At 41.3% G+C, this 129026-nt stretch overlaps 4 protein-coding genes, 20 non-coding genes and 1 pseudogene across 25 annotated transcripts; 10 read left to right on the forward strand and 15 right to left on the reverse strand.

The window, feature by feature from the left end:
* Positions 1-3084: 3084 nt before the first annotated feature.
* Positions 3085-20111, forward strand: LOC140680125 (uncharacterized). Its single transcript, XM_072916488.1, has 3 exons — positions 3085-3589; positions 10522-10746; positions 18867-20111. Exons 1-3 carry the CDS (start codon positions 3403-3405, stop codon positions 20000-20002), a joined length of 1548 nt encoding a protein of 515 aa, XP_072772589.1. The 5' UTR covers positions 3085-3402; the 3' UTR covers positions 20003-20111.
* A 7901-nt stretch (positions 20112-28012) lies between these two features.
* On the reverse strand, positions 28013-28121 carry LOC133571215 (5S ribosomal RNA; annotated as a pseudogene).
* Positions 28122-29482: 1361 nt separating this feature from the next.
* Positions 29483-29601, forward strand: LOC133571155 (5S ribosomal RNA). The gene has a single exon (XR_009810312.1). It is a non-coding gene; the product is annotated as a 5S ribosomal RNA (ribosomal RNA).
* Positions 29602-36240: 6639 nt separating this feature from the next.
* LOC133570492 (uncharacterized) lies at positions 36241-82561 on the forward strand. The gene is made up of 4 exons (XM_061923166.2): positions 36241-36259; positions 39541-39801; positions 47970-48661; positions 82493-82561. The coding sequence occupies exons 1-4, from the start codon at positions 36241-36243 to the stop codon at positions 82559-82561; spliced, it is 1041 nt and encodes a 346-aa protein (XP_061779150.2).
* trnap-ugg (transfer RNA proline (anticodon UGG)) lies at positions 53557-53628 on the forward strand. Its single transcript has one exon. It is a non-coding gene; the product is annotated as a tRNA-Pro (tRNA).
* trnap-ugg (transfer RNA proline (anticodon UGG)) lies at positions 53902-53973 on the forward strand. The gene has a single exon. It is a non-coding gene; the product is annotated as a tRNA-Pro (tRNA).
* trnav-cac (transfer RNA valine (anticodon CAC)) lies at positions 59495-59567 on the forward strand. The gene has a single exon. It is a non-coding gene; the product is annotated as a tRNA-Val (tRNA).
* Positions 60852-60922, reverse strand: trnag-gcc (transfer RNA glycine (anticodon GCC)). The gene has a single exon. It is a non-coding gene; the product is annotated as a tRNA-Gly (tRNA).
* trnan-guu (transfer RNA asparagine (anticodon GUU)) lies at positions 61749-61822 on the reverse strand. The gene has a single exon. It is a non-coding gene; the product is annotated as a tRNA-Asn (tRNA).
* On the reverse strand, positions 64717-64787 carry trnag-gcc (transfer RNA glycine (anticodon GCC)). Its single transcript has one exon. It is a non-coding gene; the product is annotated as a tRNA-Gly (tRNA).
* Positions 65614-65687, reverse strand: trnan-guu (transfer RNA asparagine (anticodon GUU)). The gene has a single exon. It is a non-coding gene; the product is annotated as a tRNA-Asn (tRNA).
* On the reverse strand, positions 65910-65980 carry trnag-gcc (transfer RNA glycine (anticodon GCC)). Its single transcript has one exon. It is a non-coding gene; the product is annotated as a tRNA-Gly (tRNA).
* On the reverse strand, positions 66254-66327 carry trnan-guu (transfer RNA asparagine (anticodon GUU)). Its single transcript has one exon. It is a non-coding gene; the product is annotated as a tRNA-Asn (tRNA).
* trnag-gcc (transfer RNA glycine (anticodon GCC)) lies at positions 66550-66620 on the reverse strand. The gene has a single exon. It is a non-coding gene; the product is annotated as a tRNA-Gly (tRNA).
* trnag-gcc (transfer RNA glycine (anticodon GCC)) lies at positions 68590-68660 on the reverse strand. The gene has a single exon. It is a non-coding gene; the product is annotated as a tRNA-Gly (tRNA).
* On the reverse strand, positions 69487-69560 carry trnan-guu (transfer RNA asparagine (anticodon GUU)). Its single transcript has one exon. It is a non-coding gene; the product is annotated as a tRNA-Asn (tRNA).
* On the reverse strand, positions 69783-69853 carry trnag-gcc (transfer RNA glycine (anticodon GCC)). Its single transcript has one exon. It is a non-coding gene; the product is annotated as a tRNA-Gly (tRNA).
* trnag-gcc (transfer RNA glycine (anticodon GCC)) lies at positions 71823-71893 on the reverse strand. The gene has a single exon. It is a non-coding gene; the product is annotated as a tRNA-Gly (tRNA).
* On the forward strand, positions 72135-72207 carry trnav-cac (transfer RNA valine (anticodon CAC)). Its single transcript has one exon. It is a non-coding gene; the product is annotated as a tRNA-Val (tRNA).
* Positions 72641-72712, reverse strand: trnal-caa (transfer RNA leucine (anticodon CAA)). Its single transcript has one exon. It is a non-coding gene; the product is annotated as a tRNA-Leu (tRNA).
* On the forward strand, positions 73799-73871 carry trnav-cac (transfer RNA valine (anticodon CAC)). Its single transcript has one exon. It is a non-coding gene; the product is annotated as a tRNA-Val (tRNA).
* trnav-cac (transfer RNA valine (anticodon CAC)) lies at positions 75462-75534 on the forward strand. The gene has a single exon. It is a non-coding gene; the product is annotated as a tRNA-Val (tRNA).
* trnav-cac (transfer RNA valine (anticodon CAC)) lies at positions 79415-79487 on the forward strand. Its single transcript has one exon. It is a non-coding gene; the product is annotated as a tRNA-Val (tRNA).
* Positions 82562-88926: 6365 nt separating the features above from the next.
* LOC133570546 (uncharacterized) lies at positions 88927-105201 on the reverse strand. Its single transcript, XM_061923230.2, has 3 exons — positions 104855-105201; positions 98223-98441; positions 88927-90004 (listed from the first exon to the last, which is right to left on the reverse strand). The coding sequence occupies exons 1-3, from the start codon at positions 105039-105041 to the stop codon at positions 89121-89123; spliced, it is 1290 nt and encodes a 429-aa protein (XP_061779214.1). The 5' UTR covers positions 105042-105201; the 3' UTR covers positions 88927-89120.
* A 3710-nt stretch (positions 105202-108911) lies between these two features.
* Positions 108912-121630, reverse strand: LOC133570820 (uncharacterized). 2 transcript variants are annotated; one of them, XM_061923539.2, is made up of 4 exons: positions 121240-121630; positions 120339-120569; positions 110543-110616; positions 108912-110482 (listed from the first exon to the last, which is right to left on the reverse strand). In XM_061923539.2, exons 1-4 carry the CDS (start codon positions 121340-121342, stop codon positions 109406-109408), a joined length of 1485 nt encoding a protein of 494 aa, XP_061779523.1. In that variant the 5' UTR covers positions 121343-121630; the 3' UTR covers positions 108912-109405. The 2 variants fall into 2 exon arrangements, with proteins under 2 accessions (XP_061779523.1, XP_061779521.1); XM_061923537.2 differs by having other exon boundaries at positions 108914-110616.
* Positions 121631-129026: the final 7396 nt, after the last annotated feature.

Below are 129026 nucleotides of genomic sequence, written 5' to 3' on the forward strand. Positions count from 1 at the left end.
GGGAGGTGAGGGGAGCAGTGAGCAGCAGCGGTGCCGCACCCGGGAATCATTTTTGGTGATCTAACCCCCAATTCCAACCCTTGATGCTGAGTGCCAAGCAGGGAGGAAATGGCTCCCATTTTTAGAGTTTTTGGTATAACTCGGCCGGGGTTTGAACTCACAACCTTCCAGCCTCAGGGCGGACACTCTAACCACTAGACCACATGACTTCTGTCACATTTCTGCTGTGTAAGAGTTATTAACTGGACTTAAATATGCTATATATGCTATATATTGTGTGTATATGTATATATATATATATATATATATATATATATATATATATATATATATATATATATATATATATATATATATATATACAAAAGCCAAAAGCAGGGAAGTTGTCACGTTGTGTAAATGGTAAATAAAAAGAGAATACAACAAATCTTTTTCAACTTATATTCAATTGAATAGACTGCAAAGACAAGATATTTAACGTTCAAACTGGAAAACATTATTTTTTGCAAATATTAGCTCATTTGGAATTTGATGCCTGCAACATGTTTCAAAAAAGCTGGCACAAGTGGCAAAAAAGAGTGATAATGTTGTGGAATGCTCATCAAACACTTATTTGGAACATCCCACAGGTGAACAGGCTAATTGGGAACAGGTGGGTGCCATGATTGGGTATAAAAGCAGCTTCCATGAAATGCTCAGTCATTCACAAACAAGGACGGGGCGAGGGTCACCACTTTGTCAACAAATCAATCAATCAATCAATCAATCTTTATTTATATAGCCCTAAATCACAAGTGTCTCAAAGGGCTGCACAAGCCACAACGACATCCTCGGTACAAAGCCCACATACGGGCAAGGAAAAACTCACCCCAGTGGGACGTCGATGTGAATGACTATGAGAAACCTTGGAGAGGACCGCATATGTGGGTAACCCCCCCCCCTCTAGGGGAGACCGAAAGCAATGGATGTCGAGTGGGTCTGACATAATATTGTGAGAGTCCAGTCCATAGTGGATCCAACATAATAGTAAGAGTCCAGTCCATAGTGGGGCCAGCAGGACACCATCCCGAGCGGAGACGGGTCAGCAGCGCAGAGATGTTCCCTGCCGATGCACAGGCGAGCGGTCCACCCCGGGTCCCGACTCTGGACAGCCAGCACTTCATCCATGGCCACCGGACCTGTGCAAATTGTTTAAGAACAACATTTCTCAAGCGGCTATTGCAAGGAATTTAGGGATTTCACCATCTACGCTCCGTAATATGGTAAATAGTAAATGGGTTGTACTTGTATAGCGCTTTTCTACCTTTTTTTAAGGAACTCAAAGCGCTTTGACAATATTTCCACATTCACCCATTCACACACACAAACACACACTGATGGCGGGAGCTGCCATGCACGGCGCTAACCAGGCCCATTAGGAGCAAGGGTGAAGTGTCTTGCTCAAGGACACAACGGACGTGACGAGGATGGTAGAAGGTGGGGATTGAACCAGTAACCCTCAGATTGCTGGCACGGCCACTCTCCCAACTTCGCCACGCCGTCCCCATATCATCAAAAGGTTCAGAGAATCTGGAGAAATCACTGCACGTAAGCCATGATATTACGCACCTTGGATCCCTCAGGCGGTACTGCATCAAAAAGCCACATCAGTGTGTAATGGATATCACCACATGGGCTCAGGAACACTTCAGAAACCCACTGTCAGTAACTACAGTTGGTTGCTACATCTGTAAGTGCAAGTTAAAACTCTACTATGCAAAGCGAAAGCCATTTATCAACAACACCCAGAAACGCCACCGGCTTCGCTGGGCCTGAGCTCATCTAAGATGGACTGATGCAAAGTGGAAAAGTGTTCTGTGGTCTGACGAGTCCACATTTCAAATTATTTTTGGAAACTGTGGACGTCGTGTCCTCCGGACCAAAGAGGAAAAGAACCATCCGGATTGTTCTAGGGTGAAAGTGTAAAAGGCAGCATGTGTGATGGTATGGGGGTGTATTAGGGCCCAAGACATAGGTAACTTAAACATCTGTGAAGGCGTCATTAATGCTGTAAGGTACATACAGGTTTTGAAGCAACACATGTTGCCACCCAAGCAACTTTATCATGAACGCCCCTGCTTATTTCAGCAAGACAATGCCAAGCCACGTTTTACAACAGCGTGGTTTCATAGTAAAAGAGTGTGGGTACTAGACTGGCCTGCCTGTAGTCCAGACATTGAAAATGTGTGAAGGCTAAAATATGAGAAGGGAGACTGTTGAACAAGGGGTTATTATTATTATTATTAATTAATTAATTTATTTTTTGTCATAAAAAAATACAATCATGTGTGCTTACGGACTGTATCCCTGCAGACTGTATTGATATATATTGATATATAATGTAGGAACCAGAATATTAATAACAGAAAGAAACAACCCTTTTACTCAGTGGCCAAGTGGTTAGAGTGTCCGCCCTGAGATGGGTAGGTTGCGAGTTCAAACCCTGGCCGAGTCATAACAAAGACTATAAAAATGGGAGCCATTACCTCCCTGCTTGGCACTCAGCATCAAGGGATGGAATTGGGGGGTAAATCACCGCTGCCCACTGCTCCCCTCACCTCCCAGGTGGTGAACAAAAGGATGGGTCAAATGCAGAGGACACATTTCACCACACCTAGTGTGTGTGTGACGATCATTGCTACTTTAAATTAACTTGTGTGAATGAGTGTGAATGAGTGTGAATGGGGGAGGGAGGTTTTTTGGGTAAGTGTACTAATTGTAAGTGTTTTTTATGTTGATTTAATTAACAATATATATATATATATATATATATATATATATATATATATATATATATATATATATATTGGTACCGGTACCGGGCCGCACAAGAATTAAAAAAAAAAAAAATATATATATATATATATATATATATATATATATATATATATATATATATATATATATATATATATATATATATTTTTTTTATTATTATTTTTATTTTTTTTTTTTTTAAGTGGCCTTGATGACGCATCGTTTCTTTGGCTCTCCTGCGCATGACACATCTCGCGAGAGCAGAGTGGTCCGTCTTGTAACGTCAAGTGTGCGAACTGTCGTGAAAGCACATCGACGGAGAAAGACGTGAGAAGGACGCTAATAAGTCAGTCTTATTATTTGTTCTCCAGTTTGAAATATTTACGTCCTATAAAATACATCTTTGATTCTTTATTCAAGGATAAAATGGTCTCGATGTGCTAGAAGCACTGTGCCGCTTCTCGTGCTCGTTTATTGTTAGTTAGCTTAGCTCGCTAGTTAGCTTAGCTCGCTAGTTAGCTTAGCTTGTTAGCTGCTAACAGAAGTTATCAACACATCGCTAAGTAGAGATCAAGTGTGAGAGTAAAGTGTTGTGATTGTGTGAAAATGTCTACATTACACATGTTGAGAGCGTTGGTGGATCAGCGACTAACTTCTGCCGTTGAAGAAATATTTGTAGTGTTAGAAAGAACGATAGCAGAATACGAGGCGGAACTTTCTAGAACAAAGGAGCAGAACAATCTACTATTGGACGCTGTTTTCAAGAAACATCAAGTTGTGTTACACAGAACAGGTTTGTTGACTTCTTACTCTCACATCTTTACTAACTTTATATTGACTAATAACAAGAAAATGACATTTTAATGTATAATATAATCACAATGACCGCAAACATTTAAGTGTCTTGTTTGCAACTTGCTTAAAGTAAAACTAAAAATCAATAACTAGCTTGTTACTATTGGTATACACACATATACAGGCCTCCAATTGTAACTTTTTAAGGTTAAGAAAAGTGTTACCTTAAAGGAGGCTAGCCAGCTTCAGGTTCAAAATGAAAGTGCATGAAGTCACCGCCATGTCTCCCGAGCCGTACGACTCTAGTGAGCATGAGCAGACGCTGCGGCGCTTCAGTATTCAGGAAGTAAGCAGTTGCGTAAAATGCATTGATAAATGACGGTTATTCGGTCATTAAAAATGTAAACGTGTTACTAAACATCTGGAATTTCACCGCTGTGTATCATTTTAGCCCTGCGATGAGGTGGCGACTTGTCCAGGGTGTACCCCGCCTTCCGCCCGATTGTAGCTGAGATAGGCTCCAGCGCCCCCCGCGACCCCGAAGGGAATAAGCGGTAGAAAATGGATGGATGGATGGATGTATCATTATACCGTTTATTGTTACATCCATAGTCCATTAACAAGTAAAAAGTCAAGGGCGGTCACGGCATGTTCTTGCCTTAAATGCCGGTCAATTTTTTCGGGCATTACGGCAAGTCACAAGGGTGGTCACGGAAAATGCCGCGGTTGCCGTGGTTAAATTTGAGCCCTGCATATATATATATATATATATATATATATATATATATATACACACATATATAAAGGGACAAGCGGTAGAAAATGGATGTATTTATATATATATATATACATATATATATATATGTATATATTTGTATATATATATACATATGATGTATAGAGACCAGGACTTCCTTAAAAGATTTGACAAAATTAATTCAGCAAAGGTCACAGGCAAAGTCAGGCCCTGTCTACATTAAGCCAGATAACTCCTTAAACAAACAATTATTCAGCTTAAGCCCAGTGTCAGCCACACTAACCCATCGTTTAAGGTTCCCCTCCTTGGATCATTTGTTACACGGGTAAGTGCGTCGTGTATTTCTTGAATATCCACAACCTCACCCCGTCATATCTTCATATCTTTGGAACTTTAAAAGTATTTGAAAACATGACGTCTTAGAAGGACATACTTTTTAATACTTTTTGGGGAGTTGCTGGTAGATGTGGAACATGTGCAAGTAAGACCTATGCTGACCCACAGCATGTAGCAAATAAAGTAGAGGAATTTAATACAGTTATTTCTGTCAGGAGCTGGAATGCAGCTTAGTGACGAGACCCCAAGGATGCAGAGACGGGAGGCAGACGCTGAGTAAAATAATATTATTTAATACAAACAAAAGGTGCACTCACATGAAGGGAAGAAAAGAACAGAAAACTCAACCACAAAAGGAGTGGGGGAAAACAAAAGAAGGCGAGTGCAGAAGTAAATGCGCAAGAGACGGAACTCATTTTGTACCGGAAACATCACACGTACGCGAAGCAATGATCCGAAGCTGTCTGGTTAAATCTGGACTGAAATAAGAGACTGATTGGCAACATGGTACAGGTGTGTCCCGGTTGCATATCAGGCAGCTGGTGTGGAAGCCTGTGAACAGCACAAGGAAGTGAAAAATACCAAATATGGGCACAGGACAGGAACTTATATACCACATACAGATAACAAGCAAACTTAAGTCCAAAACAGTTACAAAGATGTAACAATTTCCTCACTTTCGGACAAAGATATCAACCGCTATTCTCTCTGGTCATTGGAACCAATCAGATGTTAGGACCCGCCCACTGACTTTGATGGCTGAGTTTGAAAGATAAAATACATTTATGTATTTAATTCCATTTGTAATGAATTATCACATTTTTAAGTAATTATTTAAAGATGTATTTATTTCAATCAATCAATTGTTTAATTTTGTCCAATTTGACCCTCCATATTTTAGGAACAGCAAGACTTCCACAATATGGACTCATTTAGCCTTTTCAAATAAAGAACACACTTATTCCAGAATGCTTATTCACTTTCATTTCAGCTATTTCTAGTTTCTTGTCTAAACTGACATTTTCTGTTTTATATTGTTCAATGTTGTAATGTTTGTATCGTCTCTAGAAAGGCACCTTATAAATAACATTGATTATTATTATTCGTATTATTCCTAAACAGAGGATTTGGGCCTTTCACATCATCTACATCCTCTTTTTCTTCTTGAGAACTACTCATTTTTTGTCATGTTTATTTTCATAGCTTCTTTCAAGCCAAACAAAGGAAATAAGATTATTTTGCCAGAGCACATTTGTATCACTACTAGAGGTATTTCGTCAAAAATAAATGATTTTGCATTTTATTAATATGACCAGCAACATTTAAATGGTACTATATGTAGGACTTTACAATACTGCACTGCCATCTACTGGTGACTTTTGGCTACCGCACAATAAATTGACGTGTAGGCGAGAAGTAGTAGCTTAGTTTCACTTTCACTTTGCCTTTTACCTCATTTTTCATTATCATCAGAATAAAACACAGGACCAAAATGTATTGACTTATTGGTGAATAATACAACAATACATCATTTTAGTTCTTGAAACAATTACAACAAAATAATACAATTAATCATTTTATTACAAACAACAGTTTTAACAAAGTCAATAATGCAAAATAAATGTAGAAAATCAAAAAGTGATCACGCTCCTAATTTACTACAAAGCTTTGAGTCTTCTGCGCATGACACATCTCGCGAGAGCAGAGCAGTCATAGACGAGAGCAGAACCGTCTTGTAACGTCAAGCGTGCCAACTGTTGTGAAAGCACATTGACGCAGAAAGAAGCCAGAAGGACGCTAATAAGTCAGTCCTATTATTTGTTCTTCAGTTTGTAAAAATGTATGTCGTATAAAGTACATCTTTGAGTCTGTAATTCAGGAAAAAACCCGTCTCGGTGAGCGAGAACCTTATCGCGCTAGCAAGTTTAGCTAGCTTAGCTTGCTAGCTGCTAACAAAGAGACGCGGTTGTTATCAACACATCGCTAAGTAGAGATCAAATGTGAGTGTAAAGTGTTGTGATTGTGTGAAAATGTGAGTGTAAAGTGTTGTGATTGTGTGAACATGTGAGTGTAAAGTGTTGTGATTGTGTGAACATGTGAGTGTAAAGTGTTGTGATTGTGTGAACATGTGAGTGTAAAGTGTTGTGTTTGTGTGAAAATGTGCGAAAGAACGATAGCAGATTACCAGGCGGAACTTTCTAGAACGAAAGAGAACAGTCAACTACTGGACGCTGTTTTCAAGAAACATCAAGTTGTGTTACACACAACAGCTTTGTTTACTTCTTACTCTCACATCTTTACTAACTTTATATTTCATTATTAACACTTTTCTTCAATAGATGATATGTCTTGTGGGGATGATGCAATGCTTTCATTTAGATTCTTCATGAAAACGAGACAGTTTGAGGTTGATGTTCCTCTCAGTTTGTAACAATGTGTGATTGATTGATTGAAGGAGTTATGAGAAGTTTGCATAGGAAAGGCTACACTTTCATCACGGTACACATTCACTGCTACAAGAAAGCCTGAGATGGTTTCAGTTGAAATATTTGTTCACTCACACAGATAGAACACAAAGTATGTAGAAAGTAGCAAAAAGAAAACAATACTGCAAGAAAATTGCAGCAAAAGGCTTTGTATATTCCCAGTTACGAGTAACAACAACCTGTAATGTCTTGTCAAAGCTGCTTTGAAGGAAGTAAGGGATTTACACTCCTTTATGGCTATTGATAGGGACTTCCACATGTTGGTGGTATAGCAGGCAAACTAATTAGAACCTTTTTTGGAGTGAGATCTGGGTTGAATGTGACTTGTACAACTACCTCTGGTGTTATAATGGTCAATATATTTTGAAGTATCTAGACAGGTACATGGGTATTTTAGTGCTGTGGTGTATCTTGTACACCAGACCAACTGCAAGAAGATGTACTCTGTCACCTACCAAGAGCCTCCCCACTTTAAGGAAATGGTTGGCGAAAAGGTGAGCCCGAGATGGACGGTTGAGTAGAAGCCCAATCATTTTGTTTTGGGCTGTCTGGAGTTTGTTTTTCAGGGCTTTTAAGGCGTCACGGTACCAAACATGAACTCTGTAGTCAAAGTGGGGTTAAATGAGTGCTTGTGTTAGAGTCTTAAGTGTATTTCTACCCACCAGCGGGGTGATCCTACTATGTAAGAACTAGGGTTGTACGGTATACCAGCATTCGTATAGTATCACAATACTAATTAATCATATTCGGTACTATACCGCCTCTAAAAAGTACTACTTCTATGATTACATCTATATTTTTTGGCATTACACCATCTTCTTTCGTTTAAAAAAAAAATATTATGTTTATAAAGTCAGTAAATATGTTCCTGGACACATGAGGACTTTGAATATGACCAATGTATGATCCTGTAACTACTTGGTATCAGATTGATACCCAAATTTGTGGTATCATCCAAAACTAATGTTAAGTATCAAACAACAGAAGAATAAGTGATTATTACATTTTAACAGAAGTGTAGATAGAACATGTTGAAACAGAAAATAAGCAGATATTAACAGTAAATGAACAAGTAGATTAATAATCAATTTTCGACCACTTGTCCTTAATAACAGGGGACGGCGTGGCGAAGTTGTGAGAGTGGCCGTGCCAGCATTCTGAGGTTTACTGGTTCAATCCCCACCTTCTACCATTCTAGTCACGTCCATTGTGTCCTTGAGCAAGACACTTCACCCTTGCTCCTGATGGGTCCTGGTTAGCACCGTGCATGAGAGCTCCCGCCATCAGTGTGTGAATGTGTGTGTGAATGGGTGAATGTGGAAATAGTGTCAAAGCGCTTTGAGTTCCTTAAAAAGGTAGAACAGCGCTATAAAAGTACAATCAATCAATCAATCAATCAATGTTTATTTATATAGCCCTAAATCACAAGTGTCTCAAAGGGCTGCACAAGCCACAACGACATCCTCGGTACAAAGCCCACATAAGGGCAAGGAAAAACTCACCCCAGTGGGGGTTTAAGTACAACCCATTTACCATTTACCATTTAATAATATTGACAAAATAATATAATATAAATGACACAATATGTTACTGCATATGTCAGCAGACTAAACTGGGAGCTTTTGTTTGTTAACTTCCTAATAAAAGACAAGTTGTCTAGTCCGTTCACTATTTTATTTAAGGACTAAATTGCAATAATAAACATATGTTTAATGTACCCTAAGATTTTTTGTTAAAATAAAGCCAATAAGGCACTTTTTTGTGGTCCTTTCTATTTAGAAAAGTATCAAAAAGTTCGGAAAAGTATTGAAATACATTTTGGTACAGGTCCCGGTACCAAAATATTGGTATTGGGACAACACTAGTAAGAACATAATTTGTCGGTTGATTCTTTGACTACCTTGGTAGTCATTTTTTCACTGGAGAGATTAGTCTCTACGATGCAGCCAAGATAGGTAATCTCATTGTTGTTTGTTATAATATTGTCACCCACTTTGACTGTGAAGTTATCTACTTTTCTGAGGTTAGGAATTGACCCAAAAACCTGTGTACTTGCAAGTACCAGGTGAGTCTTAATTTGCCAGTTTGTCATTGAAAGCCCTGCTAGTCTAGGTCTTGAGGATTGTTGCTTCGCTTGTTTTGTGGTCGTCAGCCTCAGTTCTATGTTCTATATGGGTACAGAAAATCATTGAATGATCACTTAAGCTGCATACAGTAGTTCCACTTGTGCTGATCTTAGACTGGTCAGAAGTAACAACGAGGACTATGAAGGTTTAAAAGGACTCACTCACCCTGGTAGTTTGCTTAATGAGCTAAGTGAGACAATGTTGGTGGCACAGCTTAGTGAAGGTTTTAAAAATGGGTGCATTCTTTCAGGACATATCTGTGTTCCAGTCCCCAAGAAGATGTAAACCTGTATCAACATGTTTACACAAAACTCACACACTCACCAAATACATTTTACACTGTAATCGCATCTAATTAGTTATCATTTCACTTCCTGATTCTGATTTACATGTAACAATAAGTGAAAGTAAACATTTATTTTCAATATCCAAAGTAGTCAACACTTGATTTATTAAAAGAACATAAAGGTGACTGACTTTCCTTCAGCGTGTTGTAGATAGTCTCCAATTCCTAAAGAGGAATTTTTGATGGAGATACTCCATAAAACACCACATACTACCATGAATTGATTTAAGTGGACCCCGACTTAAACAAGTTGAAAAACTTATACGGGTGTTACCATTTAGTGGTCAATTGTACGGAATATGTACTGTACTGTGCAATCTACTAATACAAGTCTCAATCAATCTCTCAAAAGTAAAACATGTTTTTGGTAAAAGTTTCTTTTGGTCCAGCCAACAAAATGACCACAAAAAAGTATTCTGCATGATGACAAAATACTTACCATGAATGTTTTTTTTAAGTGATTTTGGAATTATTATTTTTTTATTTCCATGATATTGAAGTTATGGTAATGACTTTGTCATTAAAAGATTATGGTTAAGTTTAGAGATAAAGAGTAGGTGTAATGGACCGTATACAGAATAAAATATTTACACTATTTACACCAGTGAAGTTCAAAATGCCTCAATCAGTGCTGCCTCGTAGTTATAAAAACTTTTCAAATTGCCCCTTATCCTATTTCCAAGTCTGTTTTGGTACTCACTGTGCCACTTTTGAATTGATTTTAGGAAAAAAGGAGGTATTTCCCGTGTTTTTATTAGTTATTTTGCTACACACTTTTAACCCAACACACGGAAGAACACAAATAATGTCATTGTGTTAACAGTGTCAGTCCTAAACTATTTCTCTTCTCTCTTTATCTTATTTACATTTACCCAACAGACATCCAGCAGCCCCCTCACATGAAAGAGGAAGAGGAGGATCCACAGCCCACCCACATGAAAGAGGAAGAGGAGGATCCACTCATGAAAGAGGAAGAGGAGGGAGAGTGTGTTGTAGGGCAGGAGGAGGATGATGTCAGCAAGTTTCCACTGACTGTTGTCTCTGTGAAGACTGAAGAGCATGAAGACAAAGCACCTGAGTCCTCACAGCTTCATCACAGTCCAAGTAAGCACATATCATTTTATTCTCAGGGCATTCAATCCATCACAACTGGACTGTTCACTTTGTCTTAGAAGATTCATCCAAGAAGGCTTCATCACTTCATGCTCATACACTTCAAGTCTTAAATCTAATCCTTGGAATTTAGAGGGGAAGTGCACTTTTTTGGGGAATTTTTTCTATCGTTCACAATCATTATAAAAGACACAACGGTGGATATATTTAAAAAAAAAAAAAAAATCACATTCTAACTAGGGCTGGGCGATATGGCTTTTTATTAATATGTGGATATGTTTAGGCCATGTCACGATACACCATATATATGTGGATATGTTTAGGCCATGTCACGATACACCATATATATGTGGATATGTTTAGGCTATGTCACGATACACCATATATATGTGGATATGTTTAGGCCATGTCAGGATACACCATATATATGTGGATATGTTTAGTCCATGTCACAATACACCTTTATATGTGGATATGTTTAGGCCATGTCACGATACACCATATATATGTGGATATGTTTAGGCCATGTCACGATACACCATATATATGTGGATATGTTTAGGCCATGTCACGATATACAAACCCTGTTTCCATATGAGTTGGGAAATTTTGTTAGATGTAAATATAAACGGAATACAATGATTTGCAAATGATTTTCAACCCATATTCAGTTGAATATGCTACAAAGACAACATATTTGATGTTCAAACTGATAAACCTTTTCTTTTTTTTTTGCAAATAATCATTAACTTTAGAATTTGATGCCAGCAACACGTGACAAAGAAGTTGGGAAAGGTGGCAATAAATACTGATAAAGTTGAGGAATGCTCATCAAACACTTATTTGGAATATCCCACAGGTTTGCAGGCTAATTGGGAACAGGTGGGTGCCATGATTGGGTATAAAAACAGCTTCCCAAAAAATGCTCAGTCTTTCACAAGAAAGGATGGGGCGAGGTACACCCTTTTGTCCACAACTGCGTGAGCAAATAGTCAAACAGTTTAATAACAACGTTTCTCAAAGTGCAATTGCAAGAAATTTAGGGATTTCAACATCTACGGTCCATAATATCATCAAAAGGTTCAGAGAATCTGGAGAAATCACTCCACGTAAGCGACATGGCCGGAAACCAACATTGAATGACCGTGACCTTCGATCCCTCAGACGGCACTGGATCAACAAGCGACATCAATCTCTAAAGGATATCACCACATAGGCTCAGGAACACTTCAGAAAACCACTGTCACTAAATACAGTTGGTCGCTACATCTGTAAGTGCAAGTTAAAGCTCTTGTCATGATCCGTGGTCCGGATCATGTTTTGTTTGGTTATGTTTGGTTAGTTTAGGACTCCTTTTGCTGTTACTCGTGCACCTGTGAGTTTGTTTCGTCACCATGGTTACTTGATTTTCACCTGCCTTGCACGTGCACCTGTGGCTCATCAGAGACTCTATTTAAGCCTACCTTTGTTTGTCACTCATTCTGCCTTCGTTGTGTTTGCTCCATGCAAATTGTCACGTAAATTTTTGAGTTCCCTGTCTTTTGCCTGTGCTAAGTTTAGCCTTAGCTTCCCGTGCGTTCGGCACACTTTTCTTTTGCTTGTTTTCTGTTTTTTGTTGAGAAATAAATCACTTCCTACCTTTACGCTGTCGCCCGGAGCCGTTCTTGCGTTGGAAGAACAACCCCGCAGCAAGCTGCGACCCCCATGTGACAGAACGAAGGCAGCTTACGTTCTTTCGCAGACCAGCCACGACGAGGAGATGGAGACGCGCCGGCGAGGACGGAAGCCAGCCAAAAAGACTTCGTTCCGCCGCCAAAATGCGTCGCTCCCCCAAACTCCTCCTCCGGACAGCAACATTCCTCAATCAAACCAGTATTCCTCGCCGCCGAACTTTGGTAATCCAATTCATCACTTTGCCAAACAGTTCACTACATGGGCGGTCGAAAGAATGCACTCTTACTCTGATGACGTCATTGAACCGGCGCTTGGCGATGACATCATTCCGCCGGCGTCTTCAGAGGAAGTCACTGATCAGGAATTTTTTTTTTGCCTTCTGTCAGCCGTTGTCAGCCACCTCCTACAGACTTTATTTCAAAAATAAAGTATTATCAGGACATTTTGTTGAAAGCTAGAGTTAGTCAACCTCAGTCACCTCCGTCCCCAGTGACTCTGACTCCGCCCCTATGGACCATAGCCCCGCCCACGTCACAGACTTTGTCTTCCCTGTCTCCTCGTCACTCTCCTGTTGGAAGGAGAGATGAACATTTTGGACTATTTAAAGGGGAGAATTCTGCCCCCCTCCTAACCTCCCGCCACTCCCCTTTAAAGACTGTTCCAGACCGCAAGGAGCGCGTCTGGTATCCGCCCCTTGAGGGGGGGGTGCTGGGGCCGGGAGCTGTGCTGGTGGGGCTGCTCAGCTGCGCCCAGCCAGGCAGCAACCTCCATCCCGGCCGCCACCACCAGTTTTTCGACCTGCCAAGCCGCAACCTCCAGTTCGTCCTCCACCACCAATCCGTCGGCATGTCAAGCCGCAACCCCCAGCTAGACCGCCTCCGCCATGCTCATGGCTAACTTCATCCCCGGTGGGCTTGCAGACGCCACCATCATCTCCGGTGGGCTTGCAGACGCAACCATCATCTCCAGTGGGCTTGCAGACGCCACTATCATCTCTGGTGGGCTTGCAGACGCCACCATCATCTCCGGTGGGCCTGCAAACGCCACCAGCTCCAGTTCCTGTTCCTCGGCTAGCACCTGCTCCAGTTCCTGTTCCTCGGCTAGCACCTGCTCCAGTTCCTGTTCCTCGGCTAGCACCTGCTCCAGTTCCTGTTCCTCGGCTAGCACCTGCTCCAGTTCCTGCTCCTCGGCTAGCACCTGCTCCAGTTCCTGCTCCTCGGCTAGCACCTGCTCCGATTCCTGCTCCTCGGCTAGCACCTGCTCCAGTTCCTGCTCCTCGGCTAGCACCTCCTCCAGTTCCTGCTCCTCGGCTAGCACCTGCTCCAGTTCCTGCACCTCGGCTGACACCTGTTCCTGCACCTCGGCTGACACCTGTTCCTGCTCCTCGGCTAGCACCTGTTCCTGCTCCTCGGCTAGCACCTGCTCCAGTTCCTGCACCCCGGCTAGCACCTGCTCCAGTTCCTGCACCCCGGCTAGCACCTGCTCCAGTTCCTGCACCCCGGCTAGCACCTGCTCCAGTTCCTGCACTCCGGCTAGCTTCGCCGCCCGTGCCCGCACCACGCCAAGCTTCGCCGCCCGTGCCCGCACCACGCCAAGCTTCGCCGCACCACGCCAAGCTTCGCCGCCTGTGCCCGCACCACGCCAAGCTTCGCCGCCTGCACCTGCGTCCACACCTGACTCGTCTGCTGCTGCGTCCACGCCTAACTCGTCTGCTGCTGCGTCCACGCCTGACTCGTCTGCTGCTGCGTCCAAGCCTGCCATGAAGGCGCCAACGCGCCCACCTCCCTGTCGACCACGGATGTGGCCGCTCCCTGGTCGTCCGCATCGCCAAGTGCGCCCACCTCCCAGTCGACCACGGATGTGGCCATTCCCTGGGCGCCCGCCTCGCCTGCTGCAGCGGCGTTCCACTCGCCGCCGCCACTTGACTTTGCCTCGATGGATTCGGGGACACTTGGCCTGGCGACCCACCACCAAGTCCTCCCTCCGCCCTCCCGTGACTTTTGACCCTGCTTGGTTTTTTTTGTGTGTTTTCTATATGGACATCTAGGATCTGTCCTTGAGGAAGGGGTTCTGTCATGATCCGTGGTCCGGATCATGTTTTGTTTGGTTATGTTTGGTTAGTTTTGGACTCCTTTTGTTGTTACTCGTGCACCTGTGAGTTTGTTTCGTCACCATGGTTACTTGATTTTCACCTGCCTTGCACGCGCAACTGTTGCTCATCAGAGACTCTATTTAAGCCTACCTTTGTTTGTCACTCATTCTGCCTTCGTTGTGTTTGCTCCATGCAAATTGTCACGTAAGTTTTTGAGTTCCCTGTCTTTTGCCTGTGCTAAGTTTAGCCTTAGCTTCCCGTGCGTTCGGCACGCTTTTCTTTTGCTTGTTTTCTGTTTTTTGTTGAGAAATAAATCACTTACTACCTTTACGCTGTCGTCCGGAGCCGTTCTTGCGTTGGAAGAACAACCCCGCAGCAAGCTGCGACCCCCATGTGACAGCTCTACTCTGCAAAGCGAAAGCCATTTATCAACAACATCCAGAAACGCCGCCGACTTCTCTGGGCCCGAGATCATCTAAGATGGATTGATGCAAAGTGGAAAAGTGTTCTGTGGTCTGACGAGTCCACATTTCAAATTGTTTTCTGAAATATTCGACATCGTGTCATCCGGACCAAAGGGGAAGCGAACCATTCAGACTGTTATCGACGCAAAGTTCAAAAGCCAGCATCTGTGATGGTATGGGGGTGTATTAGTGCCCAAGACATGGGTAACTTACACATATGTGAAGGCACCATTAATGCTGAAAGGTACATACAGGTTTTGGAACAACATATGCTGCCATTTAAGCGCCGTCTTTTTCATGGACGCCCCTGCTTATTTCAGCAAGACAATGCCAAGCCACATTCAGCACGTGTTACAACAGCGTGGCTTCGTTAAAAAAAAAGAGTGCGGGTAATTTCCTGGCCCGCCTGCAGTCCAGACCTGTCTCCCAAAATGTGTGGCGCATTATGAAGCGTAAAATACGACAGCGGAGACCCCGGACTGTTGAACGACTGAAGCTCTACATAAAACAAGAATGGGAAATAATTCCACTTTCAAAGCTTCAGAAATTAGTTTCCTCAGTTCCCAATCGTTTGAGTGTTGTTAAAAGAAAAGGTGATGTAACACAGTGGTGAACATGCCCTTTCCCAACTAATTTGGTACGTGTTGCAGCCATGAAATTCGAAGTTAATTATTGTTTGCAAAAAAAAAATAAAGTTTATTAGTTTGAACATCAAATATGTTGTCTTTGTAGTGCATTCGATTGAATATGGGTTGAAAAGGATTTGCAAATCATTGTATTCCGTTTATATTTACATCTAACACAATTTCCCAACTCATATGGAAACGGGGTTTCTATATGTGGATTTGTTTAGTCCATGTCACGATACACCATATATATGTGGATATGTTTAGTCCATGTCACGATACACCATATATATGTGGATATGTTTAGTCCATGTCACGATACACCATATATATGTGGATATGTTTAGTCCATGTCACGATACACCATATATATGTGGATATGTTTAGTCCATGTCACCATACACCATATATATGTGGATATGTTTAGTCCATGTCACGATACACCATATATATGTGGATATGTTTAGTCCATGTCACCATACACCATATATATGTGGATATGTTTAGGCCATGTCACGATACACCATATATATGTGGATATGTTTAGTCCATGTCACCATACACCATATATATGTGGATATGTTTAGTCCATGTCACCATACACCATATATATGTGGATATGTTTAGTCCATGTCACCATACACCATATATATGTGGATATGTTTAGTCCATGTCACCATACACCATATATATGTGGATATTTTGCCTTAGCCTTGAATGAACACTTGATGCATATAATGACAGCAGTATGATGATTCTATGTGTCTACATTAAAACATTATTCTTCATACTGCATTAATATATGCTACTTTTAAACTTTCATGCAGAGAGGGAAATCACAACTAAGTCAATTTAGCAAAAGTGTATTTATTAAAGAGTTATTAAGCAGTGGCACAAACATTCATGTCATTTCAAAACAGAAAATGCAGGATTGTCAGAGACATTTTAAAACAAGCTATTAGTGCACTTTTGTGCATGGTGACACTAAGATGACATATTTAGACGTAGACTTAGACTTCCTTTTTATTGTCATTCAAATGTGAACTTTACAGCACAGATAAGAACGAAATTTCGTTACATAAGCTCATGGTAGTGCAGGATAAAAAAGCAATACGGTGCATATATAAATAAATAAATAGATTACTGTACAGATAAACATATTGCACTTTTTCACATCCGTCCACGGGGAGTGGACTTATGTTAAGGGGATAATTTAATTACGATGCGTTCAAGAGTCTTACGGCCTGATGGAAGAAGCTGTTACAGAACCAGGTTCTGCTTCGGAGGCTGCGGAACCTCTTTCTAGAGTCCAGCAGTGAAAACAGTCCTTGGTGGGGGTGGGAGGAGTCTTTGCAGATTTTCTGAGCCCTGGTCAGGCAGCGGATTTTTGCGATCTCCTGGGTAGGGTCCTCACCACTCTCTGGAGAGACTTCAAGTCTGTGGCATTGCAGGCTCCAGTCCAGACAGAGATGCTGTTGGTCAGCAGGCTCTCTATAGTGCCTCTGTAGAATGTGCTGAGAATGGGGGGGGGGGGGGTGCTCTTTTCGTCCGACGCAAAAAGTGCATGCGCTGCTGAGCTCTTTTTACAAGTCACATAGTCACATATCACATATTAAAACAACACTAAATTAAAGTGCACTTTTTGTACCGAATGCCACTACAGTAGTTTAAAACAAATAAAGTGCACGTTGGTGCATGATGTCACACAAGATATTTCAATAAGTGTCAAATAAAAATGAGCTGCATAATAGGAAATCAAATAGTGTATGTCCTTCACTATGTGGTAGGTTCCTGCGGACGTTATCTCCTTCTGTTGTTGACTATTTGTTTCATACGGTGTTGATGTGGAAATGGTTGCTTGGGCATTTTGTGGGTGTGGCACCAACTTCCTTGACGTCACTTTCAACCTGAGAAATAACAGCTACCAACCATTCACGAAACCCAACACAACACTCCAATACGTGCACCATGACAGCAACCACCCGCCCACCACCACGAAAAGAATGCCTACCGGAATCAATAAAAGGCTATCGATGCTGTCATCTAGCAAAGCTGAATTTGACCAAGCAACCCCCCCGTACAAAAAAGCCCTTGATGAAAGCGGATACAACTTCACCCTCACCTATGAACCCACGCCAGGAAACCAGCCAAAAAAGAACAGAAAACGAAACGACATCATCTGGTACAACCCCCCATACAGCAAAAACGTCTCAACGAACATTGGACACAAATTCCTCAATCTGATTGACAAACACTTTCCCAAAGACAACAACCTAAGAAAAGTATTCAACAAGAACAACATTAAATTGAGCTACAGCTGCATGAACAATATACGACAAATCATCTCAAACCACAACAAAACAATTGCAAATGAGCCGTCGACCCCCAGTCAGAGCGACTCCAAAACCAACAAAGCATGTAACTGTCGAAAGAAACCTGATTGCTACCTCAACGGGGGGTGCTTACAAACATCAGTTGTCTACCAATCTAAGGTAATACGCAAGGACATTAACACATCCGACACATATGTAGGATTAACCGAGGGTGAATTCAAAACCAGATGGAACAATCACAAGGCTTCTTTCAGGAACAAAAACTTGCGAAATACCACAGAACTCAGCAAACACATTTGGGACCTCAAAGACAATAATGTTGAATATTCAATAACATGGCAAATTCTTGCATCCAGCACACCTTACAATAGTGGTAATAAAAGATGCAACCTATGCTTGAAAGAGAAGCTGTTTATTATTTACCGTCCAGACCTGTCATCCCTCAACAAGCGCAGCGTAATTGTAACAACATGCCGCCATAGACGGAAACACCTCCTAGGTAACACATGAGCCAATCACCACGCCCCTAGGCCAGCCTGTACCCACCCACTCTGTGCCCTATATAAACCATGGTATGCGAATGCTCCCATTAAAATCTCCTGACGATTGAGGGTACCCCCCCTCATGAAACAGGCCTGTAGAGATGAAATAGTCTTGTGATTTTTTTTCCCACACATACATATATATATATATATATATATATATATTTGATGTGGCAAGCTACTTTTGCAGTGTAGCTTGTAGTGTAGCGTGCTACAATTCTCTGAGGATAGCTTAGCTACATTTAATTGAGAGTAACTTGTAGCTTAGCTTACTACATTGTCCAGGTAGTTTGCCCATCACTGTCTATTTGGCCTAGCTCACATGTCAATAGTTTGAATACTGCAAACTTCAATACAGTAACACCTCATTTGTTCTGCAGACGTCCAGCGGGTGTCAGCGGGGAGTCATGAAGAGGAGTGGCACACCAGTGTGGGACAGAAGGAGCTACAGGCCCCCTCCCACATTAAAGAGGAGCAGCTTCATGATGAAGATGAAGCTCAGTCCTTACAGCTTCATCACAGTCAAAGTGAGGAGAACAGAGGGGCGGAGCTTGTAAGTCAACACATCACAGAAGCTGATGGAGAGCATTGTGAAGATATCAAGTCAGAACCAGACAGCATCTTTGCTCCACTGTCAGACATGGACCACATGATGTCACACTCTTCTGATCACAGTGACCACATCCAAAAACCTTTGGAGAGTAAAAATGACTCTAAAGGTGATACGAGACATCACACTAACAACAAACACTTTGACTGCTCTGAATGTGGGAAATCATTTAGACAGAAGAGTCATTTTACAGTACACATGAGAACACATACTGGAGAGAAACCTTTTGCTTGCTCAGCTTGTGCTAAAAGATTCAACACTAATAAGGAACTTATATTACACGTGAGAACACACACAGGTGAGAAACCTTTTACGTGCTCCGTTTGTAAGAAGAGTTTCTCCACAAAACAGTACATGACCACACACATGAGAATACATACTGGAGAGAAACCTTTTGCTTGCTCAGCTTGTGCTAAAAGATTCAACACTAAGAAGGAACTTATATTACATGTGAGAACACACACAGGTGAGAAACCTTTTACTTGCTCCGTTTGTAAGAAGAGTTTCTCCAAAAAGGAACACATGACCAGACACATGAGAACACACACAGGTGAGAAACCTTTTGCTTGCTCTGTTTGTAAGAAGAGTTTCTCCAGAAAGGCACACATGACCACACACATGAGAACACACACTGGAGAGAAACCTTTTGTTTGCTCAACTTGTGCTAAAAGATTCAAATCTAAGAGGGAAATGATATTACACATGAGAACACACACAGGTGAGAAACCTTTTACTTGCTCTGTTTGTAAGACGAGTTTCTCCAGAAAGGAACAAATGACCACACACATGAGAACACACACTGGAGAGAAACCGTATAGTTGCACTGTGTGTGATAAGATGTTCAGGTTTAAGAATCAGGACAGTAAACACAAGTGTGTAACAGTCATGGAAGCTGCAGGGATTTAAAAACACTTAAACAGTGATTGTGCTAAATGTAGTTTAAAAACACAGCATGTATAATATGAATGTATATTTGATGTTGTATGTAGTGCTGCTCAGTCCGAATGAGACTAACCCTAACCCTAATAATATCAAATAAATAAATAAAAAACAATAATGATAATAATAAAACATGTGATTACTCGAAGGCTTCGATGGACATGCAAGTACCGAGACTACGATTTCCCTCGCCCGGACGCGGGTCACTGGGGCTCCCCTCTAAAGCCAGGCCCGCAGTTAGGGCACAATGGCGAGCGCCTGGTGGCCGGGCCTGTCCCCATGGGGCCCGGGAGGGCACAGCCCGAAGAGGCGATGTGGGTCCCCCCCTCCAATGGGCTCACCACACATAGCAGGGCCCATAGAGGTCGGGTGCGCTGTGAGCTGGGCGGCAGCCGAAGGCAGGGCACTTGGCGGTCCGATCCTCGGCTCTTGGGACGTAAAATGTCACCTCGCTGGGGGAAAAGGAGCCTCAGCTAGTGCGCGAGGTGGAGAAGTTCCGGCTGGATATAGTCAGACTCACTTCGACGCACAGCAAGGGCTCTGGAACCAGTTCTCTCGAGAGGGGTTGGACTCTCTTCCACACTGGCGTTGCACGCAGTGAGAGGCGATGAGCTGGGGTAGCAATTCTTGTTGCCCCCCGGCTCAAAGCCTGCACGTTGGAGTTCAACCCAGTGGACGAAAGGGCAGCTTTCCTCCGCCTTCGGGTGGGGGGACGGGTCCTGACTGTTGTTTGTGCTTAAGCACCAAACGTTAGTTCAGAGTACCCACCCTTTTTGGATACACTCGAGGGAGTACTGGAAAGTGCTCCCCCGGGTGATTCCCTTGTCCTACTGGGGGACTTCAACGCTCATGTTGGCAACGACAGTGAAACCTGGAGAGGCGTGATTGGGAAGAATGGCCTCCCGGATCTGAACCCGAGTGGTGCTTTGTTATTGGACTTTTGTGCTCGTCACAGATTGTCCATAACGACCACCATGTTCAAACATAAGGGTGTCCATATGTGCACTTGGCACCAGGATACCCTAGGCCGCAGTTCCATGATCGACTTTGTCGTTGTGTCATCGTATTTGCTACCTTATGTTTTGGACACTCGGGTGAAGAGAGGGGCGGAGCTTTCTACCGATCACCACTTGGTGGTGAGCTGGCTGCGATGGTGGGGGAGGATGCTGTACAGACCTGGCAGGCCCAAACGCATTGTGAGGGTCTGCTGGGAACGTCTAGCAGAGTCTCCTGTCAGAGAGAGTTTCAATTCCAACCTCCAGAAGAACTTTGAACATGTCACGAGGGAGGTGCTGGACATTGAGTCCGAGTAGACGATGTTCCGTGCCTCTATTGTCGAGGCGGCTGATTGGAGCTGTGGCCGCAAAGTGGTTAGTGCCTGTCGTGGCAGTAATCCCAAAACCCGTTGGTGGACACCGGCGGTGAGGGATGCTGTCAAGCTGAAGAAGGAATCCTATCGGGTTCTTTTGGCTCAAAGGACTCCGGAGGCAGCGGAAAGGTACCGACAGGCCAAGCGGTGTGCGGCTTCAGCGGTCGCGGAAGCAAAAACTCGGACATGGGAGGAGTTTGGAGAAGCCATGGAAAACGACTTCCGGACAGCTTCAAAGCGATTCTGGACCATCATCTGCCGCCTCAGGAAGGTGAAGCAGTGCACTATCAATACTGTGTATGGTGAGGATGGTGTTCTGCTGACCTCAACTGCGGATGTTGTGGATGAGGATGCCACCCGAACGCCTCCCTATGGAGGTGTTTCGGGAACGTCCGACTGGTAGGACGCTGCGGGGAAGACCCAGGACACGTTGGGAAGACTATCTCTCCCGGCTGGCCTGGGAACGCCTCGGGATCCTCCGGAAGTAGCTGGACGAAGTTGCTGGGGAGAGGGAATTCTGGGCTTCCCTGCTTAGGCTGCTGCCCCCGCGTCCCAACCTCGGATAAGCGGAAGAAGATGGATGGATGGATGGAAGTTGAATATGATTTTAGATTCAACAGACCTTATACAAGCATGAAACAGTTCTTTCAATAGTTTCTGAATTATAGGCTTTTGTAAACATTTCAATTAAACATATGCTTGTCTTTGTTACATGTTTCACCTTCATATTAAAAAAATGCTACAACTGCAAATATTGCTATAAGTCTTGGTTTTCTAATAAATGTGTCCTTTTAATACTTACAAAACTGAGCATTTTTTTTTAATCTTTCATTACACTACATAAAGCTGTTATACTCTTAGATATACAGTCCTTGAATCTTGAGTCAATCAATCAATCAATCAATGTTTATTAATATAGCCCTAAATCACAAGTGTCTCAAAGGGCTGCACAAGCCACAACGACATCATCGGTTCAGATCCCACATCAGGGCAAGGAAAAACTCAACCCAGTGGGATGACAATGAGAAACCTAAGAGAGGACCGCAGATGTGGGTGACCCCCCACCCCCCACACCCCCTCTAGAGGAGACCGGTGCAATGGACGTTGAGTGGGTCTAGCATAATATTGTGAAAATCCAGTCCATAGTGGATCTAACATAATAGTGTGAGGGTCCAGTCCATAGTGGATCTAACATAATAGTAAGAGTCCAGTCCATAGTGGGTCTAACATAATAGTGTGAGGGTCCAGTCCATAGTGGATCTAACATAATAGTAAGAGTCCAGTCCATAGTGGGGTCAGTAGGCATCCCGAGCGGAGACGGGTCAGCAGCACAGAGATGTCCCCAACCGATGCACAGGCGAGCGGTCCACCCCGGGTCCCGACTCTGGACAGCCAGCACTTCATCCATGGCCACCGGACCTGTGCCCCACCTCCACAAAGGAGAGGGGGACAGAGCATAAAATAAAGTAAATGGCAGATTAACTGGTCTAAAAAGGGGGTTTAGTTAAAGGCTAGAGTATACAAATGAGTTTTAAGATGGGACTTAAATGCTTCTACTGAGGTAGCATCTCTAATTGTTACCGGGAGGGCATTCCATAGTACTGGAGCCCCAATAGAAAACGCTCTATAGCCCGCAGACTTTTTTTGGGCTCTGGGAATCACTAATAGGCCGGAGTTTTTTGAAGGCAGATTTCTTGCCGGGACATATGGTACAATACAATCGGCAAGATAGGCTGGAGCTAGACCGCGTAGTATTTTATACCTCAGTAGTAAAACCTTAAAGTCACATCTTAAGTGCACAGGAAATCAGTGCAGGTGAGCCAGTATAGGTATATATATACTGTATATATATATGTGTATATATGTATATAAAGGTGTATACATTATAGGCGTAATATGATCAAACTTTCTTGTTCTTGTCAAAAGTCTAGCAGCCGCATTTTGTACCAACTGTAATCTTTTAATGCTAGACATAGGGAGACCCCAAAATAATACGTAACAGTGTGGTGGAATTTCTGACCTATTGAACCATATTTTGTGTCTGTCACAGTCCAAAAAGAGAGCGAGGTCGAAAAGCATTAAGAATGTCTGCTCGTTTTTCTTTTTTCTATTCTGAACCATTGAAGGAGCATATGTAGGTTATAGTTGAACGAGTGGTCAGCCTGACCATTCTACAAAATGTTTTCATTGTTTATTATGGCCAAAGGATTCAAGGAGGTTGCAGAATAAACAGGTCCAAAACAACGGTACCTTGACACATGAGAGAAACACATAAATGGCCAAGTAGACCAAGTCTATGCATGATTCGCATGATTCTCCATTCATCCAACTTCTGCGGAGGACGTTGTCTGTTTGCATTGGCAATTCAATCCAACCTTGTACCAGTTGATTATGGATAAATAAAACTTTTGTACTAAATTCACTTTTGTTGCTGTTTAAGATTCGGACCTTCCACCACATAAAATTGGCGTCACGAACAGGATGGTCTAGAACGGTTGATATCAGGACTCCCGGTATCTCAAGGCAGACAGAGTTGCATGTGCGCATCTAAAGTTAAGCAATTTCCCTTAATGTGTAAACGCTGTCTGTCTGAGATGGTCGGGACTGGTAAGACTAAATGATGAACCTGTTTTTGATAACAGATAGGTCTAGCCAGGTTCTCCAAAAACAACCTGGAATGGGGTATGTTATGGTTGGATTGGGTTGTTATATATGTGATTATATTGTCTGTGTGTTTGTTTGAAAACTTGTGATTTCTTGTTGTAACAATTGTCAATACGTGGACTTTGGCGTGGTTTGTTTTCCCATGGTGCAAAGGATTTGGACCGGACACGGCGTGAAGGTGAATACATATTTTAATTATACTAATAAAGTGTAAACAAAAAGCGTGTTCAAGGCGGAGATAAACTTGGCTAAGAAAACAAAACTTGCACAAAGGCAGAAACTATGGACATAAAACAAATAAACACTTACTGTGATGTGAACAGGGCAGCGTGGACTATGAACATGAAACAGAGTGTCAGGAGTGTGTCAATAGTGTGATGTTTCCAGGCTGACAATGGGCTTAAATAATACAGACATGATTAGTGACAGGTGCGTGAGTGCAAAACGTGAGACAGGTGAAAACTAAAGGGTTGGCATGGAAACAAACACAATGGAGCGTAAACAGAAACTGAAGAGTCCAACAACCAAACAAAACAAAACATGACTAAAACAAAACATGATCACACAGACATGACAACAATAAGGGGAACTGTTAATAGAATTGTGGTGGTTCAGGAGTGTCAAGCACAAACGATTTGAGGCAAATACATTTTTTAACTTCTTCCCCCCTCTGGCGTTGTCGGCAGAGGGGGCCTTCTTCTGCAAGTACACCAGATTAGCACAGTTTGGATACAGCTAAAGTGAAGGCCTTTTTAACTAACCGGTGGTATATTTGACTATAAAAAATTGTTGAAAGTTTGTGAATGTGCGACGCATCTGTCTTTGTGGAACTGCAGGGGTGAAAAGGCCTCATTTTAAGTGACCTTTTCAGTGACTCCGGTAAAAGAGATCGACTGAGCTGATGTTTGTCACGACGTTCTGATTAGTGTGCTGCAGTTAGACCAGGGGTCGGCAACCTTTACCACTCAAAGAGCCATTTTGACCAGTTTCACAAATTAAAGAAAACAATGGGAGCCACAAAACTCTTTTGAAATTTAAAATGAAATAACACTGCGTACAAAGTTTTTTTTTGCTTTGTGCTATGTATAAACCAGGGGTCTCAGACAGGCGGTCTGCACCTTCATATGAAAATGTAATGTTAGTGCGGCCCGCAAGTTTTATATGGACGGCACTTGACAGCGTCATACTTGCCAACCCTCCCGATTTTTCCGGGAGACTCCCGAAATTCAGGGCTACTATTCTCTCCAACATCCGCTGATTTTCACCCAAGCAACAATAATAAGGGCTTGCCGTGATGGCACAGCATTTCACACTCTCTCCCACCTGTACAAACTGCGTGCTAGTTTATTCACATTTTGTATGCACGCCCTTATTTTTGTTGTTAGGGTGAAATTGTTAGGGTGAAAATAAATAATAAAAAAGATCGGAGAATATATACTCCAGGAGATTTCTGGGAGTGGCACTGAAATTCTGAAGTCTCCTGGGAAAATCGGGAGGGTCGGCAAGTACAAGTGATGGGATCGGCAGTTCTTTTGACTGTACTGAATCACTAGAATCAGTTCCTTTAATTGAGTCGTTCAAAAAATTTGTTCACCGAATCCCCCCCCCCAAAAAAATAAAAAATAAAAATAGGAGGGGCGGGGCGTGCGTAGTACAGTACAGTGCAGACATTCGCGGGAGAAGCAGCAAATAGGGTGAACGCGAGTCCCTACACAGCTCTGTGCATGCAGTACACCAGGCAGTGAGTGACACAGTCAGCACAGTTCAGTACGTGAACCTGAATCACTTCTGCAGCAGCAGTTCTGTGTGCAGGTCGGCGAATCATGAGTCAGTCAGTAACAGCTTCCCCAGCGGCAGATCTCGGTGTGTGTCAGTTCGCCAACGACACAAGCCCTCAGCACCCAATGAACGACGCGCACAGTGACTGAACGAGAGCCTCAATGTGACGTCCTCCTCCGCGACACAGTCAGTTCTCTGTGTCAGTAGGTTCGCCAGTCCTCATTCTGAATGAGTGACTGAGTGATTCATGTCGTTAATCCGCGGTGAACGAATCGTTTGCTCAGTCCCTCCCCCCGCCCCCATGATGAGTAGCTGGCTGCGTCGTTCGCCGTCGTCGAGGGTTCAGTGAGTCACAGAATGCGCCAGTTCCACTCATACCGGCATGGTCGCGGCGGAGCTCAATTGAACTGAGAAAGGAACGAATCAGTTCATGAAGTGATTCGGTACAGTACGTTCACTCAAAAGATTTGTTCGTTCCAACGAATCGTTCGCGAACGACACAACATTAGCAAGTAAGCCGCTGAGCCGCATCAGAATGGTCAAAGAGCCGCGGGTTGCCGACCACTGAGTTAGACAGATGGAGATCGGGCTCCATAGAGTTGAAGCGTTGGTGAAACTGTATGGAATTGACCAAACATGATGGCTGTAGAATTGTTGGCTGATTACCAGTGATTCTACGGCGTCTTTAGGCTGGTTTCCGTGTTGGTCAGGGTGGTAACGCAGGGTCTGCTCCGCTGGACGGGTTAATCGCCGTTTTATGAGTAAGAAGTGACCTGCGTTCGTGTTATGAGACGGCCGTTCCACAAAAAGCACGCGTGTATAATTGTTTATATTGTCCGGACATTGGGGTGGGTTGTATTTTGTTAATGTGTGTGTGTGTTGGTGAATGTTGAAAAGTGTGTTGGATGTGTAGTGATTCAGTTTTATTGTTGGTACATTTATATATGCGTAGCTTAAAAAGAATTGTGTATGCACCTGCGGGTCTGACTTTTTCATTTTCCCTGTCTTGAAAGAGTTAATCATTACTCCCACACACACCCGCATCCCCTCACATCCCTGCTAATCTGTAAAGGTCTGGAAATTGTCCAAAATGTGTGTGTGTATGAGAAGATAGACAAATTATGTTCGGAAATCATATGAGTGAATCCATCCATCCATGTATCTTCTTCCGCTTATCAGAGGTCGGGTCGCGGGGGCAGCAGCCCAGACTTCTCTCTCCCGAGCCATTTCGTCCAGCTCAGAGTGAATAATAAATGTTGTTTATTATTATTAGGTTCTGATATAATACAGCTGTGCTTCTGGGTGAGAAAAATAGTTGACTGTTGAGGTTGTTTTTGTCTGTGTGAGTCTGATTGTGACTGTGCGATATTATAGTTTTGTAAAAAAAAGTGTCTGAGATTTTGATTACACAAAAAAGGCTCGCTCGTTGTTGATTTTTTTGTGCACGTGTGACGCAGTAAGAAGAAGAGGCGGCTCTGTTAGGAGACATTTTGAGATAAGAGGTGTGTCGTTGTGACGAGGTTGTGTGACGTGCTGCACGTTAGACGTGGGCCGGAGAGGTGTGTCACTGTTAGCATAGCATAGGTTAACATAAATTAGATTAGCATAGGATTAGTTTAGCATTGAGCTAGGTTAGCAAAAATTAGCTTACTGAGGCCTAGTAAGGCTAGGTTAGCATTTAGCTTGGCATTACAAAATGTGAGTGGACAGCTTTCTCAGTCTGAAGAGAGTGCTGACAGGTTGTACTGTTATCAGTTATAGAGGTATTGGAAAAGAACATGATTTATTAACGCCTTTTGACATATCAGGGACATTTAATGATCACTTGACATGCAAATTCTACATATGACACCTTTAATATTGCTAAATTAACACAACACATCAGTTCAGGTAATCCCTGCATATTTACTGCTCCTGTTGTGTTCTAATTAAATTAAGTAATTCATTTATACAGCACACATTCTCATATTGTGTATTAATTATGATACATTGTTGTATTGTTATATTGCAGTAACAGTCAAACTGGTGTTGAACATATTGACGGACTATCCGTGACTGGTGAATTTATAAAATGACATGTGTTTTTGTAAAACTGAAAGTGAAATAAAAACGATAGGTTTTTTTTGCAAGAAGTGAGAAACAGCGCCCTCTGGCGTGAGTGTAAAAGCTTACAGCACCTGGTATTCCCAGGCGGTCTCCCATCCAAGTACTAACCAGGCCCGACCCTGCTTAGCTTCCGAGATCGGGCGTGTTCAGGGTAGTATGGCCGTAAGCCGAAAGACGAGGTAAAGCCAACCTTTTTAAATGGAACTCTTACAGACGGGGTGAGAGACAATTGTTATTTATCTAAGAGCCTGGCGCGCATGCGTACACTAATGTGCTTTTTCTGTCTGTGTGAGGTGCAGCTCTCCATCCATTGTCTACCGCTTGTCTCTTTTGGGGTGGCAGGGGGTGCTGGAGCCTATCCCAGCTGCATTCAGATGCCACCTCATCACAGCTCTCAACACTGCTTTATGCTTAGGGACCGTCAATAAATCACTATTGTCTTGAAAAATGTATATCTGCTACATCAAAACACTGATTCATCTAAAAGAAGGTAAATATATTACTCATACCTCCTTATTGTGCATGCCCATTATTTCATAATTCTAACATATATATCCATGTTTAATATAAAAAAATAAGGATAATTTCCCAATAGTCTCCATGTCATACAATTTAGTAACCTAATTCCACTTATTAGTCGTGCTAACCTTTTAGTGTAACGCACACCCTTTTATTTTAAAATAGGGTTTTATTAAAAAAAAGTTTTTTAATAAAGATCATGTGCATGATATGTCTTATACAGATAATTATCAACATTTTTATTAGCTCCAAATGAGAGTCAAGTTGGTTTTATGTTGGATAGTCGTAGTTGTTGCGGGAGCTACAAATGAAACCATGGTTTTCAGTATTACAAATTTATATAAAATCCAATTAAACTTACATTTTAAAACAAAAAGGTGTGAAACACATTAGAGAAAACACTTCAAATATCAAGTGAATTTGGGATTTTAGGTCATATGACCAGGAATCTATTGAAAATAAACATTTGTTTTTAATATCAAAATGTTTTTGATCCTATTTTAAAATAAAAGGACTAATATAAAGTGGAATTTGGTTACTAAGTTGCATGATAACATGGAGGCTTTTAAAACAAATAATTATTGTTTACATTAAAAAAAATATTTAAATTATAAAATCAGGAACGATATTAAAACTGTAGGACTATTTATTTGACCTCCTTTTAGATGAATCAGTGTTTTGATGTAGCAGATTTACATCTTCGAAGACAATAGTAATTTATTGACGGTCCCTAAGCATAAAGTAGTGTTGAGAGCGGCACCTCTCCTGCAATCTCCCCGCAGCATGAGAGAGCAGTGTGGGCACAGTGAGGGGGAGCTTCCGCTGGAGCTCCGGAGGCAAATATCCACCGTGAAAGCAACTTGACCGCCGTAGCAAAGGAAGACAATCACACAGCCAGAAAAAGCACATTAGTGTACGCATGCGCGCCAGGCTCTTAGATAAATAACAATTGTCTCCCATCCCGTCTGTAAGAGTTCCATTTAAAAAGGTTGGTTTTACCTCGTCTTTCGGCTTACGGCCATACTACCCTGAACACGCCCGATCTCGTCCGATCTCGGAAGCTAAGCAGGGTCGGGCCTGGTTAGTACTTGGATGGGAGACCGCCTGGGAATACCAGGTGCTGTAAGCTTTTACACTCACGCCAGAGGGCGCTACAAAGTGCTGAGACTACAGCTGTTGTGATTCATGTATTGCTTTAATTGCAACTATTCCAAAATAAGGGAACATATTCGGTTATTATAATACAATTCCACTTAATATTTACAACTACAGTTGAAAGTACAAACCTTTACAACCGGATTTAAAACATAAATACCAACTAGAGCAATATTTAGATTGATTTAAAAATAATGGTGTGGTCTTTTGCAGTCAGTCAACCTCGCCCACGCCTCCTACCACTCCGTCCTGCATGAAGCTGAGGAGCCACGACTCGTCTCGCTCTGATCAGGCAACTTATGATTTAAAGGGGTCATATAAGCTACTGTTTATTTACCAAAATAAGTTGTATGTCTTTGTTTTGAAAATGTAAAAGTTTATTTTTATTTTCAGAATGTGGAAATAGTTGTACCGGGGGTGGGGGCGAAAGAGCTGGTTACTTGTTTCTCTCGCGAGATCTGGAATAGAGCTGGTTAATTGTTTCTCTCGCGAGATCTGACAAGACTGCGCGCGAAGCAAACACGGCGAGGATAAAGCAAGATGGCGTCTGACGGTGAAGACGTTATTGCAGTCGTCACAGTTCAGTGTTCTTAATGTGTGCGTCCATGTACACATATATGTCCTTTATTACACTCTTCAATAGAGTTAACATCATTAATAACTGTTTGCATCCGGTTATATTAGTCTGAACGCACTTCTTAGAGCTAGCTTAGCTTGCTAGTTAGCTTAGCTTGTTAGCTGCTAACAAAGAGAGATGAAAACACATCGCTAAGCAGAGATCAAGTGTGAGTGTAAAGTGTTGTGATTGTGTGAAAATGTGCGAAAGAACCATAGCAGAGTACGAGGAGGAACTTTGTCCAACAAAAGAGGAGAAGGAGCGACAACATGAAAAACATCAAGTTGTGTTACACACAACAGGTTTGTTTACTTCTTACTCTCACATCTTTACTAACTTTATATTTATTATTAACACTTTTCTTCAATAGATTGTCTATAGGAAGATGAATTGTCATGTGAGGATGTTCAGACACACAATATTTATGAGAGGTTGATGTTCCTCTCAGTTTGTAACAAAGTGTATCAACATGTTTACACAAAACTCACACAGTCACCGGGGGAATATTCCAGAGAGCAGGTTAAGTGCAAACTCCTGAGTATGTAAAGCTCCAGAGTTTGACCTCCAAAAATAAGAGAGGTAAGACAAAGTCAGAGTCAGTTACCATGGTAACTGACGCTGTAAACCTAGCCTGCTAGCTGGCAGGTTTGACAAGTTATTTATGTGTGTAAAAGCTATACTGACCTGTTATTTCCTTCATATTGGTGCAGCCATTAACCTACTACAACACCTGCTACATCCACCTACTCAGTGGCCTAGTGGTTAGAGTGTCCGTCCTGAGATGGGTAGGTTGTGAGTTCAAACCCCGACTGAGTCATACCAAAGACTATAAAAATGGCACTCAGCATCAAGGGTTGGAATTGGGGGTTAAATCACCATAAAAATGATTCCCGGGCGCGGACACCGCTGCTGCTCACTGCTCCACTCACCTTCCAGGGGGTGATCAAGGGTGATGGGTCAAATGCAGAGAACAATCTGGCCACACCTAGTGTGTGTGTGACAATCATTGGTACTTTAACTTTTTAATGTGGCAGTGATTGTGGAAAAAACAAAGCCTGATCTAAAGATGACATCTTGATCTCATACCATCTCAAACCAATTGGCCGTTCATTATTAAGTGAAATGTCTTAAAGTCGCTTAAATTTGTCTTTAACCAAGCAACACTATTTTATCCAGTTACTCGATTAATCGAAAACATTTCCAGTAGAACACTTGATTAATAACATTTTCAATAGCCACAGCCCTATATTTCATGTACGATATAATATTTAGCATGTAGGAGTTAAAATGTGTTTTGTTTGTGTCCTGTAGACATCCATCAGCTGATTGGACACCAAGAAGAATGTCTCTCTCATCTGCAGGGGGACAGTTTCACTTCAGAGGATCCACAGCCCTCACACATGAAAGAGGAAGAGGAGGGAGAGTGTCCTGTAGGGCAGGAGGAGGATGATGTCAGCAAGTTTCCACTGACTGTTGTCTCTGTGAAGACTGAAGAGCATGAAGACAAAGCACCTGAGTCCTCACAGCTTCATCACAGTCCAAGTAAGCACAACATCCACATATCATCTAATACAATGTTTGTGACACATGTTCATCCGGGGGCCACATTTAAAGTTAAAGTACCAATGATTGTCACACACACACACTAGGTGTGGCGAAATTATTCTCTGCATTTGACCCATCACCCTTGATCACCCCCTGGGAGGTGAGGGGAGCAGTGGGCAGCAGCGGTGGCTGCGCCCGGGAATCATTTTGGTGATTTAACCCCCAATTCCAACCCTTGATGCTGAGTGCCAAGCAGGGAGGGAATGGGTCCCATTTTTATAGTCTTTGGTATGACTCGGCCGGGATTTGAACTCCCAACCTACCGATCTCAGGACGGACACTCTAACCACTAGGCCACTGAGTAGGTAGTATTTATGACTAAAGATGGAGATATACTTGCTTTTTAACACCACCATTTAAAAATGAATGCTCATCAATCATCAACAGTGTAATTGCTGGGGTGTAACCATGTGACCTAGAGGCCGTCCTCCTTACCTCACGTGGTCAAATGAAGGCAAACATTCAATATGGCTACTGTTTATTTACCTTTAGCAGCACATATGTCAGCATATTTCAAAGGTTTAGTGGTGAAGATTAGGGATGTATACCAAGTACCATTTTTTTTAGTACTGGTTCCTAATTATGTCGTCCATGAGGACCGTGAAGATTCTGGACTAATGACACAACTATTTGTATTTTTAATTCCAGCTGACTGACGTAACTATGACACGTTGTATTGAGTTCAGCTGCCGCTGCTACACATTAAAATCAGCTTTGAATAATGACAAATAAGGAAGCAACAACACGCAAAAGTTTGATGTGTGTGTTATTGACAAGAAGATGACATAACTGCATTTCACCTTGCACTGCACACATAGTTGACTTCTTTAAGACTTCAAATAAACAGCTGTTTTTTTCTTCTTTTTTTTTTCTTTATTTAATCAGGTAAAAATCCCATTGAGATCAAAGATCTCTTTTCCAAGGGAAACCTGGCCAAGAGGGCAGCAGCAAGGTTACATTAAAAACAGTAAACAACACATAAAACATAAAATGTACAACATTAAAACTTGCTGACATAACACATGTGCATACAGACAAGGTAGACTGCAATCCTTTCACAGAAGCTTTAAACTCATTCAATGTAACAAGGGTTTGAAGTTGAATATTGGATTGTAGGTTATTCCAAGCCTTCGCTGCTGAAAACCTAAATGCTTTCTTGCCCAGTTCAGTTCTTACTTTGGGGACGACAAATTGCAGAACATTCATTGAACGAAGATTGTGACTTCCTTGTTTCTTTGTTAAAAGACATGTCAGATAAGATGGGGTGATACCCAGAATGGTTTTGTAGATGAACACATACCAATGATTGAGGCGTCACGCACATAAAGATGTCCAGTTAACCATTGAGTATAACACACAATGGTGAGTAAGTTAACCATTGAGTATAACACACAATGGTGAGTAAGTTAACCATTGAGTATAACACACAATGGTGAGTAAGTTAACCATTGAGTATAACACACAATGGTGAGTAAGTTGACCATTGAGTATAACACACAATGGTGAGTAAGTTAACCATTGAGTATAACACACAATGGTGAGTAAGTTGGTGATGAATCTCAGTGCCCCGTGGTACACACTATCCAGCTTGTGGAGACAACCAGCAGTAGCATTCATGTACAACACATCTCCATAGTCAATAACAGGTAAAAAGGTTGTTTCCACCAATTTCTGTTTCACAATAAAAGAAAAGTTGTTTCTATAATAAAATCCCAGTAAAAGTTTCAGTTTTTTTTTACAACACACTGAATGTGTTCCTTAAAACTCAAGTGGTCATTAATTAAAAATCCTAAATATTTAAAATCAGATACTAACACAATTTTGTAGCCCATTTCTTGTTCAAATGTTCTCACACAGTGCTGATCTTACAGTTTTTGATGTGGTAAAGAACATACACTTTGTTTTCTCTGCATTTAAAAGCAGTTGAAGATAGCAAAGTTGTTCTTGTACTCTGTCAAATGCTTGTTGTAGATATTTAAAGGCCTCAGCAGGAGTGGGTGCTGTGCAGTATATGACAGTATCATCAGCGTAGGAATGGAAAGTTGAGTTCGGAATATTCCGTCCAAGATTATTAATTATTAATTAATAATGGGCCCAACACAGAACCTTGAGGGACACCCTTTTTCACTTGCAGTACGTCCGAGAAGGAACCCTCTATCTGAACAGCCTGAGTTCTGCTTGTGAGGTCATTTGCAAACCATCCAACTGCTTGCTGAGAAAAACCAATAGCTGAAAGACGTTTGATTAAAATGACATGATCAACAGTATCAAATGCCTTTGAAAAGTCAATGAAGAGGGACAGACAGCACTGCTTCTTGTCAAGAGCTTCAGTTACATCATTTATAAACTTCATAGCAGCAGTAACAGTACTGTGATTTCTGCCAAAACCTGACTGAAATGGTGACAGAATAAAGTTGGTGTCCAAAAAGTATTTTATCTGTTCACTGATAAGGGATTCAAGCACTTTTGCCAGAACAGAGAGTTTAGAGATCGGTCTGTAATTATTTAGATTACTAGGGTCACCTCCTTTTAATTGGAGGATTACAAGGACATATTTCCAATCCAAGGGGATTTCATTTGAAATTAGAGTAAGGTTAAAAATGTGAGTCAGTGGTCCAGCTATAATTTCAGCTGCCAACTTTAGGAAGAGCGGCTCCAACTTATCTGAGCCAGCTGGTTTTCTAGGTTTAAGTTGTTTTAGAGCACTCATTACCTCTGTTGTGGTAAAAGGCGTAAAGTTAAAAACTTGGGTATTTTCAACGGTTCTTTTTGTTAGCGGAACTTCAGTAAAGTTGTCAGAATTATAGAGAAAACCAGAGGAAATAAAATGATTATTATAATGACTACCCATTTCTCTTCTGTCACTTACTCTGACACCATCAACAAGTATACTAGGTGGGAGATTGACTGAATTACAGCAGGCGGACAAAGATTTGATGATTTTCCAAAACTTCTTTTGGTGTTTGAGGTTTTCAGTTGTTGTGGAGAAATAAAATTCTGATTTGACTTTCCGAAGGAGAGAGGTAAATTGATTTTTTAATTGTCTAAAATTCAACCAATCTGCTTCCAACCCTGACTTGCGTACCCTGGCCCAAGCAGCATTACGCTCATGCAATACATCTGACAGGTCCGATGTAAACCACTGATTGTCACGTCCTTTAACCCTACATTTTAAAAGGGGCATGTTTGTTCACTATACTCAAACAGTTTTTGTGAAAATATTTCCAAGCCAGTTCAACATTATCAAAAAGAGCAATTCTATCCCAATTAAAAAGATGCAAGTCATGTAAAAAAGCTTGCGTCTCAAATAATTTCATATTATGTTTTTCAAGAAGACGAGGCTTGCTTTTAGGAATCCTTGTGTCTCGCACTACTGCAATCACACAATGATCACTCACATCATTAGGGAAAACACCAGATACAACACATTTAAAGGGCATATTTGTTAGAATTAAGTCAATGAGTGTAGCTTTTTGAGGGCATTTAGGATTAGGTCTTGTAGCTGAGTTAATTAATTGTGTTAAATTTAGAGATTCACACTGTGCTTTCAAAGAGTCAGACACAAATGTGAGCCAGTCCCAGTTCAAATCACTATTTAATTGTATTTCAGTTGAGACAGAAGCTTCACAAGAGTAGATAGGGAATTACTAGGGCAGGGGTCGGCAACTTTTACCACTCAAAGAGCCATTTTGACCAGTTTCACAAATTAAAGAAGATAATGGGAGCCACAAAACTCTGTTGAAATTTAAAATGAAATAACACTACATACAACGTTTTTTTTTTTGCTTTGTGCTATGTATAACCAGGGGTCTCAGACACGCGGCCCGCACCTTAATATGAAAATTGAATGTTACTGCGGCCCGAGAGTTTTATATGAATGGCGCTTGACAGCGTCATACTTGCCAACCCTCCCGATTTTTCCGGGAGACTACGAATAATTTTAGGGCAACTATTCTCTCGAGCGTGCCGTGATGACACGGCATTTAACGCCCTCTACAACCTGTACAAACAGAGTGCCGGCCCAGCCACAGGATGTATGAGGCTTCTGCTAACTCACACAAATGACAGCAAGGCATACTTGGTTAACAGCCACACAGGTCACACTGACGGCGGCCGTGTAAAACAACTTTAACACTCTTACTAATAATGCGCCACACTGTGAACCCACACCAAACAAGAATGACAAACACATTTCGGAAGAACATCCGCACCTTAACACAACATAAACACAACAGAACAAATACCCAGAATCCTTTGCAGCCCTAACTCTTCCGGGCTACATTATACACCCCCCCCCCCCCCCTACCACCAAACCCCGCCCACCTCAACCGACGCACGGAGGGGTTCAAACCCCGCCCACCTCAACCGACGCACGGAGGGGTTTGGGGGGTGATGGTTGGGGGAGAGCAAGGTTGGGGTGGGCGGGGTTTGGTGGTAGCGGGGGTGTATAATGTAGCCCGGAAGAGTTAGGGCTGCATGGGATTCTGGGTATTTGTTCTGTTGTGTTTATGTTGTGTTAAGGTGCGGATGTTCTCCCGAAATGTGTTTGTCATTCTTGTTTGGTTTTGGTTCACAGTGTGGCGCATATTAGTAAGAGTGTTAAAGTTGTTTTATACGGCCACCGTCAGTGTAACCTGTGTGGCTGTTGACCAAGTATGACTTGCTCTCACTTATGTAAGCAAGCAGTAGTTGAATACAACATGTGGCTTGGCTGGCACACTGTAAGTACAGGTTGTAGAGGGCGTTAAATGCTGTACCATCACGGCAAGCCCTTATTATAATTGTTAGGGTGAAAATCTGAAAATATTTGTCCCGGGAGATTTCTGGGAGAGGCACTGAAATCCGGAAGTCTCCCAGGAAAATCAGGAGCTGAGCCGCATCAGAGTGATCAAAGAGCCGCATGCGGCTCCGGATCCGCGGGTTGCCGACCCCTGTACTAGGGGCAGATGGAGGCCTATAACACCCCACTACCATAATGTGGTGATTTCTAGCTAATTCAATTTCAAGTGCTAACAGTTCAAGTTCTTTACTTACTGATTCAGAGAGCACTAATTTAACATCAAACCTCTGCTTAATATATATGGCCACTCCACCACCTTTTCTTTGTCGGTCAGTACGATAGACATTATAGCCATGAATGTAAATATCTTTATTAAGCACAGATTGTTTAAGCCAAGTTTCAGATAAGACTACAATATCAGCATTTGTTGAGTTTATCCAGATCTTTATCATATCCAGTTTAGGGAGTAAACTCCGAACATTGATATGAATAATCCCAAGACTAGTTTTAAAATCTGTAGGTGGAAAACCTTGTGTAGGTGTATCAGGGCCTGGATTAGTCTCAACATTTCCCGAGAGCAATAACAATAATATAACTAAACATTTGCGCTTAAAGTTACCATCTTTTGAGTCAGTCTTTAATCTGTGAAAGTAAGTTCTCACAATAGGGGAGGATGCAGTAATGTTGACGTGATCTCTCAAAACAAGGAAACAATAAGAATGAATGGACTCTACCATAGTATGCAGCCATTTTGTTTTGTCCAAAGTCACAGAAATCTTCAACTGAGATAAGGCCGAGGTTATTTTGTAGCTGCCATGATGATGAAATGTCAAATTATCAAATATGTCAAACTGTGCATCTTGAAGTAGCATAGCTCGTGGGTGGGGGTGACCAGACCCATTTGGGACACCAGTAAAACCACACGAAAGTATAAAACACAATATAATAATTTGTGACATAGTGAGAGGAGAAGTTCCACTTGTTTTACCACTTTTGATGATGTTAGCAGACAGGGCTAAAGACTAGCAACCAAGGCCGACGGGTGGAAGCCCGTAGACAAAGCCAATGGCTGGAGGCAAACAGCAGGTCGATGGAAGGCTAGTAGGCAGGTCGATGGTGGAAGGCTAGCAGGCAGGTCGATGGTGAAAGGCTGGTAGGCAGGTCGACGGTGGAAGGCTAGCAGGCAGGTCGATGGTGGAAGGCTAGAAGGCAGGTCGATGGTGGAAGGCTGGTAGGCAGGTCAACGGTGGAAGGCTAGCAGGCAGGTCGATGGTGGAAGGCTAGCAGGCAGGTCGATGGTGGAAAGCTAGCAGGCAGGTCGACGGTGGAAGGCTAGCAGGCAGGTCGATGGTGGAAGGCTAGCAGGCAGGTCGATGGTGGAAGGCTAGCAGGCAGGTCGATGGTGGAAGGCTAGCAGGCAGGTCGACGGTGGAAGGCTAGCAGGCAGGTCGATGGTGGAAGGCTATCAGGCTGGCCGATGGTGGAAGACTAGCAGGCAGGCCGATGGTGGAAGGCTGGCAGGCAGGTCGATGGTGGAAGGCTGGCAGGCAGGTTGATTGTGGAAGGCTAGCAGGCAGGTCGATGGTGGAAGGCTAGGAGGCAGGTCGATAGTGGAAGGCTGGTAGGCAGGTTGATGGTGGAAGGCTAGCAGGCAGGTCGATGGTGGAAGGCTAGGAGGCAGGTCGATGGTGGAAGGCTAGTGGCGCGGTTGGTAGAGTGGCCGTGCCTGAGGGTTCCTGGTTCAATCCCCACCTTCTACCAACCTAGTCACGTCTGTTGTGTCCTTGAGCAGGACACTTCACCCTTGCTCCTGATGGGTCGTGGTAAGCGCCTTGCATGGCAGATCTCGCCATTAGTGTGTGAATGAGTGAATGAGACGGGATGAGTTTGCTAAGTACAAAAATGAGTCGAAATTTTTGAATGAAAGAAACTTCTGTTCTAAATGTGTCCTCTAGATGTCGCAATAGCAATTCTTTGTATCTTTGTATATGATGCTACATATCTAAAACACAACTAAAACACATGATGTTAGCGCACCAGTCGGGGAAAATGAGCAAACTACATCAATAACATCCTGTAATTTGATTTTGATATTATTTATTTATCTTGATGGATTGAAAATGAACACCAATGAGTTGACTGATGAACATTATCACATAATTGATTCTGAAAGTGTAAAAAAGGACAACTAAAGATAGAATACTATTGTATGTAAAAAAAAAAAAAAAAACATGATTTGTACATTTTCAGAATGTGTTTGTTCTATTTGTAAACAAAGAAAACAATCTGCAATTTTCTTTATTTTTACGTTATCTTGCCGTGATTTTAACAGTCCGGCCAACTTGGAGTAGATCTTTCTCCATGTGGCCCCCCATCTAAAATTAGTTTAAACACCCCTGGCCGAGATCTTCCTGCGAAAAGCAGATAGGAGAAAAAAATCTAATTATGAAACGGAATAGATCCCTAAAGATTTGTTGAGTAATATCAAGGATTATCCGTCGGTGGCGTTCCCAGACATGTGGAACTATCTTGAGTTCCAGACGTCATTCTACACCACAAATTGTGGTTAAGTTTAGAGATAAAGTTTAGGTGTCATAGACCGTATACAGAATACAATATTTACACACTTTATATCAGTGAGTGTAAAGTTAAGAATGCCTCAATCAATGCTGCCTTGTACTTATAATAAAACTTGCTCCTCATCAAATATCCAAGTCTGTTTTTGTACTCACTTTTGAATACATTTTAGTGGCTGGGACAAAAGGAAGTATATCCCGTGTTTTTATTGGTTGTTTTGTTACACTCTTTTAACACAACACACGAAAGAACACAAATAATGTCATTGTGTTAACAGTGTCAGTCCAAAACTATTTCTATTCTCTCTTTATCTTATTGACTTATTTACCCAACAGACGTTCAACAGCCCCTTCACATTAAAGAGGAAGAGGATGATCCACAGCCCACCTACATTAAAGAGGAAGAGGAGGATCCACAGCACACCCACATGAAAGAGGAAGAGGAAGATCCACACATGAAAGAGGAAGAGGAGGGAGAGTGTGTTGTAGGGCAGGAGGAGGATGATGTCAGCAAGTTTCCACTGACTGTTGTCTCTGTGAAGACTGAAGAGCATGAAGACAAAGCACCTGAGTCCTCACAGCTTCATCACAGTCCAAGTAAGCACATATCATTTTATTCTCAGGGCATTCAATCCATCACAACTGGACTGTTCACTTTGTCTTAGAAGACTCAGCCAAATAGGCTTCATCACTTCATGCTCATACACTTCAAGTCTTAAATCTAATCATTGGATTTTAGAGGGGAACTGCACTTTTTGGGGGAATTTTTCTATCGTTCACAATCATTATAAAAGACATGATGGTGGATCTATATATATATAAAAAAAAATCACATTCTAATTAGGACTGGGCGATATGGCCTTTTATTAATATGTGGATATGTTTAGTCCATGTCACGATACACCATATATATGTGGATATGTTTAGGCCATGTCACGAATTTAGAGGGGAACTGCACTTTTTGGGAATTTTTCTATTGTTCACAATCTTTTTAAAAGACATGATGGTGGATATATATATATATATAAACAAAAATACATTCTAAGTAGGGCTGGGAGATATGGCCTTTTATTAAAATCTCTATTTTTAGTCCATGTCACGATACACCATATATATGTGGATATGTTTAGGCCATGTCACGATACACCATATATATGTGGATATGTTTAGTCCATGTCACGATACACCATATATATGTGGATATTTTGCCTTAGCTTTGAATGAACACTTGATGCATATAATCACAGCAGTATGATGATTATATGTGTCTACATTAAAACATTCTTCTTCATACTGCATTAATATATGCTACTTTTAAACTTTCATGCAGAGAGGGAAACCACAACTAAGTCAATTTAGCAAAAGTGTATTTATTAAACAGTTATTAAGCAGTGGTACAAACATTCATGTCATTTCAAAACAGAAAGTGCAAGATTGTCAGACATTTTAAAACAAGCTATTAGTTCACTTCTGTGCATGATGTCACTAAGATGACATATCAAAACAACACTAAATTAAAGTGCACTTTCTGTACAGAACGCCACTACAATAGTTTAAAACAAATGAAGTGCACTTTTGTGCATGATGTCACACAATATATTTCAATAAGTGTCATATAATAATGAGCTGCATAATAGGAAATCAAATAGTGTATGTCCTTCACTATGTGGTAGGTTCCTGCGGACGATATCTCCTTCTGATGTGGAAATGGTTGCTTGGGCATTTTGTTGGTGTGGCACAGAACGGAGATGTTGACATGCAGAGTTTCAAGCACTCTTCATTCTCTAGCGGGTGACTTTTCAAATGATGCTACATTAGCAGTGCTGCTACTTTTTGTAGCAACGCTTTTGCCGCATACTTGTTCACCATCTACCCGCTTGAAGCCAAACCACCGCCAGACGATGGACCCCCTGCTGTTTGTTTTGGGAACTATTTCTTCCTTCATTTGTTACCAGATTGGCACCTTCTTTCTCTCGTATTACCAGTAGCACCACAGCTAACGTTACCATGCCGCTACCTGTTTGCTCCGTGAGAGCGTATGACGTTGCACACGTGACAGTATGTGACGTATGTAAGAAGGTGCGCTTGTTTTATGTCTCTGTGAGAAGGAGAGACAAGAAAGAGTGAGAAGAGCCTGTAGTGTAATGCCTGCAGCTAAAAGCAACTGTGTGAGAACGTATACTCCAATATCACCATATAGTCATTCTTATACCGCACGGAGACAAACCCACGATATATCCAGTATATTACATACATCACCCAGCCCTAATTCTAACTCATAAATGTAAATAAAAGTCCACTTGCAATGGAGCCAATGGGAGGTCCTCTATAACCATCCAAAATACACCAACAATACTCCATTTGCATTTTGTGGCTTGAATGTCCACCAAGTGTTAGTTGAGTTGAGTTTATTTGGAACATGCATGCATACAACATGATACATCACACATGCATGCATACAACATGATACATCACACATGCATGAATACAACATGATACATCACACATGCATGCATAGAACATGATACATCACACATGCATGCATACAACATGATACATCACACATGCATGCATACAACATGATACATCACACATGCATGCATACAAACATGATACATCACACATGCATGCATACAAACATGATACATCACACATGCATGCATACAACATGATACATCACACATGCATGCATTCATACAATATGATACATCACACATGCATGCATACAACATGATACATCACACATGCATGCATGCATACAATATGATACATCACACATTCATGCATACAACATGATACATCACACATGCATGCATACAACTTGATACATTACACATGCATGCATACAACATGATACATCACACATGCATGCAATATGATACATCACACATGCATGCATACAACATGATACATCACACATGCATGCTTACAACATGATACATCACACATGCATGTATACAACATGATACATCACAATTTCCAGTTTGTCTTTTCAACATGTTGGAAAAGGAGTAGGAAGATTTACTTACTTACTTACTTAGTCCTCTTGCACTTCAGGGCGCGTAGAGCCGACCATAGCAACCAGGTCTCTCCATCTGGGTCTGTTGTGGGCAAGGTGTTGAGCTTGTGCCATAGTCACATTGCAGGCCTTAAGGTCCTGGGCTAATACATCCAGCCAGCGAGTCCTGGGGGCGCCTCTAGGGCGTCTCCAGCCAGCTCGCTGCGGGTTGAAGTCCAGGATTTTGCGCGTGGGGTGTTCCCCCGGCAGGCAGATGACATGGCCATACCAGCGCACTCGCCGCATTGCCGCGAGGCGAGAGGCTGGGAGCTGTTGGGTTAGCTCTCTTAGGGTCTTGTTGGTGACATGCTGGCTCCACGTGATGCCTTCTATCCTCCTGAGGGCTCTGGAATCAAAGCCATCTAGCCTGGCCGCCAGGATGTTATTCAGCGGCCATGTTTCCGAACCGTACAGAAGGACAGAGATGACAGAGGAATTGTAGACCCTCAACTTGGTGTCCCGAGATATGTGCCGGTGTCGCCACAACGGTCTCCACAGGGACTGCATGACGGAGGCTGCAAGGGTGCGACGGCGGTCCACCTCTCGTTTGAGGTCGCCGGTGTTGGTGACTGTCGAGCCGAGGTATCTGAAGGTAGGGACAAAGTGGACAGGGGTATTCTCAAATAAGAAGGGTGGTGGGTCTGGTCCATCGCCGATATGCATGAGTTCGGTTTTGGACCAGCTGATTTTCAGGCTGAGCTGTTTGGTCTCCTCATCAAACACACCAAGGGCCTCCCTGAGCTGGTCAGCGGTCTCACTGAACAGGGTGGTGTCATCGGCGTATTCGAGGTCCTTTAGGGTGTAGTTTCCAAGTGACACCCCGGGGACTCGCACACAGACTCTGGACATCAGGTGGTCGATGACACAGTTAAATAGTTCTGGTGCGGCAACACAGCCTTGCCTGACCCACTCAGAGTCTTTACAGCTCACACGCACACAGCTTTCTGCACCCTGATACAACTGCTGAAAGAGTGTGGTGATTTTAGTTGGGACTCCGAGGGACTTCAGGATGTTCCAGAGGGACCCGTGGTCCACAGTGTCGAAGGCAGCCTTAAGGTCAATGAAGGCAATGTAGAGGTGCCGGTCCTTTCTGAGCTCCCGGGCCTTTTCTATTAAGAGCCGGATGGCAGAGATGTGATCCATGGTGGAACGATTGAGCATGAAGCCGGCCTGTTCTTGGCGGCGTCTGCTTCTGGTTGCAGGTAGAGCTCGGGTGAGTAATATGCGGGTAAAGAGTTTACCGGGGATGGAGAGGAGTGTGATCCCTCTATGGTTGCTGCAGGTCAGCTGGTCTCCCTTATGCTTCCAAAATGGTAGTATAATGCCCCGCCTCCAGTCATCAGGCAGCGACTCAGAGACCCACACATGGTTGATGATCTGTGTGAGCCAGAGGATGATGTTGTCTCCTCTGGCCTTCAGCATCTCTGCTGTGATGGTACATAAGCCAGGGGCTTTTCCATTCTTGAGTTTCGTTAGGGCTGCTCTGACTTCAGCTGGAGAGACAGGGGCGGTGGAGCAGTCCGGGACTGTGGTGGTGTGGGTGGTAGGGGTGGGGTCTTCTGGGGCAGGGGGATGGTTGAGGAGCTCGCTGAAATGCTCCTTCCAGCGGCTGATGCAATCCGCTTCAGTGGAGAGGATGTTGCCAGCCTGATCCTTGACTAGGAAGCAGCGCTGGCGGGGGCCCGCTTTCCCTTTGCGGAGCAGGTTGAAAAGCTGCCGCAGGTTGTTGTTTTGGGAAGCCGTCTCCATAGCTGTCGCCTGGTTGCTCCAGAAGTTCGCCCTGTCGCGTCGAATAGGCAGATTGCGTTGGCTGTTGAGGCGTCGATACAGGTCCAGGTCTCCCCGCAGACGGGCTGCTCGTCTGTTATTCACGATATCTAGTGTGTCTTGTGATATCCAGGGCTTCTTGGTGGCAGGTCTCGTCCGCCCGATTGATTCTTTGGAAGCCTCAATGACCTTGTTTTTAAAGTGAGGCCATTCTTTATCAATCCCACTGGAGAGGGCATTGAATCGGTTTGCGATGGAACATCTGTACGTCTCCATGATGGTCGGGTCTTGCAGTCGTGAGGAGTCTAGCCTGGGGGAGGCATTAGTTAATACCCCTGCCTTGAACTTCAGCCGCATGTCGGCTATCAGCAGGCGGTGGTCGGTGTTACCAAGCTGTGCACCTCTGAAGACACGGCAGTTGGTGATGGATGTTTTCCAGCGGCGGGATATGAGGATGTGGTCGATGGCTTTCTTTGTTTTTCCATTTGGGCTGTACCAGGTCCAATGATGGATCCGCTTCCGGGGAAACCAAGTGTCGGCGATGCAGAGGTTGGTGGCTCTGCACAGATTAAGCAATCGTTGGCCGTTATCATTGGTGGTGCTGTTGATAAAGACGGGACCTGTTACTGCCGGGAGGGTGAGGTCCTGGGTGGAGATTGTAGCATTGGCATCTGTGAGGACGATGACAATGTCATGAGGGGGGGCTGCCAGGATGGCGTCATGTAGCCGGTCGTGGAAGGTGTCCTTTGCCTGGTCTGGGGTGACATCAGTTGGGCTATAGGCGACAATAACTGTCATCTTCCCATGTTGGTGTAATAGACGGACAGAGAGCAGTCTATCACTGACTGGTTTCCAGCTGATGATTGACTTCCTCCGGTATAGCGGGATGGCTAGGGCTACGCCGTAGAGGCCTCTACCATCATTTGGGCCACTCCAGAGAAAAAGGTGGTCTCCGGCGGTGGTCTCTCCAGTACCGCGCCAGCGTGACTCGCAAAGGCCAGCGAGGGTAATGTTGTAGTTGGAGAGTTCATGGGAGAGAAGTGTTGCATAGCCGGGGCGTAGGAGTGTTTGGACATTCCAGCAGGCAATGCGGGTTTTGTAACGGAGATCCAAATGTCGTAGTTCGAGGGCATGCAGGGGTCTGTTGCCAGGGTAGTCCGTCCGGTTAAATCTAGTTGCTCTGGTTGGATTCGTAACTGTTTAGTTTTCACCATGCTGGGTAGTTGGCCCTGCGATGGCTAGTCAGCTGGTGGGGCTGCCACCTTACAGCATGCTGACAGGCTGTGAACCCCTTACGTATGGCAGGGGGTTCGGCGGAAGCTGCTCATTAGTGCCATCCTGGTGCCGTGAGCCCCCCGAAAGTTACAGGTTCACCATGCACTGAGCCCAGGCAGGCACCAGGTAGGTTTAAGCTGTCGCACCTCGTCAAGGTTACACAGTTCCTTGTCCTGGTGGGGTGAGGCCCCCAGAACAGCGACAGCGGCCCCCAGGACAGCGACAGAACAAGTAGGAAGAAGCAGAGCTTATTTAATTCTACCCCTTTTCTTTTACATAACAGTTGCGAACACTTTTGTTCACTTCCTGTTCTCAATGTGTTCACAATATACTCCATAAGTAATCACAATAAAAATAAATAAATAATAATGAGTGAAGTAAGTTATATTTCATATGGTGAGATGAGTAAGATGATGTAGAAAATGAATAATGGATGAAATAAATTGAGAATGTTTATCTTCTTCTTTGTACTTTGTAAACACTTTAAGTGTGAAGAGTTTCTTGAAGTGGATCATATTAGTACATTGTTTGATTGCTTTGCTTCATCCATTCCATCATTTAATTCCACATACTGATATACTGAAGGTCTTAAGTGTTGTACGTGCATAAAAATGTTTTAAATTACATTTTTCTCTAAGATGATATTTCTCATCTTTATTTGAGAATTGTTGTACATTCTTGGCTAGCAGGTTATAGTTTGCTTTGTGTATCATTTTAGCTGTTTGCTAATTCACTATGTGGTGGAATTTCAGTATTTTTGATTCAATAAATAAAGTGTTTGTATGTTGTCTATATCCAACATGATGTATTATTATAACTGATCTTTTTTGTAACACAGTTAATGAATGAAGTGTACTTTTGTAGTTATTTCCCATATTTCTACACAATAAGTCAGATATGTAACACTAGTGAGCAGTAGAGAATATGAAGTCATTTTTGTCCCAGGACTTATTTTGCTTTATTCATTATTGCAATGTCTTTTGCCACCTTATGTGGTATATTTTTTACATGAGATTTCCAGTTCAATTTATCATCTGTTATTACACCCAAAAATCCGGTTTATTTTACCCATTCAATGTCTACTCTGTCCATTTGGACTTCTCCTGTAACCAAATAGCATTATTTTACTTTTACTGAGACTCAAAGATAGTTTGTTTTTGTCAAAGCATCTTTTTAATGTGTTCATTTCTTCTGTTATTATTTGTATTATCTTCTGTGTGTTCTCTCCTGAACAGAAAGCAGTTGTGTCGTCTGCAAATAAAACTAACTTTAAGTCCTTTGTAACTTTACAAATGTGGTTTATATAAAGATGAAACAATCTTGGTCCCAGTATTGATCCCTGGGGTACACCACAAGATATATCTAGCCGTGTTGACATATTTTCACCCATCTTCACATATTGCTTCCTGTTGGTTAAATAGCTTCTTACCCAGTTCAAGACCAAACCTCTGATGCCATATCCTCCTAGTTTTGTTATAAAAATATCATGATTAATTGTGTCAAATGCTTTAGTTAAGTCCATGAATACTGCGGCCGCACATTCTTTACCATCTATTGCATTGCTCATTTCTTTTGTTATTTGGATTAATGCTATCCATGTTGACATATTTGCTGTGAATTCTGGTGTGTAGTTAGTAAACTGGTGTATGTCTCCATTCTTATAAATTGGTACGACTTTTGCAATTTTCATTTTGTCAGGGAATTTGCGGGTTAGAAATGATACGTTGCTGATATATGTCAGAGGTTCTGAAATGTCTTCTATAACCTTTTTTATGGTTACCATATCTATTCCATGACAGTCGGTTGAGGTCTTGGATTTACAATGTTTTACAATTTTGATTATTTCTTCTTTAGTCACGTTCTTAAGAAACATGGAATTGGGATTTCTGTCTATGAGCTCACTCAAGTCCTCAACTGATCCATCATCTGCATTTGGAAATCTTTGTTCCACATTTTTTCCAATATTAACAAAGTAATCATTAAAACGTTCAACTATTTGGTTCATATTGTCATTTTTTGTATTTCCATGTAGAAAGTACTGGGGGTAATCTTTCTTAGCAGCATTTTTAATGATGCTATTTAGGATGCCCCATGTTGCTCTCATGTTGTTTCTGTTCTTCTTTAATAATTGTCTGTAGTATTCCTTCTTACATGTTCCTAGTATACCAATTAGCTTGTTTTTATATTTATTATACTTATTTTCTGCCTCTATAGATGTCTGTGTTATTAATATTCCATATAATGTCTTTTTTTTGTGACAAGCATTTTTCAGTCCTTTTGTCATCCATGGTTGGTTGTTTTTCTTTTGCTTCTTACTAACTTCTTTCCATGGACAACATAAACATTGATATTATACATGTGGGCCAATACATATATATATATATATATATATATATATATATATATATAGATATATATATATATATATATATATATATATATATATATATTTGATGTGGCAAGCTACTTTTGCAGTGTAGCTTGTAGTGTAGCGTGCTACAATTCTCTGAGGATAGCTTAGCTACATTTAATTGAGAGTAACTTGTAGCTTAGCTTACTACATTGTCCAGGTAGCTTGCCCATCACTGTCTATTTGGCCTAGCTCACATGTCAATAGTTTGAATACTGCAAACTTCAATACAGTAACACCTCATTTGTTCTGCAGACGTCCAGCGGGTGTCAGCGGGGAGTCATGAAGAGGAGTGGCACACCAGTGTGGGACAGAAGGAGCTACAGGCCCCCTCCCACATTAAAGAGGAGCAGCTTCATGATGAAGATGAAGCTCAGTCCTTACAGCTTCATCACAGTCAAAGTGAGGAGAACAGAGGGGCGGAGCTTGTAAGTCAACACATCACAGAAGCTGATGGAGAGCATTGTGAAGATATCAAGTCAGAACCAGACAGCATCTTTGCTCCACTGTCAGACATGGACCACATGTCTGACAGTGACATGTCTGACTCTTCTGATCACAGTGACCACATCCAAAAACCTTTGGAGAGTAAAAATGACTCTAAAGGTGATACGAGACATCACACTAACAACAAACACTTTGAGTGCTCTGAATGTGGGAAATCATTTAGAAAGAAGAGTCATTTTACAGAACACATGAGAACACATACTGGAGAGAAACCTTTTGCTTGCTCAGCTTGTGCTAAAAGATTCAAAACTAAGAAGGAAATGATATTACACATGAGAACACACACAGGTGAGCAATCTTTTGCTTGCTCTGTTTGTAAGAAGAGTTTCTCCAGAAAGGAACACATGACCACACACATGAGAACACACACTGGAGAGAAACCTTTTGCTTGCTCAGCTTGTGCTGAAAGTTTCAACACTAAGAAGGAACTTATATTACATGTGAGAACACACACAGGTGGTAAACCTTTTACTTGCGCCGTTTGTAAGAAGAGTTTCTCCAGAAAGGAACACATGACCAGACACATGAGAACACACACTGGAGAGAAACCTTTTGTTTGCTCAGCTTGTGCTAAAAGATTCAACACTAAGAAGGAAATGATATTACACATGAGAACACACACAGGTGAGCAATCTTTTGCTTGCTCTGTTTGTAAGAAGAGTTTCTCCAGAAAGGAACACATGACCACACACATGAGAACACACACTGGAGAGAAACCTTTTACTTGCTCTGTTTGTAAGAAGAGTTTCTCCAGAAAGGGTGACATGACCATACACATGAGAACACACACTGGAGAGAAACCTTATGCTTGCTCAGCTTGTGCTAAAAGATTCAACACTAAGAAAGTCATGATCACACACATGAGAACACACACAGGTGAGAAACCTTTTACTTGCTCTGTTTGTAAGAAGAGTTTCTCCAGAAAGGGTGACATGACCACACACATGAGAACACACACTGGAGAGAAACCTTTTGCTTGCTCAGCTTGTGCTGAAAGTTTCAACACTAAGAAGGAACTTATATTACATGTGAGAACACACACAGGTGGTAAACCTTTTACTTGCGCCGTTTGTAAGAAGAGTTTCTCCAGAAAGGAACACATGACCAGACACATGAGAACACACACTGGAGAGAGACCTTTTGTTTGCTCAGCTTGTGCTAAAAGATTCAACACTAAGAAGGAAATGATATTACACATGAGGACACACACAGGTGAGAAACCCTTTGCTTGCTCTGTTTGTAAGAAGATTTTCTCCAGAAAGGAACACATGACCACACACATGAGAACACACACTGGAGAGAAACCTTTTACTTGCTCTGTTTGTAAGAAGAGTTTCTCCAGAAAGGGTGACATGACCATACACATGGGAACACACACTGGAGAGAAACCTTTTGCTTGCTCAGCTTGTGCTAAAAGATTCAACACTAAAAAGAAAAGTATATTACACATGAGAACACACACTCTAGAGAAACCTTTTGCTTGCTCAGCTTGCGCTAAAAGATTCAACACTAAGATTGAAATGATGTTACACATGAGAACACACACAGGTGAGAAACCTTTTTCTTGCTCTGTTTGTAAGAAGAGTTTCTCCAGAAAAGAACACATGACCACACACATGAGAACACACACTGGAGAGAAACCTTACACTTGCTCTGTTTGTAAGAAGAGTTTCTCCAGAAAGGGTGACATGACCATACACATGAGAACACACACTGGAGAGAAACCTTTTGCTTGCTCAGCTTGTGCTAAAAGATTCAACACTAAGAAGAAAATTATATTACACATGAGAACACACTCAGGTGAGAAACCTTTTACTTGCTCTGTTTGTAAGAAGAGTTTCTCCAGAAAGGAACACATGACTACACACATGAGAACACACACTGGAGAGAAACCTTTTACTTGCTCTGTTTGTAAGAAGAGTTTCTCCAGAAAGGGTGACATGACCATACACATGAGAACACACACTGGAGAGAAACCTTTTGCTTGCTCAGCTTGTGCTAAAAGATTCAACACTAAGAAGAAAATTATATTACACATGAGAACACACACTGAAAAGAAACTTTTTGCTTGCTCAGTGTTAGAATAATTATGTATATATTATCACACTAACTTTAGTATCCTTAAAGTCTGTTGCTTTAGTTATTAGTTATTGTGCTCAAGATAGACTTTTCTATTTGTGCAAGGACAAAAACGTCTTGTCTGAGGGGTGGCCTCAGCCACAGATGTTATCTTTGTTTTAGCCCGCTAACAGCCAAGGACTTCAAGGACCTCAACGAAGATAAGACGACAACACGCAGACGAAGCAGAGACTTTAAGGACCTCAATGAAGATAAGATGACAACATGCAGACAAAGCGGAGACAAGGCGAAATCACAAGGCCCCCACCACATTCTGTCACGTATTGTGCGTCCTGGACCTGCTTTGCATAAAATATGTGACCACTCTTTTTAGAGGCGGCCTCAGTGATGTTGACTGTGGAACTCTTGAATAAATAGAGGGACGCGGGAGCTGAACCTTAGAGCGTAGGGCAAGACTGTGACTAAGTGTGCAGCTCCATGTGTTCTCCTCATGAGCTAAATTGAACTCTGTCTCTGCATGATTCCTTGCTTCTTGTCTGATGAATATAAGTCATAAGTGTTTGAACCTGACACTCAGCTTGTGCTAAAAGATTCAACACTAAAAAGGAACTTTTATTACACATGAGAACACACATTGGGGAGAAACCTTTTACTTGCTATGTTTGTAAGAAGAGTTTCTCCAGAAAGCAAATCATGACCAGACACATGAGAACACACACTGGAGAGAAACCTTTTGCTTGCTCTGTTTGTAAGATGAGTTTCTCCAGAAAGCGTGACATGACCACACACATGAGAACACACACTGGAGAGAAACCGTTTAGTTGCACTGTGTGTGATAAAATGTTCAGGTTTAAGTATCAGGCCAGTAGACACAAGTGTGTAACAGTCATGGAAGCTGCAGGGATTTAAAAACACTTAAAGGGGAACATTATCACAATTTCAGAAGGGTTAAAACCATTAAAAATTAGTTCCCAGTGGCTAATTTTATTTTTCGAAGTTTTTTTCAAAATTCTACCCAGCACGCAATATCCCTAAAAAAGCTTCAATGTGCCTGATTTTAACCATCGTTATATACACCCGTCCATTTTCCTGTGACGTCACATAGTGATGCCAATACAAACAAACATGGCGGATAGAACAGCAAGCTATAGCGACATTAGCTCGGATTCAGACTCGGATTTCAGCGGCTTAAGCGATTCAACAGATTACGCATGTATTGAAACGGATGGTTGTAGTGTGGAGGCAGGTAGCGAAAACCAAATTGAAGAAGAAACTGAAGCTATTGAGCCATATCGGTTTGAACCGTATGCAAGCGAAACCGAGGAAAACGACACGACAGCCAGCGACACGGGAGAAAGCGAGGACGAATTCGGCGATCGCCTTCAAACCAACGATTGGTATGTGTTTGTTTGGCATTAAAGGAAACTAACAACTATGAACTAGGTTTACAGCATATGAAATACATTTGGCAACAACATGCACTTTGAGAGTGCAGACAGCCCATCTCAGGCGCGCTAAGAACATATATTTTTCCACGATTTCAGCACTCAGGTTAACCATACCTAAATAGACACAAAATACTGCATTACACAAGACTACCCGAATGTACTCGAATGATTGAAAAAAATTAATGTTTTTAAGCTAAATTATTGGTAAACACAGTTTATGTATAATCATTTACGTAAAATCATGAGTAATGAATAAAGTTTTCATTAATTAATATATTCTGTAGACATACCCTCATCCGCTCTCTTTTCCTGAAAGCTGATCTGTCCAGTTTTGGAGTTGATGTCAGCAGGCCAGGGAAGCTAGGGTCGATATTCTTCTCTTGATCCTCTTCGGTGGCATAAGGGACGGTGTGAGCCAAGACCTCCAGGGGGTTTAGCTCGCTCGTCTGCGGGAACAAACTGCCGCCATTGCTTGCCGTGCTACCGAGGTCCTTTGTCTCTGAATTGCTCACACACTCTGGCAGATTCAATGGGGGTCTGGCGGCAGATTTCTTTGACTTTATGGTTGGAAATGCATCTGCTTTGAGTGTCGCAGGATATCCACACATTCTTGCCATCTCTGTCGTAGCATAGCTTTCGTCGGTAAAGTGTGCGGAACAAACGACTGACCATTTCGTCGGCTTTCCCCACAGCCTCGTATTTTGAACAAATTTCATCCAATTTCTTGCCACTTTCACATCTTTGGGCCACTGGTGCAACTTGAATCCGTCCCTGTTCGTGTTGTTACACCCTCCGACAACACACCGACGAAAGTGAGAAAATGGCGGATTGCTTCCCGATGTGACGTCACGTTGTGACGTCATCGCTCCGAGAGCGAATATTAGAAAGGCGTTTAATTCGCCAAAATTCACCCATTTAGAGTTCGGAAATCGGTCAAAAAATTATATGGTCTTTTTTCTGCAACATCAAGGTATATATTGACGCTTACATAGGTCTGGTGATAATGTTCCCCTTTAAATTAGTGGTAAAAGTGCAATATAATAACACAATTTCAGAATGATTTCCTTGTTAAAATCTCACAATTCATGAGATTTTTATCTAAAATGATAATTTTTGGGGCTTGTTGGTCTAGTGGTATGATTCTTGTTTAGGGTGCGTAAGGTCCCAGGTTCAATTCCTGGACAAGCCCTTAACAGTGATTTAAAACTCTTAGCTTAATTTTCCAAACTGCACACAATGAAGGGATCAATGAAAATGTATAAAATCAAATACAGTGGTAGCTCAATTTACGAGCTCTATTTGTTTTAGGACAGAGCTTGTAACCCTTAGTTCTTTTTTGCAGGAAAATAGCCATACTTTTAAATTAGTGGTAAAAGTGCAATATACTAACCCAGTTTCAGAATGATTTCCCTGTTAAAATCTCACAATTCATGAACATTTTTGATGAAAGTTGATTTTTTTGGGGGCTTGTTGGTCTAGTGGTATGATTCTCGCTTAGGGTGCGAGAGGTCCCCGGTTCAATTCACGGTGAAGCCCTAAACAGTGATTTAAAACGCTTCGCTGAATTTTCCAAACTGCACACACTCAAGGAACAATGAAAATGTATAAAATCAAATACAGTGGTAGCTCAATTTACAAGCTCTAATTGTTTTAGGAAAGCGCTTGTAACCCTTAGTTCTTTTTTGCATGAAAATTGCCATACATTTAAATTAGTGGTAAAAGTGCAATATACTAAGCCAGTTTCAGAATGATTTCCCTGTTAAAATCTCACAATTCATGAGATTTGTATCTAAAATTATATTTTTCGGGGCTTGTTGGTCTAGTGGTATGATTCTCGCTTTGGGTGCGAGAGGTCCCGGGTTCAATTCCCGGACAAGCCCTTAACAGTGATTTAAAACTCTTAGCTTAATTTTCCAAACTGCACACAATGAAGGGATCAATGAAATTGTATAAAATCAAATACAGTGGTAGCTCAATTTACAAGCTCTAATTTTTTTAGGACAGAGCTTGTAACCCTTAGTTCTTTTTTGCAGGAAAATAGCCATAACTTTAAATTAGTGGTATAAGTGCAATATACTAACCCAGTTTCAGAATGATTTCCCTGTTAAAATCTCACAATTCATGAGATTTGTATCTAAAATTATATTTTTTGGGGCTTGTTGGTCTAGTGGTATGATTCTCGCTTTGGGTGCGAGAGGTCCCGGGTTCAATTCCTGGACAAGCCCTTACCAGTGTTTTAAAACTCTTAGCTCAATTTTCCAAACTGCACACAATGAAGGGATCAATGAAAATGTATAAAATCAAATACAGTGGTAGCTCAATTTACAAGCTCTAATTGTTTTAGGACAGAGCTTGTAACACTTAGTTCTTTTTTGCAGGAAAATAGCCATACCTTTAAATTAGTGGTAAACGTGCAATATACTAACCCAGTTTCAGAATGATTTCCCTGTTAAAATCTCACAATTTGTAAGACTTTTTGTTGAAACATGTTTTTGCGGTTTATGTTGGTCGAGTCGTATGATTCTCGCTTAGGGTGCAAAAGGTCCAGAGCTTGTAACCTTTAGTTCTTTTTTGCATGAAAATAGCCATACCTTTAAATTAGTGGTAAAAGTGCAATATACTAACCCAGTTTCAGAATGATTTCCCTGTTAAAATCTCACAATTCATGAACATTTTTGATGAAACTTGTTTTTTCGGGGCTTGTTGGTCTAGTCCAGGGGTCGGCAACCTTTACCACTCAAAGAGCCATTTTGACCAGTTTCACAAATTAAAGAAAACAATGGGAGCCACAAAAACCTTTTGAAATTTAGAATGAAATAACACTGCATACAAAGTTGGGTTTTTTTGCTTTGTGCTATGTATAAACCAAGGGTCTCAGACACGCAGCCATCACCTTAATATGAAAATTGAATGTTTGTTAGTGCGGCCCGCCAGTTTTATATGAATGGCGCTTGACAGCGTCATACTTTTCAACCCTCCCGATTTTTCCGTCAGACTACGAATTTCAGGGCAACTGATGTGTGGGGGAGCAGGGTTGGGGTGGGGGCGGGGTTTGGTGGTAGCAGGGGTGTATAATGTAGCCCGGAAGAGTTAGGGCTGCATGGGATTCTGGGTATTTGTTCTGTTGTGTTTATGTTGTTTTACGGTGCAGATGTTCTCCCGAAATGTGTTTATCATTCTTGTTTGGTGTGGGTTCACAGTGTGGCGCATTATTAGTAAGAGTGTTAAAGTTTTTTATACCGCCACCGTCAGTGTAACCTGTGTGGCTGTTGACTAAGTATGCCTTGCTGTCACTTGCGTGTGCAAGTAGAAGATGCATACAACAAAGGGCTGGGCTGGCACACGCTGTTTGTACAGATTGTAGAGGGCGCTAAATGCTGTACCATCATGGCACGCCCTTATTATTATTGTTAGGGTGAAAATTGGAGAATATTAATCCCGGGAGTTTTCTGCGAGAGGTACCGAAATCCGGAAATCTCCCAGGAAAATCGGGGGGTTCAGCAAGTAAGCTGCTGAGCCGCATCAGAGTGATCAAAGAGCCGCATGCGGCTCCGGAGTTGCGGGTTGCCGACCCCTGGTCTAGTGGTATGATTCTCGCTTAGGGTGCGAGAGGTCCCTGGTTCAATTCCCGGACAAGCCCTTAACAGTGCTTTTGAACCCTCAGCTCAATTTTCCAAACTGCAAACACTCAAGGGATCAATGAAAATAATTTAAAAAAATGCAGTGATACCTCAATTTTCTAGTTCTAATTGTTTTAGGACAGAGCTTGTAACCCTTAGTTCTTTTTTGCAGGAAAATATCCAAACCTTTAAATTAGTGGTAAAAGTGTATTATACTAACCTATAGCTTTAGATTGTGTTCCCTATCAACATGTCACATTTATTGAGATTTTTGCAAAATCACAAGTCAGAGCTTGTTGGTCTAGTCGTATGATTCTCGCCTGATGTCTGGGGTTCAATTACTGAAAAAGCTCTTGTTCATTTATGCATGAAAATTGTAGTGAATCAAAATTTTTGTTAATAAAATTGCAGTTACAGGTTATCGCCCTAGATAAAATATAAACTTTTTTGAGAATTTGTTAACAATTGCCATAGGGCTTGATGGTCTATTGGTATGATTCTCGCTTAGGGTGCGAGAGGTCCCGTGTATAATTCCTGGACAAGCCCTTCACAGAGATTTAAAACTCTTAACTTAATTTTCCAAACTGCACACACTCAAGGGATCAACGAAAATGTATAAAATCAAATACAGTGGTAGCTCAATTTACAAGCTCTAATTGTTTTAGGACAGAGCTTGTAACCCTTAGTTCTTTTTTGCAGGAAAATAGCCATACCTTTAAATTAGTGGTAAAAGTGCAATATACTAACCTAGTTTTAGATTGTTCCCTATCAACATGTCACATTTATTGAGATTCTTGCAAAATGACAAGTCAGAACTTGTTGGTCTAGTTGTTTGATTCTCGCCTGAGGTCTGGGGTTCAATTACTGAAAAAGCTCTTGTTCATTTATGCATGAAAATTGTAGTGAATCAAAATTTGTGTTAATAAAAGTGCAGTTACAGGTTGTTTCCCCAGATAAAATATAAACTTTTTTGAGAATTTGGTAACTGTTGCCGTAGGGCTTGTTGGTCTAGTGGTATGATTCTCGCTTAGGGTGCGAGAGGTCCCGGGTTCAATTCCTGGACAATCCCTTAACAGTGATTTAAAAGTCTTAGCTCAATTTTCCAAACTGCACACAATGAAGGGATCAATGAAAATGTATAAAATCGAATACAGTGGTAGCTCAATTTACAACCTTTAATTGTTTTAGGACAGTGCTTGTAACCCTTAGTTCTTTTTTGCAGGAAAATAGCCATACCTTTAAATTAGTGGTAAAAGTGCAATATACTAACACAGTTTCAGAATGATTTCCCTGTTAAAATCTCACAATTTGTAAGACTTTTTGTTGAAACATGTTTTTGCGGTTTATGTTGGTTGAGTCGTATGATTCTCGCTTAGGGTGCAAAAGGTCCAGAGCTTGTAACCTTTAGTTCTTTTTTGCATGAAAATAGCCATACCTTTAAATTAGTGGTAAAAGTGCAATATACCAACCCAGTTTCAGAATGATGTCCCTGTTAAAATCTCGCAATTCATGAACATTTTTGATGAAACTTGATTTTTCAGGGCTTGTTGGTCTAGTCCAGGGGTCGGCAACCTTTATCACTCAAAGAGCCATTTTGACCAGTTTCACAAATTAAAGAAAACAATGGGAGCCACAAAAATCTTTTGAAATTTAGAATGAAATAACACTACATTCAAAGTTTTTTTTTTTGCTTTGTGCTATGTATAAACCAAGGGTCTCAGACACGCAGCCATCACCTCAATATGAAATTTGAATGTTAGTGCGGCCCGCAAGTTTTATATGAATGGCGCTTGACAGCGTCATACTTGGCAGACTACAAATTTCAGGGCAACTGTTCTCTCGAACGTGCCGTGATGGTACAGCATTTAGTGCCCACTACAACCAGCGTGCCGGCCCAACCACACGTTGTACGGGGCTTTTACTTGCTCACGTAAGTGACAGCAAGGCATACTTGGTCAACAACTACACAGGTTACACTGACTGTGGCGGTATAAAAAACTTTAACACTCTTACAAATAATGCGCCACACTGTGAACCCACACCAAACAAGAATGACAAACACATTTCGGTAGAACATCTGCACCTTAACACAACAGAACAAATACCCAGAATCCCATGCAGCCCTAACTCTTCCCGGCTACATTATACACCCCCGCTACTAAACCCCGCCCACCTCAACCGACACACGGAGGGGGTGGGGTGTGGGGGGGGGGGTTGATGTGTGGGGGAGCAGGGTTGGGGTGGGGGCGGGGTTTGGTGGTAGCAGGGGTGTATAATGTAGCCCGGAAGAGTAAGGGCTGCATGGGATTCTGATTTCCCTGTTAAAATCTCACTATTCATGAGATTTTTATCTAAAATTATATTTTTTGGGGCTTGTTGGTCTAGTGGTATGATTCTCGCTTAGGGTGCGAGAGGTCCCGGGTTCAATTCCTGGACAACCCCTTAACAGTGATTTAAAACTCTTAGCTCAATTTTCCAAACTGCACACACTCAAGGGATTGATTGATTGAGACTTTTATTAGTAGGTTGCACAGTGAAGTACATATTCCGTATAATTGACCACTAAATGGTAACACCCCAATAAGTTTTTCAACTTGTTTAAGTCGGGGTTCATATATATACTAACGTCATAATACAGTCATCACACAAGAGAATCACATTGAATTATTTACATTATTTACAATCTGGGGTCTGGAGGAGGGGGGGGGGGGGGGGGGGGATTTGGCTTGCATTCATTTTGTGTTTTGAAAACAAACTGAGAAAGTGTTACAGAAAAAACTTCAAGACACTGACGGGATTTGAGCCCAACATCTCCTATGTAACAAACAGGCACCTTGACTGACAGCTACAGCGCCTTGAACAGCATGGGATTTCAACAAGATGTCTATAACCCTACACTGAATTAATGATAGCCAATTTGAGGCGATAGCATTGATTATCAGTAATTTACATTAGTTTAAACAAGCATGGCTTGAAAGTTATGTTGCAAACGTTTTAAATAGAAACTTTTTTGCAAATTTAGAGAAGGACATGGGCTGTACAAGAAAACCCTCAAACCCTCGTGCTCGCGTCAAGATTTCGTCCCTGGGTGGGCTTGAACCACTATCCTCTCAGTTAACAGCTGAACGCGCTGACCGATTGTCATTGTCTTTGGATGGGCGTAACTAGAAGTACACTGATTCAGCCTTCGGTGAGTCCAATATGCCCTTTGGGTGGAATGCCTGCGTTTTGCGGTTGTCACAAACATTGCTTTTGTCCCTTATGAATATTAGTTAAAATGTAATAAAAGCAACAGAATGCATTGGCAGGGAATCGGACTGGGTCTCCCGCGTGGCAGGCGAAAATTCTACCACTGAACCACCAATGACTGTGGAGTAAAAGAGATTTATGAACTCGGTTAAGAGGAAGAACGTTTGAAATGCGGGCTGCGACGGACCAAACATGCTACACTGAATTAATGATAGCCAATATGAGGCGATAGCATTGATTATCAATAATTGACATTAGTTTAAACAAGAATGGCTGAAAGTTATGTTGCAAACGTGGCACACGTTTACTAGCCGAACGCGCTGACCGATTGCGCCACAGAGACTTACTGGTTTACATGATTCATTACTCCCCAAAAAATTATAAAATCTCATGTTACGATGTCCTGATGTCATTGTCTTTGGATTAGCGTAACGAGAAGTACACTGCTTCAGTCTTCGGTGAGTCCAATATGCCTTTTGGGTGGAATGCCTGCGTCTTGCGGTTGTCACAAACATTGCTTTTGTCCCTAATGAATATTAGTTAAAATGTAATAAAAGCAACAGAATGCATTGGCCTGGAATCGGACCCAGGTCTCCCGCGTGGCAGGCGAGAATTCTACCACTGAATCACCAACGCCTGTGGAGTAAAAGAGGTTTCTGAACTCGGTTAAGAGGAAGAACGTTTGAAATGCGGGCTGCGACACAAAAAACATGCTACAAAGTAAAACACATTCTACGTGCACAAGGGATTTAACAACATCCACAAAAGGCAAGAATTGCAATGCAGCTAATAACAGCAATAAGACTAGCAAGCACCATGTTTTCCATTGGCCGAAAATCAACTTGTAAGTCTTGATAAAGGTCTGCAACTTGCAGCAGTTTCCATGGTGTAGTGGTTATCACATTCGCCTCACATGCGAAAGGTCCCCTGTTCGAAACAGGGTGGAAACAAGGTCTTTTTACTTTCCTTCTTACCTCTATAAATAAGCAAGGAAATAAATGATAGCAAGGTCCTGTGTTTCATCATAAAGTAGTTTGCAACATAGCTGACCACCTCATGTACAGCCGAGCACACACAACACCAAATTTAGAGGGTTCTCATTTAGGCAGACCTCAGGCTTCAACATCATGAATGCTGGGTTCCATGAAAATGTCACGCACAAACCTGTGAAATTTCTCATTCATTCAAGTCACTGTATTCTCAGGGCTTTCAATGGATTGCAACTGTACTGTTTAGATTGACTTATAAGATGTTTAACCTCTCTTTTAGCAGGAATCATAGGTGTAATTCCCAAAGAGTTAGAGAAGACAGCTGCAGTCTGAATGAGAGTTGGCATTGCTTTCAAATTAAGAACCAGTCAAATAGACAACTGAAACCTAAATCATAGCAGAGGATGGTTTCGATTCATCGACCTCTGGGTTATGGGCCCAGCACGCTTCCGCTGCACCACTCTGCTGTCTTAAACTCCAGGATGCTTACTCTGGTGAATATCCAGACAAACTACTTGTAACAAAGTGATTTGGAACCCATCTGAAGTAGTGTTTCTTTCTGAGTCCTGGTTCAATCCACATTTAAAATGGCATTTTTTGGAAGAAAACATTGCAGTAAACATCAAACTCTGTGGATCCATTGGGATTTTATTCAAAACGAATAGAATTTGGCTTGCATTCATGTGGTTTGAAAACAAACTGAGAAAGTGTTACAGAAAAAACTTCAAGACACTGACGGGATTTGAGCCCAACATCTCCTATTTAACAAACAGGCACCTTGACTGACAGCTACAGTGCCTGGAACAGCATGGGATTTCAACACGATGTCTATAACCCTACACTGAATTAATGATAGCCAATTTGAGGCGATAGCATTGATTATCAGTAATTTACATTAGTTTAAACAAGCATGGCTTGAAAGTTATGTTGCAAACGTTTTTACTAGAAACTTTTTTTTTTGCAAATTTAGAGAAGGACATGGACTGTACAAGAAAACCCTCAAACCCTCGTGCTCGCGTCAAGATTTCGTCCCTGGGTGGGCTTGAACCACCATCCTCTCAGTTAACAGCCGAACGTGCTGACCGATTGACATTGTCTTTGGATGGGCGTAACTAGAAGTACACTGATTCAGCCTTCGGTGAGTCCAATATGCCCTTTGGGTGGAATGCCTGCGTCTTGCGGTTTTCACAAACATTGCTTTTGTCCCTTATGAATATTAGTTAAAATGTAATAAAAGCAACAGAATGCATTGGCCGGGAATCGGACCCGGGTCTCCCGCGTGGCAGGCGAGAATTCTACCACTGAACCACCAATGCCTGTGGAGTAAAAGAGATTTATGAACTCGGTTAAGAGGAAGAACGTTTGAAATGCGGGCTGCGACGGACCAAACATGCGACACTGAATTAATGATAGCCAAAATGAGGCGATAGCATTGATTATCAGTAATTTACATTAGTTTAAACAAGAATGGCTTGAAAGTTATGTTGCAAACGTGGCACACGTTTTAACTAGAAACTTTTTTGCAAATTTAGAGAAGGACATGGGCTGTACAAGAAAACCCTCAAACCCCCGTGCTCGAGTCAAGATTTCGTCCCTGGGTGGGCTTGAACCACCATCCTCTCAGTTAACAGCCGAACGCGCTGACCGATTGTCATTGTCTTTGGATGGGCGTAACTAGAAGTACACTGATTCAGCCTTCGGTGAGTCCAATATGCCCTTTGGGTGGAATGCCTGCGTCTTGCGGTTGTCACAAACATTGCTTTTGTCCCTTATGAATATTAGTTAAAATGTAATAAAAGCAACAGAATGCATTGGCCGGGAATCGGACCCGGGTCTCCCGCGTGAATTCTACCATTGAACCACCAATGCCTGTGGAGTAAAAGAGATTTATGAACTCGGTTAAGAGGAAGAACGTTTGAAATGCGGGCTGCGACGGACCAAACATGCGACACTGAATTAATGATAGCCAATATGAGGCGATAGCATTGATTATCAGTAATTTACATTAGTTTAAACAAGAATGGCTTGAAAGTTATGTTGCAAACGTGGCACACGTTTTAACTAGAAACTTTTTTGCAAATTTAGAGAAGGACATGGGCTGTACAAGAAAACCCTCAAACACCTGTGGTCGAGTCAAGATTTCGTCCCTGGGTGGGCTTGAACCACCATCCTCTCAGTTAACAGCCGAACGCGCTGACCGATTGCGCCACAGAGACTTACTGGTTTACATGATTAATTACTCCCCAAAAAATTATAAAATCTCATGTTACGATGTCCCGATGTCATTGTCTTTGGATTAGCGTAACTAGAAGTACACTGCTTCAGACTTCGGCGAGTCCAATATGCCTTTTGGGTGGAATGCCTGCGTCTTGCGGTTGTCACAAACATTGCTTTTGTCCCTTATGAATATTAGTTAAAATGTAATAAAAGCAACAGAATGCATTGGCCGGGAATCGGACCCGGGTCTCCCGCGTGGCAGGCAAGAAATCTACCACTGAACCACCAATGCCTGTGGAGTAAAAAAAGTTTTCTAAACTCGGTTAAGAGGAAGAACGTTTGAAATGCGGGCCGCGACAGACAAAACATGCTACAAAGTAGAACACATTCTACGTGCACAAGGGATTTAACAACATCCACAAAAGGTAAGAAATGCAATGCAGCTAATAACAGCAATAAGACTAGCGAGCACCATGTTTTCCATTGGCCGTCTTTTTACTTTCCTTCTTACCTTTTGTACAGCCCTTACCTTTGGGCAGGTACCGAGGGCGACTGTGTTGACCAGTTTGACGCGTGTAAATGATAGAATGTCCAGTACTGTAGAACTGTGTTTGGATATGACAATCCGTTTATTACAAACTATCTAAATTAAACCAAATGTAAGTTATATAACAAAGTATGTTAACCTTGAATGGCACATTATACCAGCATTGTCACCACATGACACAACACGATATGATATGACACGACACGACACCACACGGTCGAAAACTGTTTGTCCTCCAATCGCCCTGCCCATGCTCACACCTGAACTCAATTTAAGGAGGCTGCCATGGTAACCCCACCATAGCAACAGTCCCCTCCCTGTCGACACTTCCTGGTTCTTAACAGGAAGTGGGCGGAGCAATCTGCCAAAAAAGGAAATACAACATGCTGAACCCAACAATCAATTAGAGAAAATAAAATAAAAGCATTATAAACAAATAGGGAAATTTGGCTCCAACACCTTTATAAATAAGCAAGGAAATAAATGATAGCAAGGTCCTGTGTTTCATCATAAAGTAGTTTGCAACATAGCTGACCACCTCATGTACAGCCGAGCACACACGACACCAAATTTAGAGGGTTCTCATATAGGCAGACCTCAGGCTTCAACATCATGAATGCTGGGTTCCATGAAAATGTCACGCACAAACCTGTGAAATTTCTCATTCATTCAAGTCACTGTATTCTCAGGGCTTTCAATGGATTGCAACTGTACTGTTTAGATTGACTTATAAGATGTTTAACCTCTCTTTTAGCAGGAATCATAGGTGTAATTCCCAAAGAGTTAGAGAAGACAGCTGCAGTCTGAATGAGTGTTGGCCTTGCTTTCAAATTAAGAACCAGTCAAATAGACAACTGAAACCTAAATCATAGCAGAGGATGGTTTCGATCCATCGACCTCTGGGTTATGGGCCCAGCACGCTTCCGCTGCGCCACTCTGCTGTCTTAATCTCCAGGATGCTTACTCTGGTGAATATCCAGACAAACTACTTGTAACAAAGTGATTTGGAACCCATCTGAAGTAGTGTTTCTTTCTGAGTCCTGGTTCAATCCACATTTAAAATGGCATTTTTTGGAAGAAAACATTGCAGTAAACATCAAACTCTGTGGATCCATTGGGATTTTATTCAAAACGAATAGAATTTGGCTTGCATTCATGTGGTTTGAAAACAAACTGAGAAAGTGTTACAGAAAAAACTTCAAGACACTGACGGGATTTGAGCCCAACATCTCCTATTTAACAAACAGGCACCTTGACTGACGGCTACAGTGCCTGGAACAGCATGGGATTTCAACACGATGTCTATAACCCTACACTGAATTAATGATAGCCAATTTGAGGCGATAGCATTGATTATCAGTAATTTACATTAGTTTAAACAAGCATGGCTTGAAAGTTATGTTGCAAACGTTTTTACTAGAAACTTTTTTGCAAATTTAGAGAAGGACATGGACTGTACAAGAAAACCCTCAAACCCTCGTGCTCGCGTCAAGATTTCGTCCCTGGGTGGGCTTGAACCACCATCCTCTCAGTTAACAGCCGAACGTGCTGACCGATTGTCATTGTCTTTGGATGGGGGTAACTAGAAGTACACTGATTCAGCCTTCGGTGAGTCCAATATGCCCTTTGGGTGGAATGCCTGCATCTTGCGGTTGTCACAAACATTGCTTTTGTCCCTTATGAATATTAGTTAAAATGTAATAAAAGCAACAGAATGCATTGGCCGGGAATCGGACCCGGGTCTCCCGCGTGAATTCTACCATTGAACCACCAATGCCTGTGGAGTAAAAGAGATTTATGAACTCGGTTAAGAGGAAGAACGTTTGAAATGCGGGCTGCGACGGACCAAACATGCGACACTGAATTAATGATAGCCAATATGAGGCGATAGCATTGATTATCAGTAATTTACATTAGTTTAAACAAGAATGGCTTGAAAGTTATGTTGCAAACGTGGCACACGTTTTAACTAGAAACTTTTTTGCAAATTTAGAGAAGGACATGGGCTGTACAAGAAAACCCTCAAACACCTGTGGTCGAGTCAAGATTTCGTCCCTGGGTGGGCTTGAACCACCATCCTCTCAGTTAACAGCCGAACGCGCTGACCCATTGCGCCACAGAGACTTACTGGTTTACTTGATTAATTACTCCCCAAAAAATTATAAAATCTCATGTTACGATGTCCCGATGTCATTGTCTTTGGATTAGCGTAACTAGAAGTACACTGCTTCAGACTTCGGCGAGTCCAATATGCCTTTTGGGTGGAATGCCTGCGTCTTGCGGTTGTCACAAACATTGCTTTTGTCCCTTATGAATATTAGTTAAAATGTAATAAAAGCAACAGAATGCATTGGCCGGGAATCGGACCCGGGTCTCCCGCGTGGCAGGCGAGAATTCTACCACTGAACCACCAATGCCTGTGGAGTAAAAGAGATTTATGAACTCGATTAAGAGGAAGAACGTTTGAAATGCGGGCTGCGACGGACCAAACATGCTACACTGAATTAATGATAGCCAAAATGAGGCGATAGCATTGATTATCAGTAATTTACATTAGTTTAAACAAGAATGGCTTGAAAGTTATGTTGCAAACGTGGCACATGTTTTAACTAGAAACTTTTTTGCAAATTTAGAGAAGGACATGGGCTGTACAAGAAAACCCTCAAACCCCCGTGCTCGAGTCAAGATTTCGTCCCTGGGTGGGCTTGAACCACCATCCTCTCAGTTAACAGCCGAACGTGCTGACCGATTGTCATTGTCTTTGGATGGGGGTAACTAGAAGTACACTGATTCAGCCTTCGGTGAGTCCAATATGCCCTTTGGGTGGAATGCCTGCATCTTGCGGTTGTCACAAACATTGCTTTTGTCCTTTATGAATATTAGTTAAAATGTAATAAAAGCAACAGAATGCATTGGCCGGGAATCGGACCCGGGTCTCCCGCGTGAATTCTACCATTGAACCACCAATGCCTGTGGAGTAAAAGAGATTTATGAACTCGGTTAAGAGGAAGAACGTTTGAAATGCGGGCTGCGACGGACCAAACATGCGACACTGAATTAATGATAGCCAATATGAGGCGATAGCATTGATTATCAGTAATTTACATTAGTTTAAACAAGAATGGCTTGAAAGTTATGTTGCAAACGTGGCACACGTTTTAACTAGAAACTTTTTTGCAAATTTAGAGAAGGACATGGGCTGTACAAGAAAACCCTCAAACACCTGTGGTCGAGTCAAGATTTCGTCCCTGGGTGGGCTTGAACCACCATCCTCTCAGTTAACAGCCGAACGCGCTGACCGATTGCGCCACAGAGACTTACTGGTTTACTTGATTAATTACTCCCCAAAAAATTATAAAATCTCATGTTACGATGTCCCGATGTCATTGTCTTTGGATTAGCGTAACTAGAAGTACACTGCTTCAGACTTCGGCGAGTCCAATATGCCTTTTGGGTAGAATGCCTGCGTCTTGCGGTTGTCACAAACATTGCTTTTGTCCCTTATGAATATTAGTTAAAATGTAATAAAAGCAACAGAATGCATTGGCCGGGAATCGGACCCGGGTCTCCCGCGTGGCAGGCGAGAATTCTACCACTGAACCACCAATGCCTGTGGAGTAAAAGAGATTTATGAACTCGGTTAAGAGGAAGAACGTTTGAAATGCGGGCTGCGACGGACCAAACATGCTACACTGAATTAATGATAGCCAAAATGAGGCGATAGCATTGATTATCAGTAATTTACATTAGTTTAAACAAGAATGGCTTGAAAGTTATGTTGCAAACGTGGCACATGTTTTAACTAGAAACTTTTTTGCAAATTTAGAGAAGGACATGGGCTGTACAAGAAAACCCTCAAACACCTGTGGTCGAGTCAAGATTTCGTCCCTGGGTGGGCTTGAACCACCATCCTCTCAGTTAACAGCCGAACGCGCTGACCGATTGCGCCACAGAGACTTACTGGTTTACTTGATTAATTACTCCCCAAAAAATTATAAAATCTCATGTTACGATGTCCCGATGTCATTGTCTTTGGATTAGCGTAATTAGAAGTACACTGCTTCAGACTTCGGCGAGTCCAATATGCCTTTTGGGTGGAATGCCTGCGTCTTGCGGTTGTCACAAACATTGCTTTTGTCCCTTATGAATATTAGTTAAAATGTAATAAAAGCAACATAATGCATTGGCCGGGAATCGGACCCGGGTCTCCCGCGTGGCAGGCGAGAATTCTACCACTGAACCACCAATGCCTGTGGTGTAAAAGAGGTTTCTGAACTCGGTTAAGAGGAAGAACGTTTGAAATGCGGGCTGCGACAGACAAAACATGCTACAAAGTAGAACACATTCTACGTGCACAAGGGATTTAACAACATCCACAAAAGGCAAGAAATGCAATGCAGCTAATAACAGCAATAAGACTAGCGAGCACCATGTTTTCCATTGGCCGTCTTTTTACTTTCCTTCTTACCTTTTGTACAGCCCTTACCTTTGGGCTGGTACCGAGGGCGACTGTGTTGACCAGTTTGACGCGTGTAAATGATAGAATGTCCAGTACTGTAGAACTGTGTTTGGATATGACAATCCGTTTATTACAAACTATCTAAATTAAACCAAATGTAAGTTATATAACAAAGTATGCTAACCTTGAATGGCACATTATACCAGCATTGTCACCACATGACACAACACGATATGATATGACACGACACGACACCACACGGTCGAAAACTGTTTGTCCTCCAATCGCCCTGCCCATGCTCACACCTGAACTCAATTTAAGGAGGCTGCCATGGTAACCCCACCATAGCAACAGTCCCCTCCCTGTCGACACTTCCTGGTTCTTAACAGGAAGTGGGCGGAGCAATCTGCCAAAAAAGGAAACACAACATGCTGAACCCAACAATCAATTAGAGAAAATAAAATAAAAGCATTATAAACAAATAGGGAAATTTGGCTCCAACACCTTTATAAATAAGCAAGGAAATAAATGATAGCAAGGTCCTGTGTTTCATCATAAAGTAGTTTGCAACATAGCTGACCACCTCATGTACAGCCGAGCACACACGACACCAAATTTAGAGGGTTCTCATATAGGCAGACCTCAGGCTTCAACATCATGAATGCTGGGTTCCATGAAAATGTCACGCACAAACCTGTGAAATTTCTCATTCATTCAAGTCACTGTATTCTCAGGGCTTTCAATGGATTGCAACTGTACTGTTTAGATTGACTGATAAGATGTTTAACCTCTCTTTTAGCAGGAATCATAGGTGTAATTCCCAAAGAGTTAGAGAAGACAGCTGCAGTCTGAATGAGTGTTGGCCTTGCTTTCAAATTAAGAACCGGTCAAATAGACAACTGAAACCTAAATCATAGCAGAGGATGGTTTCGATCCATCGACCTCTGGGTTATGGGCCCAGCACGCTTCCGCTGCGCCACTCTGCTGTCTTAAACTCCAGGATGCTTACTCTGGTGAATATCCAGACAAACTACTTGTAACAAAGTGATTTGGAACCCATCTGAAGTAGTGTTTCTTTCTGAGTCCTGGTTCAATCCACATTTAAAATGGCATTTTTTGGAAGAAAACATTGCAATAAACATCAAACTCTGTGGATCCATTGGGATTTTATTCAAAACGAATAGAATTTGGCTTGCATTCATGTGGTTTGAAAACAAACTGAGAAAGTGTTACAGAAAAAACTTCAAGACACTGACGGGATTTGAGCCCAACATCTCCTATTTAACAAACAGGCACCTTGACTGACAGCTACAGTGCCTGGAACAGCATGGGATTTCAACACGATGTCTATAACCCTACACTGAATTAATGATAGCCAATTTGAGGCGATAGCATTGATTATCAGTAATTTACATTAGTTTAAACAAGCATGGCTTGAAAGTTATGTTGCAAACGTTTTTACTAGAAACTTTTTTGCAAATTTAGAGAAGGACATGGACTGTACAAGAAAACCCTCAAACCCTCGTGCTCGCGTCAAGATTTCGTCTATGGGTGGGCTTGAACCACCATCCTCTCAGTTAACAGCCGAACGTGCTGACCGATTGTCATTGTCTTTGGATGGGCGTAACTAGAAGTACACTGATTCAGCCTTTGGTGAGTCCAATATGCCCTTTGGGTGGAATGCCTGCGTCTTGCGGTTTTCACAAACATTGCTTTTGTCCCTTATGAATATTAGTTAAAATGTAATAAAAGCAACAGAATGCATTGGCCGGGAATCGGACCCGGGTCTCCCGCGTGGCAGGCGAGAATTCTACCACTGAACCACCAATGCCTGTGGAGTAAAAGAGATTTATGAACTCGGTTAAGAGGAAGAACGTTTGAAATGCGGGCTGCGACGGACCAAACATGCTACACTGAATTAATGATAGCCAAAATGAGGCGATAGCATTGATTATCAGTAATTTACATTAGTTTAAACAAGAATGGCTTGAAAGTTATGTTGCAAACGTGGCACACGTTTTAACTAGAAACTTTTTTGCAAATTTAGAGAAGGACATGGGCTGTACAAGAAAACCCTCAAACCCCCGTGCTCGAGTCAAGATTTCGTCCCTGGGTGGGCTTGAACCACCATCCTCTCAGTTAACAGCCGAACGCGCTGACCGATTGTCATTGTCTTTGGATGGGCGTAACTAGAAGTACACTGATTCAGCCTTCGGTGAGTCCAATATGCCCTTTGGGTGGAATGCCTGCGTCTTGCGGTTGTCACAAACATTGCTTTTGTCCCTTATGAATATTAGTTAAAATGTAATAAAAGCAACAGAATGCATTGGCCGGGAATCGGACCCGGGTCTCCCGCGTGAATTCTACCATTGAACCACCAATGCCTGTGGAGTAAAAGAGATTTATGAACTCGGTTAAGAGGAAGAACGTTTGAAATGCGGGCTGCGACGGACCAAACATGCGACACTGAATTAATGATAGCCAATATGAGGCGATAGCATTGATTATCAGTAATTTACATTAGTTTAAACAAGAATGGCTTGAAAGTTATGTTGCAAACGTGGCACACGTTTTAACTAGAAACTTTTTTGCAAATTTAGAGAAGGACATGGGCTGTACAAGAAAACCCTCAAACACCTGTGGTCGAGTCAAGATTTCGTCCCTGGGTGGGCTTGAACCACCATCCTCTCAGTTAACAGCCGAACGCGCTGACCGATTGCGCCACAGAGACTTACTGGTTTACTTGATTAATTACTCCCCCAAAAATTATAAAATCTCATGTTACGATGTCCCGATGTCATTGTCTTTGGATTAGCGTAACTAGAAGTACACTGCTTCAGACTTCGGCGAGTCCAATATGCCTTTTGGGTGGAATGCCTGCGTCTTGCGGTTGTCACAAACATTGCTTTTGTCCCTTATGAATATTAGTTAAAATGTAATAAAAGCAACAGAATGCATTGGCCGGGAATCGGACCCGGGTCTCCCGCGTGGCAGGCGAGAATTCTACCACTGAACCACCAATGCCTGTGGTGTAAAAGAGGTTTCTGAACTCGGTTAAGAGGAAGAACGTTTGAAATGCGGGCTGCGACACACAAAACATGCTACAAAGTAGAACACATTCTACGTGCACAAGGGATTTAACAACATCCACAAAAGGCAAGAAATGCAATGCAGCTAATAACAGCAATAAGACTAGCGAGCACCATGTTTTCCATTGGCCGTCTTTTTACTTTCCTTCTTACCTTTTGTACAGCCCTTACCTTTGGGCTGGTACCGAGGGCGACTGTGTTGACCAGTTTGACGCGTGTAAATGATAGAATGTCCAGTACTGTAGAACTGTGTTTGGATATGACAATCCGTTTATTACAAACTATCTAAATTAAACCAAATGTAAGTTATATAACAAAGTATGCTAACTTTGAATGGCACATTATACCAGCATTGTCACCACATGACACAACACGATATGATATGACACGACACGACACCACACGGTCGAAAACTGTTTGTCCTCCAATCGCCCTGCCCATGCTCACACCTGAACTCAATTTAAGGAGGCTGCCATGGTAACCCCACCATAGCAACAGTCCCCTCCCTGTCGACACTTCCTGGTTCTTAACAGGAAGTGGGCGAAGCAATCTGCCAAAAAAGGAAATACAACATGCTGAACCCAACAATCAATTAGAGAAAATAAAATAAAAGCATTATAAACAAATAGGGAAATTTGGCTCCAACACCTTTATAAATAAGCAAGGAAATAAATGATAGCAAGGTCCTGTGTTTCATCATAAAGTAGTTTGCAACATAGCTGACCACCTCATGTACAGCTGAGCACACACGACACCAAATTTAGAGGGTTCTCATATAGGCAGACCTCAGGCTTCAACATCATGAATGCTGGGTTCCATGAAAATGTCACGCACAAACCTGTGAAATTTCTCATTCATTCAAGTCACTGTATTCTCAGGGCTTTCAATGGATTGCAACTGTACTGTTTAGATTGACTTATAAGATGTTTAACCTCTCTTTTAGCAGGAATCATAGGTGTAATTCCCAAAGAGTTAGAGAAGACAGCTGCAGTCTGAATGAGTGTTGGCCTTGCTTTCAAATTAAGAACCAGTCAAATAGACAACTGAAACCTAAATCATAGCAGAGGATGGTTTCGATCCATCAACCTCTGGGTTATGGGCCCAGCACGCTTCCGCTGCGCCACTCTGCTGTCTTAAACTCCAGGATGCTTACTCTGGTGAATATCCAGACAAACTACTTGTAACAAAGTGATTTGGAACCCATCTGAAGTAGTGTTTCTTTCTGAGTCCTGGTTCAATCCACATTTAAAATGGCATTTTTTGGAAGAAAACATTGCAGTAAACATCAAACCCTGTGGATCCATTGGGATTTTATTCAAAACGAATAGAATTTGGCTTGCATTCATGTGGTTTGAAAACAAACTGAGAAAGTGTTACAGAAAAAACTTCAAGACACTGACGGGATTTGAGCCCAACATCTCCTATTTAACAAACAAGCACCTTGACTGACAGCTACAGCGCCTGGAACAGCATGGGATTTCAACACGATGTCTATAACCCTACACTGAATTAATGATAGCCAATTTGAGGCGATAGCATTGATTATCAGTAATTTACATTAGTTTAAACAAGCATGGCTTGAAAGTTATGTTGCAAATGTTTTAACTAGAAACTTTTTTGCAAATTTAGAGAAGGACATGGGCTGTACAAGAAAACCCTCAAACCCTCGTGCTCGCGTCAAGATTTTGTCCCTGGGTGGGCTTGAACCACCATCCTCTCAGTTAACAGCCGAACGCGCTGACCGATTGTTATTGTCTTTGGATGGGCGTAACTAGAAGTATACTGATTCAGCCTTCGGTGAGTCCAATATGCCCTTTGGGTGGAATGCCTGCGTCTTGTGGTTGTCACAAACATTGCTTTTGTCCCTTATGAATATTAGTTAATATGTAATAAAAGCAACAAAATGCATTGGCCGGGAATCGGACCCGGGTCTCCCGCGTGGCAGGCGAGAATTCTACCACTGAACCACCAATGCCTGTGGAGTAAAAGAGGTTTCCGAACTCGGTTAAGAGGAAGAACGTTTGAAATGCGGGCTGCGACAGACAAAACATGCTACAAAGTAGAACACATTCTACGTGCACAAGGGATTTAACAACATCCACAAAAGGCAAGAAATGCAATACAGCTAATAACAGCAATAAGACTAGCGAGCACCATGTTTTCCATTGGCCGAAAATCAACTTGTAAGTCTTGATAAAGTTCTGCTACTTGCAGCAGTTTCCATGGTGTAGTGGTTATCACATTCGCCTCACACGCGAAAGGTCCCCTTTTCGAAACAGGGTGGAAACAAGGTCTTTTTACTTTCCTTCTTACCTCTATAAATAAGCAAGGAAATAAATGATAGCAAGGTCCTGTGTTTCATCATAAAGTAGTTTGCAACATAGCTGACCACCTCATGGACAGCCGAGCACACACGACACCAAATTTAGAGGGTTCTCATATAGGCAGACCTCAGGCTTCAACATCATGAATGCTGGGTTCCATGAAAATGTCACGCACAAACCTGTGAATTTCTCATTCATTTAAGTCACTGTATTCTCAGGGCTTTCAATGGATTGCAACTGTACTGTTTAGATTGACTGATAAGATGTTTAACCTCTCTTTTAGCAGGAATCATAGGTGTGATTCCCAAAGAGTTAGAGAAGACAGCTGCAGTCTGAATGAGTGTTGGACTTGCTTTCAAATTAAGAACCAGTCAAATAGACAACTGAATCCTAAATCATAGCAGAGGATGGTTTCGATCCATCGACCTCTGGGTTTTGGGCCCAGCACGCTTCCGCTGCGCCACTCTGCTGTCTTAAACTCCAGGATGCTGACTCTGGTGAATATCCAGACAAACTACTTGTAACAAAGTGATTTGGAACCCATCTGAAGTAGTGTTTCTTTCTGAGTCCTGGTTCAATCCACATTTAAAATGGCATTTTTTTTGAAGAAAACATTGCAGTAAACATCAAACTCTGTGGATCCATTGGGTTTTTATTCAAAATGAATAGAATTTGGCTTGCATTCATGTGGTTTGAAAACAAACTGAGAAAGTGTTACAGAAAAAACTTCAAGACACTGACGGGATTTGAGCCCAACATCTCCTATTTAACAAACAAGCACCTTGACTGACAGCTACAGCGCCTGGAACAGCATGGGATTTCAACACGATGTCTATAACCCTACACTGAATTAATGATAGCCAATTGGAGGCGATAGCATTGATTATCAGTAATTTACAATAGTTTAAACAAGCATGGCTTGAAAGTTATGTTGCAAACGTTTTAACTAGAAACTTTTTTGCAAATGTAGAGAAGGACATGGGCTGTACAAGAAAACCCTCAAACCCTCGTGCTCGCGTCAAGATTTCGTCCCTGGGTGGGCTTGAACCACCATCCTCTCAGTTAACAGCCGAACGCGCTGACCAATTGTCATTGTCTTTGGATGGGCGTAACTAGAAGTATACTGATTCAGCCTTTGGTGAGTCCAATATGCCCTTTGGGTGGAATGCCTGCGTCTTGTGGTTGTCACAAACATTGCTTTTGTCCCTTATGAATATTAGTTAATATGTAATAAAAGCAACAAAATGCATTGGCCGGGAATCGGACCTAGGTCTCCGCGTGGCAGGCGAGATTTCTACCACTGAACCACCAATGCATGTGGAGTAAAAGAGGTTTCCGAACTCGGTTAAGAGGAAGAACGTTTGAAATGCGGGCTGCGACAGACAAAACATGCTACAAAGTAGAACACATTCTACGTGCACAAGGGATTTAACAACATCAACAAAAGGCAAGAAATGCAATGCAGCTAATAACAGCAATAAGACTAGCGAGCACCATGTTTTCCATTGGCCGAAAATCAACTTGTAAGTCTTGATAAAGGTCTACTACTTGCAGCAGTTTCCATGGTGTAGTGGTTATCACATTCGCCTCACACGCGAAAGGTCCCCTGTTCGAAACAGGGTGGAAACAAGGTCTTTTTACTTCCCTTCTTACCTCTATAAATAAGCAAGGAAATAAATGATAGCAAGGTCCTGTGTTTCATCATAAAGTAGTTTGCAACATAGCTGACCACCTCATGGACAGCCGAGCACACACAACACCAAATTTAGAGGGTTCTCATATAGGCAGACCTCAGGCTTCAACATCATGAATGCTGGGTTCCATGAAAATGTCACGCACAAACCTGTGAATTTCTCATTCATTCAAGTCACTGTATTCTCAGGGCTTTCAATGGATTGCAACTGTACTGTTTAGATTGACTGATAAGATGTTTAACCTCTCTTTTAGCAGGAATCATAGGTGTAATTCCCAAAGAGTTAGAGAAGACAGCTGCAGTCTGAATGAGTGTTGGCCTTGCTTTCAAATTAAGAACCAGTCAAATAGACAACTGAATCCTAAATCATAGCAGAGGATGGTTTCGATCCATCGACCTCTGGGTTATGGGCCCAGCAAGCTTCCGCTGCGCCATTCTGCTGTCTTAAACTCCAGGATGCTGACTCTGGTGAATATCCAGACAAACTACTTGTAACAAAGTGATTTGGAACCCATCGGAAGTAGTGTTTCTTTCTGAGTCCTGGTTCAATCCACATTTAAAATGGCATTTTTTTGAAGAAAACATTGCAGTAAACATCAAACTCTGTGGATCCATGGGGTTTTTATTCAAAATGAATAGAATTTGGCTTGCATTCATGTGGTTTGAAAACAAACTGAGAAAGTGTTACAGAAAAAACTTCAAGACACTGACGGGATTTGAGCCCAACATCTCCTATTTAACAAAAAAGCACCTTGACTGACAGCTACAGCGCCTGGAACAGCATGGGATTTCAACACGATGTCTATAACCCTACACTGAATTAATGATAGCCAATTTGAGGCGATAGCATTGATTATCAGTAATTTACATTAGAGTAAACAAGCATGGCTTGAAAGTTATGTTGCAAACGTTTTAACTAGAAACTTTTTTGCAAATTTAGAGAAGGACATGGGCTGTACAAGAAAACCCTCAAACCCTCGTGCTCGCGTCAAGATTTCGTCCCTGGGTGGGCTTGAACCACCATCCTCTCAGTTAACAGCCGAACGCGCTGACCGATTGTTATTGTCTTTGGATGGGCGTAACTAGAAGTATACTGATTCAGCCTTCGGTGAGTCCAATATGCCCTTTGGGTGGAATGCCTGCGTCTTGTGGTTGTCACAAACATTGCTTTTGTCCCTATGAATATTAGTTAATATGTAATAAAAGCAACAAAATGCATTGGCCGGGAATCGGACCCAGGTCTCCCGCGTGGCAGGCGAGATTTCTACCACTGAACCACCAATGGCTGTGGAGTAAAAAAGGTTTCCGAACTCGGTTAAGAGGAAGAACGTTTGAAATGCGGGCTGCGACAGACAAAACATGCTACAAAGTAGAACACATTCTACGTGCACAAGGGATTTAACAACATCCACAAAAGGCAAGAAATGCAATGCAGCTAATAACAGCAATAAGACTAGCGAGCACCATGTTTTCCATTGGCCGAAAATCAACTTGTAAGTCTTGATAAAGGTCTGCAACTTGCAGCAGTTTCCATGGTGTAGTGGTTATCACATTCGCCTCACACGCGAAAGGTCCCCTGTTCGAAACAGGGTGGAAACAAGGTCTTTTTACTTCCCTTCTTACCTCTATAAATAAGCAAGGAAATAAATGATAGCAAGGTCCTGTGTTTCATCATAAAGTAGTTTGCAACATAGCTGACCACCTCATGGACAGCCGAGCACACACAACACCAAATTTAGAGGGTTCTCATATAGGCAGACCTCAGGCTTCAACATCATGAATGCTGGGTTCCATGAAAATGTCACGCACAAACCTGTGAATTTCTCATTCATTCAAGTCACTGTATTCTCAGGGCTTTCAATGGATTGCAACTGTACTGTTTAGATTGACTGATAAGATGTTTAACCTCTCTTTTAGCAGGAATCATAGGTGTAATTCCCAAAGAGTTAGAGAAGACAGCTGCCGTCTGAATGAGTGTTGGCCTTGCTTTCAAATTAAGAACCAGTCAAATAGACAACTGAATCCTAAATCATAGCAGAGGATGGTTTCGATCCATCGACCTCTGGGTTATGGGCCCAGCACGCTTCCGCTGCGCCACTCTGCTGTCTTAAACTCCAGGATGCTGACTCTGGTGAATATCCAGACAAACTACTTGTAACAAAGTGATTTGGAACCCATCGGAAGTAGTGTTTCTTTCTGAGTCCTGGTTCAATCCACATTTAAAATGGCATTTTTTTGAAGAAAACATTGCAGTAAACATCAAACTCTGTGGATCCATGGGGTTTTTATTCAAAATGAATAGAATTTGGCTTGCATTCATGTGGTTTGAAAACAAACTGAGAAAGTGTTACAGAAAAAACTTCAAGACACTGACGGGATTTTAGCCCAACATCTCCTATGTAACAAACAAGCACCTTGACTGACAGCTACAGCGCCTGGAACAGCATGGGATTTCAACACGATGTCTATAACCCTACACTGAATTAATGATAGCCAATTTGAGGCGATAGCATTGATTATCAGTAATTTACATTAGAGTAAACAAGCATGGCTTGAAAGTTATGTTGCAAACGTTTTAACTAGAAACTTTTTTGCAAATTTAGAGAAGGACATGGGCTGTACAAGAAAACCCTCAAACCCTCGTGCTCGCGTCAAGATTTCGTCCCTGGGTGGGCTTGAACCACCATCCTCTCAGTTAACAGCCGAACGCGCTGACCGATTGTTATTGTCTTTGGATGGGCGTAACTAGAAGTATACTGATTCAGCCTTCGGTGAGTCCAATATGCCCTTTGGGTGGAATGCCTGCGTCTTGTGGTTGTCACAAACATTGCTTTTGTCCCTATGAATATTAGTTAATATGTAATAAAAGCAACAAAATGCATTGGCCGGGAATCGGACCCGGGTCTCCCGCGTGAATTCTACCATTGAACCACCAATGCCTGTGGAGTAAAAGAGATTTATGAACTCGGTTCAGAGGAAGAACGTTTGAAATGCGGGCTGCGACGGACCAAACATGCTACACTGAATAATGGATAGCCAATATGAGGCGATAGCATTGATTATCAGTAATTTACATTAGTTTAAACAAGAATGGCTTGAAAGTTATGTTGCAAACGTGGCACACGTTTTAACTAGAAACGTTTTTGCAAATGTAGAGAAGGACATGGGCTGTACAAGAAAACCCTCAAACCCTCGTGCTCGCGTCAAGACTTCGTCCCTGGGTGGGCTTGAACCACCATCCTCTCAGTTAACAGCCGAACGCGCTGACCGATTGTCATTGTCTTTGGATGGGCGTAACTAGAAGTATACTGATTCAGCCTTCGGTGAGTCCAATATGCCCTTTGGGTGGAATGCCTGCGTCTTGCGGTTTTCACAAACATTGCTTTTGTCCCTTATGAATATTAGTTAAAATGTAATAAAAGCAACAGAATGCATCGGCCGGGAATCGGACCCGGGTCTCCCGCGTGATTTCTACCATTGAACCACCAATGCCTGTGGAGTAAAAGAGATTTATGAACTCGGTTAAGAGGAAGAATGTTTGAAATGCGGGCTGCGACGTACCAAACATGCTACACTGAATTAATGATAGCCAATATGAGGCGATAGCATTGATTATCAGTAATTTACATTAGTTTAAACAAGAATGGCTTGAAAGTTATGTTGCAAACGTGGCACACGTTTTAACTAGAAACGTTTTTGCAAATGTAGAGAAGGACATGGGCTGTACAAGAAAACCCTCAAACCCTCGTGCTCGCGTCAAGACTTCGTCCCTGGGTGGGCTTGAACCACCATCCTCTCAGTTAACAGCCGAACGCGCTGACCGATTGTCATTGTCTTTGGATGGGCGTAACTAGAAGTATACTGATTCAGCCTTCGGTGAGTCCAATATGCCCTTTGGGTGGAATGCCTGCGTCTTGCGGTTTTCACAAACATTGCTTTTGTCCCTTATGAATATTAGTTAAAATGTAATAAAAGCAACAGAATGCATCGGCCGGGAATCGGACCCGGGTCTCCCGCGTGATTTCTACCATTGAACCACCAATGCCTGTGGAGTAAAAGAGATTTATGAACTCGGTTAAGAGGAAGAATGTTTGAAATGCGGGCTGCGACGTACCAAACATGCTACACTGAATTAATGATAGCCAATATGAGGCGATAGCATTGATTATCAGTAATTTACATTAGTTTAAACAAGAATGGCTTGAAAGTTATGTTGCAAACGTGGCGCACGTTTTAACTAGAAACTTTTTTGAAAATTTAGAGAAGGACGTGGGCTCTACAAGAAAACCCTCAAACCCCTGTGCTCGAGTCAAGATTTCGTCCCTGGGTGGGCTTGAATTACCATCCTCTCAGTTAAGAGCCGAACGCGCTGACCGATTGTCATTGTCATTGGATGGGCGTAACTAGAAGTATACTGATTCAGCCTTCGGTGAGTCCAATATGCCCTTTGGGTGGAATGCCTGCGTCTTGCGGTTTTCACAAACATTGCTTTTGTCCCTTATGAATATTAGTTAAAATGTAATAAAAGCAACAGAATGCATTGGCCGGGAATCGGACCCGGGTCTCCCGCGTGAATTCTACCATTGAACCACCAATGCCTGTGGAGTAAAAGAGATTTATGAACTCGGTTAAGAGGAAGAATGTTTGAAATGCGGGCTGCGACGGACCAAACATGCTACACTGAATTAATGATAGCCAATTTGAGGCGATAGCATTGATTATCAGTAATTTACATTAGTTTAAACAAGAATGGCTTGAAAGTTATGTTGCAAACGTGGCGCACGTTTTAACTAGAAACTTTTTTGAAAATTTAGAGAAGGACGTGGGCTCTACAAGAAAACCCTTAAACCTCCGTGCTCGAGTCAAGATTCCATCCCTGGGTGGGCTTGAACCACCATCCTCTCAGTTAACAGCCGAACGCGCTGACCGATTGCGCCACAGAGACTTACTGGTTTACATCATTAATTACTCCCCAAAAAATTATTAAATCTCATGTTACGATGTCCCGATGTCATTGTCTTTGGATGGGCGTAACTAGAAGTACACTGCTTCAGGCTTCGGCGAGTCCAATATGCCTTTTGGGTGGAATGCCTGCGTCTTGCGGTTGTCACAAACATTGCTTTTGTCCCTTATGAATATTAGTTAACATGTAATAAAAGCAACAGATTGCATTGGCCGGGAATCGGACCCGGGTCTCCCGCGTGGCAGGCGAGATTTCTACCACTGAATCACCAACGCCTGTGGAGTAAAAGAGGTTTCTGAACTCGGTTAAGAGGAAGAACGTTTGAAATGCGGGCTGCGACAGAAAAAACATGCTACAAAGTAGAACACATTCTACGTGCACAAGGGATTTAACAACATCCACAAAAGGCAATAATTGCAATGCAGCTAATAACAGCAATAAGACTAGCGAGCACCATGTTTTCCATTGGCCGAAAATCAACTTGTAAGTCTTGATAAAGGTCTGCAACTTGCAGCAGTTTCCATGGTGTAGTGGTTATCACATTCGCCTCACACGCGAAAGGTCCCCTGTTCGAAACAGGGTGGAAACAAGGTCTTTTTACTTTCCTTCTTACCTCTATAAATAAGCAAGGAAATAAATGATAGCAAGGTCCTGTGTTTCATCATAAAGTAGTTTGCAACATAGCTGACCACCTCATGTACAGCCGAGCACACACAACACCAAATTTAGAGGGTTCTCATATAGGCAGACCTCAGGCTTCAACATCATGAATGCTGGGTTCCATGAAAATGTCATGCACAAACCTGTGAAATTTCTCATTCATTCAAGTCACTGTATTCTCAGGGCTTTCAATGGATTGCAACTGTACTGTTTAGATTGACTTATAAGATGTTTAACCTCTCTTTTAGCAGGAATCATAGGTGTAATTCCCAAAGAGTTAGAGAAGACAGCTGCAGTCTGAATGAGTGTTGGCCTTGCTTTCAAATTAAGAACCAGTCGAATAGTCACCTGAAACCTAAATCATAGCAGAGGATGGTTTCGATCCATCGACCTCTGGGTTATGGGCCCAGCACGCTTCCGCTGCGCCACTCTGCTGTCTTAAACTACAAAGTGATTTGGAACCCATCTGAAGTAGTGTTTCTTTCTGAGTCCTGGTTCAATCCACATTTAAAATGGCATTTTTTTGAAGAAAACATTGCAGTAAACATCAAACTCTGTGGATCCATTGGGATTTTATTCAAAACGAATATAATTTGGCTTGCATTCATGTGGTTTGAAAACAAACTGAGAAAGTGTTACAGAAAAAACATCAAGACACTGACGGGATTTGAGCCCAACATCTCCTATTTAACAAACAGGCACCTTGACTGACAGCTACAGTGCCTGGAACAGCATGGGATTTGAACACGATGTCTATAACCCTACACTGAATTAATGATAGCCAATTTGAGGTGATAGCATTGATTATCAGTAATTTACATTAGTTTAAAAAAGCATGGCTTGAAAGTTATGTTGCAAACGTTTTAACTAGAAACTTTTTTGCAAATTTGAGAGAGAGAGAGAGAGAGAGAGAGAGAGAGAGAGAGAGAGAGAGAGAGAGAGAGAGAGAGAGAGAGAGAGAGAGAGAGAGAGAGAGAGACAGATCAGAAGGCATAAGAAAAAGTATCTACATTTGATTATTTACATTTGATGATTAAGAATGAAAGAGTTAAAGACTTGCTTCAACAACACTACTTTGCAACAAAGAAATGCTATAAACAAAAAGCTGCTACATGCGTCTTGTCATTTTATCTGCAATGTTTACAATTAAAACTGACTTCTTTTCAATTTGAACTCAAAACTCACGTTTTCCAGTCTTTGTCAAAAGGCCACCCTTCAAAAGTTTGTAACCTATTCTCCCAAAAGTACATCGTAAATGTTTCACTTTCGTTAAAAAGCTCCATTTGGGCTTGATTTAAAAGCCGGATAAAAGTTGTAAAAATGGCAAAAAAAAACATGCAAAGCGAATTGAAATATGACAGTTTTCTTGAAAATGTTTTGATTGGATAGTTTTCTTCTTCATGGTTGAGCTACACAAGTGCTGGTGCGGCCTACGCCACCTTGTGGTTGTCTTGCCCAACTGTTGAAGAAAAACATGTAAATACTACAACTAACATTTGATGCAATAAATCAAAGTCCCTTTATTTTGCATACTGAGAGACAATATCAATAATTGTATGATGGAAACTCCTCATGAACGCTACTTCCGCTTCCTAGTCTAGCAACACAACGCCATCAAGTGCTTGATTGGCGTAAACATTGAAGTAACAACAATACTATAGTTTAACACTTAAGTATTTCAAACAATAAATCAAACCAAAATTCACTTTCTTTAATCTACTAATATGAGTTGTAATGATCAGTTTATTCTCCAGAGGAGTCAATGTGTCAAGCATAATAACATCACATCCTGTATGCCATATCAAAATAAAGACAACACCACAGTAAGAGACAAAATAAAGACTTGGTGACGCGACTACCGCTAAATGCAAACTGCTATTGGTCAGAATTTGAGGCGCGGGAAACAGTGGTGGTCTCTCTTCCGCTGTAAATAAAGATGGAAGGAAGGAGTTTGCTTACTTATCACAGTGGTGTATTGTGAAAGTGGGCTCCTTACTACGGAATCATGTCTTTCTCAGTACCGGAGACAACCAAGTGTATGTCTTTAACTCCCAGGACAGAAATCTGAAGGCCACTATTAGATGATACACACACCATTTGGCATTTTTTTCCGCATGTAGCGACAAACTGCTTCTCTCCGCCTCTTCCTTTTTCAAGGTTGGGAAAAGACTTTTCTTGCTTCATTTGTTTGTGTGGTGGTAGAAGATGATGCCCTCTCAGTCTCTGCAGCACATTGACAAGTCAGGTGGGAAGGCTTTTTGTCCAAAACAGTCCAAGATCCTTTACATGCTTCTTTTGTCCCAACTGAAGCACGCCCAAATAGCCAGGACCAGGTCAAAGATTTTTTTTAAAAAGGGCCTTTTCTTTTCTCCCCCCCCCCCCCCCCCCCCCCCCCCCCATTCCCGTGGCGGCGTTTAACGGTAAGGGGGAGAAACTTTTTTTTGTTTGTTTCTTTTTTACCTCAGAAAAACACGAAAAAAGATTGTTATCATTACCGATTTTAACATGGAAGAAAAGCTGGACTCAAGTCGTGCACGAAAACTTTTCTTTTTTTTTGGGCAAGTGAAGTTTTGTACAAATATTAAAAAAGAAGAGGAAAGAATGGCGAAGGACAGTCGTAAGGGGGGACCCCGGACCAAAGAGGAAAGGGGACCGTCGCGGGGGGGCCAACTTTTCTCACATTTGTTTTTTTTTCCAAACTCCTTCCGTCAACCCCAACCCGGGATTGAACGGGCCGAAGGATACTTCCTGGTTTCGACGAGAGGAAGCAAGTCGGCTGCAAAGAAAATGCAAATTAAAGCTTTTAAATTGAAAACCCCGTCGCCGAAATGTTTTTCCGGAAAAAGATAAAGGAAAGAAGAAAGCGTCCTTTTGCAATGAAGTTTAGGATGAAATAGGCTGGCATCATCATTACCACTTGTGATCCCCTCCAAGGTTTCTTCCATTCCAAATATCCACCGCGCCCAGCAAAAGCCTTCCATCTTTTCAGGACCAAAGCCTTGAAAACAACTCACATCTCTTTTTGGCATCTTACACACGTGACTTACACACAACATGTATCACGTGACTTACACACAACATGTATCATGTGACTTACACACAACATGTATCACGTGACTTACACACAACATGTATCACGTGACTTACACACAACATGTATCAGGTGACTTACACACAATATTAGTATTTCCAACTAGGACTTTCCCTCATGTGTGTTGTGGCAAAATGTGAATGGCTGACAAAAATGTGTTTCCTTGGCGGAGGTCACTGAACCTCCATTTGTGTCTTGGTGTGTCCACAGTGGATTAGTAGGTGTGAGACAAACACTTTATCTTCCTGGTTGTTGTATCGCTACGTGTTTGACATTATTTAAGACTTTATGGTGCCTGGAAAAGGACAGTTTGCCTCTTCTGTGGTATTGATGAGATTTAAAGGAGTGTTGTTAGTCCCATGGTGATGTGATAAAACCTCTTTCTTGTTTGGAAGATACACACAATTGTAACTGTTATTTCTTCCTGCACATAATAAATATGTACAACGTGTTTGGATGTATTCATTTATGTAACATTGTCATTAAATGTAATATTGCCTGACAAAAAGTGATTCCACGTAATATTTTGATATTTACACATCGCATATTTGACTAGAATACCCTTATGAGCATTACATATATCAACATCAACTACCTACTGTACTGTTTACTTGTTGAAATACCCTTTTTGGAGCAAATATATACCCATATAGTTTATATGTCTATATATAATATAATATATATATATAATTTTTTTATATATACATATATATTATATGTTATATGTATTATATATTACTGTAACTTGTTCTTAAAAATAGTAGTTATTTTGTATGTCAAATTGAGTGTTTGTGTGTATATATGTATACTGTATATATGTATGTGTGTGTGTATATATATATATATAAATATATATAAAAAAAATTACACAAATATAACACGTTTTTCCTCTCAGCACCAGCATGGAGCTGTGTAGCATTTGTCTGTGACAGAATGACATCACACTAAGACATTCAGTGACAGTTTTCCAGTGTTTATCAGTCATTTTTCTTTACTTATTTAGAATTTTGATACAGTAAAAACCTTTTAAACAAAGTGTTTGCAAGTGAAATTTTTCTGAAAGTTGTAGGTATATTCTTGCTATCGTTTACATTTTCAGAATGTATAATATTGTTTTTTAGAGAAATATCAGGTTCAAACACTGATGACATCTATACAAGACAAGAGGCAAATAATCAAACAGAAACAGAATTAAATTTGGACTCAATATTGAGGAGAAACATGGCGACTGTACTTTCTGTACAGTCTTCAACCACGCTCTGCCAAAAGATTGCACTCCTTCTTTATTTGACTTTCTCCCCCCACCTGACCACAGCTGCTTCCAGAGGGAAGTGGGTCGTAAACAGCGTTGCCTTCGGTTACCGAACAGTTCAAAAGCAGAGGTTGTAAAAAAGTTAAAAAAAAGAGTTCCATAAAATAGTTCAAAGAGAGTTCCATAAAATAGTTCAAAAAGAGTTTGTAAAATACTTCAAAAAGAGTTCCTCTGGAAGTCGGGCAGATCCTGCCATCTGTCCGCTTTGAAGTCCCAGTGGAGTTTTACGAGCATTCTTCTTGGTACGTTTCGAAGACAGCCCCTGTCCTTTTGTCAGGAACACAATGTAATACAAAGTTTTTTGTGATCATTTAGAAACAATTATTCTAACAGAAATGTTTTGACATTTTGTTGTTATTGTTAATATTGTCTGGAATCTATTTTTGGCAGCAGCAAAGTGGCCATTTGGGTAGTTTTTAGCTCTAAAAAGGGTATTTCAGCAAGTAAACAGTACAGTAGGTGTTGATATATGTAATGCTCATAAGGGTATTCTAGTAGAATATGCAGAGATGAGATGTGTCAATATCAAAATATTACTTGAAATCAATTTTTGGCAGCAGCAAAGTGGTTGTTTTGGCATATTTTAACTTTGTAAAGGGTATTTCTACAAGTAAACAGTAAAATAGGTACTTGATTTATATACAGTATATGTAATGCTCATAAGGGTATTCTAGTAGAGTATGCAGAGATGAGATGTGTCAACATTAGCGTTGTTAGGCCTATTTTAGGGGGGCTCAAGCCCCCCTAAAATATTCTTAAGCCCCCCTAAATCATTTGGTGTTATATATTTTTATTTTACAAATACATGCTGACATATTCATTATGAAGTGGCCCGAATATGAGTTTAAATAAATAATCATATAACCTGTCATTATTCACTCAGTTTCCCCTCACTTCATAGCGTAAGGTAGCGAGCCCCTTTAGTGCGTCGGTATCCAATCCATTCCACTTCTTCATATAGAAAATGCCCACATCACTCAAAATCCAGTCCGCATGTTCTCTGCAACCTTGCTTGCGGTCCTGCAGGTGTACGAAGCACATTAGCACACAGCACTGCAGATTGCAGAACAAGAATGTGAACGGATGCAAAATGGACATAAGAAAGGTTTTCAAGAAAGTAAGTATTCATCACTGCTTGTAGTAAAATGTATTAGCTCCACTTTACACCTGGTCTGTGTTTGACAAAAAGTTACTTTCCCGCTCTAAATACACCATCTTTGTAGTCATTTTTCTCCTGCGTGGACTTCCGTCTTCCTTTACAATGAGTGAAGCTGCACCAAACCTTGTGTCTGCAATTGTAAATCATTTACTTTTTAACTTTTGTGTTTCTTGTAGAATCTATATCAAGTAATATACATTAGCCTATTGTTCAAATAATGGAAAAAGCATCATTAAATATATTTGTTGTATTGTATTGTTACATTAATAGCTGCACGGTGGAAGAGGGGTTAGTGCGTCTGCCTCACAATACAAAGGTCCTGACTAGTCCTGGGTTCAATCCCGGGCTCGGGATCTTTCTGTGTGGAGTTTGCATGTTCTCCCCGTGACTGCGTGGGTTCCCTCCGGGTACTCCGGCTTCCTCCCACCTCCAAAGACATGCACCTGGGGATAGGCCCCTCCCACCTCCAAAGACATGCACCTGGGGATAGGCCCCTCCCACCTCCAAAGACATGCACCTGGGGATAGGCCCCTCCCACCTCCAAAGACATGCACCTGGGGATAGGCCCCTCCCACCTCCAAAGACATGCACCTGGGGATAGGCCCCTCCCACCTCCAAAGACATGCACCTGGGGATAGGCTCCTCCCACCTCCAAAGACATGCACCTGGGGATAGGTTGATTGGCAACACTAAATGGTCTCTAGTGTGTGAATGTGAGTGTGAATGTTGTCTGTCTATCTGTGTTGGCCCTGTGATGAGGTGGCGACTTGTCCAGGGTGTACCCCGCCTTCCGCCCGATTGTAGCTGAGATAGGCTCCAGCACCCCCCGCGACCCCGAAGGGAATAAGCGGTAGAAAATGGATGGATGGATGGGTGTTAATCATTTCATAGGATTTTCAGAGGGAGTAAAAACCAAGACATTGAATACAAAATGTAAAATGAATAAATACATAAAAAGAAAAAGTAAAAAAAATGGTTAAAAGCCATCGTCCCGGGGAGCATTTCATTTCGTCCCGTGCATTTTTTTACCGTCCCCGGGACGACGGGACTACGTTGATCTCAAGCCCTGGAAGTTACATTTTATTGTTTACATTATTTGTTTCAACATTGCACTTTGAAGATGGTCCCTCAGCTCTTTGACAGCTTTGGCTCTTTTTCACATCAGCAGTCTTTCTTATTTACAGTATATATAAACCTTTCTCATTTCTATTCAGACTTCCATATATATTTCATTTCCTTAACGGCTTGCCATAATATATATATATATATATATATATATATATATATATATATATATATATATATATATATTATGTAAGCCAAATTATCCCGATCCAGATATGACTTTAATTCAAGTAATTAAGTAATATTTCCAGGGCTTGAATTTACAACCATTTTAGTCACATATGTTCCCAAAATGTAATCTGTGCAACTTCAAAATATTTGGGAACAAACAATTATTGTATTGTGAGCGAAAGTGGTGGCATTAGCCTCTATGTTGTGAAGTAACAACATCGAGGCTAATGCCATGACTTTCATTGTGTTTCAGTGTATGTTGAAGGATCATGCAAGTCATTGTTTCTTGTTGATGCTGTCAACAAAATGTCATTGTTGTTGTTGTACTGAACACACATTGAAAATAAACCCACTGAAATAATAATAATAACAATGAATCATTTCTAAGTCTTTGTTAGACGTTTGTGAAGATTTGTGCTCGTGCGCTACGTTCGCTCGCATCCTGTGCATCTCCTGGGGGCTAAGCCCCCCCTGTCCTTAAAAGCTAGTGACACCCCTGTGTGTCAATATCAAAATATTACTTGAAATACATTTTTGGCAGCAGCAAAGTGTCCATGTGGGTAGATATTTGCTCTAAAAAGGGTATTTCAACAAGTAAACAGTACAGTAGGGGGTTAGGGTAACCCTAAACCTAACCCAGCAGGACCCTGAGGTCTTCAGACCAGCTCCTCCTGGCTGTCCCAAGAACTAGGCTAAAAACCAGAGGAGATGGATCCTTCTCAGTGGCAGGGCCCAGACTGTGGAACAACCTTCCACTATCTATTAGATCCTCCCAGTCTCTGAGACTATTTCAATATTAAAACATATTTTTACTCCCTGGCGTTCAAATCCAGTTAGGCAGCATCTTGGCTGTTTTTAATTATTTCTTGTTTTATACTTTTGTATTTATTTATCACATTTTAGTATTTTAGGTGATATATTCTGCACTTCTTTTAAGGTATATTTTACTATTGTATTGTATTCATCCTCCTGTGTTACCATGTTAATGTGACACTATGTGCACCTTATGTCTTATGTCTGTACAGCACTTTGGCCAACTGAGCTTGTTTTAAATGTCACATAGAAATAAATACACTCAACTCAACTCAACACATCATTGAGTGGCATTTACTTTTTACACTGGGGGGGACCAGACAAGCATTTAGTTTTTACACTGGGGGGACCAGACAAGCATTTAGTTTTTACACTGGGGGGGACCAGACAAGCTCTGCTTCTTCCACTCATGTTGGACGCTTGATCACTTGAGCAAAGTTTTGACATGTTCCAAGTAAATACATTTAAAGTGAACATTAATAATAACATTTTAAAGTATGTTTTGGTTGTATGCTTAACGTTAGCATCTTCCATGTTACATCATAACGATGTTGAATAAATGTGTTTGTGTGCCTTACAGACGGACTTGTTATTGGCTAACATATATACACATCATTTGTGCTACATGTTTTTACTTTATTAGTACATTAACCTCCAGTCTTCACACAGTGAGCATAGAAATGAGTTTAACATTGGGGGGGCATCAATTTATATCCCAAAATAATGTTAGGACAAATAAATGATTACACAGTATCAGTATCAGTCTATGTTAAGCATTTTATGTAGCATTCCCATTTTACACTTTTTAGTCAACTCTTGTGAAATATCCACTGTCATGTTACTCTTTATAATTTATTAATTAGTCAATTAATAAAATATTTACTGAGTCCTGCTGCTGTTTCACTTTTATTGTGGTGTCATTTTTCTAGCTGTTAAGAGAAGTATTTGATCTTAAATATATAAATAATCCTCCATATTGGCAGCCATAGTGATTCATTTATTCAGCAGAGCATTAAAACTTGGATCTGACAAAAAAGTAAACACAAATGCTATCTTCCTCGCTGATAAAACATGATAGCAACATGCATCTGCTAGCTCTTGATCGCCCCCACTTCTCAGTGTGGCGAGTTGGAGTACTACAAGAGGCACTCTAATACAGTGCTTAAATCTGTATTTTTAGTCTTATTATCAAGGAATAATGAGGTCACACTTATATTGAAACATTAATGCTAAGATTTCGTCCAGTAGCGGACCAGTGATGATGATGATGATGATGAAGATGTATCTGTGCAAGTGAACAATTGGATCCACAAGGGACAACAACCCTTTCCACAGACTACACACACACATCAGAAACATCAATGTTAGAAGCCTACAACAATATATGTGAAGAAGACTTTAGGATTAAAAGTGAAGATGTGAGGTGAAATAAGTACAAATGCAGCAATAAAAACAAGCAACTCCACTCACGATGGCTCTAAAGTTCAGTGATGTGTTGCTAACTTCAGCATTTTTCTTCTTTGTTGATGTTTTGCAGTAGTTAACATCCATGATGTAACAATGCTGCTAATCTACCAGAGTCCACATTTTGTTAACCATTTTATTCATTCATACTTTTAATTGGATAATAACATCAATAAAATGCAATGGAAAAAATGTGTGGGAAAAAAACCAAATGAAAATAATAAGATGTCCTCTCTTTAACAATGACACAAAAAAAATAGTAGCTACATATTTAATATTCAATACATGCACACAACTTAAAAAGTAAGTACAGGACAACATATAAGACTAGAAGATGAGAAGCACTACATACAACATCAAATATACATTCATATTAAACATGCTGTGTTTTTAAACTACATTTAGCACAATCACTGTTTAAGTGTTTTTACATCCCTGCAGCTTCCATGACTGTTACACACTTGTGTTTACTCACCTGCTTCTTAAACCTGAACATCTTATCACACACAGTGCAACTAAACGGTTTCTCTCCAGTGTGTATTGTCATGTGTGTGGTCATGGTTTGCTTTGTGGAGAAACTCCTCTTACAAATAGAGCAAGTAAAAGGTTTCTCTCCAGTGTGTGTTCTCATGTGTAATATCATGGTAAGCTTTGTGGAGAAACTCTTCTTACAAACAGAGCAAGTAAAAGGTTTCTCCCCAGTGTGTGTCCTCATGTGTCTGGTCATGTGTGGCTTTGTGGAGAAACTCTTCTTACAAACAGAGCAAGTAAAAGGTTTCTCCCCAGTGTGTGTTCTCATGTGTCTGGTCATGTGTGGCTTTCTAGAAAAAATCTTCTTACAAACAGAGCAAGTAAAAGGTTTCTCTCCAGTATGTATTCTCATGTGTCTTGTACAATCACTCTTCTGTCTAAATGATTTCCCACATTCAGAGCAGTCAAAGTGTTTGTTGTTAGTGTGATGTCTCGTATCACCTTTAGAGTCATTTTTACTCTCCAGAGGTTTTTGGATGTGGTCACTGTGATCAGAAGAGTCTGATATCATGTGGTCCATGTCTGACAGTGGAGCAAAGATGCTGTCTGGTTCTGACTTGATATCTTCACAATGCTCTCCATCAGCTTCTGTGATGTGTTGACTTACAAGCTCCGCCCCTCTGTTCTCCTCACTTTGACTGTGATGAAGCTGTAAGGACTGAGCTTCATCTTCATCATGAAGCTGCTCCTCTTTAATGTGGGAGGGGGCCTGTAGCTCCTTCTGTCCCACACTGGTGTGCCACTCCTCTTCATGACTCCCCGCTGACACCCGCTGGACGTCTGCAGAACAAATGAGGTGTTACTGTATTGAAGTTTGCAGTATTCAAACTATTGACATGTGAGCTAGGCCAAATAGACAGTGATGGGCAAGCTACCTGGACAATGTAGTAAGCTAAGCTACAAGTTGCTCTCAATTAAATGTAGCTAAGCTATCCTCAGAGAATTGTAGCACGCTACACTACAAGCTACACTGCAAAAGTAGCTTGCCACATCAAAGCTACATTTAACAGCATTTATATATATATATATATATATATATATATATATATATATATATATATATATATATATATATATATATATATATATATATATATATATATATATATTGGCCCACATGTATAATATCAATGTTTATGTTGTCCATGGAAAGAAGTTAGTAAGAAGCAAAAGAAAAACAACCAACCATGGATGACAAAAGGACTGAAAAATGCTTGTCACAAAAAAAAGATATTATATGGAATATTAATAACACAGACATCTATAGGGGCAGAAAATAAGTATAATAAATATAAAAACAATCTAATTGGTATACTAGGAACATGTAAGAAGGAATACTACAGACAATTATTAAAGAAGAACAGAAACAACATGAGAGCAACATGGGGCATCCTAAATAGCATCATTAAAAATAATGCTGCTAAGAAAGATTACCCCTAGTACTTTCTACATGGAAATACAAAAAATGACAATATGAACCAAATAGTTGAATGTTTTAATGATTACTTTGTTAATATCGGAACAAATGTGGAACAAAGATTTTCAAATGCAGATGATGGATCAGTTGAGGACTTGAGTGAGCTCATAGACAGAAATCCCAATTCCATGTTTCTTAAGAACGTGACAAAAGAAGAACTAATCAAAATTGTAAAACATTGTAAATCCAAGACCTCAACCGACTGTCATGGAATAGATATGGTAACCATAAAAAAGGTTATAGAAGACATTTCAGAACCTCTGACATATATCAGCAACGTATCATTTCTAACCCGCAAATTCCCTCACGAAATGAAAATTGCAAAAGTCGTACCAATTTATAAGAATGGAGGCATACACCAGTTTACTAACTACACACCAGAATTCACAGCAAATATGTCAACATGGATAGCATTAATCCAAATAACAGAGGAAATGAGCAATGCAATTGATGGTAAAGAATGTGCGGCCGCAGTATTCATGGACTTAACTAAAGCATTTGACACAATTAATCATCCATCCATCCATCTTCTTCCGCTTATCCGAGGTCAGGTCGCGGGGGCAGCAGCTTAAGCAGGGAAGCCCAGACCTCCCTCTCCCCAGTCACTTCGTCCAGCTCCTCCCGGGGGATCCCGAGGCGTTCCCAGGCCAGCCGGGAGAGATAGTCTTCCCAGCGTGTCCTGGGTCTTCCCCGTGGCCTCCTACCGGTCGGACGTGCCCGAAACACCTTCCTAGGGAGGCGTTCGGGTGGCATCCTGACCAGATGCCCGAACCACCTCATCTGGCTCCTCTCGATGTGGAGGAGCAGAGGCTTTACTTTGAGCTCCCCCCGAATGACAGAGCTTCTCACCCTATCTCTAAGAGAGAGCCCCGCCACTCGGCGGAGGAAACTCATTTCGGCCGCTTGTACCCGTGATCTTGTCCTTTCGGTCATGACCCAAAGCTCATGACCATAGGTGAGGATGGGAACGTAGATCGACCGGTAAATCGAGAGCTTTGCCTTCCAGCTCAGCTCCTTCTTCACCACAACGGATCGATACAGCGTCCGCATTACTGAAGACGCCGCACCGATCCGCCTGTCGATCTCACGATCCACTCTTGCCCCACTCGTGAACAAGACTCCGAGGTACTTGAACTCCTCCACTTGGGGAAAGATATCCTCCCCAACCCGGAGATGGCACTCCACCCTTTTCCGGGAGAGAACCATGGACTCGGACTTGGAGGTGCTGATTCCCATCCCAGTCGCTTCACACTCGGCTGCGAACCGATCCAGTGAGAGCTGAAGATCTTGGCCGGAGGAAGCCATCAGGACCACATCATCTGCAAATAGCAGAGACCTAATCCTGCAGCCACCAAACCAGATCCCCTCAACGCCCTGACTGCGCCTAGAAATTCTGTCCATAAAGGTTATGAACAGAATCGGTGACAAAGGGCAGCCTTGGCGGAGTCCAACCCTCACTGGAAACGTGTCCGACTTACTGCCGGCAATGCGGACCAAGCTCTGACACTGATTATACAGGGAGCGAACTGCCACAATAAGACAGTCCGTTACCCCATACTCTCTGAGCACTCCCCACAAGACTTCCCGGGGTACACGGTCGAATGCCTTCTCCAAGTCCACAAAGCACATGTAGACTGGTTGGGCAAACTCCCATGCACCCTCAAGGACCCTGCCGAGAGTATAGAGCTGGTCCACAGTTCCACGACCAGGACGAAAACCACACTGTTCCTCCTGAATCCGAGGTTCAACTATCCGGCGTAGCCTCCTCTCCAGTACACCCGAATAGACCTTACCGGGAAGGCTGAGGAGTGTGATCCCACGATAGTTGGAACACACCCTCCGGTTCCCCTTCTTAAAGAGAGGAACCACCACCCATCTGCCAATCCAGAGGTACCGCCCCCGATGACCACGTGATGTTGCAGAGTCTTGTCAACCAAGACAGCCCCACAACATCCAGAGCCTTAAGGAACTCCGGGCGGATCTCATCCACCCCCGGGGCCTTGCCACCGAGGAGCTTTTTAACTACCTCGGCAACCTCAGCCCCAGAAATAGGAGAGCCCACCACAGATTCCCCAGGCCCTGCTTCCTCATAGGAAGACGTGCTGGTAGGATTGAGGAGGTCTTCGAAGTATTCTCTCCACCGATCCACAACATCCGCAGTCGAGGTCAGCAGAGCACCATCCCTACCATACACGGTGTTGACACTGCACCGCTTCCCCTTCCTGAGGCGGCGGATGGTGGTCCAGAATTGCTTCAAAGCCGTCCGGAAGTCTTTTTCCATGGCCTCCCCGAACTCCTCCCATGTCCGAGTTTTTGCCTCCGCGACCGCTGAAGCCGCACACCGCTTGGCCTGTCGGTACCTGTCTGCTGCCTCAGGAGTCCCATGAGCCAAAAGAACCCGATAGGACTCCTTCTTCAGCCTGACGGCATCCCTCACCGCCGGCGTCCACCAACGGGTTCTAGGATTACCGCCACGACAGGCACCAACTACCTTGCGGCCACAGCTCCAATCGGCCGCCTCGACAATAGAGGTGCGGAACATCGTCCACTCGGACTCAATGTCCAGCACCTCCCTCATGACATGTTCAAAGTTCTTCCGGAGGTGGGAATTGAAACTCTCTCTGACAGGAGACTCTGCCAGGCGTTCCCAGCAAACCCTCACAATGCGTTTGGGCCTGCCAGGTCTGTCCGGCATCCTCCCCCACCATCGCAGCCAACTCACCACCAGGTGATGATCGGTAGAAAGCTCCGCCCCTCTCTTCACCCGAGTGTCCAAAACATGAGACCGCAAATCCGATGACACGACTACAAAGTCGATCATGGAACTGCGGCCTAGGGTGTCCTGGTGCCAAGTGCACATATGGACACCCTTATGTTTGAACATGGTGTTTGTTATCGACAATCTGTGACGAGCACAAAAGTCTAATAACAGAACACCACTCGGGTTCAGATCCGGGCGGCCATTCTTCCCAATCACACCTCTCCAGGTTTCACTGTCACTGCCAACATGAGCGTTGAAGTCCCCCAGTAGAACGAGGGAATCACCCGGGGGAGCATTCTCCAGTACTCCCTCGAGTGAATCCAAAAAGGGTGGGTACTCTTGAGCTGCCGCTTGGCGCGTAAACGCAAACAACAGTCAGGACCCGTACCCCCACCCGAAGGCGGAGGGAAGCTACCCTCTCGTCCACCGGGTTGAACTCCAACGTGCAGGCTTTGAGCCGAGGGGCAACAAGAATTGCCACCCCAGCCCATCGCCTCTCACTGCCGGCAACGCCAGAGTGGAAGAGAGTCCAGCCCCTCTCAAGAGAAGTGGTTCCAGAGCCCTTGCTGTGCGTCGAAGTGAGTCCGACTATATCAAGCCGGAACTTCTCCACCTCACGCACTAGCTCAGGCTCCTTCCCCCCCAGCGAAGTGACGTTCCACGTCCCAAGAGCCAGCTTATGTAGCCGAGGATCGGACCGCCAAGTGCCCTGCCCTCGGCTGCCGCCCAGCTCACACTGCACCCGACCTCTATGGCCCCTGCTATGGGTGGTGAGCTCATTGGAGGGGGGACCCACGTTGCCTCTTCGGGCTGTGCCCGGCCGGGCCCCATGGGGACAGGCCCGGCCACCAGGCGCTCGCCATTGTGCCCCACCTCCGGGCCTGGCTCCAGAGGGGGGCCCCGGTGACCCGCGTCCGGGCGAGGGAAATCTGGTTCCTTCGTTTGTGTTCTTCATCGAGGTCTTCGAGCTGCTCTTTGTCTGATCCCTCACCTAGGACCAGTTTGCCTTGGGAGACCCTACCAGGGGGCATAGAAACCCCCGGACAACATAGCTCCTAGGATCATTGGGACACGCAAACTCCTCTACCACGGTAAGGTGGCAGCTCAGAGAGGAGACAATTAATCATGATATTTTAATAACAAAACTAGAACGATATGGCATCAGAGGTTTGGTCTTGAACTGGGTAAGAAGCTATTTAACCAACAGGAAGCAATATGTGAAAATGGGTGAAAATATGTCAACACAGCTAGATATATCTTGTGGTGTACCCCAGGGATCAATACTGGGACCAAGATTGTTTCATCTTTATATAAACCACATTTGTAAAGTTACAAAGGACTTAAAGTTAGTTTTATTTGCAGACGACACAACTGCTTTCTGTTCAGGAGAGAACACACAGAAGATCATACAAATAATAACAGAAGAAATGAACACATTAAAAAGATGCTTTGACCAAAACAGACTATCTTTGAGTCTCAGTAAAACTAAAATAATGTTATTTGGTAACAGTAGAAACAAGCATCTTACACAAATACAAATAGACGGATTAGACATTGAAAGGGTAAAAGAAACCAGATTGTTGGGAGTATTAATAGATGATTAAATGAACTGGAAATCTCATATACAAAACATACAACATAAGGTGAATTTGCAAACAGCTAAAATGATACACAAAGCAAACTATAACCTGCTAGCCAAGAATGTACAACAATTCTCAACAAATGAGGAGAAATATAATCTTAGAGAAAAATGTAATTAAAAACATTTGTATGCACGTACAACACTTAAGACCTTCAGTATATCAGTATGTGGAATTAAATGATGGAATGGATAAGCAAAGCAATCAAACAATGTACTAATATGATCCACTTCAAGAAACTCTTCACACTTAAAGTGTTTACAAAGTACAAAGAAGAAGATAAACATTCTCAATTTATTTCATTCTTCATTCATTTTCTAAATCATCTTACTCATCTCACCATATGAAATATAACTTACTTCACTCATTATTATTTATTTATTTTTATTGTGATTACTTATGGAGTATATTGTGAATACATTGAGGACAGGAAGTGAACAAAAGTTTTAGCAACTGTTATGTAAAAGAAAAGGAGTAGGATTAAATAAACTCTGATTCTTCCTACTCCTTTTCCAACATGTTGAATGGACAAACTCGAAATTGTGATGAATCATGTTGTATGCATGCATGTGTGATGCATCATGTTGTATGCATAAATGTGTGATGTATCATGTTGTATGCATGCATGTGTGATGTATCACGTTGTATGCATGCATGCATGTGTGATGTATCATGTTGTATGCATGCATGTGTGATGTATCATGTTGTATGCATGCATGTGTGATGTATCATGTTGTATGCATGCATGTGTGATGTATCATGTTGTATGCATGCATGTGTGATGTATCATGATGTATGCATGCATGTGTGATGTATCATGTTGTATGCATGCATGTGTGATGTATCATGTTGTATGCATGCATGTGTGATGTGTCATGTTGTATGCATGCATGTGTGATGTATCATGTTGTATGCATGCACGTGTGATGTATCATGTTGTATGCATGCATGTGTGATGCATCATGTTGTATGCCTGCATGTGTGATGTATCATGTTGTATGCCTGCATGTGTGATGTATCATGTTGTATGCATGCTTGTGTGATGTATCATGTTGTATGCATGCTTGTGTGATGTATCATGTTGTATGCATGCATGTGTGATGTATCATGTTGTATGCATGCATGTGTGATGTATCATGTTGTATGCATGCATGTGTGATGTATCATGTTGTATGCATGCATGTGTGATGTATCATGTTGTATGCTTGCATGTTCCAAATAAACTCAACTCAACTAACACTTAGTGGACATTCAAGCCACAAAATGCAAATGGAGTATTGTTGGTGTATTTTGGATGGTTATAGAGGACCTCCCATTGGCTCCATTGCAAGTGGACTTTTATCTACATTTATGAGTTAGAATTAGGGCTGGGTGATGTATGGAATATACTGGATATATCGTGGGTTTGTCTCTGTGCGATATAGAAAATGACTATATGGAGATATTGGAGTATACGTTCTCACACAGTTGCTTTTAGCTGCAGGCATTACACTACAGGCTCTTCTCACTCTTTCTTGTCTCTCCTTCTCACAGAGACATAAAACAAGCGCACCTTCTTACATACGTCACATACTGTCACGTGTGCAACGTCATACGTTCTCACGGAGCAGACAGGTAGCGGCATGGTAACGTTAGCTGTGGTGCTAGTGATAATACGAGAGAAAGAAGGTGCCAATCTGGTAACAAATGAAGGAAGAATTAATTCCCAAGACAAACAGCAGGGGGTCCATCGTCTGACGGTGGTTTGGCTTCAAGCGGGTAGATGGTGAACAAGTATGCGGCAAAAGCGTTGCTACAAAAAGTAGCAGCACTGCTAATGTAGCATCATTTGAAAAGTCACCCGCTAGAGAATGAAGAGTGCTTGAAACTCTGCATGTCAACATCTCCGTTCAGTGCCACACCCACAAAATGCCCAAGCAACCATTTCCACATCAACACCGTATGAAACAAATAGTCAACAACAGAAGGAGATAACGTCCGCAGGAACCTACCACATAGTGAAGGACATACACTATTTGATTTCCTATTATGCAGATCATTTTTATTTGACACTTATTGAAATATCTTGTGTGACATCATGCACAAAAGTGCACCTTATTTGTTTTGAACTATTGTAGTGGCGTTCTGTACAAAAAGTGCACTTTAATTTAGTGTTGTTTTGATATGTCATCTTAGTGACATCATGCACAAAAGTGCACTAATAGCTTGTTTTAAAATGTCTCTGACAATCTTGCACTTTCTGTTTTGAAATGACATGAATGTTTGTGCCACTGCTTAATAACTGCTTAATAAATACACTTTTGCTAAATTTACTTAGTTGTGATTTCCTTCTCTGCATGAAAGTTTAAAAGTAGCATATATTAATGCAGTATGTAGAAGAATGTTTTAATGTAGACACATAGAATCATCATACTGCTGTGATTATATGCATCAAGTATTCATTCAAGTCTAAGGCAAAATATCCACATATATATGGTGTATCATGACATGGCCTAAACATATCCACATATATATGGTGTATCGTGACATGGCCTAAACATATCCACATATATATGGTGTATCGTGACATGGACTAAACATATCCACATATAAATGGTGTATCGTGACATGGCCTAAACATATCCACATATATATGGTGTATCGTGACATGGACTAAACATATCCACATATATATGGTGTATGGTGACATGGACTAAACATATCCACATATATATGGTGTATCATGACATGGACTAAACACATCCACATATATATGGTGTATGGTGACATGGACTAAACATATCCACATATATATGGTGTACCGTGACATGGACTAAACATATCCACATATATAAGGGTGTATTGTGACATGAACTAAACACATCCACCAGCTCTAGTTAGAATTTTTTTTTTTTTTTTTTTTTTTAATATATCCATCGTCATGTCTTTTATAATGATTGTGAACGATAGAAAAATTCCCCCAAAAGTGGAGTTCCCCTCTAAATTCCAATGATTAGATTTAAGACTTGAAGTGTATGAGCATGAAGTGATGAAGCCTACTTGGATGAGTCTTCTAAGACAAAGTGAACAGTCCAGTTGTGATGGATTGAATGCCCTGAGAATAAAATGATATGTGCTTACTTGGACTGTGATGAAGATGTGAGGACTCAGGTGCTTTGTCTTCATGCTCCTCAGTCTTCACAGAGACAACAGTCAGTGGAAACTTGCTGACATCATCCTCCTCCTGCCCTACAACACACTCTCCCTCCTGACTGATCCACACTTCCTCATCTTCCTCTTTCATGTGAGGGGGCTGTGGATCCTCCTCATCATATTTAATGTGAGGGGGCTGCTGGACGTCTGTTGGGTAAATAAGTAAATAAGATAAAGAGAGAATATGAATAGTTTTGGACTGACACTTTTAACACAATGACATTATTTGCGTTCTTCTGTGTGTTGTGTTAAAAGTGTGTAGCAAAACGACCAATAAAAATGCGGGAAATACCTCCTTTTGTCCCAGTCACTACAATTAATTCCAAAGTGAGTACAAAAACAGACTTGGAAATTTGATGGGGGCAATTTGAAAAGTTTTTATAAGTACGAGGCAGCATTGATTGAGGTATTCTTAACTTTACACTCACTGATGTAAAGTGTGTAAATATTGTATTCTGTATACAGTCTATGACACCTAAACTTTATCTCTAAACTTAACCACAATCTTGTAATGACATAGTCATCACCATAACTTCAATATCATGGAAATAAAAAATCTAATTCCAAAATCACTTAAAAAACATTCATGGTATGTTTTTGTTATCATGCAGGATACTTTTTTGTGGTCATTTTGTTGGCTGGGCCAAAATGAACTTTTACCAAAACATATTTTACAATGTGGTGTTTTACGGAGTATATCCATCAACAATTCCTCTTTAGGAATTGGAACCATCTACGACACGCTGAAGGAAAGTCAGTCACCTTTATGTTCTTTTAATTAATTAAGCGTTGACTACTTTGGTTATTGAAAATAAATGATTACTTTCACTTATTGTTGCATGTAGGTCAGAATCAGGAAGTGAAATTATAACTTTAATTAGATATGATTACAGTATAAGATGTATTTGGTGAGTGTGTGAGTTTTATGTAAACATGTTGATACAGGTTTACATCTTCTTGGGGACTGGAACACAGATATGTCCTGAAAGGATGCACCCATTTATAAAATCTTCACTAAGCTGTGCCACCAACATTGTCTCACTTAGCTCATTAAGCAAACTACCAGGGTGAGTGAGTCCTTTTAAACCTTCATAGACCTCGTTGTTACTTCTGACCAGTTTAAGATCTCCACAAGTGGAACTACCGTATTTTCCGCACTATAAGGCGCACCGGATTATTAGCCGCACCTTCTATGAATTACATATTTCATAATTTTGTCCACCAATAAGCCGCCCCGGACTAAAAGCCGCGCCTACGCTGCGCTAAAGTGAATGTCAAAAAAACGCTGCGCTAAAGTGAATGTCAAAAAAACAGTCAGATAGTTCAGTCAAACTTTAATAATATATTGAAAACCAGCGTTCTAACAACTCTGTCCCAAAATGTACGCAAATGTGCAATCACAAACATAGTAAAATTCAAAATGGTGTAGAGCAATAGTAACATAATGTTGCTCGAACGTTAATGTCACAACACACAAAATAAACATAGCGCTCACCTTCTGAAGTTATTCTTCATTCGTAAATCCTTCGAATTCTTCGTCTTCGGTGTCCGAATTGAAAAGTTGCGCAAGCGTGGGATCCAAAATGGCCGGTTCCGTCTCGTAGAAGTCATCGGGAGTCAGTGTCGCTGTTGTTCTGTGAATCCTGCCTTCCGGAAAGCTCGGACCACAGTTGTGACCGAAATATCTGCCCAAGCATTTACGATCCACTGGCAAATGTTGGCGTAAGTGTCGTCCGAGGCTGTCTGCCCGTCTTAGTGAAGGTGTGTTCGCCTTCGGAGCTGTGTGAAAAAAGCCACCCGGCCTCTTCGCGTAAACTTCCCTTAACCACTCGCTCATCTTTTCTTCATCCATCCATCCCTTCGAGTTAGCTTTTATGATGACGCCGGCTGGAAAGGTCTCTTTTGGCAAGGTCTTCCTTTTGAATATCACCATGAGTGGAAGTTAGCATGGCAAGCTAGAACCACAGTGAAGGATGACTTCTCATTCCCTGTGGAGCGAATATTCACCGTACGTGCTCCCGTTCCACAGTGCGGTTCAGTTGCTGTGAAATACGGTAGTAATCCGTGTGCGGATGGAGAGATTGCGTCTTTTTATGAACCGGATCGTTTAGTAGGAGCCATTTTGTGGTCTTTACAGATGTAAACAGGAAATGAAACGTACGGTGATATCCGCGCGTTTTTTCTTCTTCTTCCGGGGGCGGGTGAAGCGCTTCCTGTTCTATGGGGGCGGGTGAAGCGCTTCCTGTTCTATGGGGGCGGGTGCTTTCCTTGGCGGTTGCTTGCGTAGAAGAAGAAGCGCTTCCTGTTCTACCGGGAAAAAAGATGGCGGCTGTTTACCGAAGTTGCGAGACCGAAACTTTATGAAAATGAATCGTAATAAAGCGCACCGGGTTATTAGGCGCACTGTCAGCTTTTGAGAAAAATTGTGGTTTTTAGGTGCGCCTTATAGTGCGGAAAATACGGTACTGTATGCGGCTGAAGTGATCATTCCATCATTTTCTATACCCATAAAGAACATAGAACCGAGGCTGATGACCACAAAACAAGCGAAGCTACAATCCTTAAGACCTAGACTAGCAAGGCTTTCAATGACAAACTGGCAAATTAAGACTCGCCTGGTACTTGCAAGTACACAGGTTTTTGGGTCAATTCCTAACCTCAGAAAAGTAGATAACGTCACAGTCAAAGTGGGTGACAATATTATAACAAACAAAAATGAGATGACCTATCTTGGCTGCATCGTAGAGATTAATCTCTTCAGTGAAAAAATGACTACTAAGGTAGTCAAAGAATCAACCGACAAATTATGTTCTTACTAGTGTTGTCCCGATACCAATATTTTGGTACCGGGACCTGTACCAAAATGTATTTCGATACTTTTTGATACTTTTCTAAATAGAAAGGACCACAAAAAAGTGCATTATTGGCTTTATTTTAACAAAAAATCTTAGTGCACATTAAACATATGTTTCTTATTGCAAGTTTGTCCTAAAATAAAATAGTGAACTTACTAGACAACTTGTCTTTCAGTTGGAAGTAAACAAACAAAGGCTCCTAATTGAGTCTGCTGACATATGCAGTAACATATTGTGTCATTTATCTACCTATTATTTTGTCAAAATTATTAAGGACAAGTGGTACAAAATGGATTATTAATCTACTTCTTCATTTACTGTTAATATCTGCTTATTTTCTGTTTTAACATGTGCTATCTACACTTCTGTTAAAATTTAATAATCACTTATTCCTCTGTTGTTTGATACTTTACATTACTTTTGGATGATATCACAAATTTGGGTATCAATCTGATACCAAGTAGTTACAGGATCATACATTGGTCATATTCAAAGTCCTCATGTGTCCAGGGACATATTTACTGACTTTATAAACATAATATATTTTATTTTTAAACAAAAGAAGATGTTGTGATGCCAAAAAATATTGATATAATCATAGAAATAGTACTTTTTACAGGCGGTATAGTACCAAATATGATTCATTAGTATTGGGGTACTACACCAATACTGGTATACCGTACAACCCTAGTTCTTACATAGTAGGATCACCCCGCTGGTGGGTAGAAATACACTTAAGACTCTAACACAAGCACTCATTTAACCCCACTTTGACTACAGAGTTCATGTTTGATACCGTGACGCCTTAAAAGCCCTGAAAAACAAACTCCAGACAGCCAAAACAACATGATTGGGCTTCTACTCAACCGTCCTTCTCGGGCTCACATTTCTGCCAACCATTTCAGAGTACAGCTTCTTGCAGTTGGTCTGGTGTACAAGATACACCATACTACTAAAATACCCATGTATTGCAACTACCCAGAGGTAGTTGTACAAATCACATTCAACCCAGATTTCACTACGAAAAAGGTTCTAAATCGTTTTCCTGCTATCCCACCAAAATGTGGAACTCCCTATCAAAAAGAGAAGACATTACAGGTTGCGGCTACTCGTAACTGGGACTATACAAAGCCTTTTGCTTATTGTAAATTATAATTTCATTTATTATCTTGCAGTATATTTGTATTTTAAATGCTAATTTATACATAGTAATGTGAGTTGAAAAATATTTTAACTGAAACCATCTCAGGCTTTCTTGTAGCAGCAGGGTTTCCCGCAGCGTTTTGTTGTTAAGGCGGCCGCCTTAACAACAAAGAGCCAACCCACAGACTAACGTCTTAACAGGATCTCCAGCCACACGTGCGCATTTAAAAAACTATTACTGTCCCCAAGCAAACGCATACACTGAATGTCATACACATGCCAAAATACTGGGGGTGCTGTAGCCTAGGACTTAAGACCATTTTAGCCAATCAGAAACATCCAAAACGTCATTTCCGGAGGCGGCATATAGCAAAAATGGCGGGTCACGGCAATAAATAATTATTAGTAGAGCTACTTTTAGCATTGTTTTGGAGCTTAAAGTAAACAAAACTCAACAAAGTGTTGACTGGTAAACTTGCCAGTCCAAGTCTGGTGACATTCTTACCCTATTTTGGAACGGTACGGACTTGGAGGGACATCTGAGGAATTTCCTCATCGGAAAGAGGACATGACAAAAACAACTATCGACACTAAACTGAAAGTGATTTGTGGAAAGTACAGACAAGCAGTGGACGCAGGTGGAAGAAGTGGTTATGCTAGAGTTGTTTTGCTGTACTTCCAACTATGCCAGCAGATCTGGGGCGGTTCTCCATCAACTACATCCATTCCATTTGGAATAGAAACATCAGATATTGACACAAGCTCTCACAGGAGTTGGGATTCTCTATTCACCCTTGACAGCCTGGTCACAGACAAAGATATGCCCAATGATGTACAAGAGCAGCAAGATTCCAATAGGAACAATCCACAATCTTCTGTGGTGAAAGAGAGAAGAGCTCTACTTCAGGTATGTGGGCGCTAACTTCATTGCTAGGAAGTAATATTGTTAAAAGGCAGATAGATGTGGCATCAAAACATTTTTATATGAACTGCACTGCAATTCCAAATGCTCTCAGATGACCACTTTCAACAATGTGGAATCAAATTTGTTTGAATATGATCATTGTTTGACAACAGTGTGACAAATATACTTGCTTTGGAATCAGAAGTCAAGATGGCAAGCATAAATTAAAGTTCAGCTGTTTTACATGTATTTAAATAGGCTTGTATTAAAAATGATTTGAGTAGTTTCTTGTAATAAATAATATTGAGTTAAGTAAACTGCAGTTGTATTAAAAAAAAAATTTCTGTCAAAATAAAATATCTTTAAGTGTTTTATTGACACACATTGTTTCCTGACGATGTTGAGGACCATTTGACATGTTGTAAATAACATGTCACTATCTTACACCTGTGCTAAAGTGGCTTTATCTCAAATAATGTATTCATGATTGCTGAATGTCATTTTGTAGAAATCCTCATAATTTCTTCTTTTTTTTCACTAGGCAAAACTCAACAGCCACAAGCAGGACAGACTAAAAGGAAAACTTCCATTGGAGACAAAGTTGCTGAATGCAGTAGAAGACGACGTTCAGATAAAGAAGAGACTTCTGGACATGATGGAGACATCAGAGAAGCCATCGTCTGACAATTTAGACAAACTAACCTCAAATTACTAAGTCAAAATATTGACTTACTAAGTCATAATAATAACATACAAAATATCTCAGGTAACTAGGACTGTTTTGTGTTTTGTTTGTACTTTACGGAAAAAATATGGAGATTTATATCGTATATCATCATTCTGCAAATGGAGCGGAAAACACAACCAAAAATTGTAGGCTTCTTTATTTCTCTAATATTTTTATTTATTATAATATATTGTTATTTGGTTATTTTTTAATAAACAATGTGTTCAATGTATTCAGAGTCTGTAGTCTATTGCCCCCCCAGGCTGTGGTGGCAGCGATGAGGTGGAGACGTGATGGTGGCGACAGGCCGCCTATCCCGGGAGACGCCCCCTCCCACCACCTTAACTAACACATTTTCTGGGGGAAACACTGAGCAGTGAATGTGTACCGTGATGAAAGTGTAGCCTTTCTTATGCAAACTCCTCATAACTCCTTCAAAAACAATCACACATTGTTACAAACTGAGAGGAACATCAACCTCAAACTGTCTCGTTTTCATGAAGAATCTAAATGAAAGCATTGCATCATCCCCACAAGACAAACCATCTTCCTATTAAGTTGAAATTAAAGTACCAATGATTGTCACACACACACTAAGTGTGGCGAAATATTCTCTGCATTTGACCCATCACCCTTGATCATCCCCTGGGAGGTGAGGGGAGCAGTGAGCAGCAGCGGTGGCCGCGCCCGGGAATCATTTTTGGTGATTTAACCCCAAATTCCAACCCTTAATGCTGAGTGCCAAGCAGGGAGGTAATGGCTCACATTTTTATAGTCTTTGGTATGACTCGGCCGGGGTTTGAACTCACAACCTAACCATCTCAGGGCGGACACTCTAACCACTAGACCACTGATTGACCATCTATTGAAGAAAGGTGTTATTAATCATATATTAAGTTAGTAAACACGTGAGAGTAAGAAGTCAACAAACCTGTTCTGTGTAACACAACTTGATGTTTCTTGAAAACAGCGTCCAGTAGTCGATTGTTCTCCTCCTTTGTTCTAGAAAGTTCCGCCTCGTATTCTGCTATCGTTCTTTCTAACACTACAAATATTTCTTCAACGGCAGCAGTTAGTCGCTGATCCACCAACGCTCTCAACATGTGTAATGTAGACATTTTCACACAATCACAACACTTTACTCTCACACTTGATCTCTACTTAGCGATGTGTTGATAACTTCTGTTAGCAGCTAACAAGCTAAGCTAACTAGCGAGCTAAGCTAACTAACAATAAACGAGCACGAGAAGCAGCAAAGTGCTTCTAGCGCATCGAGACCATTTTATCGTTAAAATAAAGAATCAAAGATGTATTTTATACGACGTAAATATTTCAAACTGAAGAACAAAAAATAAGACTGACTTTTTAGCGTCCTTCTGGCTTCTTTCTGCGTCAATGTGCTTTCACGACAGTTGGCACGCTTGACGTTACAAGACGGTTCTGCTCTCGTCTATGACTGCTCTGCTCTCGCGAGATGTGTCATGCGCAGAAGACTCAAAGCTTTGTAGTAAAACAGGAGCGTGATCACTTTTTGATTTTCTACATTTATTTTGCATTATTGACTTTGTTAAAACTGTTGTTTTTAATAAAATCATTAATTGTATTATTTTGTTGAAATTGTTTCACTAACTAAAATGATGATGTATATATTGTTGTATTACTCACCAATAAGTCCATACATTTTGGTCCTGTGTTTTATTCTGATGATAATGAAAAATGAGGTAAAAGGCAAAGTGAAAGTGAAACTAAGCTACTGCCTCTCGCCTACACGTCAATTTATCGTGCGGTAGCCAAAAGTCACCAGTAGATAGCAGTGCAGTATTGTAAAGTCCTACATATAGTACCATTGAAATGTTGCTGCTCATATTAATAAAACGCTAAATCCTTTATTTTTGACAAAATACCTCTAGTAGTGATACAAATGTGCTCTGGCAAAATAATCTTATTTCCTTTGTTTGGCTTGAAAGAAGCTATGAAAATAAACATGTCAAAAAATGTTTAAATCTCCGCCATTTTAGTTTTTTTTTAAAAAGTTCTCAGGAAGAAAAAAAGGTTGTAGATGATGTGAAAGGACCAAATCCTCTGTTTAGGAGTAATACGAATAATAATAATCAATGTTATTTATAAGGTGCCTTTCTAGAGACGATACAAACATTACAACATTGAACAATATAAAACAGAAAATGTCAGTTTAGACAAGAAACTAGCAATAGCTCCAATTAAAGTGAATAAGCATTCTGGAATAAGTGTGTTCTTGATTTGAAAAGGCTAAATGAGTCCATATTGTGGAAGTCTTGGTGTTCTAAAAATATGGAGGGTCAAATGGGACAAAATTAAACAAATAAATACATCTTTAAATAATTACTTAAATGTGATAATTCATTACAAATGGAATTGAATACATAAATGTATTTTATCTTTCAAACTCAGCCATCAAAGTCAGTGGGCGGGTCCTAACATCTGATTGGTTCCACCGACCAGAGAGAATAGCGGTTGATATCTTCGTCCGAAAGTGAGGAAATTGTTACATCTTTGTAACTGTTTTGGACTTAAATTTGCTTGTTATCTGTATGTGGTATATAAGTTCCTGTCCTGTGCCCTTATTTGGTGTTTTTCACTTCCTCGTGCTGTTCACAGGCTTCCACACCAGCTGCCTGATATGCAACCGGGACACACCTGTACCATGTTGCCAATCAATCTCTTATTTCAGTCCAGATTGTCATCCAGACAACGTCGGATCATTGATCCGCGTATGTGTGATGTTTCCGGTACAAAATTAGTTCCGTCTCTTGTGCATTTACTTCTGCACTTGCCTTCTTTTGTTTTCCTTCACTCCTATTGTGGTTGAGTTTTCTATTCTCTCCTCCCCTCCATGTGAGTATTTTCTCTGCATCCTTGGGGTCACGTCGATAAGCTGCATTCCAGCTCCTGACAGAAATAACTGTATTCAATTCCACTACTTTATTTGATACATGCGGGTCAGCATATGTCTTACTTCTACATGTTGCACATCTACAAGCAACTCCCAAAAAGTATTTAAAAGTTTGTCCTTCAAAGACGTCACGTTTTCAAATACTTTTAAAGTTCCAAAGATATGAAGATATGACGGGGCGAGGTTGTGGATAATCTTGAAAGTAAGAATTATCTTAAATTGGCTATGGTCTTTGACGAGGAGCCAGTGGAGTTGCTGCAAGACCAGGGTGATGTGCTGGACTAAGGGGGTTCTGGTGAGTATCCGGCTGGGGGAGTTGAAGGATTCAAGGAACTTTGTTTAAGACACATAAGATGGCAGGAAAACTAATAACCAAGGTTCTGGATTTAGCCCAATGAGTACCACATAAAAGTATAGACATAGGTCATTAAAGCATCATTTAATACAGCCAAACGTCCCTCTCCCACCAGCTTGGACCCAGAATTGGATTCAAAAGGACCCCTTACAGGCAGTACACCAAACAAATGGACCCACTTCAGGGACGTAGTAACAGCGACTGCACAAGCTGTGTTTGGCAAGAAGCAGAGAATTAATCAAGACTTGTTTGATCAGTACAACATGGCTGTACAGGCGCAATTTGATGAAAAAAGAAGGGCCTATATTGACCTGTGGATCCCAACATGACAGATTCAAAGACTGTCAAGCCAAAGTCCAAAGAGAGCTTTGCTCTATGCAATACATTTGGTGGGAGTCAAAAGCTGAGGAAATCCAGCGTTACGCAGACTCTATCAATTTCAAAATGCTCTTCAGCCGTCTCAAAGTCATCTTCGGTCCAGCCAAAGGGGAAACTGCATACCCTCTCTCTGTTGATGCATCCACCAAATTAAAGAGCAAATCTTGGATCAGTGGGCGTTGGGAAGAAATATTTAGTCAGTTCCTCAACAGACCACCTTCTGTTGACCAAGAGGCATTACAACAGATACCACAGAAGCCAACTAAGGCGTGCCTGTACCTCCCTCCTACTGGGGGAAAGTGAGAACTGCCATGGACCAGACACGCTGTGGTAAAGCAGCAGTTCAGAATGGCATACCTGCCGAAGTGTACAAAGCCTTAGGACCCACAGCCTTCAAGGCATTTCACGACATCCTGTTAACCATTTGGGACAAAGGAGATACTTAGCCTGACCTTGGAGATGCCACCATTGTCATATTATGTTTAAAAAAATGACAGAAATTCAGACTGTGGTAACTACAGAGGTACATCGCTTCTCTTTATTGATGGAAAGATTCAAGCTTGTGTCCTGCTAAAATAGACTAACAGATGGCATTCATGAGAATCACAATGTGGTTTCTGTCCGGGCAGAAGCACTGTTGACCTGGTATTTGCGATATGCCAACTCCCAGAAAAGCGTATTGAGCAACAGATGGACCTGTAGGTCTTCGTTAAACTAACCAAGGATTTTGACACAGTGAATCGTGAAGCACTCTGGTCTATGTTGGCAAAATTGGGTGGCCCAGAAAAGTTCACAATAATTATAAGTCTCTCTTACGATGACATGATTAGGTTAGGTCCTCTCAAACGGGGACTATACTGTCAGCTTTGGGATCAGTAATGGTGTCACCCGTCAACCTCTTCTTCATGAAAGTCATCCCCCATGCTGTCAAGGACCTTGGCATTGGCGTCTACTTCAGATAGCAAGACGGATCCGTGTTTGATCTGAGATGTTTTGCTGCAAAGACACAAGAAAAAATCATTTTCAAGGCTCTTTCGCTGATGACAATGCACTTCATGACTCACAAGGAGGACCATCTCCAAGTCATTAACGACCGTTGTGAGACATGACATCAGACCAGTGATGTTCTTGTGGGTCATGCAGCCCTTCGAGGCATCTGTGCTAAAGTCTTTATCAATAAATCCGTATACAACAGGGGCCTAGATCTTCTTGCAAAATAACACATTTCGAGTCCTCAGTGTCAGCCAATCTGGGTCATGGCACCAATTGAAAGAATAGACTTTTATTTTTGTTAAAACACCACAAAGAATCAGACCATTAGTCCTAAAAAACAGACATTTTATTCTACAAGGTCACATGCAAAGGATACAGCGCTGGTTTGAATCTGCTAGTACAAACAAAAATGTCTATCTTACAAAAGGTGTGCATAAATATATTGTACAAGTAGTATGACGGCTGGCACCACCATGGTGGAGACTTGTTTTGGAGACAGCAAGCCTGTGAAAGGGCACACTGAACCATATCATCATCATCACTTCTTAAATGTTAGCAGAAGTACAAAGTGATGTGTTAGTACACAATTAAAAATATTAGTAAGAATGGATAATAAATATAAACTGTTGTGTGGATGTTGTTTTCCAGGATGTGTAACTAAGAAACATATTTACATGTTTGCTATTGAAGTAATTGAAAAGTAACTAAAAGTGATTTGGGGTTTGTTTGATTGTCATTTAGTTGGAATCAAAAAAAAAAAAAAGTATAGTCAGATGTTAATGAAACTTTCAGGACATGTCAGAAATGGGATAAGGAACAAGTGATTAGATTTTGGTGTTGATCCTGATCATCATTTTTGGATTCTGCTTTCTTTTGAAGGATTCTTTACTACTGGGAGATTTGGCCTGGTGGAGGTCTGCAGAGCACTTTTTTATTTTACTGCTGCTGTTCTCACCAGCACACTTGTGATCTTTCAAACCGGCCTTCCTTGTAAAAGATAAGCCACAGATTGAACAAGAAAAAGGTTTTTCTCCAGTGTGTATTCTCATGTGTCTTTTCAAGTTGTCCTTGTGTACAAAACCTGTTCCACACACTGAACAGGAAAATGTAACTCCAGTGTGTCTTCTCATGTGTTGTTTCAAACTTACACTCTGTGCAAAAACTACACCACACACTGAACAAGAAAAAGGTTTTTCTCCAGTGTGTGTTCTTGAGTGATCTTTCAAACTGTCCTTCCTAGTAAAAGATAAGCCACAGATTGAACAAGAAAAAGGTTTTTCTCCAGTGTGTGTTCTCATGTGTCTTTTCAAGTTGTCCTTGTGTACAAAACCTGTTCCACACACTGAACAGGAACATTTAACTCCAGTGTGTCTTCTCATGTGTTTTTTCAAACTTACACCCTGTGCAAAAAATACACCACACACTGAACAAGAAAAAGGTTTTTCTCCAGTGTGTGTTCTCATGTGTCTTTTCAATTTACTAGGATATTTGAAAGTTTTGTGACAGTGAGAACACTTCAAGTGAGTGTTGTCAGTGTGACATGTTGCATCATCTTTAGAGTCTTCATCATCAGTGTCAGGAGAGTGTGACGTTGTGTCCTCACTATCTGATAGTGGAGCTAAGATCTTGTCTGCTTGTGATCCTCCACAGTGGTCTCCATCAGCTTCTGTTGTCATGTGTTGTGTTGAGCTGCTGCTTGGAGGCTCCGCCTCTCTCTTCTCCTCACTTTCACCTTTGACCTCATCATCTTCACTCTTCACAGGGACACCAGTCACTGGGAACTCCACCAGTCCTTCAAGATGATCTCCCTCCTGACTGATGCTGTGTTCTTCCTCTTCCTCTTTAATGTGGGGGGGCTGTGGATCCTCTGTTTCCTCCTTAATGTGTTGGAGCTGTGGTACCTCTTCTTCCTCTTTAATGTGGGGGGGCTGTGGATCTTTAATGTGTTGGAGCTTTGGTACCTCTTCTTCCTCTTTAATGTGGAGGGGCTGTGGTTCCTCCTCCTGCTGATGGAGATAATGTTCTTCATTGAGGTCTGCAGGACACGAGAAGACAAACACATGCTTTAGAAACGTCCAGCTTTACTCAGTCACACTAAGGTTATCCAGGCTTTATCCCATCTAGCCGTATCCTTGTCAGCACAAACACAATGCCACCGTTTAAGAACCCCTCTCCCCTCCAGCACAAAGCGACCTAGTACGCATGCGCAAAAGAAAATGCACGTGTCATAGTTACCGCTGACCTGGAAGTGTATTCTTACACTGTGTTTCAATGTTGCCTATTGCTACATTTCTTTGAACAGTAAACCTTGCTTGCCTCACCATCAGCAGCTGTTAGACTATTGTAGTGAATATATATATATATATATATATATATATATATATATATATATATACAAACCCTGTTTCCAAATGAGTTGGGAAATTGTTAGATGTAAATATAAACGGAATACAATGATTTGCAAATCATTTTCAACCCATATTCAGTTGAATATGCTACAAAGACAACATATTTGATGTTCAAACTCATAAACATATTCTTTTTTTTGTAAATAATCATTAACTTTAGAATTTGATGCCAGCAACACGTGACAAAGAAGTTGGGAAAGGTGGCAATAAATACTGATAAAGTTGAGGAATGCTCATCAAACACTTATTTGGAACATCCCACAGGTGTGCAGGCTAATTGGGAACAGGTGGGTGCCATGATTGGGTATAAAAACAGCTTCCCAAAAAATGCTCAGTCTTTCACAAGAAAGGATGGGGCGAGATACACCCCTTTGTCCACAACTGCGTGAGCAAATAGTCAAACAGTTTAAGAACAACGTTTCTCAAAGTGCAATTGCAAGAAATTTAGGGATTTCAACATCTACACTCCATAATATCATCAAATGGTTCAGAGAATCTGGATAAATCACTCCACATAAACGGCATGGCCGGAAACCAACATTGAATGACCGTGACCTTCGATCCCTCAGACGGCACTGCATCAAAAACCGACATCAATCTCTAAAGGATATCACCACATGGGCTCAGGAACACTTCAGAAAACCACTGTCACTAAATACAGTTGGTCGCTACATCTGTAAGTGCAAGTTAAAGCTCGACTATGCAAAGCGAAAGCCAATTATCAACAACATCCAGAAACGGCGCCGGCTTCTCTGGGCCTGAGCTCATCTTAGATGGACTCATGCAAAGTGGAAAAGTGTTCTGGGGTCTGACGAGTCCACATTTCAAATAGTTTTTGGAAATATTCGACATCGTGTCATCCGGACCAAAGGGGAAGCGAACCATCCAGACTGTTATCGACGCAAAGTTGAAAAGCCGGCATGTGTGATGGTATGGGGGTGCATTAGTGCCCAAGACATGGGTAACTTACACATATGTGAAGGCACCATTAATGCTGAAAGGTACATACAGGTTTTGGAACAACATATGCTGCCATCTAAGCGTCGTCTTTTTCATGGACGCCCCTGCTTCTTTCAGCAAGACAATGCCAAGCCACATTCAGCACGTGTTACAACAGCGTGGCTTTGTGAAAAAAGAGTGCGGGTACTTTCCTGGCCCGCCTCCAGTCTAGACCTGTCTCCCATTGAAAATGTGTGGTGCATTATGAAGCCTAAAATACGACAGTGGAGACCCCAGACTGTTGAACGACTGAAGCTCTACATAAAACAAGAATGGGAAAGAATTCCACTTTCAAAGCTTCAACAATTAGTTTCCTCAGTTCCCAATAGTTTATTGAGTGTTGTTAAAAGAAAAGGTGATGTAACACAGTGGTGAACATGCCCTTTCCCAACTACTTTGGCACGTGTTGCAGCCATGAAATTTTAAGTTAATTAAAGCTGCAAGCAGCGTTGGTCGGGACCGCATATTTGGCTGGTGCTAGTCCTAAGTGTCCCAATACTTTTGTCCAGTTGTAGTCCTAAGTGTCCCAATACTTTTGTCCAGTGGTAGTCCTAAGTGTCCCAATACTTTTGTCTAGTGTACCTACCTTGTCTGCATTGTGTGGGCACGCTGGTGCTTCCTGCTTTTAAGCAGCCATCTTGAGACAACAGCAGCGCAGCAGCATCAGCGCAGCGGTTCTTTGAAGGGTCGTAAAATTAAAACCGGAGCAGTAATCAAAACTCTGTTCCATACTTTTAATCAGAAGGGTTCAATCTCTCTCCTGTGCTAGTTTGAAGCCGAAACGACAAACGCGCTCAGAGGAGATAATGTTTGAAGAAAGGTGACCGGTTTTTACAAAAATTTTGTTTTGAAGGGGGGGTTACAAACTTCCTGTTGATTTTTGCTGGGGGTTGTCAATCTATGAAATGTAGGTCTAAGTGAGACCTACATAGACGTTTTTGTTTCATGTCTCACCGACCTTCCTAGTGGGAGTTACAGGCAGTTTTGTCATTTTTTTCTTCCGAGGAGCAGTTTTGTCTGTGTTTTATTCATAGGGGGCGCTAGAGCGTAATTTTGAGATTTGGGGTTAGGTTTTTTTACTAGATAGCAATTTTTGCCAGTCCTGATGTGTGTGTTTAGTTTGGTGAGTTTTGAAGCATGTTAAGGGGGTCAAATTACAGCTCAAAGAGGCAAAAGTGACTGTTTTTAGTACATTTTTGTCTTGAAGGGGGAATAGCCAACTTCCTGTTGATTTTTGCTGAAGGATGTTAGTGTATGAAATCTAGGTCAAATTCAGACCTACATAGAGGTTTTTGTTTCATGTCTCTACAATATTCCTACTGGAAGTTATAGGCCGTTTTGTCTGTGTTTTTTCCTAGGGGGCGCTAGAGCGCAATTTTGAGTTTAGGGGTTTGTTTTTTTTTAGATGGCAATTTTCGCCAGTCCTGATGTGTGGATCAAATATGGTGAGTTTTGAAGCATGTTAAGTGGGTCAAATTACAGCTCAAAGAGGCGGCGGAAGAATAATAATAAAGAAAGAATAAAACGCTACAGAAACAATAGGTCCTTCTGTCCCAATGCAGAAGGACTCTTTTTGAGAGTCCTTCTACAATGGGCCGTGCGGGCCCTAATCATCATTTGCAAAAAAAAAATAAAGTTTATGAGTTTGAACATCACCCCAAAGGGAATAAGCGGTAGAAAATGGATGGATGGATGGAGTTTGAACATCAAATATGTTGTCTTTGTAGTGCATTCAATTGAATATGGCTTGAAAATGATTTGCAAATCATTGTATTCCGTTTATATTTACATCTAACACAATTTCCCAAATCATATGGAAACGGGGTTTGTATGTACACACACACACACACACACACATATATATATATATATATATATATATATACATATATATGTACATATATATACATATATATATATATATATATATATATATATATATATATATATATATATATATATATATATATATATATATATATATGTATGTGTGGGGAAAAAAATCACAAGACTATTTCATCTCTACAGGCCTGTTTCATGAGGGGGGGTACCCTCAATCATCAGGATATATATATATATATATATATATATATATATATATATATATATATATATATATATATATATATATATATATATATATATATATATATATATAATAGGGCTGCAACAACTAATTGATTAAATCGATTAAAATCGATTATCAAAATAGTTGGTGATTAATTTAGTCATCGATTCGATTTTTTTTTTTTAAATAAACCTTTATTTATAAACTACAACATTTACAAACAGCTGAGAAACAATAATCCAAATAAGTACAAAAACGGTACAAAACAGTGCCAGGGCGGCGCTGAGGCTACGTGTCATGAGGTTGAGGTAAGCTAGCCAATGATGTGTCATGTGCAGCTCACGTGACGACGCCGTCCGTCTCCTTAGCTGGAAACATTTGAAAAATGGCGCAGGAAAACAGTACGGATAGTTTAGCGGAGAAACATCTTGAGGTTATTGCTTCAATGGAGAAAAGTGTACGACCCAAGTCGTCAAAAGTGTGGGAACACTTCACTTTAAAGACTTGAAAGAAGTGTGTTTCCTGCAAAATGGCACGGAAGTACAACATTGCTTCAGGAGCAGCTGAAAAGGAAACATGTTGGAGCCATGGATGAAGGGAAGAACTCACAGTACGTAACTTTTTAAGTCCATAGTGGCAACAGGCATTCATGAGTTTAGCTTTTTTGTGAGTAATGTTAACGTTATGCCTTTGTTGCAACGCGGGGCTGATAATGTGTCTCCGGCACACTTGACTCCGTTTTGAGAGAGAAAACGCACGGTTACCAATTTGGAAATAAACTTAACGGACAGAAATATCTTAGGTTGGTTTCAAAATGGATCAATGTAGCCGGGTCCGATAAAGCTATATACATCTATTTAGATTTGAGTGACGCTTTAGTATAACTAAACGTTTTGAAGGTGCTGGAATATTTCATGCTATTATTCAGAGGCAGCCTAAAATTAATCATTTGTTATTCACCACAGAAACGTGTACAATATCTGATCCAGTTCTGATCTGATGAGCTACATTTCTGTCTTATTATTGCTGTATGCTGCATCCCCAATGTCCAGAACATGGTGCCAGTATGCCAGATATTTTAATAAAATACGGGAAAGGACAGAAATGTAGTTTGTCTCTTTTATCCGATTAACCGAAGTAATAATCGACAGATTAATCGATTATCAAATTAATCATTTGTTGCAGCCCTAATATATATATATATATATATATATATATATGTATATACATAAATACATATAAATACATCCATACATCCATTTTCTACCGCTTGTCCCTTTAATATGTATATATATGCAGGGCTTGAATTGAACCATGGCAACTGCTGCATTTTCCGTGACCACCCTTGTGACTTGCCGTAATGCCCGAAAAAATTGACCGGCATTTAAGGCAAGAACATGCCGTGACCGCTCTTGACTTTTTACTTGTTAATGGACTATGGATGTAACAATAAACGGTATAATGATACACAGCAGTGAAATTCCAGATGTTTAATAACACGTTTACATTTTTAATGACCGAAAAAACGTCATTTATCAATGCATTTTACGCAACTGCTTACTTCCTGAACACTGAAGCGCCGCAGCGTCTGCTCACAACTCATCTGAAGACATCATGGAATACAGAATGAAGGTCCATGTCTTTGGAAATTGTCCCTCTCCCGCAGTGGCCATCTACTGTTTAAGACAGTCAGTGAAAAATGCAGAGCCCGTTGTAAAGCAGTTTGTCAACCGCGACTTTTATGTAGATGACGGGCTCACGTCACTTCCCTCCGTCGAAGCTGCGGTGAAGCTGCTCAAGAGGACGCAAGAGGTTCTGTCAGACTCAAACTTGAGGCTTCACAAAATGGCCTCAAATAAAGGAAGTTATGAACGCATTCCCATCTCAGGACCATGCCATCGGCTTGGAGGACCTGGACTTCACTTCAGATGTCTTGCCCATGCAGCGTAGTCTGGGACTTGGCTGGGATCTAATGTCAGACACATTTACCTTTCGGGTAGCTGATGAGCAAAAGCCTTTCACCCGCAGAGGTGTCTTGTCGACTGTCAACGGCATCTATGATCCCCTAGGATTTCTTGCCTCTGTCACCATACAAGGCAAACTGATCCTGCGTGAGCTCATGGAGAACAATGGAGATTGGGATGCACCTCTTCCTCAAGAAATGGAAGAGACATGGTCAACGTGGCGAGGCTCATTGAAAGATCTCAGCAATCTCCAGATCTCAAGAGTTTACACACAGGCCTCTCCTACAGCGGTGTCAAAAAGAGAGATAATCATCTTTTGTGATGCTTCCACTAAGGCAATTGCAGCAGTTGCATACTTAAAACTAACAGAGAAAAATGGAACCAACCACGTGGGCTTTCTCATGGGAAAAGCCAAGCTTACACCCTTGTCAGAACAAACTGTCCCTAGACTTGAGCTTTGTTCTGCAGTATTAGCGGTGGAGCTTGCCGAGCTCCTCACCTCAGAGATAGACATGGAGGTTGACATCACTTTCTACAGCGACAGCAAGGTCGTTCTTGGTTATATCATCAATGCCAGACCTCTTGTACCAGTGTCCACTGACCCAGATGACCCCCAAATACTCTCACCAGCAACACTCCTCACACAAAAGGTCAGTCTCTCAACTGCTCCCGTAGGCGACTGGGTGAAAGATCTCCACAAGCAACAGCGGCGTCAAATCCAGCATTTGGCTCAAACCTTTTGGGACAAATGGAAGAAGCAATACCTAGCCACACTTCAGCCACAAAGGAAGTGGCATTCACCCCACCCTAACCTCCTGCCTGGAAGTGTAGTGCTCCTCAAAGATGACCAGCTGAAGAGAAACCACTGGCCTTTAGGACTAATTACACAAGTCTTCCCAAGCAAAGATGGCAGAGTTCGCAAAGTGGAGATAAAAGTCTCCAGAAAGGATGGGACCAAAGTGTTCCTGCGGCCAGTCACAGAGACAATCCTGCTTATGGCACCAGAGAAGCCAAAGTATCCTTTGGGACAGTTTGGTAGTGGCGGCTTAATCCGCCAGGCGGGGAGTGTTCTGTCTTGTTTGTTGAATTTATTAATAATATATGTAAAACCAGTGTTTAAGTTCACTTTGGAATTCAACAGTGAGGTGCACTTCCTCCTTTAGACAGCAGGAGGGAGCATAGTCTAGTTTACAGTAATGTCCATGTTAACAGGGCTCAACAAGGAGTTCCTTTCAAGTCTACTTTAAGCTAGTTCGGTGACGATTGCAAACGTTTTCATCTGCTCGAATCTCATGCCAAACAAAGTATCATCGGTATGTATTGTTGAGTAGTATGCTAATATTTGATTGAGTTGTATTATTTGTTGGTTGTGATGTAATTTGGGACGTTTTATGGCCAAAAGTCAGTCATGCTAATTTTCGTAATTCATACAGTGAAGTGAATGTTAGCATAGTAAGCTAGTTTGCTGTAGAGCACTTAATTTACATATTTTGTGGCATTTATTTATCCATTTAAGTTCAATACACAGCATAATGCATGTTTTATTGTAGTGGGCTTGTGTGTGTGCAATTGGCTGTGTGTGCATGTCTATAATGTAAGCATCCTTTCTGCTTGTATGCTTTCAGTTTGACCCTTTTTACGGTCAATAAACCTGTGGACTAGAAGACGTTTTTCAGAGTGTTTGATCAAGAAAAGGTGTTAGGGTAAAGCCAAGATATTTCTACATATCGAGGGCGGCACAATATATATTTTTTAAATATCTGACTTGTATCTTCTGTAGGGATATAAATCCTTAAGAATTTATCGATATGATACCCTAATCGATACCAGTATTTATCAGTACGCTTATCGGTACTACATGTAAATTGTGGAAATAAAAAAGTGTAAAAAAGGCATTTTACCGTATTTTCCGCACCATTAGCCGCACCTAAAAACCACAAATTTACTCAAAAGCTGACAGTGCGGCTTTTAACCCGGTGCGCTTTATATATGGATAAATATTAAGATTCATTTTCATAAAGTTTCGTTCTCGCAACTTCGGTAAACAGCCGCCATCTTTTTTCCCGGTAGAACAGGAAGCGCTTCTTCTTCTACGCAAGCAACCGCCAAGGTAAGCACCCGCCCCCATAGAACAGGAAGCGCTTCTTCTTGTACTGTAAGCAACCACCCGCCCCCGGAAGAAGAAGAAGCGCGGTGCATGCTGGGATATGTGACGTTTCATTTCCATTTGTGTGTTTATGTAAAGACCCCAAAATGGCTCCTATTAAGTGTGTTGTCTGTCTAATTATAAATAATGCAGACGAGGCGTGTTAACTGAGTTCTCAACGTTTACTCACAGCGTGCTCATAACCACATTCTAACTCCCAGCATACAACAACGCTTCTCAGGGCTACCGCGCATGCTCGTCACTATCGTTGCATGCTGGGTAGTGTAGTTGTTATATTTGCTAGCTCATAACATCACATTAAGAGACACGTTTACGCGCTTAATTCAATACTCGCCGTCATTCCGGGTGGATTGACAAAAGAACTCCAGCCGCTAGATATTGGTATCAACAGGGCATTCGAAGCTAGACTGCTAACTGCGTGGGAACAGTGGATGACGAAGAAGCGTGCGGTGCATGCTGGGATATGTGACGTTTCATTTCCATTTGTGTGTTTATGTAAAGACCCCAAAATGGCTCCTATTAAGTGTGTTGTCTGTCTAATTATAAATAATGCAGACGAGGCGTGTTAACGGAGTTCTCAACGTTTACTCACAGCGTGCTCATAACCACATTCTAACTGCCAGCATACAACGCTTCTCAGGGCTACCGCGCATGCTCGTAACTATCGTTGCATGCTGGGTAGTGTAGTTGTTATATTTGCTAGCTCATAACATCACATTAAGAGACACGCTTACGCGCTTAATTCAATACTCGCCGTCATTCCGGGTGGATTGACAAAAGACCTCCAGCCGCTAGATATTGGTGTCAACAGGGCATTCGAAGCTAGACTGCTAACTGCGTGGGAACAGTGGATGACAGAAGGCGAACACACCTTCACTAAGACAGGGAGGCAGCGCCAGACGACGCCAACATCTGCCAGTGGATCGTAAATGCCTGGGCAGATATTTCGGTCACAACTGTGGTCCGAGCTTTCCGGAAGGCAGGATTCACAGAACTGCTGGATAACAGTGACACTGACTCCGATGACTTCGACGAGACGGAACCGGCCAATTTGGATCCCACATTTGCCCAACTTTTCACTTCGGACACCGAAGACGAAGGATTTATGAATGAAGAATAACTTCAGAAAGTGAGCGCTATGTTTATTTTGTGTGTTGTGACATTAACGTTCGAGCAACATTATGTTGCTATTGCTCTGCACTATTTTGAATTTTACTATGTTTGTGATTGCACATTTGCGTACATTTTGGGAGTGAACAGAGTTGTTAGAACGCTGGTTTTTAATATATTATTAAAGTTTGACTGACCTATCCGACTGTTTTTTTGACATTCCCTTTAGCGCAGCGTAGGCGCGGCTTATAGTCCGGGGCGGCTTATAGGTGGACAAAGTTTTGAAATATGCCATTCATTGAAGGTGCGGCTAATAACCCGGGGCGGCTTATAGTGCGGAAAATACGGTAAATAGCATTCCTATTAGCACAAGAGGTGGAACACCTCCAACATGATGTTCTGTAACATCTCAGAGCAGGGAAGTCTTTTATCAACAGCTGTTTATTTGAAGTCTTAAAGAAGTCAACTATGTGTGCAGTGCAAGGTGAAATGCAGTTATGTCATCTTCTTGTCAATAACACACACATCACACTTTTGCGTGTTGTTGCTTCCTTATTTGTCATTATTCAAAGCTGATTTTAATGTGTAGCAGCGGCAGCTGAACTCAATGTGACAACGTGTCATAGTTACGTCAGTCAGCTGGAATTAAAAATACCAATAGTTGTGTCGTTAGTCCAGAATCTTCACGGTCCTCATGGACGACATAATTAGGAACCAGTACTAAAAAAAATGGTACTTGGTATACATCCCTAATCTTCACCACTAAACCTTTGAAATATGCTGACATATGTGCTGCTAAAGGTAAATAAACAGTAGCCATATTGAATGTTTGCCTTCATTTGACCACGTGAGGTAAGGAGGACGGCCTCTAGGTCACATGGTTACACCCCAGCAATTACACTGTTGATGATTGATGAGCATTTATTTTTAAAAGGACGTGTTAAACAGCAAGTATATCTCCATCTTTAGTCATAAATGTGGCCCCCGGATGAACATGTGTCACAAACATTGTATTAGATGATATGTGGATGTTGTGCTTACTTGGACTGTGATGAAGCTGTGAGGACTCAGGTGCTTTGTCTTCATGCTCTTCAGTCTTCACAGAGACAACAGTCAGTGGAAACTTGCTGACATCATCCTCCTCCTGCCCTACAGGACACTCTCCCTCCTCTTCCTCTTTCATGTGTGAGGGCTGTGGATCCTCTGAAGTGAAACTGTCCCCCTGCAGATGAGGGAGACATTCTTCTTGGTGTCCAATCAGCTGATGGATGTCTACAGGACACAAACAAAACACATTTTAACTCCTACATGCTAAATATTAAATCATACATGAAATATAGGGCTGTGGCTATTGAAAATGTCATTAATCAAGTGTTCTACTGGAAATGTTTTCGATTGATCGAGTAACTGGATAAAACTTAGTGTTGCTTAGTTAAAGACAAATTTAAGCGACTTTAAGACATTTCACTTAATAATGAACGGCCAATTGATTTGAGATGGCAAGAGATCAAGATGTCATCTTTAGATCAGGCTTAGTTTTTTCCACAATCACTGCCACAGGTCAGTATAGCTTTTACACACATAAATAACGTGTCAAACCTGCCAGCTAGCAGGCTAGGTTTACAGCGTCAGTTACCATGGTAACTGACTCTGACTTTGTCTTACCTCTCTTATTTTTGGAGGTCAAACTCTGGAGCTTTACATACTCAGGAGTTTGCACTTAACCTGCTCTCTGGAATATTCCCCCGGTGACTGTGTGAGTTTTGTGTAAACATGTTGATACACTTTGTTACAAACTGAGAGGAACATCAACCTCTCATAAATATTGTGTGTCTGAACATCCTCACATGACAATTCATCTTCCTATAGACAATCTATTGAAGAAAAGTGTTAATAATAAATATAAAGTTAGTAAAGATGTGAGAGTAAGAAGTAAACAAACCTGTTGTGTGTAACACAACTTGATGTTTTTCATGTTGTCGCTCCTTCTCCTCTTTTGTTGGACAAAGTTCCTCCTCGTACTCTGCTATGGTTCTTTCGCACATTTTCACACAATCACAACACTTTACACTCACACTTGATCTCTGCTTAGCGATGTGTTTTCATCTCTCTTTGTTAGCAGCTAACAAGCTAAGCTAACTAGCAAGCTAAGCTAGCTGGAGAAGCATCAAAGTGCGCTCAGACTAATATACAAACAGTTATTATGACTCTATTTAATAGAGTGTAATAAAGGACATATATGTGTACATGGACGCACAGATTAAGAACACTGAACTGTGACGACTGCAATAACGTCTTCACCGTCAGACGCCATCTTGCTTTATCCTCGCCGTGTTTGCTTCGCGCGCAGTCTTGTCAGATCTCGCGAGAGAAACAAGTAACCAGCTCTTTCCCAGATCTCGCGAGAGAAACAAGTACAAACCAGCTCTTTTCCAGATCTCGCGAGAGAAACAAGTAACCAGCTCTTCCCCCCCACCCCCAGTACAACTATTTCAACATTCTGAAAATAAAAAAAAACTTTTACATTTTCAAAACAAAGACATTAAACTTATTTTGGTAAATAAACAGTAGCTTATATGACCCCTTTAAATCATAAGTTGCATGATCAGAGCGAGACGAGTCGTGGCTCCTCAGCTTCATGCAGGACGGAGTGGTAGGAGGCGTGGGCGAGGTTGACTGCTCCCCAGACCGGCAGCCCCGCTTTTGTTTCCTCTCCCGCCGCCACCTGCGTCGCCTGCTGGCTCCGATAACAATCCACGGAGATTCCCGCGGTCTCGCTATCTCGTCGGGTATGTTGTGCAAGCGGTGGAAATCGCTGGAGACAGCTATCCTAAGTAGAAAAGCAATGTCCAGCAGGTTTTGAGGACTGTGTGTGTCGCGACGGTAGACAGACATAACCAAAACACTATCAAACATAAACAGACCTAACCAAAACACTATCAAACATAAACAGACATAACCAAAACACTATCAAACATAAACAGACATAACCAAAACACTATCAAACATAAACAGACATAACCAAAACACTATCAAACATAAACAGACATAACCAAAACACTATCAAACATAAACAGACATAACCAAAACACTATCAAACATAAACAGACATAACCAAAACACTATCAAACATAAACAGACATAACCAAAACACTATCGAACATAAACAGACATAACCAAAACACTATCAAACATAAACAGACTTAACCAAAACACTATCAAACATAAACAGACATAACCAAAACACTATCAAACATAAACAGACATAACCAAAACACTATCAAACATAAACAGACATAACCAAGACACTATCAAACATAAACAGACTTAACCAAAACACTATCAAACATAAACAGACATAACCAAAACACTATCAAACATAAACAGACTTAACCAAAACACTATCAAACATAAACAGACATAACCAAAACACTATCAAACATAAACAGACATAACCAAAACACTATCAAACATAAACAGACATAACCAAAACACTATCAAACATAAACAGACATAACCAAAACACTATCAAACATAAACAGACATAACCAAAACACTATCAAACATAAACAGACATAACCAAAACACTATCAAACATAAACAGACATAACCAAAACACTATCAAACATAAACAGACATAACCAAAACACTATCAAACATAAACAGACATAACCAAAACACTATCAAACATAAACAGACATAACCAAAACACTATCAAACATAAACAGACATAACCAAAACACTATCAAACATAAACAGACATAACCAAAACACTATCAAACATAAACAGACTTAACCAAAACACTATCAAACATAAACAGACATAACCAAAACACTATCAAACATAAACAGACATAACCAAAACACTATCAAACATAAACAGACATAACCAAAACACTATCAAACATAAACAGACATAACCAAAACACTATCAAACATAAACAGACATAACCAAAACACTATCAAACATAAACAGACATAACCAAAACACTATCAAACATAAACAGACATAACCAAAACACTATCAAACATAAACAGACATAACCAAAACACTATCAAACATAAACAGACATAACCAAAACACTATCAAACATAAACAGACATAACCAAAACACTATCAAACATAAACAGACATAACCAAAACACTATCAAACATAAACAGACATAACCAAAACACTATCAAACATAAACAGACATAACCAAAACACTATCAAACATAAACAGACATAACCAAAACACTATCAAACATAAACAGACATAACCAAAACACTATCAAACATAAACAGACTTAACCAAAACACTATCAAACATAAACAGACATAACCAAAACACTATCAAACATAAACAGACATAACCAAAACACTATCAAACATAAACAGACATAACCAAAACACTATCAAACATAAACAGACATAACCAAAACACTATCAAACATAAACAGACATAACCAAAACACTATCAAACATAAACAGACATAACCAAAACACTATCAAACATAAACAGACATAACCAAAACACTATCAAACATAAACAGACTTAACCAAAACACTATCAAACATAAACAGACATAACCAAAACACTATCAAACATAAACAGACATAACCAAAACACTATCAAACATAAACAGACATAACCAAGACACTATCAAACATAAACAGACTTAACCAAAACACTATCAAACATAAACAGACATAACCAAAACACTATCAAACATAAACAGACTTAACCAAAACACTATCAAACATAAACAGACATAACCAAAACACTATCAAACATAAACAGACATAACCAAAACACTATCAAACATAAACAGACATAACCAAAACACTATCAAACATAAACAGACATAACCAAAACACTATCAAACATAAACAGACATAACCAAAACACTATCAAACATAAACAGACATAACCAAAACACTATCAAACATAAACAGACATAACCAAAACACTATCAAACATAAACAGACATAACCAAAACACTATCAAACATAAACAGACATAACCAAAACACTATCAAACATAAACAGACATAACCAAAACACTATCAAACATAAACAGACATAACCAAAACACTATCAAACATAAACAGACATAACCAAAACACTATCAAACATAAACAGACTTAACCAAAACACTATCAAACATAAACAGACATAACCAAAACACTATCAAACATAAACAGACATAACCAAAACACTATCAAACATAAACAGACATAACCAAGACACTATCAAACATAAACAGACATAACCAAAACACTATCAAACATAAACAGACATAACCAAAACACTATCAAACATAAACAGACATAACCAAAACACTATCAAACATAAACAGACATAACCAAAACACTATCAAACATAAAAGGAAGCACCGAAAGTGGGAGCTGCCGCCATCTTGTTAATGGTCATTTGTATTCCGAAATCCAAATTAGGGCCTCTTCCCTATGTAACGGAGTTAAAATACACCTTTGTTATTTATTATATTTTGTTTGTGCATTTGATCTCCAAATAGTTCTCTTTTCTGCTCGCCTGTGAGAGGGCGGTTTGATATCTTTTTGTCCCTCCTGAGCTTCTGTAGTTCTCCTGGGTTGTGGAGCCCCTCCCTTCTCCCCTCACAGAAAAGTTTCACATGGCTGAGAGTGAGTCTCGCTCGGACGATCCCACCGACCTTTTCTTGGCTTTTTGCTACAAATGAGCTCTTTAATGAAAGAATGTGTGCACCAAGAATGTGAATATGTTTACCTGTGTTGTCCTTTAGTTTGAAATTCACATTCCAGGCAACATTACATCGCTAACATTGGCGCCAACCAGCCGCTCTTTGTTGTAGGAGACTTGTTCAGTGTGTGTGTGTGTGTGTGTGTGTGTTTGTGTGTGTGTGTGTGTGTGTGTGTGTGTGTGTGTGTGTGTGTGTGTGTGTGTGTGTGTGTGTGTGTGTGTGTGTGTGTGTGCTTACGTGCGTAGGTAACGAGTGTTATTCTGTGTGTTTAGGTGCAAGCCAAAGAAAGACGGGATAGGGACATTGTGTGATTGTCGCCCGCAGGTTGGAAGGAACATAAATAAAGCTGAGAACAGTGGAAAAAGTCTCATCATTGTGCCGACCCAGAACTGTTCCACCTATGAGGAGTGATCCAGCCCACCTGCGAATGTCAAACTAAGGGGCCTTATCTTATTATGTGCTCAAACTGAAATACTACTATTTACTTAAACTTGGTCGTTGGCTTTCTCCAAGGTGAATATAAACCTTCACCATAAGCAAAACATAATATGAGTTAATTCATTCACTTCAGTATCTAATGGTGCATCACAATTGGTGTTTTGTAGAAAGAATGTTGTTCCTGTTTTGCGTGGGCCTTGTGTGTCCTCACCCAGCCAGTCTCTGGTAAACAATGTCCCATCATGCTGACATCCACTGAATGTGAGGGGTCATAACACACCACATAAACATACATACGCCAGCCCCTGGGCTCCACTTCCCAAGGATGCTGAGGGTCTCCTATCTTGGGGAGTTGTGAAGAAGTTGTAACGGACAGGACACTGACGGCCAAGTGGGGGGTTTGATTGAGAAGTTTATTGACATCTTTCTCAACCAGCTATTGCAAGGAATTTAGGGATTTCACCATCTACGCTCCGTAATATCATCAAAGGGTTCAGAGAATCTGGAGAAATCACTGCACGTAAGCAGCTAAGCCCGTGACCTTCCATCCCTCAGGCTGTACTGCATCAACAAGCGACATCAGTGTGTAAAGGATATCACCACATGGGCTCAGGAACACTTCAGAAACCCACTGTCAGTAACTACAGTTGGTCGCTACATCTGTAAGTGCAAGTTAAAACTCTCCTATGCAAGGCGAAAACCGTTTATCAACAACACCCAGAAAGAGCTCAGAGCTACGGTGTGTAGTGAAGCATGTTTAGCTATTCCTCGTCCTGCAGTGATAATGATACTTGTAAGAAACTTACTTTAATTGTCGCCATGGAGGCGAGGATTAGTGATTTAGAAGTAGCTACTTTTTAGAGGCGGTATAGTACCGAATATGATTGGTATACTGTACAACATAAACATACACACACAGAAATAAGACTAGGGGTTGTACAGTACAGTATACTATTGATACTAATGAATCATATTCGGTACTATACCGCCTCTAAAAAGTACCACCCAATGTTGGTTTTATGAGCAGAGGAGCATGTTCGGCAGCGCACACACACAGAGTACTTACAAGCAGACACAGTGTGTAGACAGAAAAGGGAGAATGGACGCATTTTGGTGTAAAAACACCATGTACCAAATAAAAATAGTAATAAATCTGTACATTAGGTGCACCGGGTTATAAGGCGCACTGTCCATTGGTGAGAAAATGAAAGGATTTTTAAAAAGTATGGTAGATGAACAACATTATTAGAAGAGAAAGAAGGCCAGGAGGGAGTCAGGAGTCAACGTGGGTCAGCAGCTGACAAAACAAAAGGATCGAGTCAGAACGGAGCGCCGCTATCTCTCCTCGCCAGGGCGGACCAAACAAAAGTAGCCCCCCACCGCCGCCTCCACGCACTCGCTAAACGCTGCCGGAGACGCTACTGCGGGCGCTCAGATTAGCGGTGCTGCTCGCGTGGAGGCTAAAAATTGGCGGGCAGGATCTATCCTATTATTGGAGGAGAACGGGGGGAAATCCTCAAGTAGCTTATCCTGCTAGCCTCAACTCTCCACGCCTCACACACACACACACACACACACACACACTTGTATTTGTTACCTTCTTGAGACCTCCGATAAATGCCTCCCTCTTTAGGACCAGCCTTTCTAGATGTATAAAGATGTGTATTTACAACATTAATAATATATACATATTATGCACATATAAAAAAGCTTGTTCTGAAAAATGAGTTGGGAAGCAGCATGAGACAGCAAGCATTCGATGTAAGAGGTTAATGGAGTCTCGGCTTGAAAATAAACTTTATTCCTCTGAGTTTGTGAGGCCAATGAGGTATGATTCTTTCTGATAATGTATGTGAAATCAATGTGTTTTCTTTTATGTGATGTCAGACTAATTGTAAGTTCTGTTTTTCTTATTTATATGTTCTGACGGCATTATTTTTGGCATTGTTGTTAACGAGAAGAAGGCGTGCCTGAAATAAAAGTTGGACCTTGAAAATTGCTGAATGTCATTGTATCAAATAGGACACAGATGGTGTTATATCTCTCTTACACAGTGTCAGTCACTTTACCATTTTGGGGCCCTGTTGCTCACCAAAATACTGACTTAATGGACCACAATGGAAACAAGCCTTTTGGCTTTTTGTGCCATCCATTTGCCTTTTTAAAGCATTACATGGATTCAATTCTTTAAGATGAAATCTACATGTGGTGGTGGGGGCGTGGTCAATGTGACATCATTTGTTGATATTGCATATATATATATATATGTATATATATATATTTTTGTTGTTGTTGTTGTTGTTGTTGTAATTAACACTTAACAAAAAATATATATATATATGTTTTTTTTTGTTAAGTATTAACTACAAAAAACAAAAAAACAAAACAAGAACTAAAAAAATATATACATATATACCGTATTTTTTGGACTATAAGTCGCAGTTTTTTTCATAGTTTGGCCGGGCTCCAGTGCGACTTATATATGGTTTTTTTCCTTCTTTATTATGCATTTTCGGCAGGTGCGACTTATACTCCGGTGCGACTTATACTCCAAAAAATACGGTATATTTTTTTTTGTTAAGTTTTACTTAACAAAAAAAAAAAAATAGAATTGAAAAAAAAATAATAATAAAAAATTAAAAATTAAAATATATATATATATATATATATATATATATATATATATATATATATATATATATATATATATATATATATATATATATATATATATATATATATATATATAGGTCTTTTTTTGTAATTAATACTATAAAAAATAAAAAAATAATAATAAATTAAAAAAAAAATAAAAAAAAATATATATATATATATATATATACATATATATATATATATATATTTTTTTTTATAGTATTAATTACAACAAAAAAAAGACCTATGTATATATATATATATATATATGTATATATATATATATATATATATATATATATATATATATATATATATATATATATATTAGAGATGCGCGGTTTGCGGGCACAACCGCGGAGTCCGCGGATTATCCGCGAATCGGGCGGATAAAATTTTTAAAAATTAGATTTTATCAGCGGGTCGGGTCGGGTCGGGTCGGGCGATTGAAATAAAACAAAAATAGATTTTAAATAGATTCAGGCGGGTGGCAGTTAAACCAATTCGGAAATATGATGTAGCGGCTAGCTACGGGGTGTTAGCCAATGGCTTTGGCTGGGGGGCGGGACTTCCGGGCAAGTTAGGGAAGTGACGTTGTTGACAGGAAGTGTTAGTTCGAGTTTTGCCGGGAAAGAGGGGAGACGCACATTGGAGCTGTTGTGTGGTTACATTGCATCTTATTACAATAAATACGAGACAAACGAATACGTCTATGAGCCTACGTTCCTGGGAACATTACAATATATACATAGTTAAATGTTGTTACCCACATACGAAAAACGAGCAGGCACCTGCTGCATATGCCACAACAGAAGAAAAAAAAAAAAAGAGATGGACACTTTTACGGAGCGGAGAAGGCCCCCGACGCCTCGCCGGGGTCCGGGATCGAGACCCCTTCCCCCGAGAGGGCCCCAC

This window comes from Nerophis lumbriciformis, linkage group LG28, assembly GCF_033978685.3.
Source record: "Nerophis lumbriciformis linkage group LG28, RoL_Nlum_v2.1, whole genome shotgun sequence".
Classification (NCBI taxonomy): domain Eukaryota; kingdom Metazoa; phylum Chordata; class Actinopteri; order Syngnathiformes; family Syngnathidae; genus Nerophis; species Nerophis lumbriciformis.

Bases quoted from the DNA above. Each gene is read 5' to 3' on its own strand.
- LOC140680125 (XM_072916488.1), top strand. From the start codon at position 3,403: ATGTCTACATTACACATGTTGAGAGCGTTGGTGGATCAGCGACTAACT. The intron at 3,590-10,521 runs GTTTGTTGACTT...TTTACCCAACAG, and splicing joins AGTTGTGTTACACAGAACAG to ACATCCAGCAGCCCCCTCAC. The intron at 10,747-18,866 runs GTAAGCACATAT...TTTGTTCTGCAG, and splicing joins ACAGCTTCATCACAGTCCAA to ACGTCCAGCGGGTGTCAGCG.
- LOC133570492 (XM_061923166.2), top strand. The intron at 39,802-47,969 runs GTAAGCACATAT...TTTGTTCTGCAG, and splicing joins ACAGCTTCATCACAGTCCAA to ACGTCCAGCGGGTGTCAGCG. The intron at 48,662-82,492 runs GTGAGAACACAC...ATCCCCTCCAAG, and splicing joins AGAAGGAACTTATATTACAT to GTTTCTTCCATTCCAAATAT.
- LOC133570546 (XM_061923230.2), bottom strand. From the start codon at position 105,041: ATGTCTACATTACACATGTTGAGAGCGTTGGTGGATCAGCGACTAACT. The intron at 98,442-104,854 runs GTTTGTTGACTT...TTTACCCAACAG, and splicing joins AGTTGTGTTACACAGAACAG to ACGTCCAGCAGCCCCCTCAC. The intron at 90,005-98,222 runs GTAAGCACATAT...TTTGTTCTGCAG, and splicing joins ACATCTTCATCACAGTCCAA to ACGTCCAGCGGGTGTCAGCG.
- LOC133570820 (XM_061923537.2), bottom strand. From the start codon at position 121,342: ATGTGCGAAAGAACCATAGCAGAGTACGAGGAGGAACTTTGTCCAACA. The intron at 120,570-121,239 runs GTTTGTTTACTT...TGTGTCCTGTAG, and splicing joins AGTTGTGTTACACACAACAG to ACATCCATCAGCTGATTGGA. The intron at 110,617-120,338 runs GTAAGCACAACA...CGTGTCCTGCAG, and splicing joins ACAGCTTCATCACAGTCCAA to ACCTCAATGAAGAACATTAT.